General features: G+C 44.3%; 2 protein-coding genes and 1 long non-coding RNA gene across 4 annotated transcripts; 1 reads left to right on the forward strand and 2 right to left on the reverse strand.

Annotated features, from left to right (window-relative positions):
* Positions 1–28,248: 28,248 nt before the first annotated feature.
* LOC128422193 (uncharacterized) lies at positions 28,249–85,085 on the reverse strand. Its single transcript, XR_008332447.1, has 3 exons — positions 84,761–85,085; positions 47,628–47,728; positions 28,249–28,510 (listed from the first exon to the last, which is right to left on the reverse strand). It is a non-coding gene; the product is annotated as an uncharacterized LOC128422193 (long non-coding RNA).
* EMP1 (epithelial membrane protein 1) lies at positions 28,519–58,786 on the forward strand. Of its 2 annotated transcripts, none has more exons than XM_053405896.1 (5): positions 28,519–28,841; positions 48,630–48,748; positions 56,548–56,656; positions 56,777–56,917; positions 58,054–58,786. In XM_053405896.1, exons 2-5 carry the CDS (start codon positions 48,671–48,673, stop codon positions 58,212–58,214), a joined length of 489 nt encoding a protein of 162 aa, XP_053261871.1. In that variant the 5' UTR covers positions 28,519–28,841; positions 48,630–48,670; the 3' UTR covers positions 58,215–58,786. The 2 variants fall into 2 exon arrangements, with proteins under 2 accessions (XP_053261871.1, XP_053261870.1); XM_053405895.1 differs by having other exon boundaries at positions 28,523–28,841; positions 48,627–48,748.
* A 28,744-nt stretch (positions 85,086–113,829) lies between the features above and the next one.
* Positions 113,830–123,343, reverse strand: LOC128422495 (tigger transposable element-derived protein 1-like). The gene is made up of 3 exons (XM_053406579.1): positions 122,897–123,343; positions 122,464–122,674; positions 113,830–113,904 (listed from the first exon to the last, which is right to left on the reverse strand). Exons 1-3 carry the CDS (start codon positions 123,211–123,213, stop codon positions 113,830–113,832), a joined length of 603 nt encoding a protein of 200 aa, XP_053262554.1. The 5' UTR covers positions 123,214–123,343.
* Between the last annotated feature and the right edge of the window lie 20,836 nt (positions 123,344–144,179).

Raw genomic sequence — 144,179 nt, forward strand, 5'->3', positions numbered from 1 at the left:
AATACTCTTGGATGCAGTTCATCTGGCCCTGGAGACTTGAATACATCTAGACTAGCCAAGTATTCTTGTACTATCTCCTTAGTTATTCTGGGCTGTGTTTCCTCTGCTGAATCATTTGCTCCAAATTCTTCAGGTCGGGCATTGTTTTCTTTATCGGAGAAGACTGAGGCAAAGAAGGCATTGAGGAGTTCAGCCCTTTCTGTGTCCCCTGTTTGCATTTCACCATCTTCTCCTCTGAGTGACCCCACTGTTTCTTTGTTCTTCCTTTTGCTACGAACATACCCATAAAAGCCTTTTTTGTTGCTTTTAACCTCTCTAGCAAGCCTGAGTTCATTCTGTGCTTTAGCTTTTCTGACTTTGTGTCTACACGTGCTGGCTATTTGTTTGAATTCCTCTTTGGTGGTTTCCCCCCTTTTCCATTTTTTGTACACATCCTTTTTTAATCTTAACTCAGTTAAAAGTTCTTTAGATAGCCACCCTGGCTTCTTTAGGCACCTTCCATGTTTCCGTCTCATTGGTATTGCCTGAAGTTGTGCTTTTACTATCTCCCTCTTAACAAACTCCCAGCCATCATGAACTCCCTTTCCTTTTAGTATTACTGTCCATGGGATTTCACCAAGCACTTCCCTAAGTTTTATGAAGTCGGCTTTCTTAAAGTCGAGAAATTGAGTCCTAGTATGCTTGGCTGCTCCTTTCCGCTGTATAGTAAACTTCAGAAGAGCATGATCACTCGCGCCTAATGATCCTTCCACTTCTACCCCACTAACCAGGTCATCAACATTGGTTAGGACCAGATCTAAAATGGCTGTTCCTCTTGTTGCTTCTCCCACTTTCTGGACAATGAAGTTGTCTGCAAGGCCAGTGAGGAATCTGTTTGACCTTATGCTCTTGGCTGAGTTTGACATCCAACAAATATCCGGGTAATTGAAGTCCCCCATTACTACTATCTCCCTTCCTTTTGCATGCTTGGCCATCTGTTCCAGGAAGGCATCATCTATGTCCTCCGTTTGGCTTGGGGATCTATAGTAAACTCCCACAGTGAGGTCACTGTTATTCTTCTCTCCCTTAATTTTGACCCAAATGCTCTCACTTTGGCTTTGAGGTTCTAAATCTTGGATCTCTTCACAGGTATACACATCCCTGACATATAACGCCACTCCTCCTCCTTTCTTGTCTGGTCTGTTTCTCTGAAATAGATTGTATCCCTCCATTATTACATTCCAATCGTGGGACTTATCCCACCAGGTTTCAGTGATTCCTATTATGTCATATTTAGTTTGCTGTACCAAGAGCTCAAGCTCATCTTGTTTATTTCCCATGCTTTGCGCATTAGTGTACAGACATTGAAGTCCATTAATCATTCCCCCGTGTCTCTTATTTAAGGATTTTTTCCTCCCACCACTAGGTCTGCGTGCTGTTTGCTCCATTCGGTCTATGACATTTGGATGATCATCTTCATCAATTGATAGACTCCTACCTTCAGGAGCACTGTCTCCCTCCCCCACATTAGTCAGTTTAAAGCCCTCCTGATGAGGTTTCTGAGATTTTTTGCAAAAACATTCCTCCCAACCGTTGTGAGGTGCAGCCCATCGCTTGCCAGAAGTCCATCTTCAAGAAACTGCATTCCGTGATCTAAGAATCCAAACCGTTCCTGTTTACACCATTTGCGAAGCCAGTTGTTCACTTCCACTATTTTTCCCTCTCTCCCTGGGCCACGTCGTTCAACTGGGAGGACAGATGAGATGACAATTTGTGCATTTAATTGCTTCAATTTCCTGCCCAGAGCCTCGTAATCTCTTTTGATCTTCTGGAGGCTATTGCTTGCAGTGTCATTGGTTCCCACATGAACCAAGAGGAAGGGGTATTTGTCAGTGGGTTTTATGATTCCTTGCAGTCGTTCAGTTACATCTTGGATCTTAGCCCCGGGGAGACAGCACACTTCCCGAGACATCTTGTCAGGCCCACAGATCACTGCTTCTGTTCCCCTCAGTAGGGAATCCCCTATCACTACTACACGCCTCCTCTTAGGTCTGGTCGGGGTTCTTCCGTGAGCTGTCCGTTCCAAGGTCGCCTGCACATTCCCTGAGGACTGACTTTGCTGCTCGTCTTCATATACCTGATCGACTGTAATGAGGGAGAGATCCTCAAATGGAGTCTGCTCTTCGTCTTCCATGCTAGGGGAAAGGACCTCAAAGTGATTGCGTATTTCTAAACAATCAGAGCGAACCCTGGGCCTCCTACTTCTCTGAGTCACGTTTCTCCATATATCTGGCTCCTGTGTTGGTGAACTAGCCTCCTCAGGGGAGTCCCCTGTCTCCTCCTTGGTGGAGACGGTGTGCTCTGTTGCTTCCAAGAAGAACTCCAGCTCTCTAATTCTTTGGAGCGTAGCTACACGTTCCTCCAGTTGCTGGACTTTGTCTTTTAAGAGGGCAATCAACATGCAATTGCTGCAGGTAAAGCTGCCTGCAACCTTTGGCAAGATGGCAAACATTGTGCAGGAACCACAGGCGACTGCAGCTGTTCCCTCACCCTCCATCTTGAGAAGGTGTCGTTGGGGGTGACTACAGCGGTCCTCCATCATAAAAAGTGTGAAGACAGGACAAATAAATCCCCCCAAATAAACCTATATCTCCCCCAACAAATGTTTGAGACTAGCTCCCCTAAATCTAAAAGATGGATCAAACTGCAGCACATTTTGAATATCTGCAGCACATTTTGTAGTTATTGGGTTCCATTTGTCAAAGCAACCCGGTACTCACATCTGATCTGCGTACTTGAAAAATGCCACCCCCCAATCTCTGACAGCTCTTTGATGTCTCTTTGCCATGTGACAACTGCCCACTTCATTCCAAGCACTCTCCTCTTCTTGCCTTGAACTAACCTATTCATCTGAAGAGATCCCTGTGAGCCCATGTGTCTCTCCATTCATCAATTGTTCCTTCCCGGTGCTCAGGGCTTGCCACATAAGCCAGCATTACTGATGCCGTAATTATTTCTTTACATTTCCTTGCCACGAGAAAGTTTCCAAAGGGAAATTCCAACCCCCTTTGCAGTTCCAGACACATGTCTTTTCCAAATTCCTGAATGTTAGGAGGAGTCCCACTGAAACAGGAGCAGAAACTTCTGGGAATCTTTATTATTATTTTGTTACGGTTCATATTTGCATAGCAAGGAATGGCCTCAGCAGAGCTATTTTCCACTGCATTCAGCACCAATATAACAGAGTGTGACTCCTGACTACGACTGCAGTTCTTGCATCTGAAACAATTTGCCTCAACTTCTTCCATGCGGACTACGGCTGCAGCCTGTACTGATGGCTCCCAGAGTTTTATGTATTTATCCATCACGTTTATATCCCACCTTTCCTCCTATGGGCCCAAGGTGGCATACATTGGCCTCCTCCTATTTTATTCTCACAATGACCCTGCGAGGTAGGATAGGCTATGAGAGACTGACTTGCACAAGGTGAGCTTCATGGCTGAGTAGGGACTTGAACCCTCATCTCCCAGGTCATAGTCCAACAGTTCAGCCACTGCACCACAGACCATATGACGATCTCCTGAAAGACAGGGCATTTTTGCGAAGCCTTGTGCCTAAAATATAGCAGCAAAAGGACAACACGAACAGGCGAACTCGGATGGATTTGGCTGGGAAAGGTTGTTTTTGTTTTTAAGTAAGGATAGCCTATAATCACAGAACCCACAACTTGTTATTTCTCGGTCTCTTCTCAGGAAGCTACAAGGACTTGAATCCATTTCAAGCCTTCATGTTGAAATTCCTTCTTTGTATGTATAGTACACACAGGCAGAGGGCCAGAATCCTGAGAGGCGGAGGGGAAAAGGGAGGGAGTTAAATGCCATATTATTAAAACCAGGTTCAGACACGTTGCGAAGCGTCAGAAGATAAGCTGCTGCAACACCTCTGCTGGGTTGGCTGTGCTTTGCTTTTGCCACACAGTGACTATATGCTTGGTGGCCCTCCCACTTTCCAGAGGCAGAGAAAACTGCCAGAGATGGCAGCCCAGCTTCCCTTTGGATGGGGCAGCCTTGGAGTGTTGCTGTGTTGTTTACAAGAGACATTGTTGTGTTCACTTATTTTCATTAATATATGCATTTTTCTGCACAGTCTCTGTCTGCATTGCAAAATTCAGTGGAATGTGAATTGTGCGTGACAGCTTGGGTTTTGGTCTGCTGATTGGTGTGAGTTAGGCAGGTTTGCATTAAAAGGCAAACTGAGCAAGTTTCTCCCCCAGCCCTATTGACAACGGAGAAAATATAAGCGGCTCACTCACAACCATTAGCAAGCATCAAGGATATAAAAGGTGGTCCTTGTTACCATGAAAATGTATTCCAGATTAAATTTGTTGGCCTTCAAGGTACCACAAGACTTTGTTCTTACTGAAGCAGACTCATATAATGGATTCAAATTACTAGAAAAGAGATTCCAACTATAATAAATAATTATTTATACCCCACCCATCCAGCTGGATTTCCCAGGAAGAACTTTCTGATAGTAAGAGCTGTTCTACAATGGAACAGACTCCCTCAAAAGGTGGTGGACTCTCCTTCCTTGGAGGTTTTTAAGGAGAAGTTGGGTGACCATCTGTTACAAATGCTTTAATCGGGAATTGGACTAGATGATTCTTGGGGTGCCTTCCAACCCCACCATTTGATGATCCTATGACTACCTCCTCTAGAAACTGGAAGGGGCATTCATTCATTTTATCTGTACACCTCTTTTCCACACACACAAAATTGTGATCAAAGCAACTTACAATACATAAACATGGATGCCTTTCTAACGAAAACACTACAAAACAACTACATAATAACATAGCAAAGCAAAAATATAATAGCATGCAAAACAAACCACCCACATTTCAATACTATAACCAGGTTATGTAAACATGCAGCAGCCAATAGCAAAAATAAACAAGGGAGCTTCTCAGTTTCACGTTAGTCCTAAAAACACCTCTCCCATAATGTTGCTCTCAGGCATGATGTCTGTCTGGGATAAATCAGGGTCCAGGTTAAGAGAGGAAAGGTTGGGGGCCCTTCATGAAGTGTGCAAGTTCCCCTCCAACTCCCTCTCCCCACTTAGAAAATCTTCCCACCACAGCTAACCACAGACATCTAAAAACAGCAGCTAAGAAGCTTGCTACAAAAGTTCTGGGAACTCAGCCTACTGCCTGGTACAGGATTAGGGCAGAGTGTGGCGAGCCTGTTTAAATAAAATAGCCGTGTACAATATAAGAATTGCACCATTAATGAATCTATTTATTAATTTTATTTAAGCTATTTATATACCATATATCTTTCTGATCAAATTTAAAAGAATATCAGTGTTCTTCCCCCCCCAGTGGTGTGCACTAGTATTTGGTACTGGCACCTATTTTTTATCAACTTTTTAATTAAACGTTGATTACAAACTCAGTAAAGAAGGGTGTAGAGGGCAGAGGCAGAAGGGAGGAGAAAGCATTTTACAATTCATCAACATCATCTTTCACACAGAAAAGCACTGAAGCATGCAATGGATAAGATGGAGTGAAATTAGTCATAAAAACCGGGGAGGGGGATCCTCTAAAATGCTTGCAGAAATAAATGTTTTTTGTCAAGCCCCTGCAGCTAAACAGGGAAGGGGGGGTTCCACAGAACTGGGCCCACAGTACTCAGGTTGCTTGTGGTGGATGGGAACCATAGGGGACCATGAACAGAAACTCCCTCAAAGCTTTCAGTGATGGGGCAGAGATAGAATCCTTGAACGGTAGAGTTGGAAAGGACACCCAAGGGTCATCTAGTCTAACCCCTCAAAGCAGGAAGGACAGTTAAGGGATGAGATGTACTCTCATTGCTGAGCAACAAAACATGAAGAGCTCAGTGGAGTGGGAGGCCGGCCAACTGGAAGAGTCTCTGAGGTGTGCTCACCTTGAAGGCAGAGTCAGCATCCAAAGTCAGGTCCAGTCCTAGGGTTGGACGAACAGCCATCCATGTGGTCAGATGGTCCAGGAGTCAGAGAATCTGATAATCATGAGGTGAAAGGTCAAGACAAGCAGGAAGCAGCAAGGTAGGACAAGGAACTACAAGTGTTGTTCCTGCTGCTGGAAGCTTTGCTTAAGAAGGCTGAAGCCAGCTGGTTCTCATCAGTGCCTTGAAGGCTGATCAGCTCCAGGTGGAGTCACTCTGCCTTCTCCCCTCCAGGCTGCTGTTCAGCAGGCGAAGCTGACTCCTGGCCCATGACAGATATAAGGGACCAGGCAGTCCTGAAGATATCCTGGACACAAATTGCATCAAGCAATTCTGGGGGTGATCAGTGAGAGGAGCAGGGCAGCAGACTCAGGCTCACTAGCAAGATCTTGATATGTGGAGGTCAGAGGCCAGGGGCAGCTGATGTGAAACTGCTACCTTCTGCCACACATGGATTATACCCAGAATTGTCATTTGCATGGCCTGAGGGATAAGGTTCGAGTGCCTTTTTCTTCTTAAATGTTTTTTCTCCTATATACAGTTTTCACACGGTTGGTTTTGAACTAGTCTGACCATTTTATTGGCTTTTAGCTAGGTTTATTCAAACCCACCTCAGTTCTCGGCAATGTAAACTTTGAAATGCTTGTATTTTATTTTATTTTTAAAAAAGATATCCTACCTTTGTATCCTGTCTCACTCACCCATCTCTACCCTCCATCTCTCTGTCTTCGTTAATGGACATGCTTCTCTCTCTCTCTCTCCTCTCTCTCTCTCTGACACATGCAAGGTTTTATCAGCACAATTAAATTTAAAATTGCCTTGCCAAGGGGACCTCTGGGCCATGTAAAGGGGAATGGCTGCCAACTAGCTAAATGTTTAATTTTGTGCAAATGGTCACTCTTTCTCCCTTCTGGGAACTGTGGGCAAGCCTGTGTGTTGGGGAAAATAAGGATTATACAATTTCACTCTGATTCATCCTTGTTGGGGGAAAGCACATCCAAAGCAGAAAAGTTCCTGCTTCAAATCTCAGCTGAACCATGATTGTCCCACTTGCCTAACCTGAAGCAAGCAACTGTCTCACAGCCTCAAACCCACCTGCAATAGTGGGGTAATAATAATACAGGGTTGTGGTAAGGATGACTGGGATAACGTACGCTAGACCTTTTGAGCACTTATGAAAAGCTCTATATGCCCACACCTGTTTGTCTTCTTTTTCTTTTAACCCTCAAATGTCACAGAAGCCCATTTTGCATCTGTGGCTTACCAAAAAGAACCTGTAATTCACAGAGGGAAAGGGCTTGGGGAAAGTGGAGGGATGCTTGGAAACCTGTACTTTCTAAGCGTTCATTAATAATAGTAATAGAGTAATAGATTATCACTATAGAGTGCAAAGAAGAGGGAAATGTGGAGTTATCTATGCACATAACACACACAGTCTCTGCCTCACCCTCTCTGGCCATGTTTGTGCATCATGCTAGACCATGGTTTAGTGTGATGTGTGCAAGCAAGAATGAGCTCTTCTCTCCTCCTCCCATGCAGCTGAGATTAGGAGTTTGGAAGCTTCCACTTTTAGAAACTCGCAGCTTACTGAATTGGGAACCGTGGTTCACATTAACTGTGGTTCATTTAAACAAGCCAACTTCATAAACCATGGCTTGAAGTGGACTTGTTTCAAGCGAGATAGTTAACTACAGTTTGTTGCTTCAGACAAGGAGACAAACTACAGTTAAATTGCTCATTGCTGCTCACCACTTCTGTCCTTTCTCATCCATCTCCTGCCTCTTCCTAGATGTGTGTGTTACTATATCATCCTCCCTCTTCCCTGACATGCATTGCAAGATTTCATTGCCACAAGCACAATAAAGTGCAAGGCTATTGCCATGAGCTAGCCCAGCAGGTCTCCACGTGGAACATCAATGTTGGATAAGAGCTGTGCATATGCTGTGTTTAAAATATAAAATAAATGTGTAGTGCAATAATAGCCATAGTCCTGCAGACTGTATGTGCTATGCAAATTTAGAAAACATACACATATTGACCTATTCCGCATTATCTATTTTGATAGTCATGGGGGTGGGGAGCATGCAGGGCACCCAGGTCTTGCCCCTGCCCCACTGGAAATGCTACACTCAACTACCCTTCTTCCTCGGGTTTCTGCAGACAGACAAGTCTTTATTTGCAGCCATAAGCCTAGAAACTTGCTGCCTTATCTGTGCCAAAGCTGAGCTTCCCAGAGTGCTGAATTCTGCTGAATTCTATCTGCACAACACAATCATGGATGTTCCATGCGTTTGAAGCAAGCTTCTCCACATGCATAAAATAAGCTGGGTGGGGAAATCATGTGCAGGAACAAGTCCTGCGCTGTGCATATGATTTCATGGCCCCATCTTTCAACCAGGCCCAGCAAAAAATAGTAGTAGGTACCGGTAGTACTTATCAACTGTTCAGGAGCAGGACTGGACTCTGGCTCCCAACAAAATATTAAAAACACAATAAAACACCAACCATTAAAGTCCCTGTACAGGGCTGTCTTCAGACAAGGGTGCCAACTTGAACAAAATATTGGGGGAGGGGGAGGTAAGCCCCACCCTGCATAACTGAACACATGATGTGGTGCAAGCACATCATTTGAATGGCAATGCCCATCAACTTGAGGAGCCCTCAAATATTTTATTGAGGGGGTTGAAGACCCCCCCCTTGGCTCTTAAGAATGACTCCCATGCCTTCAGGTGTCTTCTAAAAGTCATATAGTTATTTATCTCCTTGACATCTGATGGAAGGGCGTTCCACAGGGCGGGAGCCACTACCAAGAAGGCCCTTTGCCTGGTTCCCTGTAGCTTTACTTCTTGCAGTGAAGGAACCACCAGAAGGCCCTCGGAGCTGGACCTCCGTGTCTGGGCTGGACGACGGGGGTGGAGACGTTCCTTCAGGTATAAGGCAGCTTATACACGCTAAAGTAAATAATGTTCCAGAGGGTTTTATTTCATTTCCGTACCTTCCTCCCCCCCTTTTGAAAACCGCGATTTGATTCTACCTGTGAGCCGAAGAATTCCTTGCCGCTGGCAAGCATCACATTAAAGTGTTAAGCTGCGCCAACAATGTGTCCTGAAAGTTCAAATCAGCCACGGAAAGCCAGGGATCAATTGTACCAGCGCTTATCTGCGGCAGCACCTTTGACTGTTTGTTCAGTTAGTGTGATCATTACCTAGGGAAGGAGATCGGGAGAGGGCTTTGAGTTACTGTTGCTGAAATTCAGCTTTCTGTTGCGAAAGCAGTGCAGGTATTTGCCTCTCCACCCCACCCTTGCCTCCCTCTTTACTCAAAACACACCCTAGTGACACCCCTGGAGCCACGGAGGAATGCCAGAGTGGATTAGCAGCTATGGTGTCAGTGATGCATGTAATCCTCTGAGGAACACACTCTTGCCTCGAAATGGTGTGCAGTCTAAAAGGAGGCAGGAAAATGAGTTTTGGATCTTCAGATTTCCAAGCCGTGGAAATCTGAATTTAAAAAGGCATCGGGAAGGAAGTATGGGCTGTACAATAGCAGCACTGAGCCCTGTAGGAGCAGAAGCTTCATCTGAGAGACTGGCCAGTCTCCTCCTGGATTGGGAAGAGGAAGGACCCTTCCAAGGAGCCCTAATGGCATTCTGCTACTGGGAAGTCTGCATTGGATATAAAGTCACCCGCTCTCCAAGTTGAGAGTCTGAGAATGCAACACATACAAAAATGGCAAACTGGGTTCTCCCAAAGGCTGATAAAAGGCAAATGAATGGATGGATGAAAGTTCAGGCACATTTGTCCTACAGACAGAAACCTAGGATGCCACTGGATATACTCTATGTTGTAATACAGTGGTACCTCGGAAGTTGAATGGAATCCGTTCTGGAAGTCCGTTCAACTTCCAAAATGTTCAGAAGCTCCTGCAGCCAATTGTAAGCCATGGAAGTGGCTTCAGACGTTTGGGTTCCAAAGAACGTTTGCAAACCGGAACACTCACTTCTGGATTTGCAGTGTTCGGGAGCCAAAACGTTCAACTCACAAGGCGTTTGGGATCCAAGGTACGACTGTAGCTCCAAACTAGCTGTAATTGTGGACAACCAGTAGTCACACATAACAACTTGTAGCCTCTTTTTCTATACACACGGACCGTCGTGGGCATCAAAAGGTGCATGCATCTTCTTCAATGGAGTCTTATTGAGCATAGCAATACATTTTAGGCTGAACGTCTAGATGCACATATACATCCTTATCTGCCTCGCACATAGGAGTCGGCTTTTGCACACAGAGCTCTTTTGTTAGATTAGGACAAATGTGCTTGGAGTGAAGCTGATCCAGGCTAATCCCTGTACTGCCAAGGGAGACACACCTTCCTGCTTTCTCAGGGCTGATGTCCGGAAGACTTCTCTAAAGTTTTAGCTGGTTTTAATGTTGCGTTCTTATCCCTTTGCCTGTGGTTCTAGTCTGGACTGGGAGCATCACTTGTGGTATATCCACTGCAAGAAAAGCCTCCTTTTGTACCAATGGGAGCTTTTCTTCCAATGCAAACAGGCAATGTGGGAGAGCAGATCTCAATTAGGGACACAGCAGAGACAAAGAGTTAAAGCCTGCCTTCCCCAATGCCGGGGTCATGATCCAGTTTGAGGAACCCCTGCCTGCTACTTTCTATTTAAAAGCCATTAAGAGACAATGAGGTTTGTCAAGGATGTTCATCTGGTGCCTTCATTATATATCTTTAGGCACCAGGTGAAAACGTTCCTCTTTAACCAGGTCTTTGGCTGATTAATGTTCCGCAGCCTTTGAAATGTGTTTGAGGGTGTGGGTTATTGTTTTGTTGTTTTGTTTTGAATATTTATTTGTGTTTTTATGTTGTATTTTTGTCTTTTGAACCACCCTGAGATCTTATGCTGAAGGGCAGGATATAAGTCTAATAAATAATAAAGTAATAACTCATGGGATATTAAAGACAATATATGTTCCAGACATTGGAGTGTTGTCTGCTAATACATTTGGCCTCCAGAAGACATTTTTTGCTTGAAAACAGGATGTAAAGCTAATCTCCATCAAAGGAAAACTCAAAAGGGTGTCAGGCAATAAGACTTTAACAATCTAGAGCAGTGGTGGCCAAATTTGGCCCTCCAGCTGTTTTTGGACTACAACTCCCATCTTCCCTAGCTAACAGGACCAGTGGTCAGGGATGATGGGAACTGTAGTCCCAAAACAGCTGGAGGGCCAAGTTTGGCCACCACATCTAGAGAAAGTTCCAATATCAAAAGGAACCTAAAGGGGGAGAAACACCATCAATAAATTTAACAATTCTGAGGAATTTTGAACTCAGAATTAGGATTCACTTGACATTAAAAGGCAAATCTACTTAATTTGCATTTCATGAACCATGCACAGACTGAAATGCAACCAGCTTTCAGAATTTGCACTTCTCTGAATTTTGTAACACAGTTCTCCAGCCAAGCAACAGGTACGCAAATGCATATTCTGGGGTAAAGTGTGCACAAAAAAATTATATATTCATGAAAATAAATACAAAGTGTATTATACCAGGGGAAATTTTGCTGGCAAAAATGTATATAGTAAGAGAAAACTACACTGAAATGCTGACTAATTTTCATGAGGATTTTATTTTTTAAAAAAAGATGAAAACTGATGGGAAATTGGGGAGATTGGGAAAATGAGAAACTGGCAGAAATTGATGGAATTGCTCATCCTACTCAAAAGGAAAGATTTTGCAAAGAGCTGTGTTTTATATATTACACACACACACACACACACACACACACACACACTTTTTTTAAAAAATCACCATACTGCAAATAGGAAAGGTTCATTTAAACATTTTTAATTGATTTGTTGGTTTTTGTTTCATTTTCAAAGGATGGTGCCATATGTTTTAGAATAATTATTATTTAAAATTTTCCCTGATGTGAGAGATATCATTGAAGTGGCCATTTTCCTTTGGAAAGTCTGATGAAAAAAGAGAGCTGTTTCCAATATGAAAATCAGTCCCATCATACAGCGTTTAGTACAGTTCTTTTTTGGGAGAATTCCTTGGCAGCCCTAGAGCTTGGCTGGAAAGCAAGCAAGGCAGGGAGCCAAGCATTATCCCTGCAGCATGGCTGATTTTCTTTCCTGCCTTAACTTCCTTTAATATCTGAACCATTAAATGTGCAGAGCACACCATTTGAAAGGGCCACAGTGGCTGCAACTCCAGGTGGCTGTTTTAGCAATCTCCACCCCGCATTTCCCTGTTTCCACATCCATCGTTCCAAAAGACCCTGCAGTGGTCAGGTGCAAGCCTGAGACCTGTGAATGATGCACAAACTTCCAGGAGCTTTGCCACATGCCCAGCTCAGATATTCACACCTTGCCAATCACTCGTGACAAAGTCATGCACGTACAGCCATTTTCTTGCCATGTTAGGGGGAAGCAGTTGAAAAATGTTAACCAGCAATAAGTGTTATGTACAAAAGCACAATTAAGGGTGCAATTGGTTTTTGTAAACCACTTAGAGGTGCTTTGGGGCTGTTGTGTTCTTGCTTTTAAATTATCAAACAGTCCATAAATCTTTTGGCACTGGGTGAATAGCTTTAGACTGTCTCTAGCTTTTAATTTTTTAAAAATAAATATAATATTTGGTGTAATTGTTTCTGCTGTTTGCGGTGTTTATTTTTATCAGTTGATTTTTATTGTTGAAATACAGCCCCCCCAACTTACATGGAGGTTACATTCTAAGCAGTGGCGTAGCGTGGGTTGTCAGCACCCGGGGCAAGGCAAGTAATTTGCGCCCCCTAACCCGTGGATTTGCGCCCCCTAACCCTACAAATCTATGCCTATGAATGATGGTCCCTCTCTCTCTCTCTTTCTCATATTCCAATTGATTCCCATTTCCGCCGATCGATCCCCGAAGCTCTCACCCAGCGAAATTCGTGCGTAATTACGCTTCGCCATCCCTAATCCTGCCGCTTACACCGGGAAATCATGACGGTGCGTTTCTCCTCTCCAAACTTTCCCCGGCCCTTTGCCGGCCGGCGCAGCCCTTTTGGCTACGAGCTCCCCTCCTTCTCTGCCCGCTTCCGACCCCACCTCCCCGTCCAGCCTCCCTACCTCCTGAAAAAAGGCGCTGGCGCCGAGCAGGACACCCCCGCGGCCATCGGAGAGAGGCGGGGCCGAGGGAGGCGAGCCAGTGGGCGAGGCGGGGCGGGGTAGGTGGCCACGGGGGCGGGCGCTGCCACAGTCCTCGGGTGGGCAAGGTAGGAGCAGGCGGAGGCTGGCCGGCCGCTCTGACAATAGGGGCGGGCCGAGGGCACGATGCGGCTGGGCCCTCTGGACTCGCGCCCCCCCAGATGTTGCGCCCGGTGCGGCCGGCACCCCTGGCACCCCCCACGCTACGCCACTGATTCTAAGGCACCACACGCGTCAGTGAAATTGTGTGAAACACCATTGGAAAAGCCTGCAAGCCCCGCGTTCCGGCCCTGCCTCATTCCGCCCCTTTTGGTGACATTTTTGGGTCACTTCTGGGTTTGGCGTGATGCGGGTGTGTGCGGCCTTACACATAATGAATGTGCGTAAAAGGGGGTTGCCTGTAGTGACCATATCACGTTTCAAAAACCCTCCAGTTCATCTAAGGCTACTTGTTTATCTTTTGTTTTGTTTAATTTATTTTCCTCCAAATAATGACATGGAGAGAGGGCTATTTTTCCCACTGAAAACTAAGTTTCTTTCCCAGCCTTGCACCAATATTTCACCACAAAAGGAGCAATATGTTTCGGAATAATCTTGCGCATACCTCATTAATGACATTTTCCTGTTAAAAGTCATCATATGTATAAAAACAAGGCAGAGATGAGATGATGGCCTCTGGATGCAACTGGACTCTAACTCTCATCATTCCTGACCATTGGGTGTGTTGGCCTGGGCTGATGGGACAGATGTAGAGAAACATCTGGGTGGCCACAGGTTCCCCACTCTTGGTCTAAGCAGCAGCTCCAGGATACAGCTGAATTCGTAAACTCAGTCTGCAGAGCTTTCCTTGCCCTCTACATTCCATGCAATGTTTGGGTCCCATCCTTTCTTATCAGTCATCTGACAGGCTGTTTTCGGGAGGACCCCTTTGCAAAGCTCTCTTCCATACACAGCGCTTAAAAAGCTCCATTGGACAGGCTTTCTGTGGATTCTATTTCAAAGGGAGGAATGTCAAAAAGAGATCCTCCAAATAGCTTCCAGATGCGGTTGTTTCTTTTCCTGATCTAGACTTGGAAGGAGGGAGCAGGGAACGCCTTTAAGTGCTTCTCCATAGTGAAATGGGGGTGGGGGGAGTCTTCACTGCAAGGAGAGAGAGGAGACACAGAACTAGAAATCATGAGATGGGGAGGAGGGAAACTGAGCCCCTGTTTGAGACATTTCAGGGCGTGAATTGCATTTCAAATAATATCCCCCCTGTGTGCATGGTAGTATTTTAAATTATACATCAGCAATCCAAGCTCAAGCAATTTATCATGGGATGGGCCCTGTCAAGCTGGGGCTAAAGAGAAAGGGATTTAACTTTCAGGAAGTTCAGCCTCCCCCTAATCAAGGCTTCTGATTCAATCTTACATTCTGAAATTCCTCCTGAGACGCCTGACAGAGAGCCACAAAGGCAATGATCATCATCTAATGATGTTTGGCAGCAACAGCTGTGTTCCTCGTGTGAGCTTTTGAATGTAGCTCTGTGCACAACTTGTACCAAACAGATTTCTAGGACTGATGGCCGTCTCCTGAGAGGCAGGACTGAATAACTGAAATGCCTCTGATGGGTACTTGGCCATTCATTCTTCCATCTCGAGAATAGAACTCCATTGCCTCCTCTCAAAAACATGCTCCATGCCAGTCAGACATTCACAATGCATGTGCTGTTCTCTTCCTTTCTCTCCTCGAAACTTTTTTTCCTTTTTCTTTAAGTGAACCACACATCTAAAACAGAACTTGTGTTTGGATGCTTTTATGTGAAGCTACTCCGACTGGCAGTGGTCCTCTAAGGTCTCGGGCAGAAGTCTTTCTAGGGAGTCACAAACATGACTGCCAGGTCACCCATGTCAATTATATCCTTGAATTTGGTGAGTGACTGCTCCAGTGCCCAGGCAAAGGCCTATCCCGGTAACAGACAGGCATGGACTTGTCTTGACCAGGTGCCAATTGCACTCCCCTGAAAGCAGTGAGGCCTCCAAAGCTCACGGTGGACTGCGGGGAGCAGGCTCTGGCTTTCTTCTATGTCAGGAACTTGGGAGAAAGGTGGAGGCTTATCAAAGAATCATAGAATTGTAGAGTGGGAAGAGACCCCAAGGTTATCCAGTCCAACCCTCAGCAATGCACAAATATCAGCAAAAGCATTCAAGGAAGGAGAGTTCACAGCCTCCCGAGGGAAACCGTTCCCTTTCAAGCAGCTCTTACCACCAGAAAGTTCTTCCTGATGTATTTTAAGTTGCATTGAATGTCAGAAGCAGTGGGCCCTCTTTGCTTCCAAATGCTACCAGGATCATGTCAGGCAAGAGTCCTTCTCTCAGGAGAGGTAGGATCAATAGCAACCAGGCACATGAGAAAGGGCCTTTTCTTCAGTGGCTCATTCTCTGTCTTCGGAATACTTTCCCCAACATCTTTTTGACACCAGGCTAAGGATTTATGCTGGCTCCCTTGGCCAATAAAGCAAGATGAGCGCCACAACCCCAGAGTCGTCCACGACTGGACCTAATGGTCAGGGGTCCCTTTACCTTTAAAAATTTATACATACACCCATATATTTGAATGTTGATATCTGTCCTTCATTTTCTCAGTGGGTGGTATTTGGCTGCTTGCTCCAGCTCCGAGGGCCTTCTGGTGGTTCCCTCACTGCAACAAGCGAAGTTACAGGAAACCAGGCAGAGGGCCTTCTCGGTAGTGGCGCCTGCTGTGTGGAATGCCCTCCCATCAGATGTCAACGAAATAAACAACTATCTGACTTTTAGAAGACAACTGAAGGGACGTTTTTAATGTTTGATGATTTATTGTATTTTTAATATTTTGATGGGAGCTGCCCAGAGTGGCTGGGGAAACCCAGCCAGATGGGTGGGGCATAAATAAATGCTGATGCTGATGATTAGTGATTATTTTATGGCAGGAAATGTGTGCTTTGGGAGATGCTTTATCACCATCATACTCTTCCCAGTATTTATAGCTCAGTTGATTGTCACGGTAAAAATATAATGGTGGCCTCTCCTAGAATATTGTGCTATATCCAAAGAAGTCTAGTAATGTTTTTACATGAATGCATATTTCCTAGAAGGATGATTTCATCCACCAATCGCAGCATTTGATTGGTGGTCAGGTCTACTGCACCCATTCAGAGTTTACATTTTCCCACGTTTGCAATTGTCACCTAACACTTGAAATAATTTTTTCCAACTCCTAATCTTGCATCATATAGAATTTTAATAATCCTTTGGAAAGTTACCTCACAGTGGAACTTGTTTCTAAGTAGAGGTTGTTAAGACCAGGCTGCATGTAGGATTCCTATCTCGTTCATCCTTTGAAAAAGCTTCATGGTGTCCACTTTACTTCCACTTTACCGAGGCTTAAATCATAATAATATTATATGTCTCCATAGCCGAGTTTGGATTCGAACCTCTAGTCATGCATTTGGTTCCTGTTGCTGTGCACAGTAGCGTCAATTTTTTCATTCCCATTTCACAATATTGCTGCATTTCCATGTGGAGGATCTGAGAACCGGGTTTTAAGTCCCTGCTTAAAATATATGTGCAGAAATTCTCATGAGAAGGGATGGTTGAGAGTGTTCCTCTCTCTCTCTCTCTCTCTCTCTCTCTCTCTCTCTCTCTCTCTCTCTCTTTCTTCATAGTGAACTATCAGGTGAACTTCTTTTAAAACGGAGAGTCACATTACCCAAAACATCAGGAGGAGCTCCTCCTTTTTGTCCCAGAGGCAAATGGAAAAGCATCTCAGGAACGTAGTTCCCTTAGGTGTACCTGATGTACACAGTTCTCCCACACCCACCCCTTCTTCTTTAGTCTGTTCCTCCTATCCTCAGGATCCTATCAACAAAAGAGTTAGTCATCTAACCAACTGAGCAGCATTTACATTTAAAGGTGGAAAGCATTGCAAATGCAGCAAGTCAGTGACTGGCTACTTCAAATTGGTGTGGGAAATTCAGTCCCACCCCAGCCTCACCCCACCTTCCATTCCACCCAGAGGCAGAGCACATGCTCTGCATTCAGAAGGCCCCCAATTCGTTCCCTGGTGTTTCCAGTTAGGGCTGGGAAGTTTGAGAAAGATTGCTTCATGAAACCCCAGAGAGCCACTGTCGGTCAGGGTTGACAAAACCAAGCTAGAAAGGTCTGAATTGGGGGGGGGGGTTGTTCACATTACCACCTGAGGGTGCAGTGATGTTGTGCACCTCCAGGTGCATTTCACATCAGCAGAGTTTCCTTAGTGTCTGATTCTTTTCTGCGTGTGCACACACACCTGGGGGGGCAGGAACATTTTTACACCCTGCTATTGTGTTCACACTTTGGCAAGAGGTGGATTAGGCCTGGCTTAAGGACTCCTATTAGTGTGAAGCTGGTTTGAGAAACAACTCATCAACAGTTGTATTTCATAACAAAGTTGCATATGCATTTTGGATAATGTCACATGAACAGGGATTAAGAATCCACCACTGGAAATGCAGTGAGTATAAAGCATCTTCCTCTGTTCTCCTAATTCTGAACCCTATTTTTCCCCTTGAAGATTATCAGGTATGCAATTGGCAACAGAAACCAATCTGGAGAGCCATAGATTCCCTATTGTTAGGATGTAGTCAGTGGCTCCTAGCTGGTTACCCAGGAAAGTATAAAGACAAGGAAAAGTTTCTTACCATCCTTTTTTATCTCAATATTTACAGAGAAAGGCTATAGAACCCAGCCTCTTGGATAATGGCATTGTCTCGGGTGAATCTCCACCCCACCCCCATCTCTCCCACTTCCTCATTCATCACTTCTATGGGTGCTGCTACATGCCCTCTGTCTTTGAGCTCTTTGCTCTCCTACTTTTAAGGCTCACCGGGTTCTGGGAGATGGAGGGTCTGGAATGCTTTCTAATGACACCGTGTCAGCCAGCTGCTGCTCTGGTTTTGCCTCCTCCTCCTCTTCCTCTCCCCTTATTTCCCAACTTTTCCCCTCATCTGCCTCTGAGCTGCTACCTCCCTCAAACCCCTGTTGTAAATCTATACTGTCTTCCTCTTCCTCTGCCCTGGAAGGGTCAGAATGGGGAGGCAGTCTCCACCATTCTTTCTCTACCCAGTCCCTGACACCTGGTCCATGGGGTCACAAAGAGTCAGACACGACTAAACGACTAAACAACAACAACAACATACCACATTTCATCCAAAGATCTCAGGATGGTTCGCAGCATAAAAACACAAACTGAAAACACAAAGTTTGTTGCACTTCTGATTACCTTATGCTATGTCCTGTAATTATCTCTTAAAAGAGAACTTTCCATAGTATGCTTTGTCAGAAAGAGTTTCTAAAATGCAGAACTGTGAAGAAACTAGAAACCAGAACCTCCCAAGAGTTCAGAAACTAGAAGAAATCTGGAGTGGAGCTCCAGCTGTCAGTGGATGAGGTCAGAGAAACCTCTTCCTCCCTTTGCAACTGCCACAAAAATCTGTTCGTTTCTGCACCCACCACTCTGATCGCTGTGCTTCCCTCCACCACCGCCCCATACCTCTGCTAGAGATTCAAGTTTCTGAACTTCCCTGCGTTAAACTCTGAAGAATGAATAAGTCTGAAAGGTGATGCTTATGCAAATGTCATGTTCCTATTCTGATCAGAAAACGGAGTCAAGATGGGGAGGAGGTAAGACAGGGAACATTCAATACAAACTAATTGGCGTCACGTCAACACTGCTGCCCTTTACTTAGTTAGCAGCTGCTTTTACAATACGGTCTCTCCTTTTTTCAAAACTCCCAATTCCCCCTCCCACTGAAATATCTGTTTCACATTATTTTCCCCAAGATAAACTGCCTACATATTTCTATGCTGAATCTCACACTATTATTTCCTGCCCATATGGTGTCTCAGAAACCAGGGAGTCATAAAGGAGTGACAAAGCATTGTGAGAAAAAGCATCAAGCTGCGTGCTTCTTTTTTTGTTTTTTTGTTTTTTACAAATGTGAATTGTGTGCTGTTGGCAGATTCTTGTCGTTGTCTTGTTGGGCTGTGTATGTGATAAAGGGGAGCCATACCAGGGTGAAGGCATCTTCTTCTGTTTGTCCCCGTGTCAGTTTCAGTTTATTGGTCAGTTTTTCTAATAAGGCTGTTTCCCATACTATCTGGTACCATTGGTCCATGCTGACTCCTGACAGGTCTCTCCAGTGTCTGGCTATGATGTTTCTGGCTGCTGAGAGTAGGTGGGTTATGTGCTCTTTATGAACCAATAAATCTTTAATAAAAAATATGTAAAAATAAAATATAATGTGAATTGTGTGTCTGTATCTGAGTGTGAATGAAGGAGAGGATGATCGAGACAGGGAGTAACCCTAACCCTAAAAACAGTAGGTGTGATTCTAAGATGCAAATAAGCAACTCGGCAGCTAAAAAAGCCAATGCAATTCTGGGCTGCATCAATAGGAGTATAGCATCTAGATCAAGGGAAGTAATAGTGCCACTGTATTCTGCTCTGGTCAGACCTCACCTGGAGTACTGTGTCCAGTTCTGGGCGCCACAGTTCAAGAAGGACACTGACAAACTGGAACGTGTCCAGAGGAGGGCAACCAAAATGGTCAAAGGCCTGGAAACGATGCCTTATGAGGAACGGCTAAGGGAGCTGGGCATGTTTAGCCTGGAGAAGAGGAGGTTAAGGGGTGATATGATAGCCATGTTCAAATATATAAAAGGATGTCACATAGAGGAGGGAGAAAGGTTGTTTTCTGCTGCTCCAGAGAAGCGGACACGGAGCAATGGATCCAAACTGCAGGAAAGAAGATTCCACCTAAACATTAGGAAGAACTTCCTGACAGTAAGAGCTGTTCGACAGTGGAATTTGCTGCCAAGGAGTGTGGTGGAGTCTCCTTCTTTGGAGGTCTTTAAGCAGAGGCTTGACAACCATATGTCAGGAGTGCTCTGATGGTGTTTCCTGCTTGGCAGGGGGTTGGACTCGATGGCCCTTGTGGTCTCTTCCAACTCTATGATTCTATGATTCTATGATTCTAACTCCACGCATATGTCCAAAGTTTGGGAACATCATAGGGACAGTGAAATGTGAATCCCTGGGAGCGGCTTCTAGCACAATAGAAAAATTGAAAAGATACAACAGAAATTAAAACACAACCTTAACAACAATTTAAACACTGATACACACATCATCCGTCCCTAAAAGACATCATTCACATAAAACCAATTTACAATTACCAGCCAAAAGATCCTCTAATCAGTTTGCACCATCAAATGCCTGGGAGGAAGTCTCCTGATGCAGGTAACCCCACTGCCTCACACAAACCTAAAGAGTTGCTTTTGGGAACTGTACTCACCCGCATGGGAAACTTACAAGGGGTGAAAATATTCACATGTGTGTCTTCACTGCTAATAGGGAGAGGCAGATTAGAACAGTGATTAAGAGCACAAGCATGCCAATAATCACAAAGAAGCCTCTGTCTCAGCCTCATTCCCACCACCCCTCTGTAACATGGGGAAAACAGTGCTGCCAGAGGTGGTTTTAGGGTGGCGCAACAAGTGTGGTCGCCCTGAGTGCTGCGCTACAGGGGGCACTAAAACAGTGCTTCAGAATGGAGCAGGTTGTGCGTTTAATTTTAGCGTCACACAGGGCGCTGCTGCAAGTTGAGAACCCAAAGACCGCCGCTGATGCTGTCCTACCTTGTATGGTTGTTGTACAGATTACAGAATAGTGTATGAACACCGAAAGCCTGGCTGAGAAACCTGAGACCTGGTGAGCAAATGGGCTCCTGCAGCCTCTCTACCTGGTCCTCAGGACTTTCACTGCCCAGCCACAGCTTTTCTCCCCAGGCTACACCCACTCACCAGCCCTGCTTTGCACCCTCCTCGACTGTTTTTGCCTGGCTGGAATTTGTCCTTGAACTGGCCTAGATGGAGGATAGAGGGTGATGTGTGAGTTTGTGGAGAAAGAAACAAGGGGCAGCAGCTGTGATGGGCATCCTGTCTTTACTCACTGTGGTTTCATGGGTCTGCTGGTCAAAGGGACGCACCCAGAAACCTGACCTCAAAGCTCTCCTGAGCATATGAATGCTGCAAGATGTAGACTCAGCAGGAAGTGCCATATGACCATACGAAGTGTCTTATTCTTCTCTCCACCCCCCCATGTCCTCCTCATGGCTATGAGTGGCCTATGCCACCCCCATTGGTCATGAACAGCTTGGCTAATATGTCCATTAGAGCAACATGTGAAGACTTGTCATGGTGATGGGACCAAAGAATGACAAATTTGAGCATTTTGATTTCTCTCTGCTTACAACAACAATGACAACAACTTTGTGCCACCCTCACTGCCACCTTGCCCCTCCCCCTTCTGGTAAGCAGCAGAGACATATCTGTCAGGAATTCAGGTAAGCACCTCCTCGCTTTCTGAGCAGCACTGATTCCACAAGGAACTTCCATCTGGAAGATCCCTTCATGGGAATGCACAACTTTTTTTTTTTTTTGCACAGATCGCCTGACATTGCCATTATCAAAATGCCAAAATACTCGTTTTGCCATTCGACCCAGATTTTTCCCTCACCATGGAAAAACTGTGAAGTAAAACTAGTCCATTGCAGATCAACAGCCTGATGGTGATGTAGAAATCCATTAGCACATTTTCACAAGCAGGTTTCTCACAGAGGTAGTGATGTTTCTCTGGGTGAACCTATTGCCCTGCTCCTGGATGTTTTGTAGCCCAAATAATACAAGCGTTGCCTATTTTCACTGAGTGCCAAATGCTGTGGGCATGTCAGAATTTCAATAAATCCATTCTGAGGTGCTATTATCTCATGATCTAAACACATGTGGGGAGTTACCTTGGAGACTGTAAACACAGTATATACATTGGGATTTAAGATAACACTACAAGCCTTCTCCATGTGGATTTAAAAAAGTAACAATCTGCATGCACAGGTACTGAAGTACTTGTTGCATTCATGTCCAGAGCAGGAAATGGTAATGGAGGGTGGGGAGTAATGGTTAAGGGGAGGGGCCAGGAAACATCATATGCAAACATTCCATCAAGGACCACCCACTGGTGCAGACAGGAGACTGTGGAATACCTAAGAAAAATCTAACAGTAAGAAAGCGTGTTGACAGTCATGTGCCAATTCACTCTTTAAAGCTGAATCAGAGCAAACAGCAACAGAAAGAGTGCTCAGACACAGAGCTTTAACACAGAGACCTGTGCCTGGAAAGAGCAAGGCCAAAGGTAAATGTGGATAAGCCCAGACACTGTTTTCCTCCTGTGCTGCTATTGTTTATCACTGCTGCTTGTAAAAAAAAAGTCAAAAGGTTGTCTCACTCCTTCTCATGCAGTGTACCACACTGAAAATTGTAATTCAAAAGGCGTGTACTTTCTCGGGGTGGGGGTGTCAATTCACACAAACTCATGAAATTGCATATGGGTGAACTACTGACTAGTAGACTGAGCCTTGTTCCAGAATCCAGAGTTTTTAAAATCCAGACATTACAGATTCCATTGGTAGTTCAAATTATTTGTCCAGAAGACACTTGCGATGATTGGTATTGCGAGCCCCACATTTTCAAAAACACATGACTTAGCTTCCTGAAATCATGAGATGAAAGAATAACACTTGATGTTGTTTTCATTTATCTCCTAGGTTCTGAGCTTCCTTGTTCTCAAACCACATCTTAGCCATGAGGAGTAGAATTTTCCTCCTCCTTCGTTGAAAATTAAAATATTGTGCAAAGCGATTGGAGGCTTTCAAACCACCTTTGCCCAAAGGCAAGCCATCATCAATATTGAATTACGTTGCCATCATTGAAACGACTTCCATTTCCCAGCTATAATCCCTGCTCTGGGATTATTTCTTAATGAAGAGCAGGGCGTAAATCATCTAAACAAATGAATCAAATCAAATTATAGCCGTGTATGATCCTGCAGCCCAAAGCTAAACAGTAGTGAGAGATGGAAGCGCATCGAAGAGACCTGAGTATCAGTTACATTTCATTCACATTTAGAAAACTCTGTGAAAGGGATTAGCACTCTACTACTATTATTAAACTGTGCTGGGGAAAGATGACGTGTTATCCCTGTGTCTGTTTCTCTTGCCGGGGAGGGATGGTACCTTTGAAAAACTGCCAATAAATATATTTTTTTTAGAAGAGGGAGGGGAAGAGAGCACTTGGGACTGGAGCTGCCCAGTTGCGCACCTGCAGAAAGGTGCTGGGCTTGCACTTCTTTCTTTCTTTAAAAAAAGGCCATCAAGTAGCAACAACAGAAGCAACGTGTTATAGAAAACAAGAAACCGAGGGTGGTTTCTAGGCATGTCCCGTCTCATAATAGCACCTGCTCATGTGGCATCTGTTTCCAATGATAAATACAGGTGGCACCTGCTCAGGCTCCTCCAAGGCTTAAGTATAGGCTCAGCGTTGCCTGTCTTCAGAATGGCAGGGCCAAGAGACACCCTGCTAGGGGTGGGGGTGGGAATTCCATTCCATTCACACTGAAAGGTGAACTCACCTCATTGGCACTGTCCTGGGGCGATACATTAACCACAACACAGGCACACTTTGAAATTCACACTTCTCTGAATTTTGGAAGAAGAAGAAAAGGTCCAGCAAAATAATGTGTGCAAAAATGCATCATCTACTGGGATAAAATGCCTATAAATGAGAAATGGGGGGGGGGGTGGCATGATGTTAGGGGAAATGGTTTTGCAAACATGCGCAAAATTGAATGCAAAATGTGTCTGTTGGGAGAAATTCACACTAAAATGTCAAAGGATTATTCAAAAACGACTTTCATTGCAGACAAGACTGCGCTAGATGGAGCAATGGTTGGATTTGGCAGAAGGCAGTTTCCTGTGTTCCTATAAGCACAGGTGTGCAAAATACAGTGGTACCTCGGGTTACAGACGCTTCAGGTTACAGACTCCGCTAACCCAGAAATAGTACCTCAGGTTAAGAACTTTGCTTCAGGATGAGAATAGAAATCGTGCGGCAGCAGCACGGGAGGCCCCATTAGCTAAAGTGGTACCTCAGGTTAAGAACAGTTTCAGGTTAAGAACGGACCGACAGAATGAATTAAGTTCTTAACCCAAGGTACGACTGTAGGGTTGGAGAAAAGCTGCAGGGAGGGAGTTAGAAGGGGGAAATTGGAGGCAAAGGAAGACTCAACTATCCTCCTCTTGCTTTTCTGATGGAAAACACGCCCTCCCAGCCTTGTTTTGGCAAGGTGATGACAGAAAGTATAATTCCACATAAGTGAGTAAATTTCTTCTGAATTGTTCAAACTGTCAGCCATAGCTTACCAGAAGCCTGGGAAGTGTGAGATGTGAAAGGTTTTGTGGAAGAAGGCACATTACTGGGTGTTTTAAAAAACACTGTTTATTACTGTGCCTGAACTATGCACAAGGTCTGGAGATACCCATGTGATACAGTGTTTTGCAAAACATGTGATGCCCTTCAGAACATTGCGATGAATTGAATTTGCCATGCATGACCCTTTGGAGCTAGATATAGGAGCTTTTATTGAGGTCACAGGAAAAAGAGAATTCCAGTTTTGAAATCTGGGATGTTTAGCATTTTTTTGCTCTCCACAGGGTCCCTTGGTTCTGCGATGAAAAGCAGTTTAGCATCACATGGATAGTTTGTGGGCCAGTTTTAGTGCCATGTAAATGATCTCTTTTCTAAGGACATTAGATTTCTAAGTCAAAGAACAGGGGAATTTCCTGTGAGTAGCACCATTGGTTCACCTGGCTCTGGGACCCTGAGTCAGTTTTTTCTACACACTGAAAGGCAGCAAGGGATGAGGGAGCAATTCAATTCATTTAGCATTCAAAGGCAAACTTACCAAATTCACATATTCCACAGCAATGTGTGAACCAAAACACAAGCAACCTGCAAAATGTGCACTTCCCCCGGTTTTGCAAGGCAGTTCTCCAGCCAATCAACATGTAGAAAAATGGATACATATTAGGATAAAGTCTGCATATAATTGCACATATTAGTGAAAATAACATACAAAAATGGCTTGTGTTTATGGGCGTAGTTGTTGAAGCATCATATAAACATGTTTATTAGGAGAAATTTGCACTAAACTGCTGAGGAATTTTCATGGATTCATGCGGAAGTGTGGAGAGATGATTTCAAGCCTGGAAAGATGAGGGGAAATGGAGAGAACCGAAAATTTAGAGATTATTCCATCCCTATTCCCAGCCCTAGCAGGAGATGCTGGGGACTGACCCCATGGCCTTCTGCTAGGAAAGCATGTGCATGAATTCTGCTAGGAATGCATGAATTATGGCCTTGCTATGTTCATGACAGAAGCACAGGATTGGTCAAGGGAAAAGCTGCTGGAAGGAAGCAACTGGAGCTGGGAAGTGGAACAGTGTGGACTTAGCCTTCTCCATGCTAAGTGACCTAGTGATGACTAGCAGAGGTGTCATCAGTTCCATGAAGTGTCCTCAGTCCAGTATAAAACACCATAACAAACTGTATCTTGTACGGCTAGTAGATCACTTATCTGTTGGACACAGTTTGTACTTCCAGCTGACATGCTGACCTTTCTGGGGCTTATCCTGCCAGAATAACTCACAGACTAGCTCACATTCTTCTCGCTGTGCTGCTGTTCCCTGCATCCTGTATCTCAGGGTCAAACGAGGACAGCCATCGCTAGTCCGGCATTCACATGGCCTGAACAAATTTACTTGGTAACTAAGGGGTGGCTGGGCGGTTGGCTCTGTAAAGCTGCCCTTATGAAACTGGGTTTCAGGAGAAGCCAATGTAATACTTTGTGCAGGATTGCACCTGCACCCCATCCAAGGAGTAAACCAGACCCAGGAGCTTTTCCAGGGTCAATGTGAAGGAACTGAATTGCAACTCACCATGAGGTTCAGTGCTCTCAGGTGGTGCAATGGACCAGCGTGTTTTGCTCTTTACCAGAAGGTTGGTGGTTCAAGCCCACCCAGGACAGAATTCCTGCATTGCAGGGAGTTTGACTAGGTGACCCTCAAGTTCTATGATTTGAATTTGGGATAAAGGATGTGGTTGTTGTTAATTGGGTTATCAATGCCTGGATGTCTTTGTTATCAAGAGCAGCTGCCTGTCCTTTTTCACCCGTAATTTCTTTCTGATCTCATTATTTCTAGTAGCCACCCCCTCCAGCCATGCCTATATACACCTGCAACTCAATATAATGCTTCGTGAATCCACCAGTGGACTGCGGCCAAAGAAAGTTTATGCGCTAATAAATTTGTTAGCCTTTGTTGTTTTTAGTCTCCACTTAATCAAACTTACACATTCTTCCCCTTTAAGGGAGAAACTCTGAGATTTAAGGCTTGTCTCCTTGCCTTTGTCCTACAAAATGTCATATTCTCCCTTTCAAAGTGTGGATTGTATCTTGACAAACAGTTTCCTGGTCAAGTTTGTCTGCTCGTTCATCCTCACCAACCTCCTTCTCCTCCCGTTCACAACCACACAGCAACCCAAGGCAGCCGCGATAATTCTCCCTCACAGCAAAGGAACATCAGGGAAGAATTTGTGGATGTTCTTCTGAGAAGGGCTAAAGCTACTGTACATCAATAATTTCTCCGCACATGCCCACACCCCAATCTCAACACGTGTTCCAGCACCCTAAAAGGGACTTCTGGTGGACCAGCACAGGGGGCTAGAGCAAGAAGCGGAAGAAATGCTTCCAGAAAAAAACAAGTATTGCTACTGAGGCACATTCAGTGCATAGTCTAGCCTTGAATACCATGTATCAGGTTTGGGGGGTGGGGTGGGGAACATTTCCTTCTGGGCCAGCTTCTGAGAGATTTGCATGCCAGAGGCAACGATGGGAGGGGTGAGAGATGCAAGTTTGTGTCATTATTTATTTATTTAAGTAATTGATGACTCGCCTTTCGCATGCATCTCACGATGATTTGCAAACATATCATAAATACATTTTTTTAAAAAAATAAAACAGTACCAAAAAACTAGGATAGGTTTAAAAACAAGACAAAATAAAGAGATGCAGAAATCTTGTCCAGCATGCGTTTTGTCCCGTGGGCTAATTTCTATGCTCTCTCATGCATCTGTCTCTGTCCTGCATCCTGACAAGCAAGGGTCTTTCTCAGAGTTCAAGGACACCTTTCCAGCCAAGCCAAAACACTCAAGAGTGTTTCGAAGCAGGACTGGTGAGGGGCGTGGCCTGCAAGAAAGGAGTGTGCCTGTGAGGACTGCAATGTTGGGAGAGTCCCAAAGGCCAGATCTAGAGGCCTGGAGGACTACCCTCTGACCCATGGGTAGGCAAACTAAAGCCTGGGGGCTGGATCTGGCCCAATTGCCTTCTAAATCTGGCCTGCAGGCAGTCCTGGAATTAGCATGTTTTTACGTGAGTAGAATGTGTCCTTTTATTTAAAATGCATCACTGGGTTATTTGTGGGGCATAGGAATTCATTCAATATTTTTTCAAAATATAGTTCGCCCCCCACAAGGTCTGAGGGACAGTGGACTGGCCCCCTGCTGAAAAAGTTTGCTGACCCCTGCTCTGACCCCAGGGTCTGAGACGCCACACCCCTGGTGCATTACCTTCCCTGGTGCACACCTCCAAGGTCCCAACTGCTAACCCCTGGAGACTCCTGGGCCTCCTCCTCACTCTCACGGCCAGTTTGCTTGCCCTCTCTGAGCCTGCAAGCAGTGACAAGAGCAAAGAGGTGAAGCGCCCCACTCCCCTTGCCTTGTGCTGTCCCTCTGGGCAGTTCTGCATCCTGGGCCCAGTGGGAGAGGGCAGGGAAGCTGTGAGAAGGTGAGGTGAGCCCGCTCAGAGTGGAGAGTGGAATCGCTGGGGGCACCTTGCTCAAACCCCCAAACCTGAAGGCAGCAAGGAATTAGCATTGTGCTGCAGGTGGCACGGAATAGGCACTCCACGTGGAGACATCGAGGCCACAGAAACCAGTCCACTGCTTGTGGGACTGCCTTCAGGAGAACGCCACGATGGACACACCCTGCAGCACTGGACAGCTTGGCATTCCAAGGAGTCAAAGTGCATCTGTCCCCTTGTACTTCTTTCCTTGAACAGGCGACGTTCCCGGCATTGTAGCCAAGGAGGGTGGCGTCAGCTTAGTGACTCACGAGGACATCGCCACCCAATGTACCCAGGCAGCTGTTGCCCTGTTTATTTATACTGGATGTATCCCCTTTGCATTGTTACCACATCTGTAACTATGTTTTTTTTATGGTTGGCAACCATTACTCAAGATTTACTAAACAGACCTGGCCAGGGTGTCTTCTCTCTGGTGACTCATCAGGCTTGAAGTCACTCCTTTCTGTAGCGTAGGCTGGGGTCTCCCTCCTCTTGCTGCTGTTCCTGTTGCATCAAGCCATAAAAGAGAGAGGGAGGGAGGGAGAGAGAGAGAGGCTTTGCAATAGCTGGGTCCCCGCCCAGAAACTTCTGGCTCACTGCCAAGCAAGCAGGGCGTAGTATATTTAAAAAATATATTTTTTTTTCATGAAAGCCAGACTGATTCATAGAAACTCTTCTAAAGCACAGTCGAAAAGACACCACCCATCCCAGCACACCAGCAGGGGAAACTTATAACCCTCGCCAGCCAGAGCACTCCCTTCACTGCAGCTCTGAGTTTCAAGGCAGCCGGAGTTCAAGAGCACAGCTCCTTCTGCAAAAGACCTCTTTCTCTAAGGTAAGGATGCTTCCCAACAGAACCTGACTGTGCCTTGTGGCTGTGCAATTTTGTCTTGCTTGGAGCTAGCACCTGCCTGTTTTTCCTCTATTCCACTTTCGGGCTCGCAAAGTTTCAGAGAGTTTGGAGAGGGGGGCAGGCTGTCCTTGATTTTAATGCACTCACCCTGTTGCTTTTTAATTCATTTGGAAGATCCCTCTCCAGCGACGTTTCTTGCTGGCGTTCCAGACACTGGACGCAGGCTGAATTCCTTGCAACAATTAGAATATGGGGGTTCACTTAGAAGAGGGAAATGGAACGAAGTGCCTAATGGGTGACTGTTGCAGAGAGGGGAATTGCTACATTCCTATATTGTGACACGCATGCATTTGCAAACCTTGCAGGCAGGTGAAAGTCAAAATCTGAAGAAAAGTCAACTGAAGGAAGGGCTGGCACTTGCCACAAGGATGACCACAATTCAGTTACTCTGAAGAAACAGGTTGTGAGTTGCGGCACAATCCGTTTGTTTCAGAGTAACTGACTCTGCTCAGTATATTGTCCCTGCACTGTGTAGAGTGAGTCTTCTTCTATTGCATTGGCAGGTCTGGTCTGTGACACCTGGGTCCCCTCCTGAGCCCTCATAGTTAGAAGGATTTAACTTGAGCTGGGAAGATTCCCAGCTAGCAAGAATAATGTTGAATACGCTCTTTCAGTTGGAAAGGTAACAATAGTTTTTAAAGTGGGGGCGGTTATTTGAAGTGGGGTGGATCTACACAGATTGGAGTGTCTTAACAGGTTGTAAACTATTGGGCTGGGTGTGGAACTGGAACACATAGCTTAGCATGCCTTCCTTTCCCCAGAAATTCCTCTGGGGAAGGAAATCCTTTAAGGGCGATCCCTTAATAAACTTATATTCCATTGATTGGACTGAAAGAGTGAATTGGCTAATGGGCATTGTTTGAATGCAGATTGTGCCATGCACGCGCAGTGTTTTGCAACGCAGATGGCATCGTTGTCACGAGCAATTTCTACATGCCTCTTGGTGCTCCTGCCAAGTATCACCTGTGCAGAGTGATATTCAACTGGCAAATGTTATTAAATGCTTTGCACCCAAGGCAGTTAAGTACTTGTGGACCTTCAAATAGAGGGATCTTCCACTGAGGTCAGCGCTTTGCTGCATTCCAGTAGTGGATCAAACAAGAAAACATTTCAAGGATTATATTACTGTTCCCCACCTCCATCTGCTCAGAAGTAGGTCTCACCATGGCCATTTGGTCTTACTTAGGTAAATATGCATAGGGCTGCAACTTTATACTCACCTGTCAAAAAGGCCTCTGGTTATATAGCAGCGTTATCAATCTTTATTTATTTTTTAATGAAAGATTATATATATGTAACAGAAGTGGTGGTGGAGGAAAGATTTTGTTTGAATCGACTTGCACGCTGCCTGAAGGAATGCAGCTTTCCCTAGGTGTGGCCCATTTCAACATGTTTCCAGGGAGGGGAGGGTTCTCTCTCCTCGCACAGACAATAAAGGGAACAAAACTCCATTTGGAGGAAGAGATGACTCAGTTTGCCCCTAGTACAAACCAAGCTGGTCCTGTTAAGTATTCCCTCCAGCAGTTCCATCCAAGTACCTGGAATGATCCAAACTTTGCCTCCAGATTCATCCCATGCTGCTAGCAAAAAAAATATAAATATAAATGCCCAAGAGGTGGAATGGGCAAGGCCCATTAAGCTCATGCTTAAACGTAGATTGCTTCCAGATAACACAGCACTGCAGAACCCCCTAATTAAACGGGCAATTATTTAGACTTTCATGATAATGGTCCACAATATCCTTGGCATATGCTTAGCCTATAGCATGAATATTTCACTAATGCTCGGGATCAGCCATGTTGTGCTAGCTAAGGCATGCCCACCAAGTAAGAATTATGACTTCTGCTTTGAAGACCTAGAGGTGCATTGCATCCTGTGGGTTGCATTCCAAATAGAATGCTTTTCTTTGTGCATGATGCCTTTGATATTCTCTTGCGCACGTTTGTGCTATTAAGAACAAATATATGTGTGAATGATAGCTGGTGCTGGTTTTATGTATGCATTAGCAGGTGTGGATGACGCAAAAGGCCCTTCTGGGCTCAGGTGTGGAGGAAAACCACACCTTTGCTTTTTAACTCCATTGGAAGGGTAGGGAACTTCCAGCATGGGCCAAAGAAGGCCAGTGGAGTCAAAGTTGGGAAGGAGGCTTATAGACAAATACAGTGGTACCTTGGGTTAAGTACTTAATTTGTTCCAGAGGTCCATTCTTAACCTGAAACTGTTCTTAACCTGAAGCACCACTTTAGCTAATGGGGCCTCCTGCTGCCGCCACGCCACTGGAGCATGATTTCTGTTCTCATCCTGAAGCAAAGTTCTTAACCCGAGGTACTATTTCTGGGTTAGCGGAATCTGTAACCTGAAGCATATGTAACCTGAAGTGTATGTAACCCGAGGTACCACTGTAAGTGGGGCAAATGTATCAGAGCTTTCTTTCCCCCGTCCCACCTCACTCCATATGTTTAAAGCAAGGCTTGATGAGTGCTAGATGGACTTCAAGAACAGGAGAGATTCTCTCAAAAGCTGGGAAATCGTCCCCCAGTTGGATCATGTTGCACATGCATCATGTGCAGTGCGCCCATGATTTTTGGGCGGTGTACTGCACGTGCAATGCCATGTGATGGAGGGCTTTGTGTGGCCATGAAAGCTGTGGTTGGGCTGAGAACCATTCTGGAATGTTTCAGGTGACTCAGCCTGTGGTGTGTAGGAGGGGAAGAGAAGATGGTGCTTGCTCAAGGAACCTCACATGGCAGGGAGAGGGACTCACCAAATCTGCTGCCTTGCCTGCCACTTAGCCACAGCCCTGTTGGATCAGATCAAAGGTCCATCTATTCCAGCATCTGGTTCCCACCAGTGGATAGTCTGAGATACCTCTGGGAAGCCCATAAGCAGCACAGGAAGGCAAGGGTTTTGTTGTCGTTGTCTCTTTCCAGCATCTGGTATTCATTTTGCAGAGATACTGCATCTGAACATGGAGGTTCCACTTATTGCTCGTGACCAATAGCCATTGATATGAAATGCCAACTATCATTATTAGTCAACCAGATCCCACAAGCAATTATCATAAGACATCAGTCCTGTTAGTTGCCCTCAGCTAACAGGCAATCTAAACCTTCCTCGTTAGCTTATGTGCTTGTTAAGGAACCTACTGCCAAAGGCAAGTGGCAGCTCTGGAAAAGGCCTTCTCTGTGGTGGCCCCTCACTGCTGGAATGCACTCCCCAGGGTTGCTTGTCTGGCATCTAGGATGATAAGTTACAGGCACTACTAGATCAAGAACTTAAAAGAAAAATTGCCCAGGCTTTCCCCCTGGCTGGTAAATAAATAAATAAAGGGGGGGAATATGATCCTAACTATTTTATAGTTTCTCTTTTTACTTTATTTCAATATTAATGCTGCTTTATTTTAATATTGAAGGCTGGTATTTGTTTTAGTGACATTTTAATTGATTCTCTGAAACATTTAAATGTAAACATTGAATATAATTTTTAGACAAATAAACCTTTTTTTATAGGTTCTCTGTACTCGTTCCACACAGTTTATTTCTAAAAAGAAATCCATAATTTATGTTTCTGTTCCTGGCATTTCAAAAGTAGGATGGGATAAAATCTTATCACCAGCCTTGGAGTGCCAGGGTATGGCCTGAAGGCATGTGAGGCCACCACTTCACTGAAGCTAAGCAGGTTTAGGTCTGGTCAGTGCCTGGATGGGTGACCACTTGGCAACCCCCATATATGTCACCTTGGGCTGCATGATGCCAGAGGGGTAGGATAAAGAGGAAGAAGAAATACAAGAGCACCAAGTGTAGATCTGGGTTCGTGTTTGGCTCTTTAACTTGACTGCAATTTTATGAAGTGGGGCAGAAGCTATGCCTTTGAAAGAAATGAAAGGCTTCTGTCTTGGTGTCTTGAGAGGAGATTCAACGAGTACAAAACTTGGTGCAACTGATTCGGAGCAAGGCACAGCAGAAATATGACTTCCTCAAACTGTACTATGGATAAGGAGAAGGTACTTGAGCTCCACATCTGAGCACTCCACCAACACCCAGAAAGCTCAAGCCATTAGCATTGTACGCCCTTGACTCTTCCTGGAAACAAGTGAATGCAGGATCACAACCCTTCTGTAAGAGACACAGCCTTCCAAAGCCTACTTGAAATGATCTGTATAATGTCTGTCTGGAATACGTCCTTGAGCTCTGAAAATGCCTCGTTTCCCTGATGGAAGACAGAGCGTGCTCTCTGAGAATGTGTGGAACTAGCCTGCTAGGTAACATTTACATTGGTTGCCTTGCCCACTTTTGTCTCTCTCCTTGCCCACCACTGCCATGCAGCTCTCAGGTGTTTCAGGTAGGACTGTTACAACTTTAGCACTCAATTGCAGCCAACAGACTAAGCTACAGTGTGTGCTTGGTTCTGGGGGTAGGTGTGGTGCCCACGAAAGTTTTCCCAGATTGCAAATCTGCCCATGTCTCATGTGACATCAAGACATATACCTCTGAATCCGTGTGTGTGTGTGTGTGTGTGTGTGTGTGTGTGTGTGTGCAAATGTCTGTAGCCCAGGTCATCCTATTACCTTCAAGAAAATGGCAAAAGCATCTTTAACTTTGGTTTAGTTTTCCTAGTTGGCAGTGAGGGAAGGAGAGAGATTTCCAGCAAATCAAAATAGCTTCAGCCATGGCCACACCCTTTGTTGTGAGGGGGAAGAATCACCATCGGATAAGGGCTGTTTGGGAGGGGCATTTTTTAGTTGACTAAAAACATTTGCATCAGGATGGATCTGTATTTTTATGCAAACTGACCAGCCTAACATATGGATCTCCAAATTGTGTAATGAAATCTGTGGCTAAAAAAAAAATGTACTAAGGTATGCGAAAGGAAAATGTAATTTAGGGTAAGAGGCTTAGGAATGTGTACATTGCAATACAAATGTGTATTTAAATGGGGTTTACAATGCTCTAAAACAGGTGTTTCAAACATTTCAAAATATGCGTTTAAATATGAAACGGATACATTTTCGTATGTGGTATTTCAAAAGAAGAAATTCATGGGTTAATGTGGTCACAGAGCAGAATGAACACATGTGATACAGCAAAAGACTGATCTGTCTGCCCCTAAGCTTGCATGGGCTTTTCTTTTAAATCAAAAACGGGAGAATGTGGACTCATAGTTCCAGCCGGACACACCCTATTCCCCCCCCCCCTTCAAGACCTCTTTATTACTCTTGGGAGTCCTCTGTGGTGAGCACATGGGCTGGCTGGACTGACACACCCCGTGATAAAAGAGAGCAGAGTGCAGGCACATTTTTTCCATCTTACAGAGTCAGGTCAGAGTCTGAGAAGTGCTAAAAGGGAAAATGCTGGCATCCAATGTCCATGGGTGTGATGTGTCAGGGCTGTGGTCTTTCTAAGGAGAAGGGGCAGGAACCTATAGGAAGGGAGCAGCGAGGGGAAAGGAGACCAAAGAGCAAAGAATTGGAGGACCCTAGCCAGGAACACAGAGTGTCCCAGGAGTGGAAGAAGCTTAACTGGCTACTTTTGCAGTTACAGTACATCCGCTCTGAAACTAGTTATATCTGTTGCAGGCACATACTGTATTGAGGGTTACTTTGTGTGCATTAGCTACCTCTCTGGGCATTCTCTGGCAACCTCTTAAATCACCTCTTGCAATCGCATTCCCACCCGTCCCATCTTTACAATATATCTTTTCAATCAAAATGGGGATTTTAAAACTTGAGTTGGAAATGGAACCAGAAGGTGGCAATCCTTCTGGAGCGTTAGGATAATAGGAAACGGACTTATACAGAGTCAGACCATTGGTCCTACTAGCGCAATATTGTCTGCACCAGTGTTTCCCAAACTTGGGTCTCCAGCTGTTTTTGGACTACAGCTCCCATCATCCCTGACCACTGGTCTTGCTAGCTAGGGATGATGGGAGCTGTAGTCCAAAAACAGCCAGTGAACCCAAGTTTGGGAAACACTGGTTTACATGGACTTGCAGAAGCTTTTCCTGGATCTTGGTCAAGAAACATTTTGTAAGCAAGGACTGCCTGAAACCCCGGAGAGCTGCTGCCAGTCTGTGTAGATAATTCAGAGCTAGAGGAACCAGTGGTCTGACTCAGTATAAGGCAGCTTTCTATGGTTTCCAGCCCTACCTGGAGATGCCAGGAACCTGAGACCTTTTGCCTTGAAATCACGTGCCCTGAGCCTGGCTTTCAAAATGACATAGCTGTGATCTTCTGCCTGTGTTGCTGAACCAAACACCCCAGGGGAAAGTCAAGCTAGGGCATCTCTCTACGGACAAGTCAAGCTAGGGCATTTCTCATGCCACTGTTGAGATTTGCAAACAGCAGCCAGAGGATTTCCAACTTTGCAACTGGCATTTTCAGCTGTGCCTTTGACAGCTGCTGGATGTTCAGCAGTTATCAGGTTTTCATGGCATGAGGAGAAATGTTGTCACCTGCTAATTACTGCATATCAAGGCACTCTTAAAGCAGGCTTGGTTGCAGGCAGCATCAATAAATTCAATGCAGGATATTATTATTATTATTATTATTATTATTATTATTATTATTATTATTATTATCAGCTTTATTTTTATTTCAGGCTGTTGACTGTGTTGGGCATAAATATTGGTATACATTTAAAAATAGACAGACTAGTAACTGTTTTTGAGGACTAGTAGCTTTGCAAGGCTATCTGAAAGGGTCTGGTTTAGAAATTGGCAACCCTAAGCAGAAGCCAGGTGGCAGTTTTGATGAATCAGGAGAAGAGTTTATTGCAGTCTTTGGAAATCTGCTCATATGTTATGACTTTTTTTTCATGAATCTTTTCCTGGTCTGCCTGAGAAAAATGAATCAAATCTGTTATGAAAACATACATGTTTTTGTTGCTCTGCCCCGGTCAAGTCAGAGGTGGAGTGTGTGCCTGTAGTTGCATGCTTCAATCAGGCCAGTAGCCAAAAACCACATACCGTATTTTTCGCTCTATAAGACACACCAGACCATAAGACGCACCTAGTTTTTGGGGGAGGAAAACAAGAAAAAAAAAATTATGAATCTCAGAAGCGCAGAATGCGCAGAATGCGCAGAATCACTGCGCAGCGAAAGCAGCAATCCCTCTTGTTGTTCTGGCTTCTGGGATAGCTGCACATCCTGCATTCACTCCATAAGACACACTCACACTTCTCCTTACTTTTTAGGAGGGAAAAAGTAAGTCTTATAGAGCAAAAAATATGGTAATCTGTTTCCCATGAGCCTTCCTAGAACTACCAGAGATTGACTGCACTTCTCAATTATGACTTGAACCCGCCATGTTTTTTCGTTCTTACGATTCTAATTCATGCCACCAGGGATAGCTCAGTCAGCAGAGCATGAGACTCTTAATCTCATGGTTGTGGGTTCGAGCCCCACGTTGGGCGAAAGATTCCTGCATTGTAGCAGGTTAGACTAGATGACCCTTGTGGTCCCTTCCAACACTACCATTCAAGGAATCGATCTCTGCCCCATTTATGATTCTACAGTTCTATGATTTACATAACAGCTTTCATTTTAAAGAAATTCCTGGGCAGTTTGCAGAACAATGAAAAAATCAATATATAATGCAATTACAATTTTAAAAGCCGCTGTCAATTAAGTAGCATTGCTATCAATTATAGAAGCCAGAAATGCCACGGACTGGTTTTTAACAGTGGGGGAAAGCTCAGGCAAAGAGATATGTTTTGATTTGTTGGCTGAAGCAACCCATGGTCAGTGCCCACCTGATCTAGAGACAGACAATCTGCAACTTTTTTCCTCCTTTCCCTTTCTTTTTTTCTTGCCAGAACCCCAAATCAATGAGATCCAACCAGATCAGTCAAACCTATAAAGGGTTTTGTTCTCTGGGTTGGAGGTGCTTCAACCTGCCTTTCTCATGAAGGCATGTGTGGATAAGTCACCAAAGGAGCGTAGGCCTCTCATGCTTCCTTGCAAAGTGTGGGCTCGAGCACAGCATCTATGAGGTGCAGCCCTATCCTGAACATTTGGCCTAGGCCAGTCTGTAGGGGCCCATTGCCCTTCAGCACCCGGTCCCTGTTGCAACGCAAACACATTTCACAGTTTCTCTGTCAATGCACTGTGAAAAGTTTCAAGAGCTCTTGAAGCTTTCTAAGCATGCAATTGACTATTAAAAAAAACCACACACAAAAAAACCCCCAACCTGCAACACAGAGCCTTTGTTAATGCCTTGTGAGTGGCACATAAACGCAACTGGCACATAAAGGTGTTGGTGTGGGGGAGACACTTCATGCTTTTAAAGTGGGTTGTCTAGGCTGGGGAAAGAACTCTGGGTGGCATCCATTCATTGCTGCTCCTCCAGCCCTGCCTGATCTGTGCTTCTGTTGCCCTTCCCTCTTTGCAGGGCGGGTGCTAGGAGGGAGGGAGGGAGGGAGGGAGAGGGAGAGAGAGAGAGAGAGAGAGAGAGAGAGAGAGATACAGTATCTTCCGCCAGCGGTTGCTCTTGGCTGCCTTCCAAGCCTCAGGCAGCTGCCTCTGCCCCTCCCTGCTGCCAAGAAAGCTTTGGAGTTTCTGCCGAGAGCCTCTCACACGGCTTAGTACTCTAGGGCTGCCACCCCCAGCAAAAGCGACTTCCCAGCCCTTGCCTCCGCAGCGGAGATTCAGCCACTCTCCAAATGAATCACAGCCCCCGAGCTGGGAAAGCGAGAGACGTAGCTCATGTTTTCCACTCCTCCCCCTGCCACATGCGAGAGCAAAGCTCTTCTTCCAGTCTGCTGTTCAGAGACGGCATGGCCCAGTCCTGTTAGGCAGGGCTTGCTCAATGGGGATTTCCACTCCTCCCCTTGGGAGGTTGTTGCCTTGCTTTATGGGGCTTCCCTTCGAGGAAACCTCTCCCCAGAACCAGCTGACACATGTTCGGTTTGGCTAAGTCCCTCCACCCGTTTGCCCTGTGTGTTTGCATACTCCGGGGCAGCTAGCACCCACCCCACCCCCAAAGCTATTGCATGTTGTGTACACAGAGGGCCTATTCAGAAATCAAAAAGCCCTTAAGGGTGTACAAACAGACTCCCTCCCAGGGGATCTTCTTGTTGAAAGACTCAACTGGCCAGGTCAGCTTGAAGGGTCATAGAATCATAGAATCATAGAATCATAGAATCATAGAGTTGGAAGAGACCACAAGGGCCATCGAGTCCAACCCCCTGCCAAGCAGGAAACACCATCAGAGCACTCCTGACATATGGTTGTCAAGCCTCTGCTTAAAGACCTCCAAAGAAGGAGACTCCACCACACTCCTTGGCAGCAAATTCCACTGTCGAACAGCTCTTACTGTCAGGAAGTTCTTCCTAATGTTTAGGTGGAATCTTCTTTCCTGCAGTTTGGATCCATTGCTCCGTGTCCGCTTCTCTGGAGCAGCAGAAAACAACCTTTCTCCCTCCTCTATGTGACATCCTTTTATATATTTGAACATGGCTATCATATCACCCCTTAACCTCCTCTTCTCCAGGCTAAACATGCCCAGCTCCCTTAGCCGTTCCTCATAAGGCATCGTTTCCAGGCCTTTGACCATTTTGGTTGCCCTCCTCTGGACACGTTCCAGTTTGTCAGTGTCCTTCTTGAACTGTGGTGCCCAGAACTGGACACAGTACTCCAGGTGAGGTCTGACCAGAGCAGAATACAGTGGCACTATTACTTCCCTTGATCTAGATGCTATACTCCTATTGATGCAGCCCAGAATTGCATTGGCTTTTTTAGCTGCCGCGTCACACTGTTGGCTCATGTCAAGTTTGTGGTCAACCAAGACTCCTAGATCCTTTTCACATGTACTGCTCTCAAGTCAGGTGTCACCCATCTTGTATTTGTGCCTCTCATTTTTTTTGCCCAAGTGCAATACTTTACATTTCTCTCTGTTAAAATTCATCTTGTTTGTTTTAGCCCAGTTCTCTAATCTGTCAAGGTCGTTTTGAAGTGTGATCCTGTCCTCTGGGGTGTTAGCCACCCCTCCCAGTTTGGTGTCATCTGCAAATTTGATCAGGATGCCCTTGAGTCCATCATCCAAGTCGTTGATAAAGATGTTGAATAAGACCGGGCCCAAGACAGAACCCTGTGGCACCCCACTAGTCACTCTTCTCCAGGATGAAGAGGAACCATTGATGAGCACCCTTTGGGTTCGGTCAGTCAGCCAGTTACAAATCCACTGAGTGGTAGCATAGTCAAGACCGCATTTTACCAGCTTCTTTACGAGAATATCATGGGGCACCTTGTCAAATGCCTTGCTGAAATCAAGGTAGGTCAAGTGTAATGGGGCTGGAACTATTTGATTTATGTACCCAGTAGCAGCAGCAGCAGCAACAGCAGCAGCACAAACATGGATTTATTTATTTTTTAAAAAATGCATTTTAAAATGGGGTGCAGTCTCATCATGGCTCCAAGCAGCAGCTTTACAAAGATCTCAGCAACAGCCTAGTCAAACAGAGCTGTGATCATGCAGTGTAGTTCCTTTCCCACTTTCTGCCAGCACTATTTTCAGATTAGCAGTGGGTTACATGGGCTGCTAAGATCCCAGCCCAGGGAACCCTCAAACTCCACAGCATTCTGAATAGAGATGAGCAATGTTGGCTTCCCTCCGTTTCTCAGTTTTCCAACCTTAGGTTCAATTCTTCACATTTCCACATCCGTTTGCAAATGACAATCACTGCGCCCCAACAAATGAGTCAGTGGATGATGAGATCCTCATTCTGATTGAGGGTAACAATAACACTCATTTCCTTCCTGCTTGATGGCTCTGACTATTCAGGGTTTCCCAGACTTGGGTCTCTAGCTGTTTTTTGGACTACAACTCCCATCATCCCTGACCACTGGTCCTGGTAGCAAAGGATGATGGGAGTTGAGGCCCCAAAACAGCTGGAGACCCACATTTGGGAAGCCTTGGACTATGCTTTCCTGCCACACAAAGTTGCATTCTAGCAGGATGCAGACTTATAGGTCCAGCTAGCTGATTTGCCCACCATTCCCATGCTGACTGACAGTCATGGGAGTTGTGGTCCAAAGTATCTAGAGCACACCAGGTTGGAGAAGGCTGGTCTTCTGTGAGCAGAAGTGGCTCTTGGGTACCTGAGGCAAATAGACATCTTTCCCATCATCTTTGAACTGGAGATGCCAGGGCTTGAACTTGGGACATTCTGCACTAGCTCAGTTGGTTACATCATGGTGCTGATAATGCCAAGGTTGCTGGTTCGATCCTTGTATGGGACACCTGCATATTCCTGCATTGTAGCGGGTTGGACTAGATGATCCTCAGGGTCCCTTCCAACTCTACAAATCTATGGTTCTATGCATGCAAAGCAGGTATTCTTCTTCTGGGTTACAACCCTCCCTCTTTATTTCTCACACCAGCAATGGTAACGTGCTTTCGCCTGGAACAAAGCAGCAAAAGCAGGTCAGAATCCCTCTGCTTGTGCGCTGAGTTACTGAAGCCCCTGCTCACAATGCCCTTTCCCCAAGACATGAGGAGAAAATGACAGAAGTGACACTCACCTCTTTCCTTCCTCCTGTTAGCAGATGGTTGGCGGTGTGAGCTTAAATGACCCAAGAACCCTTGATGCAATTGTGCTGATTGCGAGATGAATGAGATGCTTTATTGAGGGAGGCACTCGGTACTTGGCATGTCACAAATCTCACCATGTATTGTCCTCTCGCTTTTGATTCATCACTTTAATTTCAAAATGTCCCAGCGCTTGATTTAAGCCACTATTACCTCTATTACTCACCCTGTGAATCGGAGCTAACTTTCAAACTAGTGCATCTTCCAAATTTTGGGTGGGGTGGGATGAAGCCCATTGCCAGAGGAGGAAAGCTACTCCCAAACCCTTCTTCTGGGATGTGGACCTCTCTTGCCCCTATTCTCCTTCTAGGTTGCACATTACAGACACCTAGAGGCCTTGAGCTAAGTCAAGCCCCCAACCAGACCTCCTCTCTCCCTCCCCCTTCTCTTTTCTCTGTGCCCCTCCACAAGCATCCACTCAATGGATGGGCTCCCCCTCCTAGTCTCTGGAAGCCTCCCAACTGTCCCTGTTTCATGGAAAGGATTTGATCACACTCTAGAAATGTAGGTTTGCATTGTTAAAGCGGATTCAAGCACTCCGTCACAACAGACAGGAAAGTGATGATGGAAAAACGCACTGAAAAATGTGGGAAGGAGGAAATGAGTAACGGAGAGGCATATATAAGCACTCTGCAAGCAAATCAGGATGAACGATCCTTGTCATAATGGCCACACAAACAAATCAGAACAAATGTTTGAATAAAGACTAAATGTAACCACTGTGCAAACAAATGAGGATGAAAGGTCATCTCTTCCAGCCAAGCTTTTTCTCTTCTATCTCTTTCTGTCACTCCTTTTCTTCCATTTTTCTTCTGCCCACCCCTTCCCCCTCTCCTCTCTCCTGCTTCTTTCTCTCTTTCTGTGTGTATTATGGGAGGGGTGGGTGTCCTGTTGCCTGAGATGGAGGAAGGAGACTGCATGGCTGGTTACTATACAGGTGAGATGTGGGAAGTGGCGAGTGAGAAACCACTTTGCAGCACAGGAGCCCTGCCAGGTTTGGGAGAACCGTGCCTCCACATCCACCCTCTGCCCACAGATCCTTGAGCATGCTGCCTGCCCTCACAATGCAACAAATTCTTCCATACTCCACCATTTGCATTGGTTGTAAAGGCAGCAGGCTAACAGGGGAAACCTTCTGTTTGGGCAACATCTTTGCTTCCCTACTAGGGACTCTGACAAAGGGATTTGAAAACTTGCTTTGCACCACCGTGGCTTTGTCCTCTCACACCCTTTGTATCATCACAAGCTGGGGGGAAAGGTCTGAACCACCTGGTGAGCTGATTGTCATTCACTTCAGTTGGGACGACCCGGTATAATAAATTTGAGAATCCTGTTCTAAGAGGAATTCAGCACAACCCAAGCAACTTCCACCCTGAAGGCTCCATGTCCAAGAACATTCATAGCTCTGCAAGACTTCCCCTGGCCTTTCCCTACCCCACTCAAAGTTCCTTGCATATTTCATCACACACCGTCAAAAGCCTTTTCACCGCTTTGAACCATTGCATCAACTGCACTCTCACTCTCCCTTGTGCCTGTCCCTGGGTAGTTGATGATCCAACCAGTAAACAATTGAAGAAGGTCCCTCCACCCTCCCATGTCGTTTCCCTTCACCACAGCACTATTGATGTGGCAGCTGCGGCGGCAGCAACTGCATCCTGTATGAGGGGGAAAAGCACGTGCAGAAAATCCCAGGCTCAGTCCCTTGCATCTCTAGTTAAAAGGCAGAGATGGGGAACCCATAGCCCTACAGATCTTGTTGGACTACAGTCTCCATCAGCCCCAGCCAGCATGGTCAATGGTCAGGAAAGATGGGAGTTGCAGTCCACCTACATCTGGGGAGTTGCAGGTGTTGGAAGTTGTGGGAATGCAACTCAGCTTGCATTAAGAGTGATCAGATTTGCATGGAGAGATGGTAGATAAAGAGAAGTACCTCCAAACTTCCTAGACTGTCTTTCTAACCCAACTTGTACTTACATTTCCTATATTTCTCTACTGCTATTCTTGAAGTTGCTTGATGGTGGGAGTTGTAGTCCACGCACACCTGGAGAGTCACAGGCTCCACATTTCTAAATGAGGAGGTTTTAAGTACATAAAAACATCCCTGTTGGATCAGGCCAGTGGACCATCTAGCCCAGCATCCTGTTCTTACAGTGGCCAACCAGATGCTTATAGGAAGATCCTGCAAACAGGACCTGAGTCCAAGAGCACTCTCCTCCAGCCATTTCCAGCAACTGGTATTCAATGTCATTCTGCCTCTGACAATAGAGGTAGAAGATAGGAAAGAGTCCTGAATGAGACCTCAGAGAGCTGCTGCCTGTCAGAGTGGGCAGCACTGGGTCAGATCAACAAAAAGTCCGCCTTGGTATAAGGCAGCTTTGTACCTTTCCCATGAGTGAGGTTTAAGGACATGAGTTTGGTCAACCACCGTACGAATCTGCATTCCTCTCCGGCAGCCCTTCATCTGATAGAGGATCTAAATGCAAGCGTTCTCCTCTGACCCTTGACTGCAATCTTCTAGCCTGACATCCTGCATAACATGAATGAGTTCATTGTCCCAAGCGATATTGTGACGGGGGGGCCTCACCTTTTCTGCATTCCAGGCCGGAGCTACAGACGCTGATCTTCTCGCTTGACAGAAGAGCAGGAGTCAGGGTGACTTCTTGTTTGCTCAGAGGCATGCAAAGTGTTTGTTTCTTGCAGCAGGGTGAGGCCACAATAAAATATCGCAGGCATGTGCGGTGCGTTGTGTGCATATTTCCTCCCACCTCACTGCAGGTGCAGTTGATCTTTAGCAAGCATTTACTAGATTGAAATCTGGTCCTGACATTTCCAGGGCTTCTCCCACGCCCCCTTCACACCATCCCAACACAAATGAAATGCCCAAACTCTGTCTTTCAGTTAGCACTGTCCTGCTTACGTGTGTGTCATGCCACTTTAAAAAGTGATGGCTTCTCCCAAAGAATCCTGGGAACTGTAGTTTGTTAAAGGTGCTGAGAGTTCTTAGAAGGCAGCAGACAGAGGCAGCCTTCAACTCAGAGAAAACTCATTACACTCTCTCTGATTCATCCTCTATCAGGATTACCTGAGCATGGTAAAGCAGCAATCAGTCAAGACATCAAAACCCTTGAATTTCCAGGCAAAAACAGAAAAGAAGCACTTTGGTGTGGTAAGCTGTTTATTAGGAAACAACCAACTATAAGCAAACAAACACAAATTGGGTGTGGGTGTGTGAATAATTTAAATGTAGGTGTCGAAGAACAGCAGATCCATCCATTAAGCAAATCAGGAAATTTCTTGCCAAGAAGAAACCACTTTCGCATGTGGACTATCGCTATACTTTCTAGATAAGAAGTGATGCTGGATATCCAGCAAACAGCAGCAAACCATGAAATTGCCTGAGACGAGGGGTGCTCATGGAATCTTATGGGGGCTTAATACTGTAAATGGATCATTCAGATATTGCAAAAGAGTTGTTGGCAATAAGTGGCTTTTTTAAACTTTTCTGATTTCTCGTGCGAAAGGTAAATCTGGGTTAAATGAGGAGGAAATGCTGATGACAACAATGTTGCATGGATGCTTCCAAAAGCACACATGCATGTGGCACATTGATCCCATTGAAAAACACCCCTCTGGAAGCACCCAAGGACTCTGTGTGCGATCAGAGGGACGCTCTTAGCTATGGCTGACTGATTGACAATACAAGGATGCCCCTGTAGTGAGATTTTATGGGGAGAAAGATTCTCTCACCGTCACCACAAGTCCACTTCTTATTGCAAAGCCTTGCAGGGAATGCAGAGGTTTTTGTCTGGAAGGCTTCCTTGCAGAGAGAATAAAAGTGAAGTGGAAAGCTAAAGGCAAAGTGGAAGCAAGGATGAGGCCCTAGAGGGGTAAGAGGCAGCAGGAAAGGGCGAGGCTTGTGCACACCAGGAAATGTTTCATCTTGGACAGCTTTAAGAAGGACTTTGACAAATGCATGGAAGATCAGGCTACCAGTGGCTGCTAATCCTGGTGGCTCTGTGCTCCTGGGTCAGAACCAGTATCTTTTAATACAAATTGCTGGGAATCACAAGAAGGAGAGCGCTGCCATGCTCCTGTCTTGCTCGAAGGCTTCCCAAGGCTTCTCGTAGGAATCTGGCTGTCCACTGTGAGGCGCAGAATGCTGGATTAGCTGTGCCTTTGGTCAGATTCAGCGGGACCTTCCTTGTGATCACGGAAGAAATGCTCTGAGACAGAATCGAAAGAAGAAATGCCTCCCTGCCCGGACCTGTGTGCAACTAATTTGGTTAATTCTGAGCATTTGTGCTGGCTATTTGTTGATCCTGGTGCGGGATAAGTGGTAAGGAGCTAGTAAAGTTTGACAGGCCTGGTAAAAATGGAGGGAAACAGTACCATTTTGTTCCAAGAAAGACCCAATAATTTTAAAAAGCTGCTGTCTCTCTCGCACACAAGACTGCAATTAGATGGAGAGGAGGGAGAGGGGGAGGTAGAATAAATGAGTAACACATGTGACTCTGCAGAGCCCTGTGGTTAAGACGTCCGTGGAATGCATCATTACAGGGAAGCTGTGCTATTATATTGTCTCCACTCCCCCCTTTCTAATCTCCCACTGCATTTCTTCCTGATAACTGGCTGCTGGACCATGCCCCTGGATGAATCCAATAAACCCTGAGAACTCTGCACTGACGTAGGCTGCAGTCTTATACACACTTACCAAGGAATGAGTCCCATTGGAATCATGGGACTGCTTCCTTCAGACTAGAAATGCATCAGATTGCACTGCTGGCAGACAACCTTGCTTGGATCTCACCAATGAGTTAGACCAGGAGGTGGGCAGATCAGCATCTACTGTCAGATCACCGAGTGATTTGCAGAAGGAAGCTGCCTTTATAGCAAGCAAGGCTATGGGTCCATCTACTTCAATTTTGTTTGCAGACTCACTAACAGGTTGTGAAGGGACTTGGTGTGGGAGCATCACCATTGTCCTAATGGTGGCACTTGGACAATGTACCCTGAGGTGTTGAGAAATCTTAACATCTGGAGTGGGCAAGCAGGTTCCAGTGAAATAGAAGATACTGATAGCCTTTTCTTAGACTGAGCGTGTCTGTCTGGGGCTTCTGTTGGGAATCCGGTTGGCCACTGTGTTAACAGAATGGTCAGCTAAATAGACCTCTGGGCTGATTCAGCTGGGCTATTCCTATGATCTTAGGACACTAATGCATTGCATGCAGAAATTGCTCCTGATAGGAGGTGGCTTGAGCTCCAGTGGCAGTGATCCCACAAAGGGTACCCAAGGGCCCTGGACATAATAGGAATTAATATGGCAACCCTCTGCCTGTTGATGTGATGTCCTACATCAGTGTTGCCACTTTCAGTGATGCAGGTGAAAAGCTATTCAGAAACCAGTATGACCTACTTCTTTGGGGTGAGGTGGAGGGAATATTTAGGGCTAAAGAATTAGCTCAGGTATAAGAGGCACAAGGAGAACCAAATTAGGCGTCCTTTAGTAAAAAGGAATTCTGAGAAGGGCTATCAATGGTTTCTCATGAAAAGCTCAGCAGCTGCTTCTATTTCTCAGCAACGATGAGTGACTAAGAAGACATTAAAGGTTTTTTCCCCCAAACAAAAATAGTCGGCCCCACTGAGAAATCCCTCGGTTAATCAGAGCTTGTTACAGAGACAGGAAAGAATGGGAAAATGAACCAACTTAATTGCAAATAAATGGTGGCTTTCTTCAGAAATGTACTGAGGCAAGGTCACTGTATTAGAAAGGATTGGGTGGGTCCCATGTTTCAAAGCATGACTTGTTCTTCTGCAGGAACCACTACAGTAATCTCATTGATCCCTCCCTCCCAACAACAAGCCTTCCTAAATGCCATGGTGTGTGAACTGCATCTAGCACACAACTGAGGGCGATGCCAGCCACAACCCTGGCAACTTAGGGCCAGCTTATGCAAGCAACAGAATCAAGTGGCTATCCTTCTCCTGGACTGTACCAAATCACCGTGCAAGAGGGAGAATTGGACTTGGTGTCCAAAAACGCAGTTACGGTACTCTATAAACAGGCACTTGGTTATACAATTCAAGAAAAGCTAGCAGTCAAAAATGGAAGTTGTTACTAGGTGAAAGCACGAGACTTGTCAATGAATCAGCTGTTTCATTAGGAAGAAAAACCCTAATCCAACACATCCCTCCCCCCGCATCTCTCAGTGTCAGATCATGGCAATGTTCATGTTTCCTATGACTCACTGCTGCTGCCATTATCAGAGTCCATTTTACTGAAATCCCCCAGGAAAGTGGCACAGCATGACTGTGCTCTTGCAAAGTTCCTGCTATATTCAATGATGCTTTGCACAGGAGAAATTCCATGCCCTTGCTGCATGTCACTGCAGTCTCTGACTGACATATATCATTTTACTCACAGCATAGCTACAGAATAGCAAACTCTTAATATTTCCATTTTACAGACAGAGGACTGAGATACCAGAAGATTGTATGGTCTTAGGTTTTTCAAGAAACTGTTTAGCAGGCCCACTATCAGACAAATCCAGTCCCTTGTTATACCGCAATCTACTGAATCCCACATCACCTCCTGGTATTTGGAGGCATTCAGCAGCCCAGCTCAACCTCCCCCTGAAGTCTCAGGTTTGCCATTTGGATGCTTGTCTGGATTTGGTCCTGGATGTCCAGATTCAGCAGTGGCGAGGAGACTTTTGCAGAGATATGGCCAGACTATTGACCAGAGCATGTGATAGGGAGCATGTGATTCCCATAATGATTCTGAGGGTGAGCTATGACCAATAAAGCAATCCATAAGTCTTAGGATTGAGTTACTTGAAATGCAATTTTCTTCCATATAAGCCTGATCAGGTTTTAAGATTTTCAGAAGAGGTATGTTCTGGAGCAGTTCAAGAGAGGGCCTTCTTGGTTACTGCTCCCAGGTTCTGTGACGCCATGCCAAGGGAGGCCCATATCATTCCTTCTCTGATGACCTTCTGTCAGCAGGCAAAAATGTTTTTATTCATATGGGCCTTTGAACTCATAGGTTTTTATGGCCATTGTAAATATGTTGCAATTGAACTTGGTTTTTTTATCAGTTTTGCTTTAACTGATGTGCTTTACCTACCTTTTATGAATGTTTTTCATTTGTTATCATGTATTTTGAAGTGCATCTTGTTTCTGTGAGCTGTTTGGAGCACCATTTGTTGGGAAAGGCAAGACACAAATCTGAAACAAACAAATTAACAAATAAACAACACATAGCCAAATGGTAGAACAAACTGGATGAGACATGGGAGGCCCATAACTGGATGTCCTGATGTAATACAAGGATAGGCCACTCCCTTGAATTAATTGGTTGCAGAAGGGAAAACATGCAGGCACAACATGGTTGCCTGTATATTTTCCTTTCCATGGCTGATAGCAAGTAGCGATGTTGGGTGATGATGAGATTGTGTTAGGGCCAGGATAACCCCTGATCCAAACTGCCCCTTCTCTTGTATGCATTTAGAATAAGAAAATTATGTTGGGAGATCCAATCTTGGCATCTCCACGTCACATCTACACATGTGATGTGCTTAAGGATGTTTTGAGGGATGTGACAAGCAAAATTCTCTTCTTGACTCTGGCATTTACCCTTTTGCTTGGAGCACAAAGCTGAGATATGAAGTTCCAGGAGATCATGGTGGAGCAGGATCTTGTGGTGTGAATAAAATGGGGGGAGAACACCATGTAGCTACTCTGAGCACATTAGAAGGAGGGTGGGGTAACATGTAATTTCAAAAGTGTATCTTTTCTTTTTAAAATTCTCATACCTATAAACTTTCTTTGAAGCTGTAAACGCATTCAATCTAATTTTCTACACATCCCTCGTTTCTCCACAAACCGGCTTTTAATTTCCTGAAAAACGAGTTGCAGTACTTACAGTGCCTCAAAAGCATTTCAGGGTAATTAAAAAGAGGATTTGCTCGCATTTGCAGAACCAAGGTGTTGATTTTGTCACTGCCATGGGTTTAAGACAAGTGCCTTTCATTTATTGAAGATACACAGTGATTTTTTAAAAAACAATGTTCTTTTGATTCAGCACCGGGTTTCATATGCTGCTGTCTGTCTGTTTTCTCCCCAGTAGACTTCTCTGCATTGGAGAGACCCTTGCTGTGAGGAGCCAAGATGTTGGTACTACTGGCTGGTATTTTTGTGGTCCACATTGCCACAGTCATCATGCTCTTTGTCTCCACCATTGCCAATGTAAGTAGCAAGCAAGACTTCCCTAATGGCCATTCCTTGGGCAACACGGACAGGGCCTTTTGATCTCCTCCAGTTTGACACAGAATAAGGGAATAAAAGCATCAAAGGCTCTCACGCTGAAGGTGCTGGCCATTCTTTGGAGGCAAACTCCAGAGGATAGGTCTGGAATCTATGGGGCAGAAGCAGATTTCAGCTAAACGTTAGGAGAATCTTCCTAACAGCAAATGCTGTTTGACAACAGACCCACAGCAGGTGGGGTAGACAAGGCCCTTTTTTCACTGAGTTGTTGCATCCTGTATTGCAGATCATACATGGAACTGGACTAAAAGGTTGCAGGTTTGATCCCCGCTAGGAGCAGCTCCACATTGCTGCACTGCAGGGGGTTGGACTAGAACTAGGTGATTCTTAGAGTCCGTTCCAACTCAAAGATTCTATGCTTCTATCTCCTTGGTCCCATCTAAGTCAACAATCTATGATAAGGGCTAATTCGGTGAGGCTAACAATAGGCTTTTGTGCTGATATAGCTCCAGAAGACAAATCACCTCCAGAAAAAATGTCAGAAAATTTCCTTGAATTTTATATGGCTTAAGGTGCCTCTATTTGCATAACTGGCCCTTGAAACCTATTGCAACAAGTCACACCCTGAGAAATGGAGGGACATTATCTATTTGTCAACTGAAACAAACCAGCAATTCAAGGCTGCCTAAAGGCATGAAATGGTGATGTTTTCACACTCCTGTCCTGAAGTGAGAAACACCCGGGCACACCCCACTCAAAAACCAGTTGAGTGAGTGGAATTAACACATAATCGCTTTGAGGTGTTTTACCATCCCACCTGCCAGACAGTCTGCTATATAATTATACAGTATTTCCATGCTTGTCTGTTTCTGGAATTAGAAAATATTCTCATGAAGTGATTGGGCAAAGCCGAGTACAAGAGGAAGTTAGAGGGTATTATTCAATGCTGTGATTTGTAATAGAAATCTAGACTGATCCCCACTTGCCCAAACCAGAATGCTATAACCCACTCTCAACAAAATTGCAGGGTCTCTCTGATTTTTCAACTGCATATCGAGAGAGGCAGCATAAAAGGAAACAGTTTATGTTTTTTTAAAAATAATAATAATAATTAAAAATTAAAACAAATTAATAAAACATAAAACAAGTGGAAATAACAAAAATAAATACATTTATCTATTAAAATTTAATCCACCTTAGATAGATAGTTATATATGCTGCAATATGTGTCAACATGATTGCTATCATATGAATGTGGGTGCAGACAAACCCAGATGCATTTTGTGGGTGTCCAAAAACACTTCAATTCTCAGGCCCTGAATGTTGATTTGATTTGACACTGAGCAGATTTTGGACATTCCCCTATAGCATTTACTCAGTGGCTTTCCTCACATGCAATGCTAGATCAAACTGGCTTACCGTGAAAGTGGGCTGTTGCACAGTAAATGAAGCAAGGCTTAGCTCTTCCCTTGCTCCTGGAGCTGCCACACTACTAAGAGTTAAGCTATGGTTTGCATTACTTGTGAACCTGAGCTCGTGGTTAGTTAGTTTCACTCCCAAGCAAACCACAAGCTGTAACCAATATTTGTTCTCTGCTTAGAATGATTGTTTCATTATGGTACTGCTCCCTAGTGGACACAAGTAGATATGGGGAACATGGATACCTCTTGGCACAGCATGCTCTCTTCAGGCATTAAGCTTATGGTTATGGAGAACACACAAGTCCCCCTTTCCCCTGGCATTGACCTTTACAGAGGAAGCAAGAGACGGAACCTTTGCATGTATAGACTTCCATAAGATTCGTAAGCCCAGTTGCTCAAGGATCTAGAACATGGGTAGACAAACTAAGGCCCGGGGCCCGGATCTGGCCCAATTGCCTTCTAAATCCGGCCCGCAGACGGTCCAGGAATCAGTGTGCTTTCACAGGAGTAGAATGTGTCCTTTTATTTAAAATGCATCTCTGGGTTATTTGTGGGGCATAGGAATTCGTTAATTCACCCCCCAAAATATATATATATAGTCCGGCCCCCCACAAGGTCTGAGGGACAATGGACCAGCCCCCTGCTGAAAAAGTTTGCTGACCCCTGATCTAGACTGTGAGGAGCCTGCGGATGTGGAAGCTCCCTCCTTCCTCCCAAACATTTAAGCTGCATGTGCTGATGTTAAGGGGAGAACCTGCATCATAAGGCTGTGCTCACATACAGTGCAGATTCCAGAATAAGGAGTATAGCAGCTGAAGAGGGCTACTCTCATCTTCATCAAACTCTCAAAGCAGAACAGCTAAATCCACCTCAAATGTTATTACAGAACATCCCCTTTCAAAAAACAAAAGGCATGCTATTTAACTGATTGGGCTGAAGCATTTTAGACGCTTCAGTTCATTATTTATCAGTCCTGCCTACATCTAAGACATACACAAAATAATAGATGATTAATAGAATATCAGGAATATATGTTTGGCTTGTTGCACTAAATCCTGTTGATCTGTGTGATGATTAAAATGAATAGCTAGGGAATGGTTTATGCCAACATGTGTGCTCCTGCTAGCTGTATCCAGCAACTGATGCTTTCAGATCAAAGACGATGTTGTGCCATGAATGAGAATTGTCTGCAAATCCAGTAGAACAGATTGTAAAATATATTTGCAAGTCTATTACCTGCATACATGCAGCTATCCGATACTTTAAAGATGCTAACAGTCAAAGGTTTGGTTGACTCAGATTTCCTTAGACACTCTGAAGTGTGAGCTTTAATAAGCAAATGCAACATGAAAGGCCGAGCTTTTCAGGAAAGCAAGCAGTCGTGCCTCTTTGCAAAAACCCACAATGACACATGGAGAATGGAGAGTTTCAAGTGCCGCATCGTAGACAGGACTACAAAGCATCTTGTTCAAAGCTGTGCCATACCTCCTGCCCCAAAGGGAGGTCCTTCAGTCTACCCATCCTCCCCAGGTCAACCTAAATTTGCCACAGGCTGAAGTGGCATTAAATGCGGATAATTTGTCTCTTTTTTTCAAATTTGGCATTAAGTGGGCCATTTTCCATTTCTCAGGGATGGAGGCTGATATTAGCAGAACTCTTGGGCGGGTGACATCCAGACCCAGTGATTTGTTCATCTGTCCATAAGGTCTAGACCAGCCTTTCCCAACCTGGTGCCCTCCAGATGTTTGGGCCTACAACTTCAATCAGCCCTTCAATTGAAGCATTTGGGGGGCACCAGGTGACATCAATAGAGAAAGGGAGAGGGGTAGCCAAGGCTGCCCTTGGCTTCAAGCTGCTGGGGACAAGCTGATTTATTGTGTTTCTAGTCAAGAAATTATTACTTGCACAGCTAAAGTTGGAACTGCTTAGATATTCCTATACACTCTCTGATGTTCTTTCTAACTTATCACCGCCATTGCTTTACCAGCTAATGTTTAAGGCTGCTTAAGCAGTTCCTCTGGAGAAACCTGGAAAGAAGAGTGTCTGCGTTGGGCTTTAATAAAACAACTGCATCCTCTTCCCTTCAGTTGCTGAACTAACACACTCTCACCTTCCTTGCCTTTTTAGCTGCCACATAAGCACTTTGGCTTTTAGGAGGTACACCCCAAAGGCACATTTGTGGTTAAGCAGACGGACTCCTAAGCAATTTGCTTTTTGCAAATTCCAATGCAATCAGTATCTTCTGAACCGAATGTATGGACAGAAACATAGATATTCATTGGCTTTCACGCTACCCAAGTTGTTCCTCTTGGCTCAGTCCCGTTCCCCAATCAAAATATGTTTTAAAATGCATGTTTGAAGGGGAAAGACATTTAAATGGGATTTGTTTGTGCAGATTTCCTTTTTTAAAAAAACCCAAAAAGATTAATGCAGAAACTAGACAGAACAGACTTATGGGGGGGATGCATAAGAAAGTGAAACAGACCAAGAACAAACTGATTCTCTCATGTCTATCTGAGTGGCAGCATCTTCAACATGTGTGTGGTGGTAGATGCTTAGGACAAACCAGCATGGGCTGGAAGTCAAGGTTTTGCCTGCAACTGCATACCCTCCAACATTTCTCCAATGAAAATAGGGACATCCTATGCCATAAAGATAATTTTACTATTTATACCCCACACATCTTACTGGGTTGCCCCAGCCACTCTGGCCAACTTCCAACATATATAAAAACATAATAAAACATTAAATGTTTAAAAAACCTTCCCTATACAGGATTGCCCTCAGATGGCTCAGGGTTCGGATAACTCCATACCCTCCAACATTTCTCCAATGAAAATAGGGACATCCTAAGGAAAAGCAGGATGTTTTGGGATGAAATCAGAAACTGGGACGGCTTCTCTAAATCAGGGATGTCCCTGGAAAATAGGGAAACTTGGAGGATCCACCACTGCCACCATCCCTGCTGGGTATGTGAACGGGCCCTTACAGTCGAAGACCAAGACCTACGTTTTACCAGTTTTAGTACAAAAACACTTCATCAACTTGCTGCACAAATCAAAAGAAGTGAGCCCATAAAATGAATGGACAAACTAAGCCCTATATACAGTGTGATGTCCACCCCACACCATTGGTCAATAAATAGCAGATGTGCATCATCAAACAGGTTTTCCTTGGGGGTGAAATTCCCAGTAGCATTTCTATTGCCATTGCAGACAATTGTGATTACTTCAATCAAGTTACGAAAAGGTTGATAGTGTATTGTTGGAAAATTAGCTCCAAAGTATAGTAATCTCCACTGTGGTCGGTCTATGTCACACACTTTAGATACCTATTTGAAAATGACCCAAAGCAGCTTGTGGACTATGAGGCAACTCATGATCTTAATTAGACAAATGTCAGTAGCAAATAGAATGATAAGCACAATCTTCACAAAATAAGCAATAAAGGGCTATAAATCCTGCCCTCTAATTTCCTTTGCAATTAAGCAATCCTTGGGCATGCAGGAAGTATATGTCATTTTAGGAATTTTGGTGAAGGATTTGAAAAGCTTATCTGAGATCAGAAAAACAGAAATTTATATGGGGCCCTTCCATGTCTCCAGGGTGACTCAGTTGAACACGGTCTAGAGAAGACTGGTGGTTTAAATGACTTACACCCAGTCCTGAATTAGTAAGCCTGCTAACTACAAAGTAAACCCCACTGGATTTGCTGGGGCTGATTTCAGAGTAGCTGGTACCACTGACTTGTCATGAGAATGCAAAGGCCCTTCTGCATTCTGCTCTTGGCTGCTCAAGCTAATCTAGAGCTGCTCCTTTGCTTTAGTTTATGATGACCCCTGCTGGAAAGTCCTGTCTGAGAACAGGCGGCCATTTATTTATTTTGAAAAAACAAGCCATTGGGAAACATTGAACAACAACAGGAAAGGCCTCCTGAAGCCAAAGAGATCAGGAAACCGCAGTGAGTTTTCTCAGCACTCTGTTGTTCCAGAGTTTGGCACAATTCCTGTCTCAGCGGAGATCTGAGGGAACAGACGTCTGTGGTCTGTGTACTGCCCAGAGAGAGGCTTGGGAAGATTATAGTCACTCCCAGAAAATGATTACCTTTTCAGAAGCAGCTTCTTGCCCTTTCAGCAGGGCACTGAACTTGGGAAGAATGCCGGGATACCCTTATATACATCATGGGTAACCAGCTATGAGGACTGTTTAAGGGCCTTGTCAGAAGTGTGATCCAATGGGAGCCCACATCCATTGAACCATGCAGCGCATGTAGAGTGATTCCAAGAGTTAGATGCCCATTTCCAGAAATGATCTGAGACATTGGTGCATCACAGCACCACCATTATCACCACAATATAAATATATGGTAAAATAAATAAATGAAGAAATAGGTCCCTAAATGCAGAGGCGGAGCTAGCTGCTCTGGCGTCCAGAGCGGCACACATGCTGTGCACCTTGGGGCGGGGCTAGCTGCCCTTGGGGGCAAGGCGAGCATCCCAGGGGGTGTGTGGCGATGTCACCCCCCCCCCAGGGAGGACACCCAGGGCGGGTTGTACCCACCACAACCCCCTTACAATGCCCAATGCCAATGCCCAAATGTATGTTTGGCTTCCAAGTAGATCTGGGTCTGAAAAAGCTGAAGACTGCCATTCAAAGATAAACAGAACAAAAGGATCGATTTTCAGCTTGGTAGTTGTAAGAGTTCCCCAACAGCCACCACGGACAAAAGCAACTCATAAGGAGCACTTAAGCAACAGCCTCTGAAAAAGGTCATCCACCTTTTCAAAATCACACACATCCGCCAACAGATTACGGAATGGCACGTCTCATGGATTCAGATCATAACCCTCATGGTGCGGCATAATTTCCAGATACTTCTTTATTATTTATGCATTTATTTAAAATATTTATATACTGCTTTTCTATTAAATTATCCCAAGGGGCTTTCAATAAAAAATTCATCGCAGAACAATAACAATCCATCACAAATAATAAAAACTTCTGTCCAAGCTGGCATCATACAGATGATTCATTTGGAGGACTGTTCATGAGATGTGCCAAATGATCTTCTCAGAGCTTCTGAGTAATCATTCCTAGAGTGGGGGGTGGGGGGTGGGGTGAGCTAATCTGTGGTCATCTACAGATGTTGCTGTATTTCATCTCCCATCTTTCCTGATCATTGGCTATTTTGGCTGGGACTGATGATGGGAGTTGGAGTCTAACAATGTTTCCCAAGCCTTTTTGAATCTCACACCAGTCAGCTGAAAGCCACACCTTACTTTTCCTCCTAGCAAAGTATTTGGCGACATCTCCATCATTTCTGACCCACGGAACTCTGCTTTTTATTATTATTTTCCTGTCTGTTTGCTACTATATTAAAAATTTCTATTCTGCTCATATTATTGACTCTACTTTTGTGATATTTTTTGTGTGCTTAACTTCACATCAGTATTTGAGCAGAATGTACCTAGGGGTTGGCTAGGTTGGCGCCTGGCAGGGGCACAAGTGCAAGGCCACCCATCCCCACACCCCCTGGCATGCTTCTCTGGGTGAGGTATGCAGGCTCCTCTGCGCATCTTGGCGGAGGAATTGGGTCACTGGCATGGGTCATTGCAGTAGCCGTGTGGGATCTCCTCCCCAGTCAACCAGTGGTGCTATTAGAATTGTGAGTGGAGTGCCCAGTGGAGCTTGGAGGGAAGAAATATGAAGAGAGCAGGTGAGAGTTACAGGAGGAGGAAAAGGGGAGGGAGGGGGCAGAAGGGAAATCAGTGAGCGGTGTGAGGGAGGCAGACAGGCAGATAGATGGACCAATTGAAGAGGAGGAGGAGGAGGAGGAGGAGGAGGAGGAGGAGGAGGAGGAGGGGAGGTGGAGCAGAGCACACCTGACCTCAATGGCTGTGGATGAAGTCGCTAGTGGAGTGTGAAAGGTGAAAAAAGCAAACTTTTCCATTTCTGGTCCATGATCTCTCCTGGCTTCAGAGGTGCTGATGCAGCTCCTTGCCAAGCATGAAAGGGAGCCTAGGTACACCTCTGAATTTGACTGAACGATTCCCCTGCCCCTGTCACAAACAGTTTGAATGAGCAAAAGTTCATACATGTATGCACATTTTCCATGTTGTACACTGATGTCAGATTTCTGGCAGTATAACTCAGAAACCTTTTTGTTGCGAAAAACAAAAAAAGAGGCAACCATTTTTGGATATAATAATAATATAAATCACAATACCTTGTGAATAGTGACACTTCTAGAAGGGCATTGCTGAACTCGCCAAGGTTTTCCTTTCTAGATTTAGCCTGGCAAGCTGCTTTTCTTGAAGGGAAGCAATAAAAAACATTCACATCTCTTCTGTTTTGCTTTTAGGTCTGGATGGCAGGTCAGGTTCAATCGGGCATAACAAACTCCTCAGGCCTGTGGCTTCAGTGTATAAACGGAGTTTGCGGGGATCTTCGTTTTGAAGAAGACGACCTCAGTAAGGGTCCATTTACTTTCATCTGAGTAATGTGCACTGTTTGAAACAACAGTCATGTATTTTGACAAGGACTGTGACTTCACGTTCACACCTTTTTCTCTCTCTTCCGTGTGTCACTAGATGCACTCAAGGCAGTGCAAGCCTTCATGATCCTCGCCATCATCTTTTCCTTTGTCTCCCTGGTCATGTTTGTGGTGCAGCTCTTCACAATGGAGAAAGGAAAGCGCTTCTACATGACAGGAGCCATTATGCTGGTTTGCTGTAAGTGAGGCACATGCAGAATGTGCTGCTTTGTTTTGTTATGCTCTCACAGGAATTGTGAATTATTTCCCATGGGCTCAAGTTGGTTACAATTAGGGAAGCTTGAGGAATTTGTTCTTTGGAAATTTTGACCTGATCTATGTCCTCTTTTGCCTAGGGGTACAGGGTCCAAAATTTAATTGCTGGCCACACATGTATTAAAATTTGAACTGGTGAAGTTTCCCCCGTATTTCAAACTAGAAAAAGCTTAACCTATGGAATTTCTGCCTGCATAAAAACCCTTCTTTCCCCCAGTGCCAACCCTAAACCCAAAACTTGACTACAATCTTGTACTCATCTACTTGGGAATAAGCACAATTAAAACACAAAGAGACTTACTCCTGAGTCGAAAGGAATACCATTGTTCTGTCAGTTAACTATACAGTATATTCTTAACAAGTGCCTTGGCTTTAGCTACTGCATAGCAGGAGACACGTCCAAGCCTCTTTGCAAAGTTTTCACCTTTTGCATTTGCCATGCCACAGGGAACAACTTAATATCCACCCACACTTACTGTGTGCTGGTATTTCCAGGAAAGAACTTCTAGGGAGTACAGTACCTGATCTTAGATTAATCCACAACAGTGCACCCTGTCTTACTGGGGGGAAAGGAAGTGCAAACTACAAAGATTCTAAGAACTAGAAAATTATTCAGAAGCAGGAAAAGTGAAATAAAAGGGGAAAGGAAAACCTCAGGTATTCCTATCTCCTGCTGACTAAACAACTGACACATAAATCACAGCACCTACTTCACTACTTAGCTAAAAGTATTGCAAGGCAGGAGCAGTCATTCTGGCTGATTTCACAGAAATCAGTTAGAAGGGTACGTGCACATTTTGCCTCATAACTTTCTTTCTACGAAGGCTAGAGACTTTTTGTATGAAATGAAAACTCAGAACCTGGGCTCCCTTGCTGGCTGTGTGCCTGGTACATAAGTGCCTCCTGTACATGCCTCTCCAAGTAAATTACTGAGATAATCATGGGGCAGGGGGTGCTATTCATGATGATCTTTGGGCTAGAAGCAGAATTCATGTTGAAAAAGAGTCACTTGTGATCATTTGGATGGACCAAAGGTTTATTCTTTCTTTTGCTCCACAGGGCTGTTCATTCTGATCTCCGTCTCCATCTACACGGCCCGATTTCCACAATACTTCAAAAGTAGTCTAGACCACCACGGCTACTCCTTCATACTTGCCTGGATCTGCTTCTGCTTCAGTTTCATCGTTGGGATTCTGTATCTTGTGCTCAGAAAGAAATGAGGGGAGCAGGGGAGAAACTGGGAGGGCGGATTGGAAATATGGGGGGCTTGTGGGAGGGATGCGAAGTTGCTTTGCTATGAGAACTGTTTGCCCAAAGACATGAATCCATACACTGCTCACCTAACGTGCCCAATCACAGAAATAAATCAGGGAGAGAGGGGGAGAGATTGAGCAGTAGACTTTCCACTGTCACGGATCCTGACACCAGGAATGTGCTTGAAGAACCAAATAGCCAGATCTTATCTCTTTTCTCAGAAACTAACATGTGCATCCCATCTTAAAGGACCTTGACGTTCTGCCTCACTTCAGAAAATCTGGAAAAGTTATAAGGTGCAGCTTTCTTCCTTAAATTTTAGCAGCTATGATATGCTTCCCAGTGATTTCCACTGGAGAGAACATTCCCACTCAATCTAGAAGGTGTAGTGCTGGGACAAGGGCTGAGCATGTCAGGGACGCTGGGGCAGAACCCTGCCTCCCTTTTCTTGACATGCAAACGACACACAACGTAGGCATGCCTTGACTGACATAAAGCCAAATCCCAGCATTAAAACCACTGCAAGCCACTTTTTTTTTTAAGACACTTCCATCACCATCTCATTTCCCCAGGAACAGACTTGCTGCTGCTGAGGAGATCAGAGGGGAAACAACCAGCAGGGAATGAAAAGAGGGGTGAATGTGGGTGGCAGAAGGTGGGACAGGGGAGAGGAAGGCAGGCAAGGACCTTAATTATGTGGAATAGAGTTATTAGGGCTCTGATGAATGTCGTTAGAGTGTGACTTTCCATTAGAGCCCACTGTGTACCTATTTAACACAGCTGCACTAGGAAGATCAGATGGAGCCCCCATGTTGCCACCAAATGGTTAGGTCTGTGATGTGTGTATTCGACAAGCAGTAAGTTTGAAAGGTCTGCTTGCAGTCAGATCTTTTGAGGCATTCAACTTAGGCTCATGGGACCAAGCACCAAATTGGATTTTATTTCTTTTCATCTATAGGCAATAGGCAACTTTCTCTTGGTTGTCACATAGAATAGGGTTGGGGGTTGTTTTTTAGAATAGGGTTTTATAATATCAGACTTGCCTTGGCACTATAATGTATACCTTAGAAAAGCCTTAAACTAACTATCACCCGTTTATTTCTTTGCTGCTTTTCTGCGGTAAACCATGCCCACGGCAGCAGACCTTGCACCCCACAAGAAATGTTGCATATGACTTAGAGCAGTGCTCCAGACACAGGATTCTGCCTAGCTGAATGGAATCGGAGAAGGGCCTTCACTCTGTTGTGTTGGTTTTAATTCCTCACTCCCCGCCCCCATGCCATCATCTCATATAAAATCTCCCAGGGCATGAGAAGTAGTTCAGCTAATTAAATGTTGCAAACAGAAGGCCAAGCAGGAAATGGAAAGAATTATTATGTCATCGTGACTGTCTGCATCAGGGTTTTCAACCCTTTTGGTCTTGCCATTTAGATCACTTAGGATAATGCGTGGAAACTATGAACGTTAAGAGGCTGTCGCTCTCACTGCCTTGCTCCACTCCAGTCACGTGAAACGGGGAGAGACAAATTCAAGGCTGCAAGTTTAGTATCAACAGTATTTTTCTTCTTTCTTTTGTTACATTCTCCCCCCATGTACAACTTTTGTAATTTGGTGGCTACATCCTTCTATTGTACTTGCTGTTTCTTGAAGTTTGTTTCGTGTGTGGTCTTTGTAAATATTTTGATACAACCATTCCTAACTGTAGGGATATATTAAAGACAAAAATGACAACAATCCAGTTCCCGTTATCAGAAACAAAGAGTCTTGCTGAAATTGATTTCTTTCTCCCATATATGAATGTTGTTGTTTTCCCCTGGCTGCATCAAGTTTGATTTCAAATATGGGCTGGCTGACTATCTGCGGTGGCACGACCACATGGCTGGGTAATTCAGAGGACTGATGTCAGGAGCTAGCAGAATATAAAGGCTAAACCACATGTAGAGTACAGTGGTACCCCGGCTGACGAACTTAATCTGTTCCAGAAGTCCGTTCTTAAACCGAAAACATTCTTAAACCGAGGCATGCTTTCCCTAATGAGGCCTCCTGCCGCTGTTGCCCTTCCACCGTTCAAATTCCATTATTAGACCTAGGTAAAGTTCTCAAACCAGGACACTACTTCCTGTTTTGTGAAGTTCATAAACCAAATCGTTCTTAAACAGGACTGTTCTTAAACCGAGGTATCACTGTATCACTTAAACCAAGGCAACTACACTGTACACCACAGGTCAATGGTGCTGGTCGTGGGGGAGAAACCACAGATCTTTTGTGCAGCATGGAGAATTTCAGGCCTCTAGTCCTTGTGGCTGTGAGGTGAAGTTTAAAATACATTGTGAGAGTATGCCAAAAGCTACAAACCAAAGCAAAGCCAATGTACTGTGTTTTTCAAAACTAATCATTTCAAAGCCTACCTCATGATACTGGTGGACCAAAATCTCCTCAAGATATTTGGGGTCTGTAATGCCTCACTTTTAGTCTCCCCACTCATGTTTTTTGAGGGCCCAGATTTCATGAGTCCCAAGCTTAATGGCTTCAAAGTATTGTGTTGTTAAATAAGAGGTTTCACTCTTATTTTGTAACACAATGCCTTCAATTATGTTGATGTAGCAGTTAAGATACGGAGGTGTTAACCATTCCTTGGTTTTCTATTCAAAACTCCAGGAGGTTTGTTGCTGCCTGTAAGGTAAAAAAGGTAAAGGACCCCTGGACGGTTAAGTCCAGTCAAAGGCAACTTTGGGGTTGCGGTGCTCATCTCTCTTTCAGGCCGAGGGAGCTGGCGTTTGTCCACAGACAGCTTTCTGGGTCATGTGGCCAGCATAAATAAACTGCTTGTGGCACAACAGAACACCGTGACGGAAGCCAGAGTGCACAGAAATGCTATTTACCTTCCTGCCGCAGCAGTACCTATTTATCTATTTGCACTGGTGTGCTTTTGAACTGCTAGGTTGGCAGAACAACGGGAGCTCATTCCGTCACGGGGATTCGAACTGCCAGCCTTCTGATTGGCAAAGCCCAAGAGGCTCAGTGGTTTAGACCACAGCGCCACCCGCGTCCCATGCTGCCTGTAAGGCCCAAAAGAACCAGTGTGCCCTTAAATAATTCAAATGAATTTCATTTTTGGATTATTAAGAGGAGAACAAAAGTCAAATATGGAAAACTGCTGCTTGTGAACCACACCCAAGTTATGGGATTTATTGTTTTGGGCAACAGGGCGAAATCACGGTGGCTATAATTATGAAGGTAACACTTAGTGTTATAAGCAAAAATAGCCTCTAGCATTGTTTTGTAAAGGCTTGTGCAAGAATTAGCCGATGAATTCACATAGTTCTATAATCAGCAGGTTCTCGTGTTTCCAAGGCACAGGAGTTTGCACAAATGGAAGAATGGCTTTGAATTTGCTTCCAAGCTTTCTGAAGGGAACTCAGGCAGCATTCCAGGTTAGGTGTGAAACAGCAGGAGACATCTTCTGCTTCCATATGGGCACCTTTCAATACAACCCACTCAATACCACTGCATGGATCTCCCTTGCTCCACCCACATGCAAAAAAAAGGTTAAATTGCAAAATCTCATATTCGTAATTATAAGGGGTGGTTAATTCTTGGCCCCAAGTGCTCATAGCTCCAACCCTCAAGCTCTTTCCATTGTCCTCAACCCCATCTCCATCTCTTTGCCAACTACCTTGGCAAAAACACTACCTTCTGCACCCCCTGAGCGCTGCGTGTTGAAGCATGTGGTTTCTTGGTTTCTTGGAGAATAAAAGCAACAACACATTCTGAACTGGTTTAAGTGCATACCATTGTATAGATCTCTCCTATGCGATTGGTGCAGACTATCAAATTTGGCAGATCCAGTTCTGGGCAAGGCAATCTGCTCTCATCCACAAAGGTACAGTACAGTAATAATAGTAATAATAATTTATTTCTACCCCACCCATCTGGTTGGGTCTCTCCAGCCACTCTGGGCGGCTTCCAGCAAAAGATTGAAAATATATTAAAACATCAGTCATTAAAAACTTCCCTAAACAGGACTGCCTTCAGATGTCTTCTAAATGTCAGATAGTTGTTTATTTCCTTGACATCTGATGGGAAGGCATTCCACAGGGTGGGCGCCACTACCAAGAAGGCCCTCTGCCTGGTTCTCTGTAACTAGACCTCTGTGTCGGGGTTGAACGATGGGGGCGGAGATGCTCCTTCAGGTATATAGGAATGTATTTTAGTGGAGATTCATGATCTGTGGCTTCCTCAGCAGGATAGAAGGAAACAGAGAAGGAGACAGGCATGCCTCATCAAAGATATATACACAATTAGCATTAGAAGACTGGGACAGGTTTTGGAACAGAATTAGTTAAGAAGACAAGCTCAGGGTGGTAATAGGAAATATTGAAAATATGGAACAAGCCCAGCTAAAGAATAGTGCCTCAAATTCTGTGTAAAGTCCTCACAGTATGTTTAGTAAGAACCAGCCACTCTCAGTGGTCAACTAACTGGTGGCTTGGGGTAGTGAGGAGTAGCAGTGAGAGTTTTATTTAAGGTCATGTGGGCAACATCTGGCTAAAGCTGTCAGTAGTGAGGCTTCTGAATTTCATTGGGAGCCACCTTACTAGTAGTGGTCTCTGGACAGGACTTTAGGGCACAGATTCATCGCCCTACTCTGGGCCCTAATGAGCAGGAGGGCTCCAGATGCAGCAAGGCTGACTTACCACATGTTGAAGTAAGTGCCATCTAAAGAGGGGTGGACTGAGGTGTAAGGCCATTAAGTCCTAAAATTACCTAAGTGCACCACACTAAACCCTACCTTTCCCTCTGATAGCCTTGTCTGCTATCCTGCATTCATGATGTTTAGAGAGAGAGAGCTGTTGAGATCAGAAGAAACCTTATGGGAGCTGCCCTCAGAATGAAAGTTTAAATCTGCATACACACCATACATTTAAAGCACAATTAACTCACGTGGCACCCCCCAAAGAATCCTGAGGACCGTAAGGATGATCTGTAGCTCTTTGAGTAGTAAAGTATAGTTCCCAGGCAGGTATTCCAGCTTGGGAAAATGCACACAGAGTACTTGTGTTAGAGACACATTTCCTCTTGCCAGGCAGTGATTCTAATCTTCTTAAAATTATCATGGGCTACAACCTGTCAGCAAACTCACTAGTCATTTTGTTTGGCTACGTAAAGGACTTCATCCTATAAGAAGTCATGGAAATAGCCTAAGTATTAATAGCTGCACATAGGACAATTTGCTCCTCCTGGAAAACAATACCAAGCCCCTACATTGGACGAGAGGGTTATGAGTGTATGGGATTTAGTAAATATGGATAAACTAACAAATATAATCAGGGTAAGCGAGAGTTGACAAGCTAATATCTATCTACTAAAAAATGGAGTATGTTTGTGATGTATTGGTGTAATAATTCACAAGAAGATATCCAACCACATATACTGGTAGAAATCTCGTAAATACCAGCATCGGAATATATAACAATTATTTATGAATGAGGAATGTATAAAGACTCCCTCTAATTTTTGTTCCTATTCATTTATTAAAGTTCCTTGTTTTTGTTGTTTTAGATACCTATGCATGTGCATATGGGTGTAAATTCTCTTCTGCTTCATTTTAATGTTAGTATCTAATTTATCTAATTTTGAAGCTTGCTGCATTAGTTGTATAATCAGCATAATCATTTTTTAAAAAAACCATAAGAAAAGAACTCACCTTCCTAAGGGAAATGATCTTCCAGTGTACCCCATGTTTATAGGTACTAATCACATTCTCAGTCTGTTTGTTGCCTAAGTTCTTGCCAAGCAACATGGTCACCAGCTGCATGCAATGTATGTAGTTCAGACTGAAGATGGGGATATCAAATGTCTGGATGCTTCTTCCAGGAAAGGCCCCTCCATGCACCTTCAAAACTACTACATCAGATGGGACGCAGTGCTACAGTCTTCTCCCTCCCATGCTAGCTTTGTATCTTCAGAGTGGTTTTGTGTTTCTTAATGTGGGAAAGCATTCAGATAGCGGATTCCATAGCTGCAGTCTCAGTTGGTACAATCCATCCCATGAAGCTGCTGATAATCTAGACAGGCTCTTACAATCCAGTTCTAAGCATGTTTATTGCAGTGGGACTGATTTCAAAACAAGTATGCTTCATTTCTAAAATGCCGTGGCACCTTACTTTAAAACACTGGTCTTCAGCTGGTAGGTCTGGACCCGCTAGAGCAGAGCTTTCCAAACTGTGTGTCGTGACATGTTAGTGTGTCCGCTGCAGTGTGTAGGTGTGTCACATGAATGCTCCCCGTGCTCCTTCCAGGGCTGGAAGGGGTTAATTTAACCTATGGTTTGCTAGTAAAACAGAATGACTGTTTTGTGAAATGATGCACGTCTAAAAAGTGTGTCACCAACATGCAAAGTTTGGAAAGCTCTGCACCAGAGGGTCCAAGCCCTGATCCAAGGTGGGTTATAGAGGAGCACCATACAAATATATGGTAAAAGATTAAGAAACAGGTCCCCAAGTGCATGTTTGGGTTAAAAGTGAGACATAGATCTGGAAAGGATATACAGTGGTACCTCGGGTTAAGTACTTAATTCTTTCCGGAGGTCCGTACTTAACCTGAAACTGTTCTTAACCTGAAGCACCACTTTAGCTAATGGGGCCTCCTGCTGCTGTCGTGCCGCCGGAGCACAATTTCTGTTCTCATCCTGAAGCACTATTTCTGGGTTAGCGGAGTCTGTAACCTGAAGCGTATGTAACCTGAAGTGTATGTAACCCGAGGTACCACTGTATATACCGGCATTGAATTATTTTTGTATATTATGGTCCAGCCACTACAGGAATTGCATAGTGAAGCAGGGATCCTGAAGATTTAATAATTTCTGACCTACAATTTCCAAATCAGCGTTCCTCCTTCAAGTGCATCAGGGCAGGACCTGTGCTCTGTTGTTTTCACACAATGCCACTAGAGGTCAGGGGAAGACTAGCAATCGTTTTTACCACTGATCAGTAACGTTCTGGTTTGGATTTGGCAGGTAGAAGCCAAGGAGCTCTGCCTTGACTGCCAATTACTGTAGAAACTGGCAACCTGTACTTCCTTCTGCAGTCATGTCCAAGGCTGCACATGCTTTGCTAGTGACCTTGAAAATGAAGGAACCTGTGTGGCTGATGCACCAGAGACTGCTTTGTGGGAGGCAGAATTGGAGGGTGTCCTCCAAATTTCCAGCAAAAGCACTCAAAGCATACTAGAAGTCTTCAGAACATCCTCCCAGGTCTTCCATGCAAATGCTGAAGCACCACATCTTCAGATACAAGGCAAGCACATCAGAGTGAACAGAACCACATGGGAAAGAAGGAAGAACATTCAGCTGATACTACTCTCTTATATCTAACCAGCAGGAATACAATCGACAAGAGGCTGCTTTAGTTTTAGTGTTGGTGCTCATGCATTTCATGAGGTAACTGTGATTGATCAACCCAAATAACCCAGAGCTCTTCATACATGCTTAGGAATAATGATTCCTTATATTTTGAACACTTTAAGGCTGGTTTTGTAACCCCACATGAAAAAGACAGTAAAGGTCTAGTGATTACATCAAAAGTTTAGCAGTATTAGTAGTAGAAGTAGGCCCCAGTTCCAAAATGCAGAGAATGGCTGGACATGCATAGCCTCAAACAGGTTGAGGGGAAAAACTGGGGTGCCGTTTTCCAGGATCCAAAATGGCTGCCATGCTCTTGTGCAAATAATAATAATAATAATAATAATAATAATAATAATAATGGGATGTCCCTGTTTTCCTGGCACAGTTGAGGGGTATGGCCAAGGCTTCCACTGGCAAGACACCCAAGGTCAACTATTGACCTGGCTTCCGGAGAGAATATTACAGAAAATGTCTAAGAATAGCTGAGAGAGCCATTCTAGTATTGTGCCCATCATGAAGGTCACTGGGTATTTTGGGGCCAGTCACTTTCTTTCAGCCTAACGTATCTCACAGGGGTTGCTATGACAATAAAAGGCGGGAAGAGCAGCATGTATACTATCTTGAGCTCCTTGGAGGCAAGGTGGAATAGACATTTAATACAAACATACACAAACCCACTCTCTTTCCTCCATCTCCTTTATCATCCACAGAGAAAATGGCCCCTTCTCTTTCTTTCTTCCATCCTGCCTCTTCTCTTATACCAGGATGAAAAAAGGGGAAACATAGAACAAGCAGCAGCAGCTGCCGGCCCTCCCCGCTGCCCCACGCTTAAGCCTAGGAAGAAAGAGGGTGAGTATTGTGAAACATTCATTGTTCAAATGCCACTCGGTCTTTTGGCGAAAGAAATATAATGGCACACCTAGCACCTAACCTGTTACATTGTTTTATACACACACACACACATCCCACCGCTGCCCCCTACTGCCATCTCTTTCATCCCTTCACGTCCCTCTGCCCCTCCAAAAAAGATTCAAATATTCACTGTACAAAAGCCAGCACCTATGATTAGATAAGCCACTCTGGCTGCGGTCCATTCAGCCCACAATTACATGCACTTAAATCCCACTCATTCCAATGGGAGTTGGAATGTGAATAGCTGTGGGCTGGATTACATTCCTCCTGTTTTCATCAAAATGATGAGCAATCACTGAAGCCAATGGCAGTTATGGGGACATGGTGCAACCAAACACCAGATTGATGAGTCAGGCGCTGCAATTGAAGTACCCACATTTGGCAAATGAAAGAATCCCAGAATGTGCCCTTTTAAAGGATGCAGCCACGATTCAAAAATACTTTATTCCCCCCCCCAAAAAAAACACCTCCACTTCACATGGCCCAGGAAAAATCTGCAGTTATTCTGCAGTAGTCTATGTTGGATATTTACTGTGAGGTGGGAGCCCCGTGGCAAAACGACATTGAAATCACAAAGGGAAACAGCATCATTTTGAAGTATTCATTACTTCTTCGTGACCCATTTGCCAGTGATCAAAACAAAGAAAAATTGTTATTTTTAGTGTTCCTTAAGGGTCTAAATGAGCATTTTACAGAGAAGCAAGTCATGTGAGCTGCTGAATTGGTAGCATGCTAGTCTGTTGCAGTTGCCAATGGAAACCTTTGATACATTTACAGTACCCAGAACCCCTTTCCTCCGGTTAGGAAAGTGAAATGCTTTTTTAAAATGAAACTGCAAATTGCACTTTTGCAATTCCATCTTGAAAGCTTGCAAATGACAGCCGGGATTAAAATTACAAGCAGAATTTCAAAAAGCCTGACAATGTGTCGATTCACGACCTTCTGGCAGCTACATCCGCTTCTTCAGCCCCTCGATGTCCCTGTGGCGACTGAGAGGAGTCACCGCCAGCCAAACGGGTGTGTGGCCTTCCCCCCCTCTCATTTCCCTCAGTGAAATTCTCTGCTCTGTTATCTACCGCCTCTAAAGTCATCTCAGTGGGCTGACTTTATCCTCACATCTTCACATCAATGGATTTATCTTCATCACTGGGGAAGCTGGGATATCGTTCTTGCAGTTTGACAGATTAAGAACTGAGGCTTGGAGAGATTAAAGATTTCCAAGCCTTTATACCTGATTCTCCCTCTATCAGCCATTGTGCAGAAATAAGAAGTGCAAGGTTAATGGGACTACCTCGGGGAGGGGGGGAGTATCAGGCAGCCTATTTGAAATGCCAATGTACTCCACTTCAGCCAAAGTGGTTCAAGAAGGAGGGCAAACCTCTTCTCCCCCTCCCCAGTACTGAAAATACCAAAAAGCTGCCTTGCATTTAGAAAAAGACAGGGCAGTTTTATGCCAGGCCAGTGGGTCCAGTATAAAGCAGCCCCCAGGAACTTGTTTAAAGGCCATCTCTTAGCTCAGATCCCTAGCTTTTCTTTTCCTTTCCTTTCCGTTTTGCAAACTGGATAAGCTGTTGGGGGAGCCACACAGCAAGCACACACAGCAACCTATTCCATTAGCTCAGGTATGTCCAAAGTCTGGTCTGGGGGTCACTTGCTCCCCCCGGGCTAGTTTCAAACGCCCCCCCCAGGCAATTTTGAAAAAGCAATCTCTTGCGGCCCCCAAGCACCTGCCCACCAAAGCCATTTCCTTTTTGCGGGCTCATCACGAGCTCTCCCCTCTGCGCGGGGGGCGTGAGTAGCCCCCACACCATTAGGGAGTCTCTCCTTGGGTCAACCAATCTGGTTGGTCGGGGGTGTGTGGCTAAATAAATAAACAAATAAATACTACAGTACATGTTTGGGATGTTGATGCTGCAGCGATGGTGGCGGCAGAGGGGTGGCTGCCGCCTTAACCCAGTGCCGGATTTAAGTAGGCTGAAGCCTAGTGCCTCTAAATCTAGGAGGCCTTCCTAGCCATCCCGCTCCCCAGTGGGCAGTCTCCCCTCTCCCAAAATTGCAAACCCAAGACTTCATGCAAGGGCAGGGCAACTCAGGCCCAGCAACTATGAGACTCAGGGCTAGCCAGTGGGGCCCAATTTGAAGCAGTGGGGCGCAACTTGGTTTTTTGGTTTTTTTTGCAGGGCCCCAGTTCACAGCCAAAGTCTTCAAAATCTTATAGATATAAATAAAATCGTACAGCTGTTGCTCATTTATTGCACAAGGTTTAGAGAAGAAACAAGGAAACTTGGGCCTCCCAGATTTTGCAGGACTCCAGCTTCCAATGACCCCAGCCAGCATGTCTTCAGGGATGATGGGTGTTGTAGTCCAACTACATCTGGAGAGAAATTGTCTGCAGAATTGTTTATTCGCACCAGGCAGCAAGTCTGTTTTCCCCATCCATTACGCTTAGGCTGGACGCTATTGCTTTCGAAGTGAGACTTTAAAGCCTATTCAAATAGGTTAAAAAAATATAATAAGAGAATGCTTAGATCAGCTGAGCAAACTGTTTAGAGGTGCAGCTGTGTTTATACGACATGAGCAACAGTTTTGTGTGTAAGTGGGAAGTCAAACTAGCATTTTAAAGCTGGTGGACTTTCCTTATGTGTCTTAGGTAAAGGGATACCATAAGGAAAGGAGGAAAAGTTAAATGGATGGCTGTGTGTTCTATATACCCGGCACTTTCAACACATACAAAAATGTGCCTTTTAAAAGCATAAATTAATTATTTCTAACCCCAAGTGTCTTAAATCATGATTTGTTCCACAAATGATAGGCTAATTCCTAATTAAGATATGCTAATGAGACTGACCATACGCCATCCAAAACCACAGAGTCTGATAAGGAGCTTACTTGCTGCTTCCTAGTGTTTATCTTGCTCTTCCACTCTTTAAGTTTGCATTGGAATCTCCACCTCCCCCCCCCCGCCATCGCCACCCCATTCAATAATGCTGCCGTGTGCTCCCTAATAATTAATTTATGCTGATGGTCTTGCATCTTTGCAGATATCAGCATTAAACAGTTCATTTGAGATACCCCTTCAAAGACAAATGTTGTTCTGTATTACTTAAATTAGAGTTCCCCGGGGAGAGGGGAGTTTCCTCCTAGTTGGGGGGGCACCTTTGTCATCTCCTTCCATTTATATGCTCAATTGTTACTTCTGCAGATCTTCCATCTCCTTTTGTTCCTCTATTTTCACTGGAAGCAAAATTTTCTGGACACTGTAGAAACTGAAGGTCAGAAAAAGAAGAATAATTACATATGTGTCCCCCCCTTTTTTTTTGAAATTTTAAAACAAGGAAGTTCAGGCTTGACCACTTGTTAGAATTGTGGCAGACATAAGGATTTTGTTGCTGCCGCTGCCACAATGACCTGCAGTGCTCTGTCACCTGCATCAAGTTCATTTTAAACCAAAGCAAACTTTGCTGCTGAGAATCAGCAACAAGAGAGCAACTAGGAGCAACTATGCCAGTGGCTAAAGTCATCCTACCATACACACCGAGAAAGTTTGCAGAAAACATCATATTGAGAGTTCTAAAATCTAATGCTCTGATTAGCCCATTATCAAATGGGAAATGTGTCTACTCTGGTGATAATGACCCAGGCAGGACAACAACATCAGTGTAATTTCTGCTTGCTGTGTAGCTCTTAAAAGCATAGAGCCATTTTCCTTTTAAAAAGGGGGGGGGGGAGAGATGGCAATCCTACAAGAAAGGAGGGGAAATATTTCATTTCTGTGAGACCTGACTCCGCAAATGCATTCCAAAGCCTGAGGACAGAAGAAAATGTTTCCTCTGGGTGGGGGCAGAACTTTTTTCTCTAAAGGCTTGCTTTGACCAACATTGCATTCATGTAATAAGAAAGTTTGGGTTGCATTTAGCCAAGCACTGCTCGGAATTGACACATTAAACCAGAGTTAATCCTATCCATTAATTTCAATGGACCCACGTTGAGTAGGACAAGCATGGAATATCATCCTCTGTCTGTAATGGCTGGCCTTTGACAGCCACATAATAGTTGCCAAAATCATGACCATGTGTAAGGTCATTTCCCTATAAGACTGGATGTTTACAGAAGGGTGACCATGTGTTCTGCTCTACAGAAGGCTGGCCTCTATGTGCAGCTTTCTAGTGTGACTCTGGTTTAAAGACAAAGAGCTATAAAAGCTGAGAGGTGCTGGAACTGAGTTCCTGTGAATCCCGGCTGGAAATAACGCCCTGCCCATAAGTTTGGAGCCCCTTGCTGAGATGGTATAATGTCTTTCCAAACCTGATGCCCTCCGGCTCTTCAATAATACAACACCTGCCACCTCTGACCATTGGACATGGCGACTGGAGCTTATGAGACTTTTGCTCCACCTGCAATGCACCAGGCTGGGGAAGGCTGGCATTGGCTTTTAAGGCAGTCACATTTAAGCTCATAAATTGGACCCTGGGCTTTGGATGTGTCCTTTCCCACCCCAAGAATTAGTCCCAATATGACAGGTGCTCTTTAGTTAAAGGGGGAGGGAGCTAGGGAACAACAGATTAGTGTCTGGCACACAGCAACGGGGAGAATTTATTAAGTGCTTTCCTGCCTTGCAGATTTTGGGTTCCCCTTGCCCCAGTTTGAAGGCAGATTGAGGGGTGGTGGCAAGAAACTGTAAGCCAATTGGGGAGTAGTGTTGCAGCCTGCTCTGTGCTTTAAACAACAACCTTGGGCTAGCTGTAGTAGATTGAAGAAGCAACTGCAAGCACATGGGACAAGCTAGTCCCAAATTAATCTCAAAGGCTGGAAAAATGTTTATCTGCTTTCTTCTCTCTATTGTGCAAGATACTGAAGTGACAGCTTCTTCCCACCCTAATGATTCATACTTGGATGGTTGCAGGTCTCCCGGCACAGAAATAGCCCATGCCTTTTTCAAGCATTTCCGTTTTCTTGATTAAATGTCAAACTGGTTAGAAAGCAAGGATCCCCCCCACCTCCCTGCCCCCACGTCAAGGCCAATCTAGCTACGAGAGCAGCAGATCTAAGTGTTTAAAACCCAGATCTTCCCCAAGCATGCAGAAAGTAGAGAGAGGCCCGGGGTCTGTTTTTAGGAGTAGAATAGAGGCATATCTGAAAGGCGCCTGAAACATCTTCCTCTGCGTATGTTGCCTCCCTACAAGATGATCCCCCAGTCTGGTGTGACCCTGTGGACATGGGGACACCTCTCTGCATCTGAGAACATGGCATTTCAGCACATCAGGAAGGAGCTGAAGGGGGAGATACCCCGTTAACATAATTTCAACCCAGGAAGATAGAACAGGGATGTATTCTCTCTTGACTCTTGGTAGGCAGACCCTCAAGCAGAATTCCAGTTCATATATGATGCCTGAGTTGCTTGGGTGCCATATAATGCAGACTTTTGGTCAGGAGTGGGGAACTGTGACCCCTCCAGTTGCTGTTGGACTTCCATCATCCCCGGCCAGCGTAACAATAGTAAGGGAGTTTTATTCCAGCAACATCAAGTTCCCCATCCCATGTCTTTTGTTTTTTAAGACAGGCATCTGTCTGTGTGCCTGCTCCTCTCTTGGTATGAACTCAGGACTTTCATCTAGAGAGATTATTTTTTTGAGGAAGTTGAGCATTGCTTTGTCTTGAGCAGAAATCAGCACCGTGCCGATTATCGTTCTGCTGATCATAGCTGGAATGTTATACTGACAGTGGGTTGGATCCAGAATCCAAATGAGTCACACTTTAGTTTCATCAACATTCATAGGACTTGTGACTAGCTTCATCTGTACCCAACCCTATTGCTTTTCAGGGATGTAAAGGCTGCATGATAGAGCTCTCTTGACCAACAACTCTGTTTATTTTTCCGTTTCCGTTTCATTGTTTAAAAGGAAAGACTGCATGATAGCTGTATGGCATATGCCTCGTGAGCAGGCGGCTTCAGTTTCACGTGCAGATGCCTCAGCAGGGGTTGCTTGGTCAGGAGTTAAACTATCACTTGGATAATATATATTGATCCATGTGAGATCAGAAGGATGAGGATGAGATGAGGACTTCAGCCCTTGGTGGTGTTATGACTGTGGGACCACTTCCGGTATGGAAATTTGCCAGGCTCTCTCTCATTCCATCTTTCAATGGATGGAAACCCTTTCTTAGTCTAGGTTTTCACCAGTAAGCTGATGTTTTATGATGTTCTTGCTCAAGTTTCAGTACTGCTGCCTCTTGACATTTTATTAGTGATGTTTAACTACCAATGTCTCTCTATTGCTGTTCTCTTTTAAGGATGTGTTGTTTTCAGGGCTGTGACAAACCTTTGAATGGTCTTCATTTCAACCATTTGAAGGAGATGAGAAGGAAAGTGATGTTCCTTCTTAAAAAGGCAAGCAGGGAGAGGGAGCTTCATTTTGATGAAAAGAGGTGGGAGGAGTCACGCAGACCATAGGGAAAGCCCCACCACACACTCACAGGTCTTTCTTGTGATCACAAAGATATGCAAGAAAGCACAGCTTTGAGAGCATTTGAGAGAGAGAAAAGTATGTGAAAATCAGCAAGGGGTCAGAATAGCACTAATTGTTTCCTCTTATTGTAAGCCACTTTCCTTATTATTTTAATAGAAAAGCACAATATAAATAAGGAAATAAATATTGCTGTGTCAAAACCACTAATTGTTTCCTTTTATTGTAAGCCGCATTCCTTATTATTTTAATAGAAAAGTGAAATATAAATAAGGAAATAAACTGAGGGGGATTGAGGAAAATCACACAGCCCATTTCCAGAAATTCAAAATTCAAAGACGAGCATATTGAGGGAAAGAAACAGTATATGGAACAAGGAAGAAGAAAAAAATATGTGGAGGATTTGTTCACTCCTAGTCTACAACATTCTAGCCTGAAAGACTATTTTTTTAAGGTCAGTTTGAAAGTTACCCTTTAGTAGGATGGTTAAGCAAGTTAAAATGAAAAGCTCTCACTTGTCTGATTCATTTTGCTGACTCTCCTGGGAACGCTGGATCCTTTGTACTTAAGCAACATTGCATTTGCTGTCTTGGAAACATAAATGATTGCTGCCTTAACTGTGATGGATTACAGAGCTTCATATCTCTGGATCAGCCTTCTTCATTTTAGAGGCCTTCAGACAATTTGGACTACAACTCCCATCAGCCCCACACCCAGGCTGAGGGTGATAGGAATTGTAGTTCAAAATGCCTGGAGGGCATCCGGGTATGGGGTATCAAAACATAACAATGGAAGGATTCAGAGAAACAGCTCTAGTAATGGTAACTGAGCCTGTGAAATTGCTGCAAGTGCAAGCTTTGAGTTTTTTCAGTTGTTGAGAAGATGGACAGTAGAGAGGAAAGGGAGGGCTTTTGCCTACATGTTCTGCTTGTGATCTTCTGATAAGGACCTGGTTGACCACTGCTGGGAGCAGGACCTTTGATCTGATTCAACAGACTTCCCTGTGTCCCTGTTCCTGAATACTGATGCATTAGCGTGAACATCAGAGATGGGGGAAATTGCACATATAGGCATGATTAGGGGTCCAGAAAACCCAGGTGCTTACATGAGGACCAGTTGCATAGGCTTCTACATTGCAGACATTTTACATTAAACGTGTGGACATTAGGATGAGAACATGGAACCCATGTCATGTCATGGTAGGGATTTACACTTTCCTTTTCAATGTGTGGACTTACATGCTGAAGGGAACTAATAAAAGCCTTGTTTCCCATCATTCAGATTGACAAGACAGCTGAGTTCTCTTTGAGACTCATAGCTTGAGAAATGTCACATTATTCCAATGTGTGAGCACAATTCAAATAAATCAGAACAAGCTTTTTAGTAGTAAAAAAACACAATGTGAGCATGCCTATGTGTGTGTCCCCTATATGAAGTGAAGGCATGCCTCAGAGTTTTCTGCAAGCATTCAGAGGCATTAGCATACATTAACTACTGCATGGAGAGGCTCCTTGTAATGTGATAGTATGCCCCATTCCCACTGACCCACAGTAAAAATCAGCAGGGGACCACAGATGATGGTAAGCAAGACCAGAACCAATGGAGGGTGCAGCCAAGCCAATGGTGTGCAAAAGTAGGTGAAGTATGCAGAATTGCAGAATTGGATAGTGTTGTTCTTGTTCTCTCTCTCTCTCTCTCTCTCTCTCTCTGTCACACACTTCTCTCCTCCCTCCTTCTCTCTGTGCCACTTCATTTATGTGAGCAACATGGAATTAGAATAAGGTCACATACACCCCATGAAATTTGACCAAGGTCACATATAGCCCACAGGTTCTTAATCCTAATTTTAAAGGAAACATACTTCCATCAATGCAGTAGCCAGCAATTACTTACTGGACCTCAGACAGTTAGCAAGCATAACTTGGAATTCAAGATGCAGGGTAACAGGTAGCAAGAGAGAGCAAGGTCAGCAGCACCAGCACCATGGATAGCTCCAAGGTAGCCAATAAGTTGTTCCACCTTGCTCCCCTGAGAAGTTTGAGCTATTAAAGGGGTAGTGCTGTGGCTTGTAGCCATAAGCAAAACTCTGCTCATGGATACTAAAATGTTGTTTATTAACCACAAGTTACACAATGGTCAACAAATCAAATCAGATTGCCTTAAAGTTAACCCTTAACTCATATCCCCCTTCTTCTTCTTCTTCTTCTTCTTCTTCTTCTTCTTCTTCTTCTTTTAAAAAAGAAAGCTTTATTAGCCTTCTGCATAGTAAGGTGACTTACTGACCACTATTCTTGCCATCACTTTGGTGCCAGGAGTACCAAAGGGCTTTGTAATGACAGTAGTTTGCTGCATTCTTAGAAATCATATTAGCAGACTTATATCTCTTTTTAAAAAAGAATAATAACCCCCTACCCCAAATGCCATAATTCAATTTTAGTTTTAGAAATTAAAAATTTGTTAGCATTATCCTGGGCACCTCTGGGCTACATCTGCATTGTTTGTAGTAATGCTCAAATGAAATGTTTGCCTAAATTCACAGTCGAACCTCCAAGCATGTTAGTCATGATGTAAATCAGGTCTCCTTAACTCTGCTTTCCTTTCTACCACAAAGAACATTTTCTTCAGAAGCCTGAAATAAATAGGACACCCACTAATGTGGCTATTTTGTACACTGTTATTATTTCATTTAGATGGCGGTATATGAATGCCTAGCAGTTGGCATGAAATAATGTAATGAGAAATTACAAGCAAAGTGGCAAATGTGAAGGACACCAAAGGCCAGCAGAAAGTAGAAAATAGAAAAAATATATAGATAAGTCTACTTAGTGATGGGAGAGATCATCTTGGACAGTCTTCCAATCTTTCCAACAACTCAACCCCCAGTGTCTCTCATAGTTTTACCAATTTATGCCTGGTTCTGGAATGACCCTAGCATTGAAAATGAAAGCTGCACGTTTCAGGCACATATCCAGCATAATACATTTTAACCTTCCAATTGCTTACTAGCACTTATTTGATCTCATGCATAAGATTACATTCACTTACTAGCATTGGCAGGAGAATGGTAGCAATGATAACATCAAGCCACAAATAGCTCCTATCAGTGCCTTTCTAACACATAAGGATGTGTATAGATTTCAAGCAGGCCAAAAGCTTGAAACTAGCAGAACACACGTGACATTAGAATCAGGATGGGGAAGCTGTGGCCCTCCAGATGTTGTTGAGCTCCAACTCCTATCATTTCCAACCATCGGCCACACTGGCTGGGGCTGATGGGAGGTGGAGTCCACAACATCTGGAGGGCCACAGCTTCCCCAGGGCTGTTTTAGAATGTAAAATTTCCCCACATCATCCTGGAAAGAGAGCATCCAGAAGGAAGATTGCTACCAAATGAAACACAAGATGGTATGCTCACTGCCAGCTGAACAGGAGAAAAAAGGGAGAGCCATATGCCCAAACTGGTACTGGTCTAGAACAGCCAAGTACACTCCTCCACAGAGTCCCTGGCATTTTATGGAATATGGCAGCCATGTCATATATCTATTAAGATGAAGAGGGCTCCTCTGGAAGTGAGCACTCATGTAACTCCCAATATGCCCAGGGACTGAATTAGCAAGAAACCTGATAGTTTGTTACTACTACTACTACTACTACTACTAATTTATTATTTATACCCCACCCATCTGGCTGGGCTTCCCCAGCCATTCTGAGTGGCTTCCAACAAAATATTTAAATACAGTAATGCATCAAACATTAAAAGCTTCCCTAAACAGGGCTGCCTTCAGATGTCTTCTAAAAGTCTGGTAGTTGTAGTTCTCTTTGACATCTGGTGGGAGGGTGTTCCACAAGGCGGGTGCCACTACCAAGAAGGCCCTTTGCCTGGTTCCCTGTAATTTGGCTTCTTGCAGTGAGGGAACCGCCAGAAGGCCCTCAGCCCTGGACCTCAGTGTCCAGGTAGAACAATGGGAGTGGAGACGCTCCTTCAGATATACTGGACTGAAGCCGTTTAGGGCTTTAAAGGTCAGCACCAACACTTTGAATTGTGCTCAGAAACGTACTTAGAAAACTTCAGAATGTTCATTTTAGCAGAAAAGGTCCTATTTCCTTTTAGGGGGTGTTTCTCATGCACACTCCCCCTTTTGTGGGTAGCAACCACAAAATGTCATTGTCACCAAACTGCCAGCCAGTATTCCCCCACCCCACAAATTTAATCTAGATTCACCATTTTTGGATAAAATCCTACTAGAACACAAAAACCCCAACTGCTGACAACAACCATTTTGCAACAGCCCAACAACCCATTTATAGCCCATCTAGAAATATAGTGGTACGGGTTACAGACGCTTCAGGTTACGGATGCTTCAGGTTACAGACTCCACTAACCCAGAAATAGTGCTTCAGGTTAAGAACTTCGCTTCAGGATGAGAACAGAAATTGTGCCACCGCTGTGGCAGTGCGGCAGCAGCGGGAGGCCCCATTAGCTAAAGTGGTACCTCAGGTTAAGAACAGTTTCAGGTTAAGGACGGACCTCCAGAATGAATTAAGTTCTTAACCCGAGGTACCACTGTGCCTTTTAAAAAGTAGCAGGGTGATTCCATCAGTTCCATCTTCTGTGCATACAGAGTTATGCAGAGAACAGGGGAAGGCGTAAATCATACATCAAGTGTCTGATTCCTCCCCCCCGGGTTCATCCCGCTATGGAAAATGAAAGCAAAACAGAAACAAAGAACAAAGAAAGGAGAGGAGAAAACTGTTTTGAAATTGGTTCCAAAAAGAGTGTGCCATGCTTGCCTTTAAAAATAAATAAAATCAAGGGAATGTTACTTTCAGGAAGTAAATTTGGAAATCAGCTTTTGCAAGAAGCCAAGTGATGCCAAGCTTGGATGTGGATAAGAATACCCAGTCACAAAAACCCAAAGAAAACAAGAAAAAGAAGTTTTCACCTAGCCCAGACTGTTTCTTGAATTATTACCTTTCAAATTAAAAGATAAGCAGAAGCAAATACAAGCATACCTGAAACCAGCATCTTGACTATGTCCTTTCCCTGTGTGTGCTATGAAAACCCCACAAAAAAGAAAGCAGAATTTCAACATTGTTCTCTTTGGTTAAATTATGTCTCAGTTACACCTATTCCCATCAAAGAAAAGAGTGAATTCCTCCAGGGAAAGAAGATTCCAGCTTAGAAGGCTGATGAGTCTCACCTCTGCAAGCGACAGAAAATCACACAGTAGTGTCTTATAAAAGACAGGGGGATTACACTTCACTAAACAAATTTAACAAACAATAGAAAAGCCAGGTGACTGCCACAGAGAAGGTGAAGGCACACAAACAATAGCCTGTGGACTCAGCTGCACAAATATGAGCTGCCTTGTAGTCAATTATGCAGCGTGTAAATCTTGACATGACACAAAAATGAGCATCTTGCCCATGAACCCAACCATGCAGGTCACAAAGGAAGACAGGAGAAATTACATCTTAAATTCCCCAGAATTAATTAGAAGCAAATTCCCCAAACACAACAGCCCTGGGATTTGAGCATCAGCATCTAGCTGCTACTGGAATGCATGGGGGGGGGGTTAGATGCATCAGGGCAATGTAGATGTCAGAGGCTCCAGCCTTAACCATCATTTTGAAGTGGATGGGAAATATGTCACTCCCCAGATATGTTGCTGGGATACAATTCCCTTCCATTTCCCATGCCAATCACCTCCCCTCCTCTGGCTGTGACCAAGTAGGGCAATACTAGGAGAAGACAGGGGAGAGAAAAGGGCTGTTGTTCAAGCCATCCCATGTCTGCATCCCATAAGAAGATGGAGAACAGGAGGAGGTAGCAGACATTCAAATGGAGCCTTTTCTTCATAACTTGAAAGCTTGCACACTAGTTTGGGAGATTTGGGTGGTCTAATAAAGGTAGCATTCAAATGAGTATTTTGGAAGTTCTCAAGTTGCCCTGATCCTAAGTCAGTACAGTCTATATGACAAGCATTGGCTCTCTGAGGTCTTAGGCAGAAATCCTTCCCATGATCCTTTTAACTAGGTTTGAACCGATTTGAACCTGAGCATATTTCAGGAGACCCCATGTGCCAAGTATGCAGAAGGACCACTAGCTATGGGGCCTCCCCATGTTGCCCGTTAGATGACAGGATATTACGCACTATGCTTTTACAAAACGTTGGGGGTGTTACTGATAACAAGGATTGTCCACTTTTATTAAGCTAACATTATTTACACTATCTATTTCATATTCTAGTTTCCTTTTATATTAGAATATTATTTGCTTATTCTAATCCCCCTTCAACACACTTTCTCTCTTCTGTGTCATTAATGCTTAGATAACAGTTTCTTAGGTACATGATGCCTGTCATTTGTTTCTGTTGACCCACATTACAATTTTGCCACAAGGAGCAGTACAAACTGCTCTGCAACTACGTTCACTAAAGTAGAACTCACACCTCCCAGAAGAGGAAATCTACAACGGAAAGGAATCTAGACATGTACATAACTGATGCTCTCTGCAACACTGAGAGATGGGAATTTGTTCTTAGAGGACTCAAGACCAAACTCTCCAATCTCTAGAGAACAACTTCAAATAGAATAGAATGGATTCTTTCAATGTGGTGTGTTTTCCAAATGTTTCTCCTTCCAGCTTTCTTATGCTAATTATTAGTTTGATTTGAAACACATGCGTTTTCTAATATCCACTCAGGCAAGATCTGAATGGTACTGAGGATACAGAAATACTGCATAACCTCATTTTTAAAAGTATTTTCTTTTAACTGTGAGAATTTGTAAAACTTAATTCCTTTATGCAAGGACAAACTATTTGTGGTCCAATTAACATAAACTGGTATCACAATGGACTTTGGTTTGGTTTGGTTTGGTTTGCATTTTCTGCACCTACAATATCAAAAGTTGGAAAAGAACACAAACATGTTGGATAAAAAGTACATTTGAGGATTATTATTATTTAAAATCTTCTTTCTACTTCTTATTCTTCATAGGTGAGAAATTCCAGTCTATAAAGCATTCATGGAGCCAGCTCATAAGTTACAGAGAAGAGGAAATGATTTAGTATTTACTTTTTTAAAATGTGGGGATTGTGTCTCTTCTCCAGCATCTATGAGAGGTAATGAATGAATTTTCCTGCAGCCTCTGGCTCAGAACAAAACCCTGCCCTGAGAAAAGACTGCATGCTATAGTGATTCCTGGAATGTGCTGGCTTAACCCTGCATATGAAATTCTCCCATATTAAAAATTTCCTGCATGACTGGGAAAAGAATATCAGCTTAGCCTTCTCCCTAGCATGCTTTTCTCAAAATAAGTAGCCATGGAGGAGGAGAATTAGGGAAGCAGAGGATGGCTGAGATTTTCCAAGGTGAGTGTATGCATGTGACAGCAAAGTGGGAAACTGCTTCTGTAAAATATTATATTTGAAGTCTCCTGAGGGACTTGCCTAGATATATGGGTAATAAATCTTGCACATAAAGAAGCAGACACTGAATCATGAGCGAGTTTGTTCTGATCAGCAAAGGGGCAGACTATTAACATCACTATATAAAATCCAAACAAACCTCAAACTGTCAGGCTGTCTTCACACATGGCTGTCCTGAATGCTTGTATGTAAACTCCAGCTTTGTTAAGATGTTTTAATGTGATGGAGTTTGCATTCTTTGATTAGTTTGGTATAAGTGAAGGGCAAATGAACAAAATTTAAAATGTCAAATACACAATGCTAAAAAATAATAAGCCCATCTAATTCTCTCTTATATTTCTCATACAAAACTAGCATTTCCAAAGTATGATTTCCCCCATGAAGCTAGCATATCCCTGTTAATGTTAATTTTTTTCATAATGCGAGGTGCTCTGCATTTACAATGTTTCCTATTTAGTTGAAGCTACCAGCTTGCACATCTTTCTGTTAAGCTGTAAGAGAACCAGTAGATGGAGCTGAAGAACATGGAGAATAACTTCTGCATTTAGAAGAATGACTGATCAAACCTGTTGGACCCTGGCAATGCTAATGTGTTTTGTTTTTTGTAAATTGCTACCAGCTGTGATTGCTGTCATAGAATCATAGATTGGAGAGCTGGAAAGGACCATGAGGGTCATCTAGACCAACCCCATGCAAGGCAAGAACCTTTTGCCCAATGTGGGGCTTGAGACCATGATCTACTGAGTGAGCTATCCTAAACTTCAACAGTGTACCAATGTAAGGTCATCTGGCACCACACACACACACACACAAGCTTGACTCTTAGTCTTTGAATTATTTCCATACAGACCTACATCCCATCATGTATTCCTCTTCATGCCAGGTTTTACATTAAAGCCCTGCTCCCAAATACTATTTGTTATATAATAGCCTCTGGCAAGATGCCGTTCAGAAAAGCTTAAATCAGCTGAAGGATAAATAGCAGAGCCCTGTGAGAAAAATGCGTTGAGAACTTCAGGAGGATGCTAGATATGGAAGATTTTCTTTCCTAGGCATCTGCCCCATCTCATATTAAAATAAAATTCCCACCCTGAATCTACTCATTCTTCATTCATTTCATTCTTCTTTTCTGTGTGGCAAAGGGAAATTCTATAATGGAAGAAACAGAGTTACCTGCAGAACCATGGACCAATAAACCAAAAAAACAACCAAACCCAGCTGTATTCCATTGGAATTTTCCCCCTGTTTGCTGATCACAACACTGCATTCATCCTGGTAATCTCTTTTGGCTGATATGCAGGCAGTCATTAAGAGCACTGTAACTTCCCTCCAGTCCCCTGAAAAGAGACCTGGAACATCCTAGGGGAAGCCCCATCTGCTCCCAGTTCTGCACCATGTCATGTCATAATCATTCCTGAGCATGCCTCATTTAGTTTGATATGTACCAGATTGAGAAAGATCCCTTGGTGATAGCAAACATCTTGGATTGCTGGAACATACAGGCAAGATGAGCAGAAGTGTGAAGTGGACGTTAATAGGGACAGCATACTGTGCTGCCAGACAGGTGTGCTCTGGGATCAGCAGAAGCAGGAGGAAGCAGACCAAAAAGATGGTCTGACCGATACAGGGAATACAGTGTTAATTTGGTCATTTGGCCCAGATGCTTGACAGGTCTGTGAAGAAACTCAAACTCCATTTGGGTGCCAGAAAGCTGCATGCTCATTCAGCAATGCTCGAGAGGTCTGCAGCATTAGAAGCAAGATTGCAAAGTAGCCAATGCAACTACTGTGGCTTCCATGATAAATGCTGACACAGTTATTCACAGCAGCAGCTTTCTCTCTCTTGCTAAGCAGGCACCATGCAAACTCAAAGCAAGTTCAGCTCCCGACCAGAGGACCTGACAACCAACACTGTTCAAGAATTGGTTGTAGGAATAAAAGCAGGCAGAGTCAGGGATATGATGCAGGGACAGAAGGCTAAGTGAGAGGAGCATTGTAAGAAAAGAGCTGAAGCAAAAAATAGATGTTGTCGCTTCGTGTGTCAGAAAGGTGATTGCGTCTTTGTGAGCAATCCAGGGGTGGGGGCAGCAACTGCCAAACAGGAGAATGTACACAATGGGAAATAATGTTTGAGCCTGTGTGTTGGGTGGAGAGTGGAGATTTCAGGGAGGCTCAGAGTCTGAGATGAGAACACTAGAAGAAGAAGAACAAGGAGTCCACATCTGATGTAGGAAGAATGACATGGAAGGAATATAAAAAGGAGGTAATGAGTCTAGAATATGGGGACAATTGTCTTGGCTGCAATACTTGGATTTTTAATGCTTTGAAGCCCCAGGAAGGAGGGAGAGGAGAAAGGTATCATAGTAAAAGGCTAACAGAGGACTTGTGGGATATCCAGCCTCATATTACCAACATACTTAAGACTAACTAATGCATGAAAGGGTTAAGACCATAGAGTAAGCTGTCCTGCCAGGCTTAGCTAGGTTACTCCCCCTCACCTTGGGAGGACAGGTTATCAAGCTCTTTGTTCTCCCATTCCACCATGTGGACCCTACCAGTAAGGAGGTTGGAGCTGGTTTCTCAGACTGCATGGCTTATGCAAGCCGTCTTTGTGTTTCTATATACTACTTTGGAACCTAAGTTTTTCTGCCTATGTTTTCTGACTGCTGTATGGAAAAGCACATGGATCTGACCTTTGAAGAGTCTGTAAGTAAACCATTTTTAACTTATCATGCATGTGGTCACTTTGTATGCCAAAGGAAGAGGGGAACTTTGCAAGCAACTTAGAAGGGAATCTTTTAATGTTTAACCACCTAAATTCCCATGCTTTACTTTGCTGCATATTTTGTGATTTTAAATCTCGGCTGGGGTTCTCTCACCAAAGAGTACTCACCCCAAACCTGGATCTTAGGCATGCAGGGAATTTACCTAATAATTTCTTTCCCAACCAACAGGGGTTATGGGCCCAGAATGCTTAAACTAAGATTGGAAATAATTTGGAGAATGTGAGGGGTGGAAGGAAGTCAAGTTTATTGTTTCCCTCGGTCTACCATGGGAACACCGGAATGCAAAGAGGTGAGCTAGTTGCTGCAAACTCAGACTGCATGGCATTCTACAAATCCATTCTTACAGACAAGGGCCTGAACTAGGGATGTAAGTGGCCACAAGACCATGGACTCAGCATTCTACCCCAGCCTCCAGCAACAGGGACAAATGAAATAGTGTCGTTGGTATCAGGACAGCAGGGCCATTTGCCTTTATTCATTACTGCAGCTATGTCATTTTAGGGTGTTAGCATGTACCAATTCAGAAACTGTGACACTGTTTCTGTGTGTTGTCCAGTGAACTGTCAGCATACGCTTCAGCAGAGAGCGAAGGAGCCAATCCTGTGTGGCTGTGATCAGGCAGGTGAGGACAATGCCCAGTCACTCAGATGGACTTGTATATACCTCTACCTGGAAGAGCATTTATTTCTGAGCACCAGTGGCAAAAGTGATTGCCACAGATGCTCCAGCTCCTCAAAGTTGTGTGGGGAAGAGCTTGAAAGTGGAGGTAGGAGGCAGGAGTCTCAGGTGGGAGAAGGGCCACACCAGTGCGCTTTGCTAGCAAGACCCTGCTAGGCATCTGCTTTCCCCCTTACTGCTGCAAAGCACCAGCACATCTCAGGCCGAGGCAGAATATCCAAGGTGCGTGATGTCTGTCATGAAGGTCATTATCCTAGGGGTGCCAGCATTTGTGTGTGGGGAGGAAGGGGCAGTGGGGATGGGGAAGAATACATGGCCCAGGCAGCTGCTACCACCAAGCACAGTGTCCTGCTATTTGAGGCACAAGCAAGGGCTGGGGGAATCGGCCTGGTGGGGGTGTGAGCTCTGGAGCGCTGCATTTTCTCCCCCTCAGGCTCCACGCAGCTGGCCCGGCCGTTTCCAGCTCAGCTCACTCTCTGGCATCACTTACTAATCTGTGACAAGTTCAGTATGTGCCCAGTGCTATGGAGTGAAGGAACTGACATTGACTCACCCAGGGCAGCGCGTTCACCCTAATGACTGTTCTACTTGCCGACAGTAGATGGCTCTCCAGACAACTTGATGAAAACAGGCTCGGCACATTTACATTATCTTTAACTGCAACCTCCCCGATGTTGCACTTTCCTTCCCCTGCACACACACACACACACACACACAATCCCTCCCACTTGGATCTGTAATCCACCCCCACTCCATTTCCCATTCCCGCCTCCCCCCTTTTCATTGTCATTTAACCTCTTTTCCCCTCTGTCCCTGACGCCTCTTTTACTACTTACCATTTTCCCCTGGATTATTTCTCCCATCTCAACGCTCGCGCATTTCCATCCCGTCTTCTTCCATCTTCGTGCTCTCTCTTGTACTCTGGACATGCATTTGAAGATAGTCTTCTGGTGAGATATGACAAGGAAGCATTCTTAGTTGGCAGAATCAGCCTGTTCACATCCCTGAAAGTAAGAAAATCTTCAAATCTCCCTGCCTTTTTCTTCCATTCCTTTTACTCACATTCTTCCCCTCCTCTAATGCTCCCTGATGCATCTATGCCTTGACCATCTTTAAATTATATTCCAGTCCCTTCTGCCTCCTCCTGAAAGTCTTTCGGCGACCACCATATCCGATTCTCTCCCTCTCTCTCTTACACACACCCACACCCACACCCACCCTGTGAAACTGCACTTCTCTTTGCAAAGCAATTGCATTTTCAGCTCATTGAGGCAGAGGTTTATGGGGAGGGGGGACTCCTGGGTCCACAGAACCATCTAAGGAATGTTTAGCAGAACAAAGCAAGATGTCAGAAAATCGTGGCAAGCTTTTGAATCCTCCCAAATTCTTTATCAGGCATTATGTGACACAAAGTGGGGGCATCTGTTTTTCCATGGTTTGCTGACTGGGAAGCACAGGTGTGTTGGAATTTAGTGGCCCAAATATTAACTGAGAGTCTCTGTAGTTTCATTATTTTTGAAGAGAATGTAGAATCCGGACTGCTTTCTGGTTTTACCTCAAGCTTTCCACTTCTTTGAAGTGCAGCAAAGTTATTAGCAGGTAAAGGAGTACTCCTGTGCAAATTCTACACAGTTTTTGAGGGGGGGAAATTATATAGACATGAGGCCATAACAATTCTAACAATGTACTGGGCAAATGTTAATACTAAGCAATGAAATTACCATAGCTCACAGGTAGGTCTGAGGTTCAGTCCTTCGCAGTTAAAGGAATTCAGGAAGTAGCAGAAGGTGGAAAATACCCTCTACCTGAGATCTTGGAGAGCTGCTGGCAGTCAGATTACTGGGCTAAATGGATGAATAGTCTAGCCTAGAATGATATATAATCCTGTGTAAATGCTACAATTAATTCTAAAACAGGCAAACCTCAAAGAGGAACTGCTGAAGTGAAATGACTGAACTTAAACCCAGTTTACAAAATGGCAGGGCACATTTGCATGCTGCTTGTCATCAATGAGGCTACTAGAGCACAAAATGCACAACCATATTCCTGTGCTTATCCACAGACAGAATATTCTGGCTTGGAAAACAATATTTAAGTCAGTGTCAAGCCTTTCTGTCAGGTTAACAAGTGCTTTATCAGACTTCTCCACTCCTTTCTTAAAGTCAGCTACCACAGACACTGACCTGCAAACTTCGGTCTGTGCTCCATTTTTACCTTCAATAAAACCTGTGGTTAGAAGAACTTAATGCCACGTGGGATAAAGGTCTTGTCGCAGTAGCAGAAGATTTGGGGTTTGTAGAGAATTGTGAGTGTCGCAGCATCAGCTTTTGACCCCAGGCCCTGCTTGGGTTTCTCATAAGCATCTGGCTCGTCTTATGTTCCTATGACCTAAAGGCAACACTAGATAAACAGGACTGGTGTGCTTTAATTCACATCCTTTGGAAAGTGAATTCCTCACCAAAGCAGTAACATTCTTAGAAACCATAGGTACTAAGGAAAGAAACCAAAGCTCATTTCATGCATTATATGTGTGAAAGGGACAGATGACTGCCCCACTGTCCATGCTCCCAAAGTTTATCAGCTTCCTTGCCTCACCCCTCAGGGTCCATGGATTGCGTGTTGATGTATGTTGGGGGAAGACTCTCGGTCTAGGATGTAGATGTAAGAGGGCAGGCCCAATGATGCAGCCCTACTCTCCAGTAATTGTGTGAAGTGGTCTGAAGTTGACCATGGATAGAACTAAAGAAAGCAGATTTATTCTGTATTCAGCTTATCTTTATGAAGCTCTAGATGAAAGTACACTGAGGTGTTGAGATGATCTAAAATATTTGTGCAGTTTCCACTGCTTGCAGTACGTCAGTGCAGTATTAGCATCATTATTCCCATTTTACAGATAAATGAGATACAGCAATAAAATGGCTTAGCCAAGGTCACACGGAAAAATTGTGGCATATTAATTGTTTTTCATAAGTAACATGAAAGCACCCTAACTCAAAATGTTGAAGGGGCCATATCTGCTCAAACTTTTCTGCTTCCTCCCATTTCCTCTTTCTTCCCAAACAGCTTGAAATAAACTGCACAGGTATGCAAATTACATAGTCACCTTGCTCACACCCCAAGGGACTATGCTTCTTAAGCATGAAATCCCTTATCTAAAGGAGGCTTATCACAGCACTACCTTCTACTTGGCTGAATAATGAATGCCAAAGTTGTGAAAGGAAGGAAGGAAGGAAGGAAGGAAGGAAGGAAGGAAGGAAGGAAGGAAAAGGGCACTCACACTATGAGGAGAGCTTCCCCTTCCATCCTACTTGTGATGTCAAAAAGATGCTCAAGCACAGCCATCCCCAACCTGGTGCCCTCCAAATGTTTTGGACTACACAACTGCCATAATTCCAGTCAGCCTTCACAGTAGGACTCAAGAAACCTGCAGTAGCAGAGCCACCCACCCCAGCCTAAGAAGCCTTGTCTGGGAGCAAGAGGCACAATCAGACTAGGACCCCGGTGACATGGTTATACAAAGACACAGCATAACACGAAGTTGCTGCAACAGTGTTGTGAGTATGGAGTGCTTGGCTTCATACAGTTTCATTGCCAGAGTTTCAACTGAGATTGAAACCCAGGTGTTATTCTTCTTTAGGCTAAATATATACTGGGGGGGGGCATAATTGACCTTCACTCTGCTATCAAAAGTTCAAAATGAGCCTCATAAGTGTGTGAAAAAGGCTGTGCATGTTCATGTGTGCGACTTGATGAGAAAGTGCTCTAAGCAAACAAGGAACATCTCTCCTGCACAGACACTCAAATATTTAGCTTCTGGTGACCCTGGGGACAGATCGGAACCCTTCAGAATTGTAACTCTAATATCTCACACTAATCACATTTTAAGAAAACATCCTCAAAATTTTAAAGCGGGAACAAGTAGGGGTGGGAATAAAGGTAAACCTTCCCAAAACAATATTCAAACCAAAATGCAGCCATCCTTTGGAATTGGTATTTCTCTGAATTTTGCAGTGCAGTTTCGCAGCCTAGCAGTGCATACAAAAATGCATGTATTGGAGACTCTATACTGTCTCCAGAATGGACTATTTAAAGTTTGGATAAAGGTGAGTGCCTAAAGTTCCAGAATACAGACCAAACTGTATATTTTCATCATCAAATGTTTAAAAATAGTTATCATGACTTTATATCAAAAAGTTATCTCATTCACTGTTTGGATGAAGAATGCCAGTCTTCATTTAGTACCAAAAATGCAATGTTTGAAGTCACTGATATAATGTAGATGTTTAATGACTTACAGCAATACTCAGTGGTCATTTAGGGTAAAGGACAGAAAATGGATGCTATATTCATCTCCTAAGAATGCACTCAACCCATTTCAAACTCTGACATGACCTGCTCCCAAATTAGATAGAGGACTTTTAACTTTTTGATCTTGCTGCTGTTGCTACTGCTGCTGCTGGCATTACAAGACAGAGGAAAATTAGTGATGACAATAGTGACTTGCTCCCATTTTTTGTAGTATGATCTCCAATTCCCCTAGGAATAAACCAAGGTTTTAAATAAGTGTTTTTAAATCCTCCTGGCAATGTATTTTGATTGACACTAAAGCTGTCCTACTCTCTTCTGTATGGACATTATATCAGTCTGAGGTGTAGGATTTAGCATTCATTTTGTATCTGAACAGGCAGCTCATGGAAAAGTCAGTCGGTAACAATGCCCCAGAGAGAATGGTGGAAAGATCGCCAATGAGAAAACCTGGGTACTCTCTACAAGTAAACCTATCAGATAAACTCCTGAGGAAAAGGCATGAAGGGACACACAAATTATTCAGTGACTTTTATAGTGTGAGTATCTGCAAAGACAGCAAGGGCCTGCTGCAGAGCTTTGAACTATTTGGATAAGAATTAGAACTGTATATACCTAGCCGATCTTAAAAATCATTTTTAAAAATGCTACTATCCACAAATAACTGGAGAATAGCATAGGTTTGGTTCCTTAAGAAAGTTTCTTTTATTGCAAAGTTTCAGAGTTCCACATAATATAGGGATATATTTTCTTTCAAACTATTGTACACCACTCCAATCTTCAAGCAGTGTGAGATTCTCAGGGTTCCTTGGAATGAGTGACAGCAGAGACTGTGGTGTCTTTATGATATGTGGTTTATTTACACCCCAGAAGGTCTTGTCCAGTCACAGCCTTGGATTCAAGCAGAAAACGAGCATGGCTCTTGCTCTGCTTTCTGCCAGCAGCCTGCTTCCAGCTCTCTCTCACACAAGAGGCTTTTGTCTTTCTCACTACCAGCAAAGTGAGGAAGAAAGGTCCATCCATTTGCCCTCTGACACGGAGAAACTTCGCTTGTTGTACTAAGTACCGTACTTACGTGGTAATGAGGACCCTTGCCTGGCTAATTCAAGAATGGAATCCTACCTTAGATTTTAACTCTTGCTAGATCCAGGACTCCAGGAAATACAATGGGTTTGTTTAGGCAACCTGATACTCAACACAAAACACACTGGAGCATCGGTATTTCAAAGGGATTAATTCTGGGGACATTGCCTTAACTGCCTGACCCACAGAAACCTACACCAAATTGCACCAGCAATGTGATTGTTTTTGGCCATCCTTTTCCCTCGCACAATGGAAATCAAGTGTGAGAGAGCGAAGGTGTACTGGCAGGCCCCACCCCCTCCACTGCATCAACTTCCCCCCTTTTACTGCCCTCCACGAAGGACACACTGCATCAGCAAGGAGCTTCCTGTCTTCACATGATTTAGAACCCTGATTATGCTCTATTGCCGGAGGCTTCCTGCTGCAGACAATTGCCCTTCAGTTCATGGAGGGATGTAAACAAGGGAATAGTGAAGTGTTAAGAGACTGGGAGTGTGTCAGTGTTTGTCAGTGTGACCATGATCTCCGTCACATGGTTTTAATTATATGAGGGCAGGGGAGAAAGCTGGGGTTTCCCCAAACCAGGAAGGGTTAAATATAATCTCCTATCCTTTCCCCAACACAAACACATTTATAAAACTAAAGGACCCTACCAAAGGTCCATCTATTCAAGCATCCTGTTCTCACAGAATCCAAGCAGATGCCCACGAGAAACCCATGAACTATATAATTACTACAGTGGTAATTCCGGTTACGAATGGGATCCGTTCCAGAGGCCCAGCCATATCCCAAAAATTTTGTAACCGGAGGACCGCTTCTGCACACACACGAAGCACCACAGAGCACTTATGTGAATGCGCGAGCGGCAAACCCACTTCCTGGTTTGCTGCGTTTGCAACCCGAAAGTTATGTTACCTGAAGGTAATGTAACCCAATGGTCCACTGTACATTTGATACATCTTTTTTTAAAAAAAAATAATAATTAAAATCTAGCAATCCCAAGGAAACATTCATTATTATCAGTTGGCCAACTCACAGACCCTAGTAAAAAAGATAATGTGATTATGTAAAGCAGGGGTCCTCAAATTACATCCCACGGGCCAGATCCGGCCCACCAGGGTCCTGAACCCAGCCCGCCTGGCAATTGCCAACGCCAATGCCCAGCATCTTTGGGAGCAAGAGGCAGGGAGGCAGGTTCCCCCCAGGCCCAGGAAAAACCCCCGCTGCTGCCACCACCGCCTCACAGGCTGGGCCGGCAACCCCTCCGCCCGCCTGCCTGCTCTCTCTTGCTGCCACACACTCGCTCTCCCCTCACAGGCCTCAGCCGGCAAAGAAACCGCCTTCTTAGGCTTACAATGGGGAAGACACAGCACTAAAGGAAAAAGGAGTGGGAAGGAGGAGGTGGAAAAGCAAACCTCTTTCTTCATGACTGAGTTCTTGTAATGAGCAGGTGGAATGAGCCAAAAGCTGCTTGCATCACTTGCTACGACTAGCAGCGACAAATATGGAACCGGATATTGACCATCTCATTAGCCAAAAGCAGGCCCATACTTCCCACTGAAATACTTATAAGTTTATGCTGATTAAAACCGTTCTTCATTTTAAATATTGTATTGTTTTTCCTGTTTTTGTGCACCATGAATAAAATATATGCAGTGTGCATAGGAATTTGTTCATATTTTTTTCAAACTATAGTCCAGTACCCAACAGTGTCTGAGGGACAGTGAACTGGCCCTCTGTTTAAAAAGTTTGAGGACTCCTGATGTAAAAGCTAAATCCAGAATGCAATGTTGTGGCACACAGAAAGACTAGCAAATCATGAAAGTTCTGGTGAAGCCATTAGGTAAAGGGACCCCAGACCATTAGGTCCAGTCGTGACCGACTCTGGGGTTGTGGCGCTCATCTCGCTTTATTGGCCGAGGGAGCTGGCGTACAGCTCCCGGGTCATGTGGCCAGCATGACTAAGCCGCTTCTGGTGAACCAGAGCTGCGCCATTTACCTTCCCGCCAGAGCGGTACCTATTTATCTACTTGCACTTTGACGTGCTTTCGATCTGCTAGGTTGGCAGGAGCAGGGACTGAGCAACGGGAGCTCACCCCATCGCAGGGATTCAAACCGCCGACCTTCTGATCGGCAAGTCCTAGGTTCTGTGGTTTAACCCACAGCGCCACCCACATCCCTGGTGAAGCCATTAATGGTGCCCTATTAATGGCAACCTAGTGACAGCATCCAAAATACAATTCAGTGATTAAGTGCAATAAGCAGTTGCCACCTTAAAAAAAATACACTTTTTTCTTTTTAGTAACCTCATTTTTAAAGAAAAGTAGTAAGTCTAACTCATCTTTCCCCCCCTTGCAGACTAGTTTCAAGGAGTTCCATAAATCCATATCCAGACAGCCCCTTTTTCAGAAAAGCAATTCTGACTAGACCAGGAAATAACTTTTACATTCTCTTTTGCAGGGAGGGAGGTTTGTGCACTTAGGATCTTTTTAATAAAATGGCAGCATAACAGTCTGAAGTACCAGATGATGGGGGCATGTGATGAGGAGGCGGTGGCAGGGATAAGGGCTGGGCTATAGGGGAGAAGCAGTTACCGCCCCTCCTTCCGCCGAGAATAAAATGCTGCATTTCCAAGCGTGACGTAGGGTGAATGCTGAAAGAGTCCAGCAGAGGCAAAAGGGTGGAATAAAGCCTCAGAAACCTTCAGCATACTATTAGAGAGAAAAGAAATGGTTTGGTTTCCGTGGTAACCGAGCCTATGGTGCCTCCGTTTGAGAAATCTACAAGAGAAAGCAAGGCCTCTCCCTGCTAGGAAAAGCCAATGAATTGGAAAATAATTATACAGCCTTCTGCCCTTCCTCTCCTCAGTTGGGTGCATTCATAAATACACTCCAGAGTTTGCTTTTCTAAAGGGCTTGGATTTTCTAAAGGCCCCCAAGGGGGAGTGCTCCCAAAATAAAGCAGGATTGGAGGTTCCGAACTGCCACCAACCCCACCCGGATCCCTGGTAGCTTTCGCAGAAATGCAACAGCGGGGAGGTGTCAGTCCGCTGGAAGGTGTTTCTGGAGGAAAGGAGGAACAATGAGACTTCCTGCCAGCCAGCCTCCAAGGCTAAGTAATCCGCTGGAAAAAGCAGGAGCCTCCCAGCTGATCATCAGGTTCATGAGTCCTACTTACAACTCTTTCAAGCAGGTGGCAGGCAGGCGTGGGGTTGAGGTAAAAGAATATAAAAAACTATTAGGGAAAAACTATTACAAACACCTGATGCGTTATGTGGCCCCAGTGATTTCCCTTCCAGCAGTTCCCCCTGCTTCAGATTTTCAAGGAATCATTACTTATAGCCAAACACATCAGAGTATATATATATATATATATTCTAGCTCTCTGGCTTTCACAGGCAGTTATTCTATACAGACTCAGCCACTATCTCAAGGTCTTCTCTAAGACATCATGTGGTGGCAAGGCCATTGCCTGTGCCTGCAGGCCACCCTGGTTCCCTGACAAGCATACAATAGACATGAACTTGAAAAAATATCTCCACCATATTCAAACTTGACATTTGAAGTGTATACTTTAAGCATCTTTGGTGTATACTGTACGTCTTATAATACCATGTGTAAAGAGGATTTTAGTGTCCTCTTCCCAAAGCCTCATCTTGGACTTATTGGGAACATGCACCTTTATGCACCTGTTATTTGTGTGGCTGACAGTGCGCTCAAACATGAGTCTACTCAGAGGTAAGCCCCGCTGAGTGCAATGGTATTTACTCCCAGATAAGTGTACATAAGACTGCAACCTAAGATTCAATCTGTATCTTACTTATCTTCAGCTGCAGACTTGGCTGAAACATATTACAGTTTGACTTGATCATATTAGCCACTCCATAAAGCAGAATGTAATGGTACCAAGCCAATGAGTCTGACAAAACACTTCCTTTCAGTATCTTAAGGAAGACAGATGCAGTCAGAAGAAAAATCAGAGATGGGCTGGGAAGCTTACAATGCACAGAAAGATCCAGATTATTTAATAACCCTGCAGTTGCAAAAGTGGCTGCCCTCTTATCTCTCAGCCCTCTCCTAATCCCACCCCTCTATTATATTACTACCACCTCTCTCCATGTTGGGTGATGAACTTCTGCAGCAAGGAGCTTGCTCAATGCCTGGAGCTGTTCCATGTAATTTAGGACCCTGACACAGAGGTAGTGATGGAACAAATAGAGAGTATATCCACAGTCTCTCATCTCATGCAATCCCTATAGGTGATTCTTAATTTAACAATCCACCCTCCCTCATGCTGTTGTTAGTGTTACAAAAGTTGGGTGCCTCCCACTCTTTGGAAGATTCCTGGGGGTTGCAGGCACTTCCTTTGGAGAAGTGAGACACGGCAGTCGAAATAAATTAAAAAATTAAAAAAATTGTCCAGTAGCACCTTAGAGACCAACGAAGTTTGTTCTGGATATAAGCTTTTGTGTGCATGCACACTTTTTCAGATACCATGTGTGCACAACTCAAGGCAAGTGGGGAGGGCAGTTCACTTGCATTGCCAATGGCCATCAATGACGCTGTATTGTTTCTTAATAGCCCTAGCTTGGCCAGGTTATTTTGCATAGGCTAGTTCAGGAATTCCTCTGCAGCTTGTGTTTCTCCCTTCACACCCCAAACAATCAAAACCCTACCATTTCTTAATTTCTAGGGCTTAGGGGGATTCCCCTCCCCATCTATAACATTAGCATGAGAAAAGAAAGCTCCCATTGCTACCAGTGGGAGTGTTTTCCCTGAGGCTAATAACAGGAAAGCATAACAACACCTGGGTGTTGTGTGTCTGTTTTCATTGTCACTGTGGCTGAGAACAGAACATAAGAATGTAAGAGGAGCCTTGCTGGATCAGGCCAAAGGCCCATGCAGGTCAGCATCCTGTTCTCACAGTGGCCAATCAAATTCTCAGGAGAAGCCCACAACCAGAGCCTGAGTGCAGCAGCACTCTCCCGACCTGCAATTCCCAGCAGCTGGTATTCAGAGACGTACTGCCTCCCCCCTGTTGGTTTCTATTTCCCTCACTGAGCAGCAACTGCAGTCACAAGACATTGTTTTGCATTCCACAGTCAGAGTTACTGTTGGATTCCCACGGGAATGGGAGACTGGATGTGACGTACACTGGTTTCCTGTTTTTCACTGTTCTCCCGGTGTTCTTTGTTTCTGAGAGGAGGTTGCTTCTCTGCTCTCGCAGAGTCAAGATGCTCGTTTGTATTCTCTCAGCATAGAGTGTAAATAAAATTAAGAATGTAGCACATACTGCTTATCCTTCCACTGTGTGTGACGACGCTCTGCTTGGGCTCAAGATAAGGCGAGCCTGTATCAGCTTCAGCTTCAGATGGGCCGAAGCTGGTCAAAATATCACACCCCCATGGGTGTAGAACTGAGCCACTGAAGAGTTAAACTGTCCCTTGTGTCACTTTTGTGGCATGCTGCGTATGCCATCCAAGGGCCACAGAGAAGGTGTTAGGCAATCAGTACATATCAGTCAGTCTGTATCAAGGGAAATGTAATGTATGTACATTCTAGTGAGTGTAGTCCCCACCCATCCTGTTGGGATGCATCCTGGGTGACGGGGCAATTGGCAGGCCCCCAGCTGGCTCCAGCCCACCAGCCAGCAGCTGGGCAAACTCCGGCTCTCGGAACAGCATCAAAACTGCAGCTCATGCCTCAGAAACCTTTAGAGACTGAGCATGCAAGCCAGCAGAGATAAGAACTCTTTGCAACGGGAAGTGCGGACAGAGGCATATGTATGCATATTTACAAGCATTTTATTCAGCATCAGGACAAAGGAAAAGCATGTCTGCTCCCCTTCACGTCCAAGCAAAAGCAGGAAGCACAAAGCAAAAGCAATACACAAACAGAAGTTCCCAGCAAGCTGTGCTGGAATGTAAACAGACATGTGACATACAACAGCTCCACACATCTGTTTAGGTGGAACGGAACATCAATATCCTAACACATCTTCGGTCCTTTTATAGATGCAGAAAGTGCCAATAGAAAAGAAAGGTCCCCAGGTGTCATGGGTGAAGCAGCGCTAGACTTTCTCTGTGTCTCGGTTCTTCACATGGTAGGTAGCCTGAAGCCCAGCCTAGTGCGAGCCGAGGCCCATCTGAAATGGTTGCCCTTCCCAGCATCTCCTCCTCTGCACTGGGGAGCTGAGGAGGAGCTGCAAGCAGAGCCTCCCCAGGCTGCTGTCATCGCTGCCAGGACACAGGAGCGGCAAGCAACCAGACGCAGAATTGGTGTTGAATAGTGATTTGATGGGAGAGTGCCCTGCCCCTTCCCTAATGAAAGGAGAGGCCCACCCCCCACCCCCCCGCTCAGTGTGCCAAGATAAAGAGCCAACAAATTATTGAGGTGATGCATGGAATTGTTCCCACAGTTCCTTTTGCAGTATATAATTTACAACATCTGCTTCTCTGCTCTAACAAAAGCAAAGCTTTCAAGCATTCATCTCACTGCTATAGCTGCAGAAATGTAACTAGTCTCTCGTTTTAGAGGCTGGTGAGCTTGAGAGGAGAGGGGAGGAGAGAGTGGGAGAGGATATAGAATTTCATGCTGCCAGGATTCCTGGCTTAAATATCTGCCCGCACAATGCAACAAATGCCAGCATATCTTATGCACTGCATATCTTAAGGGCAGGGGCCCTAATAAGAGCCAGAGTGACACTATACATTGAAAGCATATTAAACACGCATCCAAAGCACATGGCTTCCTTCAAAGGATTCTGGGAACTGATACTCCCCCACCTCACAGAACTACCGTTCCCAGCACCCTTAGCAAACTACAGCTCCCAGGATTCTTTGGGGGAAGGCATGTGCTTTCAATGTGCATTGAATATGCTTTCAATGTATAGTGTGGGCCTGTTTTAAGACTCTGGGAAGACATAGGTTCAGCTCCTCACTCATCGATGAAGCTCACCAGATGACTCTGGGCCAGTTGTCATGTGTCAGCCTTGCAGAGTTATAGGGAGCTCTAACGGTGGCATTGCGAGTGGGTGACAGAAAACCATCTCTTGAACTTCTTACAGGAAAGGTGGAATATAAAATAATGGTAAATAAAGAAAGCTCCACCAGATTTCTATCATTTGCATGTGCCCTAGTCGCCATTTGCCATCGCAGCATCACAAGGACAATCGGACTGTCAACTGAGTGGCTGAGAATAGGCTGGTCAGGTCTTGTGCCAGCCAAGAGGGGAACCTCTCCACAGCACAGAGAGAAAATATTTTAACCTGCTAATGGCTGTGTATTGAGCTGCTGTTGAAGATAAAGATAAACAGAGGACTGCTATTATGTATCTAATGTTTAGGTAGTGGACACCGAGGGGAATATGAGATCCGGAATTCGGAATCCAGAGCTCTCTGGGAAATGCAATGCCAAAGCAAACCTTGAAAGAAAAGACAAGCATTTTGCAACAAAAAGTGAAATAGGTAAATAATCTCTCAGCATTTTTTTTTCTGCAACAAAAAATTATAAGGCTATCAATGGCTACTAGCCATGATGACTATCTGTTCTGTCTTGTTGCTTCTGAATGCCAGTTGCTGGAACCCACAGGAGGAGAGAGATGCCAAACACATCTGTGTAGCCACTGTGAGAATGAATACTGGATGAGATGGGCTATTGGTCTGATTCAGCCTGCTCTTCTTCTGTTCTTATTTAGGTCATTGGTCCTTCAGCAAAGTTCCCCCCTGAAATAGCATCTTTCACACAGAGAAATGGACTAAGGAAAATTTGGCTCACCCTTAATATCCAGTCATACTTCAGTAGCAGTTAGATAACGTTTGTAGATCCCATGCTACTATCACCATGAACCTGCCCACGCGACATAGAAAGCTATTATGATTAAACTGGTCCTATCGCTGGCAATCTCATTGAGAAGAATAACAGCCTTAAATGAGCTACAGATAATACCGTACATTTCCCCTAACAGTTTACTCCCAAAACTGCTTAAAAGTACAAAGAGAAAATAGAGGGGTCTGTCTTAAATTGGAGAGCAAAGCTCGGAGCAGTCGGGTTCCAGATAGGGTTCAAATCACTCAAAAGAAGAAAAAAGATAGCCATTATTCATTTCCCCAACATTCAGCTATTTAAATTGCAGCAGATTTATAACTGTGTGGCACACTGAGATCAAGCTGTTCTTTAAAAAGGAATGGGTGATTTGGGGTAATGTCGTGCCTTATCTTTTACTAGAACAGCAGGCTAACATACTACAAGTTGCCTGAAAAACGTGGGGTACTTTTTTCAAGGCACCCCCCTTCCTTCCTGCATTTTCTATTTAGTACCCAAGCACAGAATAGAGAGTGAAGGCAGACCTGTAATTTAGATGGCTATTTTAAATATTAATATCAAGACACCAGCATATATTATATACATTTCTAAAATCAGAATGTTTTGGCTTGATATGTCGCTGTCCTCACCCATTTTGGGTGCTTTCAGAGGGAGCTTTTTTAAAGTGACACCCACAATCCACAAGGGAATTGGTTTGTCCCCAAGTGCACCAACTCCTCTAGAATTTCTGAAGATGCTGCTGTCTGGAAGCATCCTCAGAGACACTAATTAACTTCTCCCACTCATAAGAAGATCTGCAGTAGCTTTGCACATGTGTACTTTGCAAAATCACAGCAGCGATGTTGTTCTGAACTGGGTGGCCACTTACATATCATCAAGGAACAGGACAAAAGAGGACACACATAAAATCTGCATATGCTAATTAGTGTGGTAGGGTGCACTTTTAGAAATAAATACTATAATTTAAATGGAAATACAATGCAACTAACCATAGTGGGGAAGACAGTGACCAGGTGACCTGAGCGTTTGCTATCTAACTGTTGATGGGCAACTTCAAGGCTTCTTCTCCTCTCTCTTCTTATGATTCTTTATCTTTAAACAGAGCTGTAGCTGGTGGGGGTGTAGCTGGGGTTTTTTGCCCTGGGTGAAGCCTCTAGAGGGGTGCCATTGAGGGTCCCAGCCTGTGTGTGTGTGTGTGTGTGTGTGTGTGTGTGTGTGTGTGTGTGCATGCAAATGTGCATGGAGAATGTCAAACTGGATCTTTGACCCAGCTGAAATAAAGCCTAGTTTCACCTCTGCTTTAAGCAAAACTTGGGCATAACAGAAGCCATGTGAAACTGGATGAACTGATTCATAAGAGAATCAAACAAAGGAAAGGAGGTGTGAGAGAGAGGAGAGGAGAGGAGGAAACAGAACACAGGGAAAGAGCATTTAATAGAAGAAACGCTTCCTGATTATTGAACCTGTCTCGTTTCATAGTCCAGCCAGTTATGCATTGCCCCAAAAGAGAATTTGCATTACCAGAAAAAGGACAAAAGAGACACTGATTGGCATAAAATTTACATATGGTATTTTATACCAAAGCTAGGAGAAAAATACTATAATTTAAATAGAAATATGAAACATCTTATTGTGGTGGAGAAGAAACCAAGTGACTTGGATGCCAGCTGAGTTCACTGCCTAGGTGCTGCTGTTGATGAGCAACATCTAGCCTCCTACTCTGCTTTGTTATGGTTCCTTCTTCAAACCAAATGTGGACGGGACAGCTCTCAAATTGAGGACTCACCTCTGACAGCCCTTCAGACTAGAGAACTGCCCTCTGTAAAGTAGGTCGCAAGACCTTCCTTCTGCTTCTGATTCACAGCCCCATCTCAAGAATGCCTCCCTCCACAAATTTGGATTAGCTATTTCTTCATGCCCTCAGCAAACCCTGGAATGGATAGAATTATAAGAAGATTATTTGTTTCCCCCTCGCCCTTCAAGATGTGGATGCTTAAGGAGTTAGGAAGGGTTTCTAATCCTCTTCAGGGTGTGTGTGAACCCAAGTGTGGTAGTTATCCCAGTTTAGCTAATCCAGGATAAAGCAGTGCAATCTTGGCATATGAAGTGGCATAGGAATGGGCTGCGGACCCTAATCAGGGAGTGGATAAACGGGTGGTAGTTGTTCCAGCTGAACTTGTCTCTATAGCACCCAAGATTCCTTTTCCAAATTCTCTTCCCTCTGCTGGCTCCCTCCCTTGGATCTCTTCTGCTCCTCCTGATCATTTATCCCAGCCACGTTTATGCAAAGCATCTCAGTAGTCCCATTACTGTTGTGCTGCCTCTGATTGTTCATCAACGATTCTCTTTGCCACCGTCCATCAGACAGACACTGGCGAGCCTCATTACGGGGGCTGTGGAATGTGCCTTGGCAAGCAGGGACTCGTGCGTGATATTACTCAAATGGTGGAATCGTGCTGCTCTTCAACTGTGGAACTTCCTTGCCCTCAAACTCACTCATCTGGCTAGCTTCTGCCCTGCCCTCTCCAAAGGCAGACATCCCTCACACATGCTCATTTCAAAAAGAGGTTAACCAAGGAGCAAGAAGGAGAGGCAAGGGGGAGAAAAAGTTAAAGTCGCCCTGGAGGAATAAATCTCTCTCTCTCTCTCTCTCTCTCTCTCTCTCTCTCTCTGCCTGCTTGCTCCCAGGAGCGCGTGAACAGGGGTGATACACTCTTGATGCAACATGCATCCTAAGAAGCATTTTGTTAAAGAAGTGTGTCAAGGTGAGCATGCCCTGCTGGCTTTCTGAAAGATTTCTGCATCCAGCAATGCGCTTCTCTGGCTAGAGCAAGCGCTGCCTCTATACATTTCAAAAAGGGCGCAGACCTGACTGCACACATACCCATTTACATGTCACTGCGGAGCTGCAACTGTTTCAGGCACTGCATGCCTGCATGGGTAGCAGAACTGTGCTCTGTATCGGTTTTTTCTGCCTGCTTTTTCAAATGGGAAGGGATTGTTTTGGAGCAAGATGGTAGCACTACGGCGTGTTTTCTCCCCCTGGAGTAGAATGGCTACGCCATTGTGTACATATACATGTTAATCTCTTTGCAATAATGGGATTCTGCTATTAGTCTCTCCCCCCTCACACACACTCCCCTCATGGTGTGCAGGGATTAGATAGCTCAGGGGCTTGGGAACAGAATGCAGTTATTTTCCTCTAGGTCATTGCTTCTCATTTCACCCAAAGTCAGGGAAGGGAGGCTGCTTTAGAGGAAATCAAAAATCAGATCTGATATTTCCAACCTTTTCTTGGGCTGTGCACAGCGCACACTGCTAAGCCAGCAAGCTGAGCCACAGCAGTACCTCCAGTCAGCCTTGGAGACAGGTACCTTGGAGGTTATGTACAAGAACATTATTTCATGCACTGTTTCACTATTGAAAGCACTAGATGGAAGTTAATCACCGGTCACAATTATAATGCTATGTCTTCTGTGCAAGCAGTAAACATCTTTGTCGGATAAGAATTTGTTTTGGAATGCATGCTTGTGTGTGGCCAGAATGGAGGGGGGATGAAGGAAAACATTCAGTGATTTAATAGCAAATGCCTATACATGTCTACTCGGAATGGGTACATGTCTACCCATTAAATTCATTGGGCCTTACTTCCAGGCAAGAGTGCAACTAAGTCCACTTAAATCTTGGGCTATTTGATTAAATGTGTCACCTAGCATTTTACGATCATTATTCATAAATAAACACTAGGATACACATGGCGTTATGTGCACACCTTTGCTACAGACTAAGCTCAACACATAAACTCTGCAGTGATGTGACAAGAATCAGTCTTGATTATTTCTCCAATTTGAAGAGTCTGTGAACAAGGAGGAGATGCTAGAAAGAGAAGTTGCACCACTGGAATCTGAAGCCAGCATAGGGTGATCTAACTTCTGCCCCTCGTCTGCCATTCCTAAATATGTTTATTTGATTTTGTTATCCCACTGATTTCCATGAGACCTCTTTCCAGGTCAATGTGCTTCGGATCACAGCCTCAGTCTCTTTTCTTCCTGCTTAGCCTTTTGCAGGGCCAAAACAATGTGCAGTCAAATGTCAGAAATATGTATTGACTTTTTTTTTAGCATCTTCATTCTGAATATGAAACCACTGATGTCGCTCGTGGCATATGGTGATAGCTGCTATCTGACAGGGAACGTCATTCTGTCTCAACTGAAACTCTCTTTTGAATAAAGCAAAGTTATCTTTGCTGCCATTTTGTGTTACACTTGAGGTGTGCTGTGTTACAGAGTGATTCACTGCAGAGTTCTTCCAGTCGTTGGAGGGGGGAAGGAAATATATCCTTTCTCTGTTATTTTCCTGGTTCTCCATCAAGGACGATGGCTGAAGCTGAAGATTCTTTGCTGTTCTGGTATGCCAAAATGCATTTTCTCTCTTCAGCACTATAACTGGGGGAGCTTTCATTTGTAGGGTTGGGCATCGATCACTTAGGTGCCATTTGTGTCTCCTTCCCTGGGGCATTTCTTTTCATTTGTAATTCAAGTCCGGTTTACATGAGCCATTATCCTGACATAGCAACTCCTGTCCTGATTCACATGTCCATTCATTCACAGGATGACTCAGCAGTTATCTAGAGCAGGGGTTCATTCGTTGGTTGAAGAAAGTCAAAAGCCCCTGACATGCGGAGTCATTTGACTCATCTCTCTGTTTTTATCCATATTAAGTGATTGTGTGAGCAACAGGAGAAGCACTACTTTTGGTGACACAGCTCTATACAGTCAACGCAAAAGCCAAAACGGTCAAAAGAACTCAGAATATAACAACCGTGAGCATGAAACTCAATCTCAGGGCCATGGGTTCGAGCCCCACATTGGGCCAAGGATTCCTGCATTGCAGGGGGTTGGAATACATGACCCTCAGGGTTGCTTCCAACTCTACAATTCTGTTAAGAGCTTTGAGCCAGCATGGTGTAGTGGTTCAGAGCGGTGGACTCGTAATCTGGTGAACCGGGTTTGATTCCCCGCTCCTCCACATGCAGCTGCTGGGTGACCTTGGGCTAGTCACACTTCTCTGAAGTCTCTCAGCCCCACTCACCTCACAGAGTGTTTGTTGTGGGGGAGGAAGGGAAAGGAGAATGTTAGCCACTTTGAGACTCCTTGGGGTAGTGATAAAGCGGGATATCAAATCCAAACTCTTCTTCTTCTCTTCTAGAACCAATTAATGCGACTTTGCCAGGGGTTGTTCAGAATGCATGCATCCCTGAAGTGGCAGTCGTCGCTTCCTCACTTACCCTGTTCTCTGTTCAGCCCAAAATTTGCCATGACCATGTAAAGCAGTTGAAAGTGAGCCAAGAGTTCTCTGTGAATATTGTGAGTTGAATGAATGATGCAGCGGCAACACACCACTGAATGCCAGCTGACAGGGTTCATGAGCAGGAACATGCCACGGAGCTGATGTCCTGCCTCTGGAATTTCTCTAGCCACCTGGTTGGGCACAGTGAGAAAAGAATGCTGGGCTAAATAGGCCTTTGGCCTGATCCAGTATCAGATCCATTCATATGTTCATAGGAAACAACCTGTTTTTTCAGCATTCGGCCTTTATTCCTGGGTTAAGGCATATTGGGCTGAATTCTAACTATGGGAGGAGAATGACTGGTGGAATGAAATTCCAGCCCCATTGTTTAGGGATCATTCATCCCCTGCCACAATGAAGACAGGTGGTGGTTGGTGGCAGGGAGAAAAAGTTCTACAGAAAGAAATTTCACTTCATGAAATTCTGAGAAATTTATCCCTGCCCGTTTCCCATTTTGCGGTTCTTTTTTGCCCCTTCCCAACAAGACCCAACTCTAGGAAAAATGTCCCCTCAAAACTAGATCTGAGGTAGAAGCTGGGTTTAATTACAAGGCAAGCGTTTGGCTGCCAGGGCTAATTCCCACTTAGCATCTGCCTTGATTAAGTCCCTGCCTTGAGATCAGTGGAGTCTCATCTTCACCCAGCTTCCAGCATCTTCCCGTAAAGTCTATCTAATTTCTCTTGCTCTCCTGCTTTCTCAGAGGCACAGCCACACAGCCACACTCACAGCCCTTCTACACTGTGAAAGGCTTTCTGTCCAATGTCATGTTGACAAGGAAAAGAGAGGCTTCAAAAATGTCACGACTGAATGGCTGCAAGGAAGACGGCTTTTGTCAAACACCAAGCATGAGGGAACTGGGGGGAGCGGGGGCCAGTTTCCCATAAATCTCAGCCACCTGCTTGCAACCAATTTGCTCCGTAATGAGTCGCTGTGCTTCTTTGGTGTCTGCTTCCAAGATGATTGTCCCCCTTCCTTGTTTCCCGCGCTGTATTTTCTCCTTCGGCTTCGTTCTGCAATAGCAGTGATCCATGGGAGGGACGGGTTGCCGCGATGGAGACTGGCATGTGTGTACTTCTCAGAGATATGCTTAGTGCTGCTTTTATCAAGCACCGCACAGTGTGCACAAATCACTTTCTAGTCAGCGATAGGCAAGCACAGCTTGCAGCTCATCTGGGCGTTAAGGAAGAGGAGCACCGCAACACCACCTCACACCTGTTGCCCCTATAGCCCATCTCTGCTTGAACGTGTACCAGCTGCTTCATATGTGTGTGTCATAAAAATCAGACATCTTAAAAATATACAATCTGCATTTTTTAAAAAAATAGATGGGTGCAAATATAAAAAGCCTACCAGGAAATGCCAGGATCCAAGCCTGACTTTGAATCCTGGTGCTTGGCTAAGAGTAATAAATGCCCATAGTATGATGCCTTACTTTTCATTTCAGATATATTAGAACTGGGTGTCTCAGTTGGGGAGGGAAGTCACTCTGCATATGACCAAGGACACTCATTCACTCCTCTCTACTGAGCCAAGGGGCTGAACAAAAGAACGTTAAGTGGCTGCCTTAATGAGTCAAAATAATGGCCTATCTAGCCTACACTGACTTGCAGTGGCTCTCCAAGGTGCATTCCAGCCCTGTGTGGAAAAGGCAGGGACTTAAGCTGGGAACTTTTGCAGAAAAGAAAAAGAAAAGGTTGTGCTGCACCACTGATCTTCCGCCCTTCCCAGGGTTCTCAGAGCTCAGCCTTCATTGATTCTGGCTTAACTTTGGTCCTGAAACAGGGCAGACTAATTTAAATCACATTTTGCATTGTGTAACTGTGTGTTTTCTGAACAAACGTGCATACCAATTTATTTGCTTATAGCAGCACCATATGATGGAAAAGCAGGAAACACATTTTACAATCAGGTAAGCAAACACATTCATACATACTATATTGAAATGAAATATTGCCTCCATTCTTCTCTGCAGTGTAACACCAGGCTTTTCGTCATGCAGTTAATGTGTGTTTCATGCTGCAGAAGGGTATCAGTTTAGAGACAAAGAGAGGCAATTGGGAGATTAATGGATTTTTATTTTTAGTTTAGTTTAGTTCTTTCCAATACTAAGCAAAATCATTTAATTGAAAATGAGGGCTGGAATCATGGGCACACTTATTTGGAAAAAAAGTCCCACTGAACTAATTTACAACCGCCCGGAACTCTTCCCAGCAATGTCTGTTTACTGGGCAGAACATTGTTTGCCCAGGAGACAGGAAATGGATTTACATGGTGTCTGGTTGACAGTCATAAACATTCACAGCAGGACAACAGACTATATTGCAGAGCTCAGGTGGGTGTAGGGAGGAGTGGGGAACCTCAGTCAGGAAGGCCAAATGTAGCTCTCTAGGATTCTCTTTCTGACCTTTTGGACTCTCACTCAGCCACATGCCCCTCCTGGGCCATGCCCCTTGCTGTCCTGTTCAACACCCATCAAGTAAAAAAATAAAATACAAACTAAAACCTTAAAATCAAAAGAAACAGAGTTAAGAATCTTCAACTATACATTAAGAACCCTAAACAGTCACAAAGAATTAGAATGTTTTCACTGCTGAACTAAACTTCACATCACCAGGGATTGAGCTGATCTTTCTGCCTTATTCCACCCTAACAGGGCTGCTACAGAAAAGGTCTATCTCACATTCCCACCAACTAAACCTCTTGGGTGGGCGTATAACAAGTCTCTGAAATTGGTGCCTCCAGGTGTTTTAGACCACTCTCATCACTCCCAACCAGCATGGTTGATGGGAGTTGTGGTCCAAACCATATGGAGGACACCAGGCTGGGGAAGATTCATATATAGGAGAGGGTGGGCTGGCCCCAAGCCACTTTGGATTTTATAGGTAAGTAACAGCACCTTTATCTGGGCCCAGCAGTGAGTTGGAAGCCAGCACAGTTGACCAAGGAAGCTGTTCGTCTGCTGAATTTTGCCCAAGCTGCACTTTCTGAACATTTCCCAAGCCACCTGGGTATTCAGGAGTAAAGCTGGATCAAGAATCACTCCCCAGCTGCAAGACTGATCTTTCAGAGGGAGTGTACTCTATCCAGGAAAAGCCATACTCCCAGTCCCAGGTTAGCTTGTCAACAACAGTACCTCTGTTTTGTCTGGATTGAGCTTCAACTTGTTAGCTCCCATGGCTCCCAACATAACACAGTTTGTGCGAGAGTGTGAGGCTCTTAATCTCAGGGTTGTGGATTTGAATCCAATGTTGGGTAAAAGATCCCTCCAACTTTACAGTTCTATGAGTCTATGATTCCAGTCCCTCACTGCCTCCAGGCAACACAAGATTCAGGGTACTCACATGGACATACAGGTTCTTTCTGATACAGAGACTACTCAAAGCAGGCTCCACATGATGTCTCACCAAAGTGCCAACCTTCACATTATCATTTCATAAATTATAATGTGCCTCAATGCTGAGTGCGTGTACCTATCTTGCCTAGAAAGCTCTTTCTTTCTTTCTTTCTTTCTTTCTTTCTTTCTTTCTTTCTTTCTTTCTTTCTAGAAACCCCCGTTCATGGCATAAAAGATCTTCACTAAAAGAAGAAGAATCTGGGGGTGCTCTCTGTGTTACACATTATGGCACAGTGGATCTATTTCTGGAAGCTTCCACATGATAAAGGTAACAGAAAGTCAGACCCTCAGGTCAGGAGTCAGCAACCTAAGGCCCATGGGCTGGAAGTGGTCCACGGAGGTCATTTGACTAGCCCACGAGCCGCCCCTGAACTGAGTTGCCCGCTCGCACGCTGCGCTAAACTGGTGCAGCACGGCATGGGGACTCGCTTCTGTGGCAATGGAAATCACATCGGCGCATGCACAGACGTGGCTAAACTTTGCTGACCCCTGCCTCAGATGAATATGGGTGGTGGGAAAGGGGTTTATTCTACCCAGAAGTTTTATTTATTTATTTGCCTGTGGCAGCTAAGTAAATATCTTAGGACAGAGAAAGGAAATATATGAATCAAAGTCCTCATTAGCCTTCTCACACAGACATGTGCCGGGTCCTGCCTGTTAGTCAGGGACCTTCTCTTCCCCTCATGTCCTCTGGGAGCAGCTAATAGTAAGGAGGTCAAGGAGTTTGCTTCTATTCACTCCAGTGACCAAATCCTCGAGTCCTGGTATATATGTGTTTGATAAGCAGAAGTATAGTTCTGATTCTAACACTTTACAGAGAGGTCACACGTGACTGAGAGAGAATTACACATAAATCTTCCCTGTCAAATGCGAACATGCATTTGAATACCTGCAGGTGAAAAGGTGCTGATTGTGTTTGACTAAAGTAACAATAGATAGGGAAAGAATTAAGCACACCATTCTGCCAACATCTCCCACCAACCCAACTTCAATGCAGCTTTTTGGATGGGTAATGATTCCACCCCTTCCACAATTTCCAGATTTTTTTGCCGGGGGCAGGGGGATATCTAGCACAAGTTCATAACATGTGTCAGCAGCAGAATTTTGTGGCGCCTCAGGAAAATCGGAAACTAAAAAAGAAAACTGAAAGTGTTAACTTAAACAGCAATTATGTAACCAGTTATCTTGCAAACACAACCTAATATACCGGAAAGTATTTTTGGTTTCTTTTAGATGTTATGTCTACGACTTTTAAAACGCATTATTTTCAAAATGGAGTTGGATCTGAAATTTTTGAACGTCTGCATTTCCACGTGGGGAAAGCTAACAGTATAAAGGCAAAATCATCATTCTCTCTTTATCTCTCAAGTTCTTGCTTTTGGGGAAAGACATGAGTAACTGGCAGATTGTAAAACTGCTGACACAATGTTTTATTCTGAAGAACAAGGGCAGTGTTTATACACTTTCAAGTTATAAGAGTACCAATTTTGACTTGAACCAAAAACAACAGGAGAAAAGAAAACAGAGTTGCAAGTAAAACTATACATCATTAGGCTGCAATTTAAAACCACAATCCAAAATTATGTTTACGTTTTAAATATTACAACTACATTTTATGTTAAACAACTTAACTCGGATAACTAGAAAGAATCCTACTTGAAATAGCCTTGAAGTTGGCAGTCTCAACATCAATAACAGGTAAGCAGTGGATTCATCATTTGTGCATAAAACAAGCCTTTAGATTTCAGAAATGTTAAGCTGTATACATCTTGCCAAGGGCCTAGGCAGCAAGGGACATTTTGAACACTTAATAGTTTGGCATCTTGCCTGCAGCTGCAGGCATCTTAAATCATATCAGCTAAGTTTTACAAAGCAAAGAATATGCAGCCGTACCTTCAAAGATATACCGCCTTGAAGATGTTGGCTGTTGCCAGAAGCCCGGCCAGTTTTATCCTGAAGCACATTGCAAATGATGCGTATGGCACCACGAAGCTGCTGCAGCCTCTAAAGTGAGGCTATGAGACAAGAAGCTAACTGGACCCCACACAACCACGATAAAAGGCACAGAGGAAGAGGACGTCTTGTCCCGTGAAAAACAAAGTGTCAGGGAACTGCCATCGGAGAAACAGGAGGTGAAAGGGCTCACAGAGGCTGAGAGAGACTTATCAGCTGAGGAGGGAACCAGCAGGGGGAGAGGTGGAGCTATATCATCCACAGGTTGTTGGTTGCTAGTTAAATATATTCTAACTTGTGGGCTGCAAGGTGTCCTGAGTCATCACAATTAAAACAAAAACAAGAAAACTAGGATAGATATTTTCATATTTGCATGTATATAAATAACTGAAAGTAATGAAACAGTGTATTCAGATCATTGAAGACGTTTCAAATTGCCATACTCTAATGCTGAACTGCAGAAAGAATTAATCTGTTTTGGTTGTACGCAGCAACCAGCACATTTCCTATTTCCAAAGGAGTCTGTTAAGAAAGGCTGCTAAACCTGAGTGGTAAGACAGCTCATTAATGTCTTACAAGGTCTGCCTGCTGGCACTTGGATCTGAGCTCCCCAGCAGCATAAACTGAGCAATTTAAAACCCAGTCCTATGCAGGCCTGCTTAGAAATAAGCGTCATTGAGTTAAATGGGACTTCCATGTAAGAGTATTGGATTGCAGCCTCAAATATCTTAAAAGGCAAACACTGCAAAGCTTGCACAGCTTTCAGAAGAGGTGTGTTTTTTTTCTGAGAGGGATGGGAAGGATTTGCTACAATCTACAAAGCTGAACTCACCTTCTTCACATTGGGCAATTTGATGGGTTGATGCTTTTGAATTATGGTGCTGGAGGACACTCTTGAGAGTCCCATGGACTGCAAGAAGATCAAACCTCTCCATTCTGAAGGAAATCAGCCCTGAGTGCTCACTGGAAGGACAGATGGTGAAGCTGAGGCTCCAATACTTTGGCCACCTCATGAGAAGAGAAGACTCCCTGGAAAAGACCCTGATGTTGGGGAAGATGGAGGCACAAGGAGAAGGGGACAACAGAGGACGAGATGGTTGGACAGTGTTCTCGAAGCTACCAGCATGAGTTTGACCAAACTGCGGGAGGCAGTGGAAGACAGGAGTGCCTGGTGTACTCTGGTCCATGGGGTCACGAAGAGTCGGATATGACTAAATGACTAAACAACAACAACAAAGTTGCTTAGCAAATCACTGTGAAGGTGGAAATGACTGGAACAAAGGTAAAGTCAAGGGATCTCAGCTTAAAGCTGAGGGAGGCTGTCCTTAAGAATCAGGTGTCTCTTAGAGGAGAAAGTCTTTCAAGATGGCAGTGGGTTGTCCCAAACTTCTGTGTAGGCATGGTAAGCATCTCCGCAGTTATGAACACTCAAGAGATGTAGCATCAAGCAAGTGCTGGAACATGCAGAGTATTGCTCAAGATTTGTGATGGCACTGATCTATGCTCGCCCCCCCCCCAATCCATCCCATACTGGTAACTAAATTGACAAAAGGTGATTTTGAGAGCTTGTTTCCTACATATTTGGGATGTTATAAGATGGAAATTAAATGAGAAATGTCTCCCTGAATCTCCATCATTAAGAAAGTGATTGACAAGCTGGCAGGCAGAGTCTCTGGTTTAGAATACAAGCCATGTAACGGGTTTTGATATACATAGAGGACACCAAAAGAAGCTGCACAACAGAAACTTAAAGGTTGCAGCTATCAACACTGAATGCTAGGGTCACAGATGTATGTTGAGAGTCAAAGGACTTAGATAGGGCTGAGAATCAAAACTGACCATTTTGATTTCTCTCACTTTTCCACTCTTAAATTCTGTTCTCTACAGTTCTTCAGAATTTTGAGATTTTTCTTTTTTAAAAAAATCCTCAGTAGAATTTAGTGTTAATTTCTTGCTGTACACCAAGTTTTGGGAACACATCAAAGTTTCAAGAGAATGAAATGGGTCACAGAAACTGGAGAAGACCTAGAACATGGTATAAATAAGGTTCTATCTTCAAAATCAACCATGTGAAAGAGGATCAGACCAATACAGCCATCTCTCTGAGGGAAAGATTTCTGATGCATAGAATCATAGTGTTGTTTTTTTCTGAGAAGGATGGGAATGAAATTTTTTTAGCACTGTAAGTGATCCCATGGGTCTTCTATTTCAATGCAAGAATCTCAACTAAAGCATCCCTGACAGATGGCCATCCAACCTCTGCTTAAACTTTCCAATGAAGGAGAGTCCACCACCTTCTGAGGGAGTCCATTCCACTGTCCAAAAGCTCTTACCACCAGAAAGTTCTCCCTGATGTTTAGTTGGAATCTCCTTTCTTGTAGCTTGATGCCATTGGTTCAGGTCCTGCCCCCCAGTGCAGAAGAAAACTTGTGACAGCCCTCGAGATATCTGAAAATAGCTATCACACCTCCTCTCAGTCTCCTCTTTTCCAAGCTAAACATACCCAACTCCCTCAACTGCTCTTCATAAGGCTTGGTTTCCAGCCTTGATCATCTTGGTCTGCACCCTTGTCTGCACATGTTCCAGCTTGTCAATATCCTTTTTAAAACTGTGGCACTCAGAACTTGACACAGAATAGAGCAGTACTATTATTTCCCTTGAATGGGACACTATACTTCTGTTGCTGCTAACCAGAATGGGTATTAAAATAAAGGAGGAAATCATGGAGCTGATAAAGCATAACAAAGACAGTACTAATGAAGCAGAAGAAGACAAAAATATATCTGAATGGCAAGTAGCTTGCCCTAAAAGCAACATGCAGACAATTCCCAGAGCATTTTGCAGTTAAAGGAGAAAAGGATGAGCAATTTTCTCTGGGCCACCTGATGTGGATCCTGATGGCTGTGGAATGAACGTGCCATGAAAATTACTCTCCTGGTTATAGTAACTAAAAGCTGGGGTACTGTAACACTGAGTTTTGAGATACTTATATATCTTCATGTTTTACTATGTGCCTGCAGGGACAGTCTTGAGCATGAGTTATCCCTCATGTTTTTTTGTGTGATCTACATAACAAAACTACGAGCATGACAACTTTTTAGCTACAGAGTGAACTGTTCGATCCCTCTGATGCTCAGAACAAGGAACATCTCAAAACATTTTTTTAAAGAAAAATACAATGCCACAAACACAGCAAGCAGAATATGATAGGATGCCTTTAAAACACACTTTACAGAATTGACGACAATGATTTAAAAGGATGGAGAATGATGATGATAACGATGATTTATTCAATTTGTATACCACCCTTCACCATAAGATCTCAGGGCAGGTCACAGAAATTAAGAATTGAGAAAACAAAACACAAGTCATTCCAGTAAGCAGTACAAATGGCTGTTGGGAGGCCATGTTCCATGTAGCATCTCTCCCCATCGGTCACTTCTGTAGCATCACCAGTTTTTCTTCACTGAAATGGCTATTTCATGGCACCCACAACAGTTCCTTATAGTGCCAAAGTGCTTCCAGGCCCAAGAATGTTGGGAACCCCTGAATGAAGAGCTATAAAGTCCTCCTAGGTTTCTATATTTATTTCTGTAGCCAGCATGCATATACATATCTGGCAGAAATCGCTACCTTTTTATGACTTTTATAGAAATAAGGATCAAGGTCAAACCTGATAGAGCAAATAGATAATGGAGGGACAGCAATGCCTGATTTTTCACAGTAGACTATGTGACCCAGGATCAAGCTACCTCTTATGCTAATTGTGTAGTGTGCAGCGCTATCTCCATTTTAAAATGTTAATGCTAAGTGTTGGTGTGGGTGAAGGGGTGATTTTCATTGGGGCTGCACTGCACCACATGGGTCATGATAATGAAAGCCACCCATTTTTCATATGGTGCTGCTTGATTATGATTCTGTTCTGGCCCCTCTAGTCCAGCATCCTGTTCTCACAGTGGCCACCCAGATGCCTGTGGGAAACCCACACACAGAACACCAACTAAAGCAGCATTACAGTAATCCTTCCCCAACCTGGTGCCCTCCAGATGTTTGGGACTACAACTCTCATCAGCCCTAGCCTCATAGCGGTGGTGGGAAGCTGCAGAAAACCAATCCAACGTAAAATAAGGGAACAGAAAAATCAAAGCATGGGCAGACTCAACAGAAAGAAACACATTTTAGCAATATTTTTGACAACTGAAAATGACAGGATTTAGCTAATCTTGAAATCACAGGAGGAAAAAGAAAAGAATAAAATAAAACGATGACACCAAGTCCTCTAGCTTCAGGAGAAGGTTCTCGGAAGGAGAAATACTAACATCAGCAATAAAGAAGCAGGAGGAACAAGGAGAGGAGGAGAAAATAAGAAATTCTGTCTTTGAAGGATTTAACTTCAAAGAACGAACAAATAGCAAGAAGACAAGATGAATGACTAATAGATGAAGGAGAGAATAGATTGGAGGAAGAAAAATAATAATGGAATATTGTCAGTGGAGATAATTAAAAACAAAAAGAAACTAAAGAAAAGAAGCCGGAGGATGGCTATAAACACAGGACTCCCTCCATTTTGTTGGCTCTTTTGCAGGATGCATAATTCAGGGGGATTTCAGAGAGTTTCAGGCATTGGGACAGGATCCTGGCAACTACAGATTTTGGCTTAGCTAACAAGGCCAGTCAAGGTTTTTGAACCCTTGCCTACAGTCCACCAACAGTAATAGTGAAGCAACTCAAATGGAGCCCGTCCACAATATTGGTGGGGGGGAAACTATGTTGTCACATGTTTCCCTTTATTAGCCTCTGGTGTTGTCCTACATTCTCACCAGAGCTGGCATCTAGGCTTGAGGTGGCCCTGGGCCAAGTGAAGCCACCTTTGGGGAATGGCTGTAGCTCCATAGTAAAGCATCTGCCTTGCAAGCAGAAGATCTCAGGTTCAATCTGCATCATAGGAATATGACAGCAAGTCTTGCATCTGCTCTCACTGCCACACGCCCCATAACTCCCACCAAATGCCCAGATCTCTACATGAGATGGCTCTCAAGCTTCAGTGTCCCCAAGGACTAGCATTGTCAGTCTGCAATCTGGAGAAGGAAAGGCATGTATTTTAAATGCATCCATCGACATGGGAGGAGAAGAAGCTGCAGCTGCTTCCATCAATTCCCTGCCTGCTCTTCTTATCTGCCCCCCATCTTGTCGCTGCAAGAGCACCCGTGAGCTACTGCAGAGCAGGCAAGGGAGGATGGGCAATGGAGAGGAACAGATAGCCATAGCCTATTGCTGCTGCATCTCCTGCTTTCAAGGTGATTGCAAGTCATCCTGGTTGCATCGTGGCCACCCTACCAGGGACAGTGGCTCCATAATCTTACTGCCAAAGAATTTATAGCTAATGATGCTGGTTTCGTGCAACGGTTTCCAATCCTCTGTGCTGATTTTGTAAGTACGAATGTACCAGCCATAGGAGCAAATCAGCACAGTCGATGCCTGGCTTGGGGGTGTCCAGCATACTGAATCAGGTTGCCAATCACCTGCGAAGCATCTCAATTCCTACAGAAGGCTGCCATGGGGAAGCACCCTAATCTGATAGAGTTACGCCCTACTGCCTTGGGAAATGAGAGATATTGGTGGCAATCAAAATTATCTTTCCCCTCTGCCTCACCACACATCCTGCCTCACGTTATCACAGGGAGATTTTATCCTAACTAGAAACTACCCTTGTTATTTTGGTTGCGATGAATATGCTGGGAAAGTGAAAGACAGCACACTGGGAATGAAAACGAAGCCACGGAAGCAAGGGCTGCATTTACAGAGACAGCAAGGTGGGAAGTGACCACTCACTGCGTCTCAGACCACAGGTTCAGACTGGCAACCTGATCCTTTGGGTGTTCAGTTAAAAAGAAAAAGTACGGTTCCAGAGCTTATTACTTGGTGTGCCAGTCAAAATCCTGCTGGTGGCCTATTTATGGGTCTTGTAACCAACCTGGATTTTTGACACCATGCTGTGATTACTCATCTTTTACTCCTTCTGATATCCAACGTGGATGGGCTGTGTCAAGAGCTAGGTAGGCAGCTTTGTGGTCCTACCAAGAAGCAAGAGAAAAATAACTAAATGCATGGGTGAAGCCAAAAGTTTGCAATAGTATAAAAGGGCCCTTACAACAGTACTCTATGTTTTATTATTAATTCCCATTGACATTTCACTTCTGTTAGTGTAGCTGGTCTCTCTCTATCTTCCCCATGGCCCCCCCATCATCTGTGGGGTCAAGAAAATCCCCAGAAAGTTCACGGGGGGGGGGGGAGAAGAGGGGGATTATTTTATCTGGCAAACTGAAATGTTGGCACTGATAGAACAATTGTGCTACGTTGAATTCCTCCCAGTGATATTTAATAAAGTTATTCAGCCTCAGAACTTTCTGGCTCTTCCTTGCTCCTATTACATTGCCTTTTATTACAACCAATAAATTTCTGATTCTTAGAAACAGCACTTGAGTTTTTGGTCTTCAGAACATATGAAAACCATACCAAGCATTAAGGATATAGTATAACAGCACTCAGAAGTAGGTCACCATTACTCCAATTTCACATATAGAATCATAGAACTGTAGAATTGGAAGGGACCCTAAGGGTCATCTGGTTCAACTCCCTGCAATGCAGGAATCTCAGCTAAAGCATCCTTGACAGATGGACAACCAACCTCTGCTTAAAAACCTCCAAGGAAGGAGAGTCCATCACCTTCCAAGAGAGTCTGCTCCATTGCCGAATAGCTCTTGCTGTCAGAAAGTTATTCCTGATGTTTAGTCGTATGAGAGCATCTAGGTCAAGGTCACATGGAGAATCCACACCAAGATCTGAGTGTTTCAACTCATTTCTCATGTACAGTCCCAGGTCTCCTGCACCACTGGGGCTCTTCAGTCTCGCACCATGGGTTTGGCAACGTTCCACCTGCTGATTCTCATTTGACCCTTTGCTGTAGCCAAGATATCACTTCCCTATGAGGCATCATTGAAGGAAGAAGAAGAAGAAGAAGAAGAAGAAGAAGAAGAAGAAGAAGAAGAAGAAGAAGATCTTCATTTGTTAAACACCTCAAATTGTAGGCACTATCAGGTTAATGGGAACAAATTTTGCCTGCAGCTTAACAATTGGAAACACACAACCTCATTATCCTGGATCTCTGGCAGCAGCATCCACAGGAAGGCCTTAAGAGGTGCTCCTAAGACTCCCCCACCCAGCCAGTTTGTTCTGTTATCAGACAAGCGCCATCAAGGCACACTGATCATAGCTTAATTAATTAGTACTCAAGGCAGATTTTATGGAAATGCTATTTAAATCCCAATCAGCACTTTCATTTCCGCGCGCAGTTATTTATATCCTGGCTCTCAGGTGAGCAGAGGGTCAGAGCCATCTAGGGAAACGCAGATTGATATGTGCAGCTTTGGGAAGACTGACAAGTGGCACCAGGCATGTCAACAATCCTCCAGGAGGGATGGCAGGAACAGTGTCAATCAGGCAGCTCAGGAATAAATCAGGAGAGGAGGAACCCGTGCAAGGGTCGGAAGAGCGGATCAGTGGCTTTGACAGATCTGTGTTGGCTGGTGGGGTAGTACGTTGGTCTGCCTTATTTCTTGAATGGGGAGAAGGTTGTTTTCACATTGATTAATGTGGGAGATAGACTTATAAACATAGAAAACTGTTTTATACCAGGTCTGATGGTCAATCCAACATAGTCTACCCTGGCTGGCAGTAGCTCTTGAACCCTGCCTGATATCCTTGGGGGGGGGTTATGACGTGGGACCTTCACCATGCAAAGTATGCCTTGATGGGATGGCTGTGAGCAGGATTCCTAGATTGCATGGGGTTGGACTAGACGTCCCTTGGGGTCCCTTCCAACTCTACAATTCTATGAAACCATGAAACAACAGTTACATCTCAATGCACAAGCCAGAATAGGCAAGGGGGATGGAGAACCTGTGGCCTCTCAGAAGCTGCATGGAAAACAGGTGTAGCCTAACAATTGTACGTGTGAATGCCCTATTTCACACGCAGGCTCCTAGGGCTGGAGGGTGGGCAAAGCAGGTCATTGCCTGATGGACAGCAGAGTCTCTCCCCACTCACCAACTGGGCACACACAGTAAGGCTGTTGTTTAACGTTCACTTTCCAGTTCCATGGCCAACTAGGTTGTGACCTACTGAGGCAATGGCCTCTTGGGTTATGTGAACCTGATGATAAAATAAAAATCAAATAATAAATAAAGACACCTTGTTGGGTTTCTTCGACAGCAAGTGCAGAAATGTATCTAAGTGTCTATGACTTTAATAAAGAAATGCCAGGGAAGGCCCCAGTTACACCTCCACCTAGTTAGATTATGGCCACCCATAGCCTACCATCCTGTTGGATTTGCCAAAGAAAGAAATGACATTGGTGGAGAACTCTGCTCTACTCTTTAATTAATAGCACTTTAAAAGGCTCAGGACTGCCTCTCCCCCTATGAACCAACCTGGATCCTGCACTCATCATCTCAGATGCCTCTGTTAGATAGCTTTAGGTGCCAGGCAAAAACATTCCTCTTCTTCCAGGTATTTGGCTAATTAAACCATCTATGGCCTTTAAAACTGGGGGGAGGGGTATTGTTTCGTTTGTTTTTATGTTCAGTATTTTTATAGTGAAATGGCCCTGTGATCCTCAGATGAAGGGTGGTAGTATAATAATTAATAACAACAACAACAACAACAACAACAACAACAACAACAACAAACAACAATTCTACAGATATTTTCCCCCTTCTCTTTCCTTTTCTTTCCTTGTTGTTGACTGTCCAGATCTTCATCACTTGTTCCTTCCCACCAAAGGCTGGAACATTCTAAAATTCTAGGAAACTTAGAAATTAGGATATGCTGTGGAATTTAGAAACATTAGCGGGGTTGTTGCAATAATCCGAACCTGAAATCAACAATTGGGAAGGGGCTCAATTAACAAAAATAACAACACAGACCTAGTTGGAATACTAGCTAAGCAACCATCAAGGTTCCCTAGCAACTGCCTCTTAGGAACTACTACATATGGCCTCACTTCCTATTGTGAAGTTTCCAGAGCTGCGGGAGGGTTGCTTAGCTACTGTGCAGAACCTTTTCTACCCAGTGTTTTTTTTTTCCTGACTGTGTGGGCTTAGTCCACCAATTACAGCAAGAGAGTTCCTTTTCTTGGTGTGATTCTTGACGGAAATACAGATCTATTGAAGACCCTCAACAGAACCCTTGACATCCAGGAGTGACTCCAGAAAGGTACCTTGGAGTAAAAGCACTCCGGACTCTAAATCTACAGGGCCATTGCTTACAACAGCAAATTGAGCAAATGGGAAATTTGGATTATATTATCCCTTGACCATTGGCCATGCTTGCTGGGTCATGATGGGAGTTGAAGTTCAAAACACCTGGTGGGCACCAAGTTGGGGAAGGGTGCATTATGGGAACTGAGCCTGCACAATATTGTGGCTAAGATTGTGAGCCAGGAAGTCCCAAGTGCCCAGGAGCGGCCCTTCAGAAGTCATTGGAATGCAGCTCCCATCAGATCTGGTCAGCATGGCCAATGGTCAGGGATGATGAAAGCTACCCACCAACATCCAGAGGTTCCCCATCCCTCTTTTTACTGAATGAAGGGCTTTGCATTCTTTTTAAAAGGTGCTTACTTTTTATTTATTTATTTATTTATTTATTTATTTATTTGTATAATTTTTTTATTAAGTCTTACTGCATTTCTACTTGCAGTGCCCAGGCATAGTTTATCCAAGCCTGGTACAAATTTGTCAACCAGCCCCTACCTCTGTCTGGAGGATTTATGGGTGTCCAGCAGCATCTTTCTGTCTCTTTGTTTAAATTCCTGACATTGCTAAATGCCTGGTGTGTATTTATAGCCAGACATGGCAGTATGGCATGTATGTATATTAACTATAGATGAGTGACAAACATCCTTTAGGCAATTGTTCCCTACCCCTGGGAGCTAGTGCCAGTTCTCCTATGCACTCTGAAGACGAGAGGCCTTGATGGTTTACTGGGACCTGCAAAGCCCATCAGCAGCTCCAGCTCTCGTTTTCTCTGGGATTCAAATAGCTCTGTTCTCTTAAAAGCCTTTCACGATTATTCTGTTTGTCAATGCTTGTTCTCAACATCTGTGCTCCTTTGGCATAATGCCCGTGAAAGGGAGTCTAAGTGCACACAGCTGTGTGCCACATATGCATTCAACTTTACAGGTATCACACAAATGTGAAGTTATTGCAGGGAGGGACTGGTGGGGTGTGTAACATCAGGGCCTGAAGGTGCGGTTTGGCTTCCTCCTCTATGCATAGGGGGGGGAAACATGTGGAGAGCAGCATGGGAACAGGGTACAGCTCCCTGATTATTAGGGTGCTTGTCCCTTCCTTCTGCTGTAATCTGCTGCCACACTTTGTTGGTTCCTTTGTACTGCACACGGGAAATGCCAGAGGTCTGAGACTTGTAGTTTTTGAGGGAGCATGTCGGACAAGCAGCCACACATAACTTGGGGCCGGCACAACCATTAGGTGGAGTGAGGCTGCCACCTCAGGCAGTGTTCCCATGGGAGCTGTGCTGCTGGCACAGAAGTGGTATCCCTCTCTCCCCCTAATCTCCCCTCCTCTCCAGCTGTCCATGCAAACTCGGCTGTAAGGAAAGTATAGCTTCCCACTGTTGGTTCCCCTGCTGCTTAACCGCATGCCTACTCTTGTTTATCTCTGGGTAGGCCGTCAATGGATCAGCGAGGAGGCATGATGCCACTTCTGATGTTTCATTACAGTGCATATTTGCCAAAACTACATAAGGCAACTGCCCATTTACAGAGGGGTTTCATTCCAAGGCACCACATGTTTAAGTGAAATCACATATATTGGGAACACCATTGAAAAAACCTGAAAAAATCTTCAAAATCTCTGGAAACCCATGAAAAACCCTTTTTAAAAAACACAAACATCTACCCAACTCCACCGCAATCATTCTCTGCAAACCTCCTTTCTCAAACTCCAACTCTCCACAGACCTCAAAGGTTGGTGCAAAGGATCCTGGAATTGCACTTGCGAAGGCTCATGGGATTGCTAGACAGTTTTAACAACCTTCTGCCATTTTCACACTCTTTTAGGACTGCTTTTGCCCCTTTTCCTGCCACTTATGTGTTCATGGTGATATGTGTGTATATGGTCGTGCATGCCTTGAATGTGCATAAATGTACAAAAAAATGTATACAAAAACCTGTACAAAAAACCGTGGCTCTTAGGAAAAAATCACACTAAAATGCTGACAAAGTCTCAAGATGATTTTTCAAAGGGAAAAAGAACCACAAATTGCTGTGGAAATGTAGATAACTCAATTTAAGATCAGAAAAGGAGAAACTTAGAGAACCAAAATGGACAGGTCTATCTCTATAAGCAGGAGTCAATCAAAGCAGACTGCACAGCACCAGGGCTTGTTGATCCACAGACAGGACCCTCATGGGTGCTTTCTCCCAGGCCTGAGAAGCCAAGTGACTCCCACACCAGTCCAACAGTGCATCGAGTGTACCAGGCAGGTGGCCATGGAGTGGAGGAGGCCATGGAGTGGAGAAGTGCCTGCCCCTTCAAGACGATCTCAAAAACACAGCAGCACATAGGAAGGGTGGACTGGAAGCCAAGGCTCAAAAAGCTGACTTTGTGGGAGCAAAATGCTTGCTTGGAGCTCTCCATGTCCCCTGGGCTCCTCCACAGGACTAGAAGAGGAGAGAGAACCTCTAAACAATTTGCTATCATTGCATCATTCGTCGCTCCCAAACCCCTGTAATTCTGAGGGAAAGCCATCTCCAAATGTGGAGAAATTCGCAGCTTGAAGGCCTTTGGAGGGCTTCCAGAATAGTATATTTGGAGGTCTAATAAAGCTTAATAACTAATTACCGTCTTTAAGACTTCTGTGCCACCCCCACCTCCCGCCACCCCATGGCCTTTTATGTGACAGTAGACAGATGTTGCCCTGGTGTTGCCTTGGCCAGCTCAGCTAATAATGGCAAAGGTGCACAGCAGAAGTGTTGAGAGATTCTGACACGATGCCATTAATCCTGTAACAAATGGTATGGGAGGAGAGAAGGGAGAGGTAGAGCGAATAAGTATTTCTCAAAGAAAGGAGGGAGGGAGGGAGGGAGAATCCCATCCAAAAAGGAAGAAATGTGTGTTGTCTTTCCCTGATGGAACATGCAGTCCAGACTCGAGCAGACGGTGATTCCCATCTGTTCTATTCTATGGGCAGGAGGGCGGTTCCTGTTCTTGTACCCAGGCAAATCATGCCAAAGAACCCTCCGTCCCACTTCATTCTGAGGAATGGTTGCATACATCCCATCTGGCAAGGAAGTGTGTGAGGAATTTCATGCACATGAAAGCTCATAACATCGCAGCTCAGGGGAGTGGTGAAAGCACGACAATAAACTATAGCGAAGGAAGAAGCCACTTTTACTATTACCAGGGAGAATTAATGAAACAGGAGGACTTCATTGTGTGCTGGTGATGTGTAAATAATACACTTTTAGTTCAGGATTTGATGGTGATTAAAAGCTATACAGAGGAGCAGTTGACTCAGCCTTAAAAAGTCAAGGAAGGTAATATATTCATAAATATTAAGTTAGCACGGTGATCCTGCCCCAGAGTCTGCCTAGTCTTGGAGTGAAATTGGATCCCTACCAAGTCCTGCTACACCTGTGAAATAAGAAGCTACAGTTGTGCCACCTTTTTGCCAGAGGTGTGTGCCGCTAGCTTAGCCACTATGCTGCTAAGACATCAGCTCCGCAAGGAGAAAATTCAAATGGAATCGGGAGCATGAGGTGAGAAGATCAGGGCTTACTCAGGAATCATTAGTGCCACCAGTGATGATGCAGCATGACACCTGCAAAAAAGATGACCGAAGCGAATACACTCCTGCTCAATTAATGGAGAATATCAGACAACTGGCTTCTGCGGCCTTGTCTGTTACCAGCCAGCCATATCAGAGTGTTGCTATGAAATGCCAAGGTGAGCTTCTGTAACTTCTTCAGTCATGGCACAGCACCAGAAGAGAATGTGGATTGCATATCAAGTTGTAAGGCATGGAACTATAGCCTTCCTAGGGCAGAATGGGATTTCTCCCCCTAGGGACGGAGGAGAAATTCATTTTGTTCATCTTTTGGTAATGTGAGCATTACTATAGGCGACTCCTCATTTATGCTCATTCGATCTATGCGTGACCATGCACATATGTGGTGCCAGGTACCCAGAAGTGGTACCCAGCAATGGAGACCACCTGGTTATCCAAGCCCCACCGTCTCTCCAGCTTGGTTGAGGAGCGTTCCCCAGGGTGTACCCCATTTCACACGATTTTGCATATGCATACGGGGCCCCAGAATAAAACTCCCACGTAAAGGGGGAGTCCCTTGTATTTTGCACTTCCTGAACCAATGTGTAAACGAAAAACAAAGCTTTAAAATTTGAGCTTTTTGGAAGCAGTATTCCAACAACAGCAAAATGTGTCTAATATGTATATATATGAGAACTGTGTGCACAAAGGTGCATCTTTGGTGAAAATAAAATATTTTTTAAAATGTATTATTTTCAAATGCACATTTTAGAAATGTGCCCCAAACATTAGACATAAATGCATACATTAGGAGATGTGTACATTAAAATAGGATGCGGGTGGCGCTGTGGGTAAAACCTCAGCGCCTAGGACTTGCCAATTGCATGGTCGGCGGTTCAAATCCCCGCGGCGGGGTGCGCTCCCGTCGTTCGGTCCCAGTGCCTGCCAACCTAGCAGTTCGAAAGCACCCCCGGGTGCAAGTAGATAAATAGGGACCGCTTACTAGCGGGAAGGTAAACGGCGTTTCCATGTGCTGCGCTGGCTCGCCAGATGCAGCTTGTCATGCTGGCCACGTGACCTGGAAGTGTCTTCGGACAGCGCTGGCCCCCGGCCTCTTAAGCGAGATGGGCGCGCAACCCCAGAGTCGGACACGACTGGCCCGTATGGGCAGGGGTACCTTTACCTTTACTTTTACAGTGGTGCCTCGCAAGACGAAATTAATTCGTTCTGCGAGTTTTTTCGTCTAGCGAATTTTTCGTCTTGCGAAGCACGAAATCCCATAGGAATGCATTGAAAATCAATTAATGCGTCCCTATGGTCAAAAAAAGTCCAAACAAAGCCAAATTTGGTACAACAAGAGTTTATTAACTGCTCTTTAAAGTCACACATACTGTAAAGAGCATTTCAAAAATTGAAGGAACAATAAATTAAGTTTCTAAACATGACAGAAAAACATTTAAAAATCAACAAAGTGTACAGTACATTTTCTAAGACTCTGGGGGACCACTCGCAAAAGGTTCCTCTTCCACTCTTTGCTTCTTGCTGAAGAACCTGTCCATCGTCTGCTGCTTCATCCGCCTTTTCAGCACCTCCCTGAAAGGCGACACGACCCTCGTATCAAAAGTGTTCGCAAGGTCATGTGCCACGTGCTTGTCAGGGTGGTGCCACTGTGCAAAAGCCTGCACATCCTTCCACTTCTGGCAAATGTCCCTCAGTTCTTTGGAGGACAGCCGTTCCTCAGTTGCTTCCTCTTCTTCCAGCGAGGCCTGCTCCTGCGCAGGCTCTGCCTGCAGTTTGACCAGCTCCTGGGTGGTCAGCTCGTGGTCGTGCTCCTCCACCAGCTCGCTGATGTCCTCCTCTGTGACCTCCAGGCCCATGGTCCTCCCCAAGGCAACAATGTCCTGCACCACTGTTGACTCTGGTGCATCAGAGTCACTTGGTGCCACACAGTCCGGCCACAGGCTGCGCCAAGCGCAATTCAAATTTCTCTGGCTGATCCTGTTCCAGGCCGTGGTGATCATCTTCAAGCAGGTGACGATGTCGAAGTGGTCCTTCCAGAATTCCCGCAGGGTGATGGTGGTGCAATCAGTCACCTCAAAGCATCGCCTGAAAAGCTCCTTGGTGTGGAGTTTTTTGAAATTGGCGATGACCTGCTGATCCATCGGCTGGAGCAGTGGCGTGGTGTTAGGCGGCAGGAACATGATGCTGATGAAGCTGAACTCCTCCAGCAAGTCCACCTCAAGGCCTTTAGGATGAGCAGGAGCATTGTCCATCAGAAGCAAAGCCTTCAGCGGCAGGTTGTTGTCCAGCAGGTACTGTTTGACAGCAGGGCCAAAAGCAAGATTGACCCAGTCCACAAACAGCACACGTGTGACCCAAGCCTTACTGTTGGATCGCCACATGACACTCAGCTGCTCCTTGTCGACCTTGTGTTTCTTGAAGGCCCGTGGGTTCTCCGAGTGGTACACCAGCAGGGGCTTGATCTTCAGGTCGCCGCTTGCATTGGCACAGAAGAGCAGGGTCAGACGGTCCTTCATGGGCTTGTGGCCAGGCAACTTGGCCTCCTCCTATGTGATGAAAGTCCTTTTGGGCATCCTCTTCCAAAACAGCCCGGTCTCGTCGCAGTTGAAGACCTGCTGTGGAACGTAGCCCTCCGTCTTCACAGCCTCCAGGCAGTGGCGTAGCGTGGGGGGTGCAGGGGGGGCCGGCCACACCAGGCGCAACATCTGGGGGTTAGGGTTAGGGGGCGCAAATCCACGGGCTAGGGGGCGCAAATTACTTGCCTTGCCCCGGGTGCTGACAACTCACGCTACGCCACTGCCTCCAGGAACTCCGCTGCAAAGTCTTCAGCCGCAGGAACATCAGAACTGGCAGCCTCTCCATGCCTGACCACGCTGTGGATTCCAGATCTTGCCTTGAACCGGTCAAACCAACCTCTGCTTGCCTTGAAGACTTCTGGCTCGCCTGAGGTTCCTGGCTGTTCCTGGACGAGGTCTGCGTGCAAGGCCTTGGCCTTCTCACAAATGACGGCCTCAGTCACTGTGTCCCCTGCACGCTGCTTCTCTTCTAACCAGATGAGCAGCAACTTCTCGACCTCCTCCAGAACAGCTGGGCGGTTCTTCATGATCCTGGTGACTCCCTTGGCTGCATCAGTCGCAAGGATCTTCTCCCTCATCTTCAGGATGGTCCCGATGGTCGATGGATTCCTCCCGTACTCCCTGGCGAGGTCTGTCACACGCATTCCACCGTCGTGCTTCCGGATGATCTCCTTCTTCATTTCCAGTGTCACCTTCTCCTTCTTCCTCTCGCCGGCCTCTGCAGCAGCAGTCTTCTTGGGTCCCATGGCAGCACAGCTCCTACCTTCGCAAACTCAAAAAAAAAAAAAAAAGAATCAGTGCTTCACATCCAAAAAATTCAAAAGCACCCGGCCACCCACCACACAGAAATTCAAACACAGAACCAAGTCCTTGAATTCCAAACACCCAACCCAAAATCCAAAAACCACCAAAAAAGTTTTAAAAGTTTAACTTACCAAATGGCTGCAAAAGAAGTTTTGGAAAAGCTTCAAAAATCACCAAAGTCTTCTAAAACCTCAAATGGCTGCAAAAGAAGTTTTGGAAAAGCTTCAAAAATCATCAAAGTCTTCAAAAACCTCAACTGTTCCCCCAGCCACCCACCCACCACACAGAAATTGCAAACCCCTCCCCAACTGTTGCAAACCCCTCCCCAACTGTTCCCCCAGCCAGCCACCACACAGAAATTCAAACCCAGAATTTTTTTTTAAAAAAAAACATGGCCCAATGGTCACAGAAAATCATAAAAATACAAAAAAAACCCCACACAAGCTCCCAGATTCTTGCAAACCCCTCCTCAACTGTTCCCCCAGCCACCCACCACACAGAAATTCAAACCCAGAATTTTTTTAAAAAAAAAACAGCAGAGTGGCCCAATGGTCACAAAAAATCATAAAAATGCAGAAAAAAACCACACAAGCTTCCAGATTCTTGCAAACCCCTCCCCAACACCAAGTCCTTGAATTCCAAACACCCCAACCCAAAATCCAAACCCCCCCAAAAAAAGTTTTAAAAGTTTAACTTACCAAATGGCTGCAAAAGAAGTTTTGGAAAAGCTTCAAAAATCAGCAAAGTCTTCAAAAACCTCAAAAAAGGCTACCACACTGCGTGCTATGAGTTGCTCCTCGAAGTCAAGTCGCAACTGCACCTCTTCAAGCAATGCACCCTGGGTATTAACGGTTTTACAAAAAAGGAAACAAACTTGCAAGACGTTTTCGTCTTGCGAAGCAAGCCCATAGGGAAATTCGTCTTGCGAAGCACATAAAAAAACGAAAAACTCTTTCGTCTAGCGAGTTTTTCGTCTTACGAGGCATTCGTCTTGCGGGGCACCACTGTACATTAAAATATGTACCTCATTTTTAAAAATTCACATCCCAGCTGTGCCCCTGTGTCCACTGGTGCACAAGTGAGCACTTTGGCGATGGGGGGGGGCATTGGCAAAGGACACCGCACACACAAAATATCACTTTTGCACCAACAATGAATGGCCAAGGCCAACAACCCCCAGGGATGCACAATCCCACTGGTCATCAGTGTCAACCGTCACAGCCTTTCAAAATCCCACACATTGCACAGAGCCGAGGGAGCTTTCAGTGCAAATTGCAAATGCCACAGGACTCTGCAAGAATCCTCCTGCTTTGTTTTGCAAACAGTGTTGCCAGTTGTATCCTTTTCACTCCTAATCAAGACTTGGCATTGAGCAGTGACTCATCAACGTCAGTTCAGCATTTCTCTCTGCTTCTTTCTGACTGAGGTTTGCAAAGGTTTGTGTGATTATTAGGTGATTCCTGATTACATTTGGAAAAGCAACTGCAGCTGTCTGGAATAGCTTCTGTATGCAGTTTATGGAGACCTTTCTATTGCATACTCCTTATGGTTATTCACTGAAGAGCAAAGGACCTTTGTGTATGTTTAGATGCTCTCCGGCATTTCAGGAACTTGGGCTGAGCCCTGCCAGTGAAGACGGGGTCCAGTTATTTCTTTAATGGCCAATTAGCATATGTGAAGAAATGCCAGCAGTGCAAAATTCTGACTTTAAGTGCATTGTGATTTTCCTGTATGTATTTTTCTTTCCTTTTGTGAGAGATTGGCAAAGAATCACTCTTTCGAAGTTCTATCAGGGTTAACAGAAAAACCAGGTACTTTTTCTTTCCATTTTCTAGAAACCCCGTAATCCCAGAATGCAGCTGGGGTTTTTAATCTGTGGTTTTTAAGGGTCTGAACTGCTTCTGCTTTTTGCAAAAAATCCAACACCACGCTGCGCACAAAATTTTTCTCTTTCTTTGAGTTCTCTGCATAACCCTCAGAGCCAGTCCATTATGTTTCCTGTTTAATAAAGCAACTGCGGTCCAGGAATCTGCTTTGATGTGTGGTTAACAGAGATGAGCAATCACGTGAGCAGATGCAACAGGGGCCCAAATAAGAAGATCACAGCTATCCATAAAACATGGCACCTTCAGGTCACTCCAAGCTGTGCATCAAGCCCTGCCTACAATAAAGCAGAAAAGGCTGTTTTGGGGGGAAGCCATGGCAGTTTAAAGTGCTTTAAGCGTGTGATATGAATGTGGCTGGTGTGCTTCAGCCCAGCTCTAGATGCAGCCACTTCAGTAGTCGACTGCATGTATGAAATCCTGAGTTGTCATGGTATGCACATGGTATCTGTGGGTTACATTCCTGGCTATTGTGCACATAAGCCAGGCAAAGTCAGAATGATCCCCCAAGTGGTCCCACACAACCACCTCTCCCTGTTGGAAGCCAGCACTAAGCAGATCTTGGCCAACCTCCCACACAAGGTGGGGAGCATTTGAAGCCCCCATCCCTCACCTTGCCTCCCAGGCTCTGGGAAGGTTGTGTGAGGGTCTCACAAGCTCTCAAATGGCCCCTTCCAGGGACAGGGGCAGGTTCCCACTCTCCCGCCCCTTTTAATTGGTTCATTTTATTTTCTGCAATCGGTGTAAAGCTGCAATTGCATAAATGAAATTAGTGTATGATGAGATCTGCCAGTACTTCTGGAAGGCTATAAAGCATACCCTCCAACAAATCTGGGATATCATCTTCCGGGTCTGAAATCCCATGGGAGTCACATGACCCACGTGAGATTGGAGACCCAGAAAAATCACTTTGGGGGGGAACGCAATGCACCCAAAAACACGTGTTTTGGAGCATGGCACAAAATCGCAGACTTGGAAAAAAGTGCTTTTCTCAGGGCAAAATCTCAGCCCAAAATTGCATGAGAGCAAAGTGCCCAAATTGGCCACCATACTATCGCAGTAAAAAACCAGGTTTTTTTCCGGAGCAGTTGACAGATATGCCAGAAATACTCCATCACTTTTTGTCTGTGACTTGTTTGCTGAAGGCCAATGCCCTGGGTTCACATCCTACTGCCTCTTTATTTCTATCTGAAATCATTGTTACCACCTGGACTCCCAAAGGGTGGGCATTGTCCCGAGGAGACCATTTCATAAAAGAAGAATGGAAGCGATAGATAAAGCAAGGAAGGAAGAAAAGGACAAATACCAAGGCTGCAGTTCTTACCTAGGAGCAAGTCCCACTGAACTTAGGGAAGCTTACTTCGGAGTAAATAATAATAATAATAATAATAATAATAATAATAATAATAATAATAATTTATTATTTATACCCCGCCCATCTGGCTGGGCCTCCCCAGCCACTCTGGGCGGCTTCCATAGAAACCAAAAATACACTAAAATATCACACGTTAAAAACTTCCCTGAACAGGGCTGCCTTAAGATGTCTTCTGAATGTCAGGTAGTTGTTTATCGCTTTGACATCTGCTGGAAGGACGTTCCACAGGGCGGGCGCCACAACCGAGAAGGCCCTCTGCATGTATGTATACAAGATTGCAGTGTAAGGGACCAGGTACAAATCCAAATAAATTCAATGGACCAGTTTTCAGTAACATATCTATGTGTATCCCTGCATCATTGCAAGCATAGGGGTGTGTGGGAGTTAAGCAAAGGGAAAGAAAATGCATCTTTCCAGAGGATTATTGCATATCTGAGAGGAGGATGGCAGAGTTCTACCGTTCAAATGGGATGCCTTTGTTCTACAACACATAAAGCTGAGGACATGCTTCATGATTTGCAGACTGAACTTGTGAACACCATTTACTCATACTAGCTCACCCTGAATAAGGGCATATACACACATATATATTTAGTTACAATTGAGTCTATTATATACAGCCCTTGATCTTGAGAAGGCAAATCAATGATCTCTGCCATTATTCTATTGAAACTGATAGGACTAACAATGCAGTCCTTAAATCACCCCTTCAGAGGTTTTGAACCAGCAGGAGACAGTGGAGTTTCACTGGTGCTTAGAGACCCCATATTAGACAATCCCAGCCAAACATCATGCCCTGAGTCCAACTGAAATCAATGTTAGAGGTAGTAATTCATGGGAAGGAATGGGCTTTCACACAAACTGTGTTCTTGCATTGGTGTGAACATGAAATAATAAAACCAGGAGCAGGGGCATGCACGCATCAAGGTTGCTGAGCACACAGGCTGCTTTTTATATCTTTGTGCAATTAACAAACTTATTGTTTGTTTAGGGGAAGGTATTAAATGGTCACAGGGCATTCAAATTCTGCAACTGAGGGCAGGGCAACAGCTGATAGTGTCAATGCGGAAAGCAAACAAAAGGTTTAATTCTTTTTCCCCAGCAGTATATCAGATATTTCAGTATTCTCTTTACAGGGAAGTTATCTTGGAAAGCACACAGGGACTCTTAGTTTTTCAAAAGCCAAGCTGATGAGTAAAGTGATATTGAAGTTTTTTCTTTTTTTCAGAAAAGGTGGATGGATGTTAATTCCTGCCCAAAAAATATTTCCAGCTAAAGTGATTGCCTAGCTGCCATATGCCTCAGAGAGAAATAAGGGGTGAAAACAAAATGTGCATTACATTACTGGATGCAGTACAGAATAAATTCTTAAGGAGAGTATGCAGGATGCAGGTGGCACCACTGAAATTTTATAAACATAGGCATACAATGTCAGGGGAAGGGTTGGTAAAACAAGCTTACTTTTTCCAGAGTAACATGGAAAATCATAATCCACGTGATTGCCCAAAGTGTTTTGGGATCACTTAGTTAAAAAACAACTAAGAGACAGATCATACGAAAACTAAGCTGAAGAAGGCATGAGGTTGCCACAACAATCTAACTTTCCCTAACAGTATCATCTCTTTAAAATAATCATTGAAGAGCTAAATATCTAGAAGAGCTGACATTTCCTTCCTATGTAGGGCTGTTCTAGAAGTGCACCTACAGATTAAGCCGTCTTCTGTGTTGGAGGCTGGATACAAACAGATACCTGTCTCGCAGCGGACTGGGATCTGTAATTTGAAATGGGTAGAGAATGCAATCCATTATGTATGGAAATGGCCTTTATATTATGGTCCAAGACAAACATTCTTGAGAAACATTTTGTCTCATTTAATCACATGTTCTGATCAAGAAATTATCTATTTCCCCATTTGAGATACTGTACATGAAGCATCACTGTATGCTTTAGCAGGCTGCAATGAAACTCTGAATGGAAAGAACCGGGGCAGCTATTGTAGAAGAAATGTGATAGTTTTAAGATTAAATTAGGTTTAAATTGGAATTTAAATCAAAGTTTTTATATTGTATTTTAACTTTTATCAAATGATTTATCTTTATTTCATTGTTTAGTATTGGAAACTTTATATCGGAGCTTTATTTATAAAGTTGTCACAGCCAGTGGCTAGTACAATAAATTATTTGTTGTTGTTGATACAGGAGTAGTACATAAGCCAGGAGCTATGTGCATTTGTCAGTACGTAGGCTAGACTTTAACTGGAAATTTTTAGGGTATGTGATGCTTCTGTTTAAGTGGAGGCCATTTGCCATTTTAGAGGATAATTTGTTTTTAAAAACTCATTTAATTGGCAAGATAGCTATATAGCCTTTGGATATAGAAGATTTATGGGGTTTTTAAAAATAGATTTTATGACAGTAATTCTAAGTAGTTAGCTTGTTCAAATAATAGTTTCGCTGATTAGCCCCTTCTCCCAATGTCGCAGAAATGTGAAAAAGGGACGAAACGTGAGACACACTCCCTGCCATACCATTGGCTAATGTGCTGTGTAGGGATCGGGGACAATTCAGCATGTATTTAAAGGTCAACCTACCTAATTCACAAGTTCCTAGAAAATACATGAACCAAATCTTAGCTATCCTTCAAAATTTGCACTTCTCCATATTTTGTAATGCAGTTCTCCAGTCAAGTACTGTATACAAAAAAGGCATATGGAGATTCAACAAGGAAGTGCATGAGGAGGTGTAGCCTGGCTGTACTTATATACCTGGGGAGCAGACCAGAGTAAAGGTAAAGGAAAAGGGCCCCTGGACAGTTTAGTCCAGTCAAAGGCGACTATGGGGTGCCGCGCTCATCTTGCTTAAGGCTGAGGGAGCCAGCCTTTGTCAGCTTGCTTTCCAGGCCATGTGGCCAGCATGACTAAACTGCTTCTGGTGCAATGGGACACCGCGATGGTAGCTAACCCCACTGCGCAGATTCAAACCGCCGACCTTCTGACTGACAAGCCCAAGAGGCTGGCTCAGTCCAATCCACCTCTGGGGAGGAGTTAGGTTGTGCAGCCTGCACATAATTGGCCAATTTGCGGGCAGGCTATAATCCACTTTTCAGGCCAGCACAAAAACCATTTTTGGGTTCGCACTGGCCAGACCCCCCCCCCCCCCGCCGAGACTAGTCTCTTGTCAGATCATGGCAGAGGGAAAGGTACCATCCCACAATGCCACCTGACCAATGAAGGTAAGGGGTCTTCTACATATTTTGCAATGCAGTTCTCCAGTCAAGTACTGTATATGGAAGACAGAATACACTAGGGTAAAGTTTACATAAAAATGCAGGTTTCTGACCAATGAAGGTAAGGGGTCTTCTACATATTTTGCAATGCAGTTCTCCAGTCAAGTACTGTATATGGAAGACGGAATACACTAGGGTAAAGTTTACATAAAAATGCAGATATTAGTGGGGGAAAACATAAAAATACATTATATTAGGGAAAACCACGTTGCAAAAATGTGTGTATTAGGAGAAATTGAATACAAAATGCATTATATTAGGAGAAATTCACACTGAAATGGCAATGGATTTTTATGAGCATTTTTTAAATAAAAAAATACAAACAGATATGGATGTGCAAAGAACTGAACTTAAGACTGGAAAACGAACCGAGAGAAACTAATATTGGCAGCTTCGCACATCCCTACTGCTATATCATCAGAAACATCTCTCTGTACTCACTGGCTGATCTAAAGGGTGATGAACGTTACATTTGCTAAGTTGCTGAACAGCTGGCAAAAACGACTTACAGAAGGACCTATTAGAGGGGATGTGGAGAATGGAGGATGCAGCATTAAAATGGCAGTGATCAAGAATGATGTGAACAGGATAGGATGGTGGTTTGAGTGTGGGTCTTTGTGTGAGTAAGGAATGTGGGTGTGCAAGTGGTAGGACTATGAGTCAGAGACTACGTGTGGGGACAGAATGGTGCTGCAAACAAAAACACATCCATGTATCTATGCATATGTCAGTTCACGAGGCAGAGATGACCAAGCCATTCCCCTGTTTACATTGGCTCAGGTTGCATGTGTTTATTATATGCTCGTGATAACCCTTTAGGCAGGGTGAAAAGTATTTCAGACAAATTTATTTCCTAGCCGAGGTACAAACAAACTAGAGAAACCTGGGCAGAGAGAGGCTGTCTTCCTCCAGGGCATGAATCCAGAGCCTCATTCTTTCTTTGCTGTCCTAGCACTATTTATCTCAAAGCATTAGAATAGAACAGAAGAGATAATTTAGTGGAAGAGAGAAAGACTGGTTAGAAAGACATGGATGAATGGAAAATAAACCATGAAGCCTCATTCAGAATGGAGTGAACACCCCCTCCTTTTAACCACCGAACACAAAACCTTTCAAATCATTGTTGGATTTTTCATGTTTTTGTAATGCAGATGGTTACAATTCCATGTTTGCAGTGCGGTTCACAACCGTTAGAATATGCAGGAAAGCTGTACAAACCTTTCTGGACCGTGGGTAGTATAATTACAATACATAGAGGTTGTTGTCTACAGCACCATCCATGATTTATTACACTAAAGTGGCTTGTCCGGTCCAATTCAGAAATTGGCTTTCTCTTTTATAGGATATGGCGAGGATCCAAGGATCCTGCAGCACAACCGACAGGCACTTCCATTCTAATTTCTGCCATGAACTGCAGTTCCCTGTGCTCCCTCCCCCAAATACAATCTGTAGGGTCCCCCAATTCTCTTGCATGAGCAGACATGGTTTCGGCTCATGCCAGAGGGTTTTTGGATCCAAGCTCAAGGTTCGAATTGTTCCTTCTGTGTGAATTTGGTCCACATAACCAAAGCCCACAAGGGTGGTGATGTTTCTTAACCTAGTAGTAGGGGAACTGAGGAGCCATTTCTCATGTGAGCCAAAAGAGCCCCCTCACATTGCACCTGAATAAATCTCGAAAACACGACCACAGTAGATGAGGATGTGTGCAACACTGTCAAATTGTTACCAAGCAACTAGCAAGGGATTCACAGCAATCATTCTCCCAGGTTCAAACTAGATGTGAAGTGGAAGATGAGGATCTCCTGCAACACACACACACCAGCAGTCCTTGTTGTTGTTTAGTCGTTTAGTCGTGTCTGACTCTTCGTGACCCCATGGACCAGAGCACGCCAGGCACTCCTGTCTTCCACTGCCTCCCGCAGTTTGGTCAAACTCATGCTGGTAGCTTCGAGAACACTATTCAGCCATCTCGTCCTCTGTCGTCCCCTTCTCCTTGTGCCCTCCATCTTTCCCAACATCAGGGTCTTTTCCAGGGAGTCTTCTCTTCTCATGAGGTAGCCAAAGTATTAGAGCCTCAGCTTCACGATCTGTCCTTTCAGTGAGCACTCAGGGCTGATTTCCTTCAGAATGGAGAGGTTTGATCTTCTTGCAGTCCATGGGACTCTCAAGAGTCTCCTCCAGCACCATAATTCAAAAGCATCAATTCTTTGGCGATCAGCTTTCTTTATGGTCCAGCTCTCACTTCCATACATCACTACTGGGAAAACCATAGCTTTCACCATACCTTTGTTGGCAAGTTGATGTCTCTGCTTTTTAAGATGCTGTCTAGGTTTGTCATTGCTTTTCTCCCAAGAAGCAGGCGTCTTTTAATTTCATGACTGCTGTCACCATCTGCAGTGATCATGGAGCCCAGACTGCTTTCAAGACTGTGCAACTGGTGATTTAGTAATGCACCTCCCAGTGGTGGCAAACCTGGAGGTAGAAAGACATTGGAAAATAATAGGGGGGAGTATTCTGCAGGACTGATTTTCATGTAACTGGTGGTCAGCCTTGTCAGAACGATTAACATGTCAAATTAGGCTAGCTCTGGCCTTACTGAGAGAGGATAATTTTGTAGAGTAGTAGTTTCTATTTTGGGCATACATTAGAGGTAGAGAGGGTGTAAAGGTATTGGACTGGATTTACAAGGGTCTTTCTGGAGAGACTTGTTGATTTAGCTTGACAGTGTGTATGCCTGATTTCTGTTTAACAATGTGTGCAGTTTGCAACATGAAAAACCACTGTGCTTAAGTTGGTGTTTATTATTGTGACCTTATTACAGTTTACAATAAAACATTTTATAAAAAGTAAAAAAATGGCTATGAAACTGGCAGGGCGGGGAGGGTATTTCCTGCTGACCATTTCCCTGATCTATTTCCATGCTCTCATTTTGGGGGAAGGGGGAACAGCAGGTGCAGCAGCAGCACCAAGCACTCTTAGACAGGTGTCCATCACTGAGTGCTCCAAGTTTGGGAAGGCTGGTCAAGAACACAAGAAAAGAAGAAGCAAGCCTAGGGACCCAGGTCCCAAGTAGATTCAGACAGTTTAAGAAAGAGCATGCATCACCTGACCCAAATTCCTCAAAAACACCCTCTTCAGAGCACTGTAGACCAGATGTAGCCAATGTGATATCCTCCAGGTTTTAGTAGACTCCAGCTCCCACCAGCCATTTCCCCCTTTGCTCCCAAAGATTTGTGAACTAATATTTTTCTGCATACCTAGCAGTCAGAAACCTCTACCTATAACATCTGTCTGAGAGTGGCCCCCATTTTGCTGCCCTTCTGATAGGCACAGACGTACTGCCATACAGTCCCTTCTCAATGATATAATACAGCATCAGAGAAATATCCAGCTATGCTCCTGAAAATGTGTTCCCCTCCTCCAGTTTAAATCAAGTTTGAAAGAAGCATTGTAGTGTAGCCCGTAAAATACGTTGTAGCAGGGGTTTGATTGTGGGGTGTGTGTAGGGCCCTCAACACGTTCTCAGCTCTGCGAATGTGCCCAAGGTTTACAACCCTTGTTACACACGCACATTAAACTCTCCCTGGTATTTAACAAGCTTCAGTGCCAACTCTTAATTTTTATAATCATTCATTAATTATACAGGGTTATTCACATCCCCATGGAAAGTAACTTTACTGCTTAGCTTCCAACTCACCCATTTCCTTACGTGCCTGGAGTTTTTTTATTTGAGAACTCATGGCAGAAAAGGTAGCATAAAGGTGTATCGGGTCTTTAAGAATTCAGCTTCCATTACGCACTGGTCCTGGTTGCTGATTAGTTATTTATTACAGAGAAAAACAAGCCACAACAGAAGTTGAAGGAGAGTTATTGACTTTTCTGTATGCAAATAGCATAGCTGGTGTAATCAAAGCGAGTGAAGCAGCTGCAATCCGTCTTGCCCTGAACACTGTATCAGGCCCAGCTCCTCCGCTTTATCTGTGCTAAAAAAAAATGTATCCTGTTTAAGGATGCAGGCAGGAGTCTGCATTCCATACCATGTTAATACATTTCTCTAAGTCCCTCTGAGAACTTTGCAGCTGATGGATGGAAAGACCCCTTCACCATCACCTCCATGTCTTTTGCCAAAAAAGCAGTCAGAAAAAAGAGGAAAATTTCAAAGAATAAGGGAGAGTTTCGTTTTCTCTTCACTGGGTCCCCCCTCACACACATTACTACCAATTTAACATACATTTAACTCACATCACACTGGTAAAAGGCATAGCTAGAAATGTTACGGCACCACCAAAAATGTTCCAGACTCCCTCTGCTTGCTCTTTGACCCCAATTCTCCCTGCCAAAAGTCTCAAAATCCAATTTACAGCAGAAAAAAGACCACAAAATTCAAAGATTAAGCATAAGATACAAATCAAATGAAGAATTTCTACTTCTTTAATTCCCAAGCCCTCTTTTCCCATTTCCATTCTTTCCAGCTTTCTGCCCGACATGTACTATTTCTCTGCCCCATCTCTCCATGGAATAGTACTGCTCATTTCCTTGTACTATCTAGATATACCAACAAATTTATCTGAGTGAGGCTTACAAACAAATCAGGATAAAATCAGAGCTAGAGAAGAATTCCCATCTTACCCACCTGAGCCCACCCAACTCTTTGCCACCACCCTCCACCCCTGTCACCCCCTTCCCTTGTATTTTCCCTTATATTAGTGGTAGCAGCAATAAATCACTTGTATGGAGAAGAAAGGAGAAACACATTTTTTCCTCTCTTCTCTTTCACCACACCATTCTGTTCACCAACAGTGTATACTTCTTCCAAGGCTCCCTGCAGCTGGAAGTGTTGTTGATAGAACAGCATCTCTGATAGTCTTCTCCTCAGGCAAGATCTTGGGTAATTTCTGAGTTAATGCAAGGTGAGCTTCAAATATTTCACCCATGTCTTTTTAAAACAAAAACGCTCAGAGGCTAGCCCAGGGCTCACCAAACTTTCAGGGCAGGGGACACATTTGGAATTCTGACCAGGGGCACCAGTCACAAAATGGCCGCCACTGGGTGTGCATAACACAAAATGACTGCCACATCTAAAAGAGCAGAAAAAGAGACTAAGACCACAAAATGGTTGGGGGCATGATCATCCCTCATCCCATCATCAATGGGGAAAAGGCATGGAGATCAGCGAAAGCAACAGAGAAGCTCTTTGCACCTCCCTTCTGTTTGGATCAGAAGGGAGGAAGGTTTCTAATCCTAGCATCTAATGAAATGTGGGCATGTTTAAGGGGCTGGTAGTAATCCATTAGGCTGAACCAGTGCAACAGAACCCGAACAGAAAAGGCAAACAATCTCTCCCACATGGTGTGTGTGTGTGTGTGTGTGTGTGTGTGTGTTTCAAGGGGATATTTACCAACACCATGTGCCATAGGAGGTAATGCTGGGCACACAAGGGCTGGTTACCCCTCAACTAGCCTATAGAGATGGTGAAAGATACAAACCATCTACCAATGAATGTAGAATATAGATGAGATTAAACATAAAAAAGCAGAAAGCAGTTGGCCTCAGTTCCACTTCTCACAGGCCAGCTGTCTTATTTAAAAGGAGGCAGGCCTCTTCTCTTCTGTGGTTCAGCTGAAAGCAAACAAAGCCTGTTCACAGATCTGGGAGTGTGTGAGGGGGTCAATCCAGGACACATGCGAAGTTCAAGCAATTCTGTCAGCAACTTGTGAACACAAGATACTGTAAAAAAAAAAAATCACATTAGATTTGGGATTACAGGAAGGAGAAACTGAAAAATAGTAAATGTGCTGGAAGCAAAAGTGAGCCATGGCTTTACGATGATGGCATGTTATATACATATAGAAGGAAAGGGGTCACAGTTGGAATTATCTCAAGAGCAAATAAGGACTTCTATAGTACTGAGCAAGCTAGGAATGAAAAAAATTGCTTCAATACTAGTAAGTTATGATGTAATGGGTGAAACTCACCTAACAAGCTCCATCAGTGGAAGCCCTTTGCAGGGACTTCCACTTTCCTCCTGTTTTACCCTCCCCCCCTGCACCCCCCAAGGAGAGGTGGGATTGTTCCACCTGGCAAACTGAAATGCTTGAGCAGATGAAACATTCACCATAGCGTGATGTTGAATTCCACCCAATGAAAATACAGATGGGGAAGAACTACTACTCAGTGCAAGAGCCTTGAATGGCCCACATTCAATTCTCATATGTACATTCATATGCTTCCAGGCACAGCTGGAAAAGGCCCCTCCTAAACCTTGGAGAGCTACTGCTAGTCAGTGAAGACCAGGAATAGGGAACCTGCAGCCCTTAAGACATTGTTGGATGCCCATCAGCCTTAACCAGCATTGCCAATGGTCAGGGATGATGGGAATTGTAGTCCCACAATATCTGGAGCGACAGTGGTTCCCCATCCCTGCCATAGACTATAGCTAGCTAGATGGGCCACTGGCCTGAATTGTAGAAGGTAACTTGTGATGTTCCTATAGTGCAAGGTTAAATGACTAAGGGAAATGAATTCTTATACTGTGAAAATTCATAATGCCAGTGAGCATGCAATGGGCTGAACTAACACAAGTAGATTTTTGGATTAGCAGAGTGAGCAGTAACTGAACCACAATATTCAATCAGTATTCCAGGAAGTTTATATGTTTCCCTCCAGAGTATTGGAGTAAAATGTCCTAGAGAGTCCATTGCTCTTGAAGTTACCAGATGTGCATCTGGAGGGAGTTTGGATTAGAAGAACTAAATGATAAGGAGGCTCTTCACAGATTTGATCTAACTTAAAAGCAATTTGTCCTGACTGGAGTGCTGTCGCCCTTCACTTCTGTTGACTGTGAACATCTGAGTGGTTCAGCTTAACATGTGCTGCAGCTCAACAAAACTGCGCTGCACACTCTAGCATTTGTTAACAGTCGCAGCATATTTCCTGGTAGATAGAAAGGCTGCTTAACGCAGCACGGTGCACAGTTCACAGGACCCCTCACCAGGGCCCTTGAACAGAGGCAATTAGGCAAGGCAGACAACATCTGAACATACCCCTTGTGACGATAGCGCTGTAAGCATCTGTGATTACCTGGTGGGTTACAGGGAAAGAATGTTAAGTACGCAGCCATCCATTAAATTATAGAGCAGAATAATATTTTTCCCCGTTAAGGAATGGTGCATTGGACAAGGTCCTGTGGCCCAAAAACCAAAGGGTTTATGGCTGGCAGTATAATTTGCTCTCTTTTTTTCCTTAATAGACAAGAACTCTCGCTTTCCTCCTTTGACTTTTCTAAACCTCAGCATTTGCTAGAGCAGAGCAATCATTCAACTTACAGCCAGTGTCCCTGTCTCTCCTAAAGAACTGAGCCCCCAGGCACTGTTCATTTGCCTAAGCCAATTGATTTAAATTTTAATATTTGCAGATTTTAAAATCTCCATTGACGGGAAGATGAAATAACCAGGCAGGCAAGTTTAAAATCAGGCAGGTAGCAAACCTATTCATAGGCAGTCGTAGGTACTCAGCATTACATGAGCAAATTGCTAGTGACCAATCCCTCAAAAACTATTTCTCATTGAGGTGCTTGTTCAGTTGCTACAGCGATTCATGCCCTGGTTACATTCATACTGGACTATTGCAACACACATGGTGGGGCTGCCTCTGAAGATGATCTGGTAGCTGCAGCCCGGATGCTGACAGGGGCTGAATGCATGCCCCAGAGGCAAATGTGGGCAGAGCAACACATGCACATTTCACCTTTGTTTTCACACACACTCGCACAGTCCTCTCTGTCCAGACCAGGCCAGCATTATCAAAGTGACATCTTGCCGCCAGGCAAAAACACTCAAGGAGAATGTAAAACAGAGCTGGTGAGTGGGGTGACTTGGGAAGACCCTCGAGGGCTAGTCAGAGTGGACTGGGAGGTTGTCGTTGGCCCTCCAGAGCTGAGGTTCCCCACATCCATTACGAACCTGCTGGGGATCTGAGATCCACCTCAGAGACCCTGCTTGACAGGAAAATGGACCTTCAAAGCTAAAGACCTTCCTCCCCCAAGTTGTAGAATCAGCTCTCTTTTGGGTAGCGTTCAGGTGGCCTCTAGAAACCTGTTTTTGTTCAGGATTGCTTTTTAGAAGAAGCCATGAGGCAGTATTATCTTTTTAAACTTATATCAGTATATAAGTTTCAAATATTTTACTGCTGTAATTCTGACTGTTAGTATGTTTATTATATGGTTCCTAATATTGTAAGTCACTGAGGGAATTACTGGCAGGTGATAAATGCATTTAATATAAATAAATTAAAATCAAGTTTATAGCACTGCTGTTCTGTGATAATAAGCCCTGTCTTCACAACCATGTAATTCTGTGGTGTTTGTTTGCATCAGACATGCTCACTATCTGGACTCAGCCAAAAGTCACTGTATTTCCTATGGAACTGAGAACTCCACCCATCATTATTCCCTAGTGATTCACCACAGGCAGTACAGATATGCAGGATACTCACACAAAACAGGTCTGTCTGGAGTGCATCACTTCAGAATGCAGGTGGAGGACAGGAAAAAAAACTGCACGCTTTTCACATATGCTGGAGTTCTGATTTAATAATTAAATTATTAAATAACTTGTTGAGGTGGACCTCCTTGTTTTACAAACAAACCTACAAGGAACCACATTAACAGAACCTAAAACTCTAACCTGCAGCTAGTCTGATGCCTTGGAGCAAAAATCTTCGCATCACACTGAGGAAATGGGCACCAGCTCTTTCCCAGGTTTCCAGAACATCTAAACACTGTGGCCACCCTACCCATTTGTGAGCATGGAAACAGAAGTAAATTGGGATGGGGGAAGGAGAGAAAAAAAATGGATGGATGAAAGACTAGGGTTGCCATACATATTCAGAACACTGCAGTCAGTTGCAGTGTCCAGACAGAAATTGTTAAAAATGTCCAGGAAAACCCAGACGTATGGCAACCCATGCTGGCAGTGCTGTTTTTGCTGGTTTCCCCTCCAATAAAACTAGCTCAAAATGGTATTATTCTTCATGAAGAATAAAGCTTTGGGCAAAACTAAGAAAAGCTCAACAACTTTTTTGTCTGGATTTTCATTGTTTGAAATATGGCAACCCTATGAAAGACTAGGACATTCTGTCCTGACTCTGAACTTCCAGTACTCCACTTGTCCCTGGGCTGAGCTGTGACAGAAGTCACAGGATAGCATCTGTGTCCCCTGACCTGCTGCTCAGAACTAGTGGGTGTTGATCAGGCACTGAGCAACCATCTGCTGGCAAGTCAGCAAACAACCTGTTTGATTCTATTTATGGGGACCCAGGTTTTCTCTCTCTCTCTCTCTCTCTCTCTCTCTCTCTCTCTCTCTCCCTCCCTCCCTCCCTCCCTCCCTCCCCTCCACCATCTTCATTTCAGTGGTCCCATGGTCATAAAAACCAACCTGGATCAAAATGGGGGGATGGGACCCAAATCAAAAATAAAATAAACAAATCCAGTTTTCCTATTTAACTTTGTCATTAAAATAAATGTCAGAGGTGTATTTAGAACACACAACCACCAACAGGCTTCCCAACCCATTTTCCCAGTACAGAACACATCAACAGTATTAAGGGCAAAATTATGTTATTCTCTCTCCCTCCACCCCACCCCCCCAGTCTACAGTAGTTCTGTGTAACTTATAAGTACCACCCAGGAGGGTCTGATGGTGCCCTATACTTTGTCTGTACAGATAGGAGTACAATTGAAACATAAAAAACCTTGATACCATTTTTGTAAAGAGGCTGCCTTTCAACAGCAGGGATTGCTGATGGAACGCCTACAGGTGAGTCCTGCATTTATAATCCGGGAGTGGACCAGGTACCTGAAGTCTTCTCTCTGGTTTGTTCCAGGAGCCCCACCCGCTGGGAGCCCAGCAGGGAAATTGATGGGCTTCCAGCTCCCCCCATGTACCCTGCCCTCTGCTTGGCAACAAAGTGAGGCAGAAGATTCCTGATGCTCGGTGCCCTTCCCCACAGCCATGCTGGACTGCAACAGTAGCTCCTGGTAAGCCAAGAATAAGGCCTGAGACCAATCATTATTTGTTTGTAGCAGAGGTGGGATTTTGTATTAAAATCTTCTGGAGACAAGTCCATCTTTAGATCCACTGAGAACAGCTTGTCCCTAGTTTTCTATTTACAGATATTTTTTAACACACACAAACATCAGTAATCATTCAAAGATGTAATCTCTCACCCATACAGCTCCAGGAATTGCCTATATGATTTTGTTGAACATGTAGATCAACCCTCAGCCAGTTCAGAATCCATTTGCACCTGCACCAAAAGCCAATTGGCACTTGTCTCACATAATTAAAATTCCCTCCTCTTATCCTGCCTGCAGACGAGAAACAAATCAATCCCATTCGCCAGGCTTCCAGAGCACAGTGCCTGAGAAGTGGAGAGACAATGAGGATTTGTCTCACCTGTAAATCAGGCTTGTCATTCATGACTTAAGACGTTTTAAGCAATCACATGGTTGGGGTGCCCTGAGCTGGGAGGAGAAATATCAGCCATGACTACTGTTGTGATGCCAAGAGATCCCGGAAGGGTTTTTTGTACTTTTCTATGGGTTGTATAGTCTGCACTGGAAAGTTAACAGCATTAAATGTGATGGATAATTTGAGTATGAAATGCTCTTAGTCATAGTAAGGAGAAAGAGCTGGCAAAACAGACTGTTAAGGAGAAGTAAGAAAATAACAGAAAATACAGAATATATCATAACCTCCCTAAATAATACCTACGGCAGGTTCGGAATATGGAAAGCATCCCATAGGAAGAAAACTTGGAAAATGGAGAGAGAGAGAGAGAGAGAGAGAATTGAAGCAAGTGAATAGGAAACAGTGTTTTGTGGTTTTGTTTCTATGTAAGATTTGAATCAGTGAGCCAATAAAATCCTACCAAATAAGATAAAACAAAAGATTGCCCCACCACATACTTTATTTATTTATTGCTGACAGCATTTAGACTTTATCCTTTAGCCAAACAGGCTCTTTGAGCAACTCCAAAAATAAATACTAAAATGATTGCCCCAAGAGACTCTGTGATGGCTGGAAGACAAGTAAGTTCAATAGACGAGACAAACAGATAGATGAAGTGGGAGTTATGACACCTGTGAATTAGTTCATCCTGACCTTGGTGTGAATATTTGTGATTTGTTAGTGATTCTAATGCGGATTTTATTTTTGTTTTTACTATTTGCTTTTGTGCTGTGGATTTGTAAGGCTCTTACAGTTTCTATGAAAATTAGGTATAAATTGTTGGCATCCATCTGTCTTAGGAGACAATGGAGGAGTGCGCCTTTGGAGGTGAAGTAAGTCAAACAGTTGGAGAGTTACAGCGCCTGCTGTGGCTGTTGAGACGGATATGGGAGAGACATGTCTTGTTGCAGCTGGGGCAGATGAAGGCATCCGGTTGTACTGATGCAGATGTACCACAGTGTTTCTTCACTCTGGGCTTCTCCCAGCAGTCATTTCTCATCTGATCACTGCTGTGGATACATGACCTGTTTGTTTGTCTTCGGTACTGTGGTCATCTGCAAGGGATTCCCACACAGTGGGGTTGATGTTGCCAGCCTTCATGTCTTGTTTGCAGACATCTTCATCTGCCAATGGGCCTTGAGCCTGAAGCCAGCTTTCCGTAGAGCACATCCTTGGGGATCCTGCCATCTTTCATTCTGTGAACATGCTGGGAATCTGGGCTTGGGAGAGTCTTGGGAGAATCTGGGCTTTGTTTGAGACTCTATCCAGCCATGTGGTGCCCCAAAACGTCTTTATGCAGCACATGTGGAAGGTGTTGAAGCATCATTCCTGATGGTTATAAGTTGCCCAAGACTTACTTCCATAAAGCAGCATGCTCAACATGCAAGCCTGGTAAATTTTATCTCTCTGCATTGAACCAACGAAGGCAACAAATGGCCTTGCTGCCGTCTTGTCAGTGCTTCCTTGGTTCTCTAATGCAGTTGTATCCTGTGGATCATTGTTTAGAATCCCTAGAGCAATGGCACAGACCTGTAAGTGTTATTTCTGTGTGATCATGGAAGTCGGTCAAATTAGGCTCTGACCAGCCTGTTATAAAAGGTGGCTGCTTGCATGGCACAAGCTCTTCCTTGTACCATCTGCTACTTCTCCAGTCTTGTCAGCCTCGGTGATCTGGTTTGGTGAGTGGTCAGCTGCTCTTACAAGTAGGATGTTCATCTGGCAAAATTCCTGGAACAGGGACTTTCTCTCTTATCGTGTGTGTGTGTGTGCACGCACGCGCGCACACACACAAAGAGAGAGAGAAGTCCCAAGTCTTGGCTGGGGTCTCTTGGGCTACTGTCATAAAAATATTAATGATTTATATCCCCAAATACTTGTATTTGAAAAGCAAATATTAATAAATAATTGTGGTTTAAGCAGCGTAACATCTTTTAATAAACTTTTACTTGGCATTGATTTTCTATGCATTGTCTATAATTTTGATTGTGTTTGTGTGTTTAAATTTTGTGATGTTTTAAATGAATGCTGTGTAAACTACCCCGAAAAGGTAATGAATGCATAAATTATCCTGGGAGATACTGGTTTGAGTATATATACCTGTCTATGCTGAAAAATCCTGGTTTTTCAGATAATGGAGGCATATAATTTGGACAAGAAAATTGGCTTCCAGGTGGAAAAATCAAAATTAGAAACAGAACTGTTAGAACCCAAAACTAAGATTTTGTCAAAGATGTATAACTTGCTGTTGAAATGGAATACTCAGGATGAAACAGTGAAATCTGCTATGATTAAATGGGCACAAGATGTTGGATATAACATTATGTTTGCTGACTGGGAACAGTTGTGGACCACAGGTATGAAATTCACGGCATGCAATGCCTTAAGAGAGAATATTATGAAAATGATATACAGGTGGTACATGACCCCAGTCAAGCTCGCAAAAATATATCATTTGCCCGATAATAAATGTTGGAAATGCAAAGAAACTGAAGGTACATTCTTTCACCTTTGGTGGACGTGCCCAAGAATTAAGGCTTTCTGGGAAATGATCTATAATGAAATGAAAAAGGTATTTAAACATACCTTCCTGAAGAAACCAGAGGCCTTTCTTCTGGGCATTGTCGGCCAATTGGTGCCAAAGAAGGACAGAACTTTTTTTATGTACAACAGCAGCAAGAATTCTTATTGCAAAGTATTGGTAGACACAAGATCTACCCACTTTGGAAGAATGGCAGATGAAGGTGATGGACTATATGGGATTGGCAGAAATGACTGGCAGAATCCGAGACCAGGGAGAAGAGTCGGTGGAAGAAGATTGGAAGAAATTTAAAGACTATTTACAGAAATATTGTAAAATCAATGAATGTTAGAATGATGTTGGATTGAAATCAAGCGGCTTCCAGCTGTAATGCTTTAAGAGAATATGGAAAAAAAGGATTATAAATAGGTAATAATATAATGGTAAGGATTTGCTGAACTAACAATTTGTGGTGGAATACAAAAAAGGGAGGTATGAGGAGGTCCGGGAAACAAGTTAAAGGAAAATAAGC

This window comes from Podarcis raffonei, chromosome 10 (genome assembly GCF_027172205.1).
Source record: "Podarcis raffonei isolate rPodRaf1 chromosome 10, rPodRaf1.pri, whole genome shotgun sequence".
NCBI classification, from domain to species: Eukaryota; Metazoa; Chordata; class Lepidosauria; order Squamata; family Lacertidae; genus Podarcis; species Podarcis raffonei.

What these genes read in the sequence shown, in the direction of transcription:
- EMP1 (XM_053405896.1), top strand. Translation starts at nt 48,671, where the DNA reads ATGTTGGTACTACTGGCTGGTATTTTTGTGGTCCACATTGCCACAGTC. An exon ending in TTGTCTCCACCATTGCCAAT is followed by an intron (nt 48,749 to 56,547) that starts GTAAGTAGCAAG and finishes TTTTGCTTTTAG; the next exon opens with GTCTGGATGGCAGGTCAGGT. An exon ending in AGCCATTATGCTGGTTTGCT is followed by an intron (nt 56,918 to 58,053) that starts GTAAGTGAGGCA and finishes TTTGCTCCACAG; the next exon opens with GGCTGTTCATTCTGATCTCC.
- LOC128422495 (XM_053406579.1), bottom strand. Translation starts at nt 123,213, where the DNA reads ATGAAGGACCGTCTGACCCTGCTCTTCTGTGCCAATGCAAGCGGCGAC. An exon ending in GAGGTGGACTTGCTGGAGGA is followed by an intron (nt 122,675 to 122,896) that starts GTTCAGCTTCAT and finishes GGCCTGGAACAG; the next exon opens with GATCAGCCAGAGAAATTTGA. An exon ending in AGGAGCTGGTCAAACTGCAG is followed by an intron (nt 113,905 to 122,463) that starts GCAGAGCCTGCG and finishes GCTTCTTGGTAG; the next exon opens with GACCACAAAGCTGCCTACCT.